General features: G+C 37.1%; 1 protein-coding gene and 1 long non-coding RNA gene across 7 annotated transcripts; both read right to left on the bottom strand.

Moving 5' to 3' along the window:
- Positions 1 to 5,887: 5,887 nt before the first annotated feature.
- On the bottom strand, positions 5,888 to 13,502 carry LOC117200590 (uncharacterized). Of its 4 annotated transcripts, none has more exons than XR_004482186.2 (4): positions 13,223 to 13,502; positions 10,816 to 11,003; positions 10,314 to 10,390; positions 5,888 to 7,636 (listed from the first exon to the last, which is right to left on the bottom strand). It is a non-coding gene; the product is annotated as an uncharacterized LOC117200590 (long non-coding RNA). The 4 variants fall into 4 exon arrangements; XR_004482185.2 differs by having other exon boundaries at positions 10,314 to 10,411; positions 10,861 to 11,003; XR_007479881.1 differs by having other exon boundaries at positions 10,861 to 11,003.
- A 16,135-nt stretch (positions 13,503 to 29,637) lies between these two features.
- CD2AP (CD2 associated protein) lies at positions 29,638 to 135,793 on the bottom strand. Of its 3 annotated transcripts, XM_033423861.2 has the most exons (20): positions 135,392 to 135,793; positions 105,426 to 105,488; positions 101,227 to 101,387; positions 93,979 to 94,132; positions 86,594 to 86,694; positions 83,400 to 83,520; positions 65,523 to 65,710; positions 63,324 to 63,402; positions 62,833 to 62,927; positions 59,973 to 60,077; positions 58,517 to 58,553; positions 57,304 to 57,366; positions 48,678 to 48,843; positions 47,951 to 48,093; positions 41,256 to 41,368; positions 40,420 to 40,521; positions 39,154 to 39,323; positions 38,883 to 38,937; positions 36,517 to 36,580; positions 29,638 to 32,586 (listed from the first exon to the last, which is right to left on the bottom strand). In XM_033423861.2, the coding sequence occupies exons 1-19, from the start codon at positions 135,393 to 135,395 to the stop codon at positions 36,524 to 36,526; spliced, it is 1,977 nt and encodes a 658-aa protein (XP_033279752.1). In that variant the 5' UTR covers positions 135,396 to 135,793; the 3' UTR covers positions 29,638 to 32,586; positions 36,517 to 36,523. The 3 variants fall into 3 exon arrangements, with proteins under 3 accessions (XP_033279752.1, XP_033279755.1, XP_033279754.1); XM_033423864.2 differs by lacking the exon at positions 105,426 to 105,488 and having other exon boundaries at positions 135,392 to 135,791; XM_033423863.2 differs by lacking the exon at positions 38,883 to 38,937 and having other exon boundaries at positions 135,392 to 135,789.
- Positions 135,794 to 144,179: the final 8,386 nt, after the last annotated feature.

The following is a 144,179-nucleotide window of genomic DNA, read 5'->3' as shown; positions in this document are numbered from 1 at the left end:
ATGACATCGACCAAAATGCACATAGATTTATATTCATGTCTGTGCCTGACTAGAGATAAATGTGTAAAAATGAAAACGTGAAGGAAAGTAGCCAAATTGACACCGTTACACAGAATTAAATTACCATATTACACTGAACCCAACATTGTAAGCAACATTATTATTTTTATGTCCACTAAGAAAGAAAAAGAAAAGAACTTGCCAATGAAACCATGACATGCCACTAACTGTACAATACATTCCAATTTCAAAAATGTTCAGAGGTGAATAAAAAATGCCTATCACAGAGCTGATGAACTGTGGCACTAAAAGTCACACTCAGTACTAGCTGACCATAAATTCTGACTCTCAATGTGTCCAGAAAACTTTCTGTTTATTTTAAAAGTAGCTCTTATTGAGAAACTGTTGGTTGAATCAATGACTTCTTTCTAATTAATATAACAATGATGGTAATTTCAGCTGGTGCTTGAAAAGACAGATAGCTAGGCCAAAATTCATCTTCAAGATCTATAAATACACAGAGACTGGATTTCAAGGGAGTGTGGTTCACTGAAAATGTCCAAAGCAAGGAGAATGCTAATTCTCATGATTAGTTGGGTGGCTTTGGGCAAATCTCACATGTACTCTGGGTCTCCTTACTTATGAAAATTACTAGGTTGGACTAGAATCTCATTTCTAACGCATGTCTTATTTCCCACTTCTGGCATTTTATGAATCTATGGTTCTGGGTTCATACTGTTTCATCACAATGGTCCAAACGTCAAGTTGAAATACAACCGATATGGAAAATTCTTTCAAGGGGTATATTTATATAATTTAATGCCTGAAAATATAACAGTCAGCTCTCCTGAGACAGTACAAGCCAGCTCCAGCACGGCACTGCCTCATGCCTGCCCCAGGGTCTCGCCTTCACCCAGACCCTGCTCTCAGCTTCTCACCGTCTCATCGGCACTGGCGTTTAGATGGCAGTACCGATGAACGAGGAAAAGAAACCTAGGTTTCGAATGAGGAAAAGAGAAGAACAAAGACACAAAATCTAAACATAAACTAGATTGTCTAGAAGAGCATCAGTAACACACAGGCAGTACTGAAAGGAAAAGCTTTCAGATGTGAACGTAACCAAAGCCAGCTCACCTGGACACTCACCTGGACGCGGGGTTTACCAGTTCCTCGCGAAGAGTGGCCAGAGTCCGTGCCAGGTCCTATCCTACATGGAGAATCCAGAGTTACTCTCTGTCCAGGATGCTTAAATTACCTTTATACCATGTACTGACTTCTGGTTCTACAGAGTGTTCAGCTTATCAATGAAATCATGTGTCTTTATAAAATCCCTAGTTCTACAAACCCCCTGGAGATGGTGGCAGAAAAACACTTTGTTGGGAAGAACTGTCGCTGGCTATTTAAATCAAGATCCTAATACCCAGCTGGGGGGAAATGAAAAGAGTAAGCAGTAATCCTGACAGAATAACGCTGCAAAAATGCATATTCATCCTGGGATACGCACATTATCCATCACCGGTTTGGCAACAATTTGTCCCAGGCACCAAAAGGTAAAGAAAAAAAGGGTAGAAGAAAAACAACACTGAAGACATTTGTATAAATGTTCTATGAATTCAGGAAATCTGCCTGCTTTACTCTTAGCGGGCGAACAATTTGGTGTCTATTGGATTTGGGCAAGGCATCATGTCCTGACGTGGTTTTCTGTGGATCACTGGTCTCATAAAAGACTAAGGGATTCCATGGTCAGATCAGTTTGGGAAACATTGTGTACCAGTACCACCAACCACCCCCCCTACACACACATACATTTGCATAGCAAAGTTATGAGAGTTCTTGAAGTGAGAAGACTGTCACACAGGTTTTAGCAAATTTACTTGATCATCAAAAGTGCTTTGGGAGAGTTGAAGGCTGCTACCCAAAGACAGTATGCTATTTTGGAACATATCAATCTCTCCAGATTCAAGTTTCACAAGCCTTTGTTGGACCCTACCCCATGCCAGTCCTGTGCTAACACCTTCCTGGGAGCTCCTTTCATTCACTCACATCGTGATCGAAAGTAGCCCAGCAGAGAGCAATAGTCCCGGCCTTAGTGCATCCTGAAAGAAGGCGGCAGTGGGCAGGCAATCTTTAATCCATGCGACATGTAAGAATTATCCTGAAACTTGACATGACGCTCAGAGTAAAGCTGGAGGGAAGACAGGCACCTATGCATGGCAGTCAGAAGTATGGGATGATCACAAGGGAGGGCAAGACAGACTCAGAAATGGAGAATAAAAAAGAGAAAAAGAAACAAGATGTAAAAGAACTCTCACCTGAAGCTCTCTATGGTAATTAGGTAAATAAATAGCTATCTGACATTTACAAAGAAACTCCCTCCAACTTGTACACTAGTCATCCAATAAAGGCATGCTGCATCTTATTCCCAAAGTATCTGAAAGAAGACTTATTTAAGAGACAAAAGCAACAAGCAATCTGGAATGGCAGCTTCTCAGGAACTAAAGGAGTGCCAATCACTCCTTCTTATTTCCACAACTCGCCTCTCTTTGTGTATCCTCACAAACGTGTGAATTACCTCCTACCATACACTTCTGCTTTTCATTTAATAATAAGCAGCTATTCTAGGTAGCTGAATGGAAGCCAGTCTCCCTGCTCTAACATGGTGATTATGTCAAAGAGAGAGAGAGAAAAAATAGTGTCTTCTGGCTTCAGAGGCTTAAAGGAAAATATAGCTACACCCAAAAGTCCCAGAGGGGCTGCATCTCAGGATTTAGCTCTGTGGAGAATCCACAGCAATGAGTACCGTCCATACCACTGCCTGTGCTCTGAGACCTAATGACAAGGTGTCAGCAGAGCACTGGGCTTAGTGCTTTTAGTCCCAGAGCCCCAGAGAAAGTAGGCTGCACTTAGTGGAAAAATCAGGTTATCAGGGCTTCCCTGGTGGCGCAGTGGTTGAGAGTCCGCCCGCCGATGCAGGGGACATGGGTTCGTGCCCCGGTCTGGGAAGATCCCACATGCCGCAGAGCGGCTAGGCCTGTGAGCCATGGCCGCTCAGCCTGCACATCCAGAGCCTGTGCTCCGCAACGGGAGAGGCCACAACAGTGAGTGGCCCGCGTACCACAAAAAAAAAAAAAAAATCAGGTTATCATTAACCAGGAGGTGGACACAGAAGGACATTTCTCTGTCCCCAGCATCCAGCAGAGCATAAGATGTATAATAGACACTCAGTAAACATTTGTTGGATACATGAATAAAGGTGTGAATGGTGCCAGCTTCTGAACTTTTTGTTTTAAAATCACAAGGCAACCTTCCTATTTTAGGAGAGCAGAGGAGCATATTTGCAATGCTAGATCATTTTGGAACCTGGTAAATTAAGTAGAAATGCACCCAGCCTAACGGACCTCCTCTTTGTCATACTACATCCTTATGTAAAAAAGGATTGTGAGGTCTCATCTAGATTCAGCAGGAAACAGTGTACTGCCAGATTAGTGATGACATGACAGTGCCAGTGTCTTTCCACGCTGTCTCCACAAAGTCAGAAATCACAAAACACTGCCTCCCTGGACAGACCCAGAAGATGCTGGCTGTTCTTAAACACCATCTTCTATTTGTCCCATCTTTGTACCTGGAGCTGAGTTTCTGAGTTGGAATTCAAAAATACAGTTAGACTTCCTGGGTCCTGGAACATATTTCTGATACTAGATGCTAGGTGGAGTTGGGGCAGATGACTCACGCAGACTGAGGCCCTCCCCACCTGTCTGAACACGCTGAGTAAGGGCTCGTAGCAGGACTCTCACAGAAAATAATAGGAAATACAGCCTGGGAACTGTAACCACAGTCCGGCAGAAAGGAATGCATGGAAAAGTATGACCTCTCAAACCTCTTCATGCAAAACACTCTGAGGTGAGCTGGATGGGAATGCTTTCCCAAAGTGTTCCGCTCCACTGAACTGCACCCCAAGGTGAGAGAGAGGACCTATTCTCACTCGCTTGCTAATCTTTTAGACAGCACCTCACGGCATACTCCTTGGCCAGTCCCACTGATGGGAAGGACCCATTCAGAAAGGTTAACTGGAGGGTGAGGAAGTTAAGAGTTAGGTGACCCACATTTTGGAGGGGGTGTGTGTGTCTTTTGCTCCCCTCAGCCTAATTTCCTGTCTACCCCACTAGTGTAATTAGGACAGATTATACAGCCAGATGGCCGAACAAGTTGTTTGTGTGTTTCTGGCCTCGTTAATAGAATGTATTCAGTCTCTCTTGGGTTCTCCCTTGCCATGGATGAGCAGTTTCATAAAGAGCCTTGGGGGAAAAGAAAGATATGAAGGATCTTCTATAATGAGAAACATCTCATCCTCGGTTATTTTAGATGGCATCCAGCCAGTGTCTTTGTAGCTCAATATCTTCTCTGAGAATTGCAGTCTGGATTCAAATTCTGATAAGTTTGAATAACCACATCACCTCAGAGTTGGAAAGCTTCCAGCATGTCACCAACTATCTTGATACTTGTATGACGTTAAAGAAATTGATAGGACAAGCAATTGCCCTGCTCCATGAAGAAAGCTCTCTCGAGGGCTGACACTAAAAAAGAATAGCATCTTAAAATGCACATTTTAGAGCTCCCACAATTGTCCTCAGAGTTTAAGGAACATAGACTGTCAAATGGCATAATATTGGCTACTCAAAATGAGAGCAGATAGGTTTCAGCAGCAAGCGGAGGAAATGTTTCCCTTTAAGTTGATATAAGGACAGCTTTGTCAACCCCACTAAAAGAAGAGACTATTAAAGCATGCTTCATAAAAAAGAAAAATATAGCTTTACACTCAGCCTGAAGGAAGGGATTGAAAACTAGTTTGCTCATGCAATGTATCCAGTAAGTGGGACTATTGGAGAACAGAGAATCTAACTGCCTAACAAAGTGCTTTGCATTTTCACCCCTAGAAGTGAGCAATTTAGAGCCTGACAAACGACTTTTTAAAGAAAAACAAATGTAAAAGAGACTGAGGAAATACTCCAAACTTGAGTTAGCCAATCTCTAAATAATGGTAGGGAAGGTTCCTGCAGAAGCAAGCATTCCAGAAAGTAGCATCATCAATCACACATTTTCCCCATTCTGGAATATGTCTAACAACAATCCTGCCTTCAGCAGGAAAAGGCGTTGGCATGGCGTGTGTACTCACAGCATTCAGGAGATCCAGCAGCCCTGCAGGAGGGTCGGCACGGGGCTCCCCACCACTGTGCCCCACCATCACTGGTGCCGGCTCTGGAACCTCCCAAGGTCCCCATCAGTGGCTGGGATCTGTCTTCTCCATATTTGAAAGGAAGTCCAGGAGGCCCCAGTGTAAACCAGCCGCCGTGGTGAGAAGCCGATGGGAGAACTGTAAACCTGCCCTGAGTTTCAAGGCTTGTGTAAGTCTGGGATTCACTGCACAGTGGGTCCGTCAAACAAGTCTAAGAGAAAGTACAGGTTTCTCTCATCTGAAGCAAATTCATTAAAATGAGTCACTTGTTTATCTTTTCATTCCTCCTCTTTATCTCAGATGACCACGTGAGACTCTGCTGCACCTACTGCACTGGGGTAATTAGAACGCAGGGGGTAAAATGCCAGGTTGTGTCACTTGTTGATTTTAAAAGGCGACCACATTTTTGCCTGTACTGACGTTGAACTTGGAAAACACTGACTAGGATACTGATCAGTACATCGTGATCCAATTCCTACCTTAACACCAAAGGTATTTTTGTTTTATTTTTTAATGACTGGCCCAAGGAGTTCTTACTGAGCCTCTACCTTGGTGCACAGCCGTGGGGAATTCAGATATAGAATTCCACTTGAGGGAAACTTCCCTTGATCTGACTTGGGACAGGGTAGCCAGTTGGATTGGCCTTCCCACCCCCAAATAGTCCCACACATCCCAATTCTAGTGTCTCCCGTTTACTACCTACCTTCCTGGCCCCCCAAATTCCAAGGCAAACCTCCATTTGAATATTACCAGAGGAGATGTTGGCATGAAGGAGAAATAAGTGAAAGGAGTTTTGTTACGTCTTTTGTAGTCATGAGGCTCGAGGAGGCGATGTTGTGGAAATAGGTCATTCCATTTTGGTCACTAGTTTAGTACTGTGTCATTTGGAAATTAAAAAAGCCAGTATCATCAAACCTTTGGTTGTGTCATCAAAGGACTTTATTAAACATATTCTATGTGCAAAGCACCTTGCTCTGCTCTTTGGACATACAAAAGTGAGTGACATAGTGAGTAACAAGAGTAATTCTGTCCCCAAAGGTTTACAGTCTTATCTGGGAAAGAAAATACATGCACACAAAAAAGCTAAAAGTAAATAAACAATATTACACAGTAAATACTGACTATACAGTGAATGGCACAGATGATAAATATTGTAGGAAATCAGTGGGGAGAATCAGCACTTCTGTTGGACAGGTCAGGGAAGACTTCACAGAGAAGGCAAAAAGTGATGCAGAGCTCGGAGTGCCCTGTATATATGTACACTCTCTGACATACACTGTTCCAGGGCAGGGAACCATATATCACAACTCTGGAAACATTGAATGAAGAGATCCTTCCACACATTTTGCTGGCTGGTAGCCCTGATGAAAGAGACTGAATCCGACACTTAACACTTTCATTTAGCTGTCAGTGAACAGCTCCATGAGAGTGTGTCATCCAAACTCAGGCCAAAGGTCATGGCTGTGTGTTTGGTTGTGTGTGTGTGTGTGTGTGTGTGTGTGTGTGTGTCTGTGGGTGTGTGTGTGTGGGTGTGTGCATGAATTCACAGGTACTCTAATAAACACAGCTAACATTTTAATGGCCAATTACTATTTGCCAAGTACTAGTCTAAGTATTTTACCTCCACTTATGCATTTAATCTTTACAACAACCCTATGAGGTAAGCTCAGTTTCTGGTTGGGAAAACCAAAGTCCCAGAAATTTAAATAACTCTCCTGAGGATTACCAAGTACTAGGTGCTCTACCCAAGAATCTGCCTTAGACACTGTTACCACCAGTTTCTCCTTGAGCCGCCTGACCAAGTCACTTCCTTGGTGAGGTGTGAACGGGACATTGCGTCTGTCTCCACCCTGGGTCTTCCATGGTCAGCCTGATCCGTGCAGTTCCTTGACACCTTTCAGGATGGGGCAGACTGGGCTGTGGGTAGCAGGAGAGAAGGCTCAGCTTCTTCAAGGGATTCCCAGATGATTCCAGAGTTTCTCTGTTAGCATCCATGAGGCTTTCTTTTTTTTGGTTTTTTGTTTTTTTGCCGTACGCGGGCCTCTCACCGCTGTGGCCTCTCCCGTTGCAGAGCACAGGCTCCGGACGCGCAGGCTCAGCGGCCATGGCTCACGGGCCCAGCCGCTCCGCGGCATGTGGGATCCTCCCAGACCGGGGCACGAACCCGTGTCCTGTGCATTGGCAGGCGGACTCTCAACCACTGTGCCACCAGGAAAGCCCCCATGAGCCTTTCTTAATTAATAATAATCCCAATATAGAGCGTCTTTCCCGCCATCTTCTCTTAAGGAGTGAGTATATCTGAGCAGAGTGTGTTTTCATACTAGATGTGATTGCTCAATACACAGTACAGATGAAAGGCCAACCTCTCTGTCTGTCTGTCTGTCTCGTGTTCAGTGTTCCCACCTGTAAAACAAGGCAATTGGACTCAGTCTTTTCTAAAGTTTTTTCAGAGTTAAAATCCTATAACCATTTAGCTCCATGGGATTCCATCTTCACTTCAATATGTTGACTCAGGATAAATGACATTTCTTCATACTGAAATCTCTGCATTGAGAAAACCAGGACTGTGCCCGTCCCATTCTCTTCCCTTGAAGAGACCCTACGGAGATACTGGGAAATGTCAAATTAAAACTTCTTTCTGACTTCATTTGAAAAGGGTGCAATTGTTGTCCCAAGATGAGCAATGCCACTTAAGATGACTCATTCTCCCGGTTTGTATATTTTTCTACCTGCTGATTATTATACTTTTGCTATCTCAAACTTTCCTACTTAGAGGAAGTTTTTTGTCATTAAAAAAGTGAGAGAGAGGCCCTACTCATTCACAAAGTGAGTCTCCCTTTCCCGTTTGTAATATCACATCATTAATACTGGGGTCTTGGTAGGATAATTAAGGGCTACCCGTTGCCCCTTTTCCTTTATCCACTAATTTCCTTCTGTTACATCTGCCTGTGTGCTGGCTTTATAAAGGAGCTTCTTCTTCTGTTTTTTTTCTAGAAGGGTTTTTACCTATAATACTGCCTTCCTGTCAGGTGGCTCCTGATTTGAATGTTGAATTTGTTCACATACAATGTTAAGGAAATGAGTAGCTCTCTACTGGAAATATAGTATTTCTCCTTCCTCATCACAGGTTTCAAAACACCATATTGTTGGTCGGGGTTAATCTTACGTAGTCAGAGTGGGGCAGAGAGGCCCTTGGTGGCTCCTTGGTCTTGAGGTGAAAGTCCAGCACTGGAAGCCAGCAGGCTTGGGTTTCTACCTCTGGCTCAAGCCTTGATTAGCTGTTACCCATCACTCCAGGCTTCAGTCTCCTTCACTTAAAATAAACACATTTCTAGCTCAAGAGCTCTGTGCTTTTTGCTTGACTCACAGCCAAAGAAGTTGCATCTAAGCCCAAGCCAGGCTGACCATGCAATCAATTTAAATTTGGAAGAGTTTAACATACTGGCTCTTGGATTCCTTTTGCCAGAAGAACCAGCAATGACCCACTTAGAGTCGGCCCAACTGTTGGTGACTGTTCATGAGGGCCTTCCCTCAGCAACCCACAGAATCCAGCCAGCTGACATCCCAGGCCACCACTGCCAAGCTGAGCCAGAGCTCTCTTCCTGGGGATAAACGTGATTCCAACAGCAATGGAGCTGGAGACCCTGACAAGACCAAGGTTCCGCTGTCCCCCTGTGGAAACCCAGCATGGCATATATAGATGTTGACAGTGGGTAGGGGAGAAACATTAGCAGCACAGAACAGCTTAGACAGGGGGCTTCCATCCTCTCCGCACTTCATGCCCTCCTCCATCAGCACCGCTGAGAGGGAAGCGTCCTTCATACTCCCCAGAGACAAGAAGACAGGAATCTGCACATTTCTCCTGGGGGCCCTGCGCTCCTGAAATGTATGACCTGGTCAAGAACAGACAATCACAGCTTTAATGGACAAGCAGCAAGACCCAAAAGCCTCATGACAACTGCATCGTGGATTCACTCTTTCTTGAACAATAAGCCCCTCTGAGTAGAGCCCCCTTGGCAAATGGTGAGTCTCTTTCCTTTAAGTCACTCTGGAATCCAGGGAACAGCTTTGTTCTCTCATCTGCAAATGCTGAGTTACAAACCTTGTCTCTCTGCAAGCTGGACCACGTCCTTTCCTCTTGGAAAAAGACCTCTTTTTTGTACAAGGTCCTTTTTTGTGCAAGGGTTGCTGCAGAAGGTCTCAGCCACAGAGGCTGCTGGAGCCGAATGTACTGGGGTCGGGGAGGAAGGCTTTCTCTACAGCTCTCTGCCTCTGTCACTCTATGTGTCTCTGTGTGTGTTGCTCTCTCTGTTTCTTTCTGTATTTCGCTGGGTCTCTCTTTGTAACCCTCAGCCTCTCTCTGCATCTCTCTGTCTCACTGTGAAGGTGGAGGTCCCAGCGTGGGTGTCTCCATCTCCCTGTCTGGTCTTCTCTCTCTAGATGTAGAGGGAAATGGAGCTAGAGGATTGGAAGACTTGGCCGCACATGTCTGGGTATCTGGTGGCTCTCTTCCAACTCTGAGTTGCCATGCCATGTCGCTAAGTGCCCCTGTCCGTTTCACCCTGTGGTTCCCTTCCCTCTGTTTCTCTCTGTCTCAGACCCTCCTGCAAATGTAAATTAACTTCTACAGTATCTCCAAGGTCTCACATGGATGGTGTGTAGCATAATTCCTTGATCTTTTAACACTGGGGAAGAGAGGGGGCAACAGTGGGAAATTTGGGGATATTGTTGATATCATGGAGGATGTCCTGGGGTTGGAGAACTTAAGGGGAGGAAAAGAGGGAGCAGCTGGGTAGCGCTAGCTCATCTGCTCACTCCCCTCTCAAATACACTCAGGCTGATTTACACACATCCTCGGACAGGCCTGACTGTTTTGCAGGGACAATAAAAATTTCAGAAGTCCAAGAATTAGAAGTGTGAATATATCTCTAACCGGAGCTAGGTGAGAGTAGGTTGCATGAGAAGAATCCTTTCAACCAAGAAAAAATCATTTCTGATTAGAATTAATAAAATTGTGATTTTTTAAAAGAAATATCACATACAGGCCATGTATATGGGGTCCCCTTTGCTTTGTACTCACCTCCCAAGTTAGGAGTATAGCCTGGTTTGCTAGATTGGCCCTTTGGTGGGGTGACGAGAAAAATCAGAAGAAATGTTCTGTGGAAGACAAAAGGATAACTGGATTTGTCGTTAGTAGTCTGTTTTCGATTCCTCAAAGCTCAAAGCTTTTAATTACTCAATTACTCAAAGCACATGGAGAATTATTTCGCTAAGCATAGTATATATGCTTAGTGGAAAAAGTCAGACAGAGAAAGACAAATGCTGTATGTTATCACTTATATGTGATACTAAAACTAAACTAACGAAGAATAAGTCTCCATCATTCCATTCTTTGAAAACAATGACATAATTTGAAAAATAGCTAAAATAGGAAATAATGGCTTTGGCTTATCAACAGTCAGATATTCTCAAATGTCGCGGTTAAGGACTCAATTTGCATTTCTATTGGAGGAATACACTGGACACCTATTACTACTACTACTATTACTATCATTAATCATTTTGCCTAGCTGACCCCTTACCCTGCCCACGCTTTTCTGGAAACCGCCTACATCTTCCGGGTTTACCATGCATGCAGCGATGCTGAACGATGGGCCTGTCCGGAGCTGACTGGGTTAGGGGAAGGCAGCTGACCCAAGCTGGGTTGACCAGGCGTCGTCATCCCAGGAATTTTCAGGAAAGAAATGGGACTCACTCTCTTCTAGAGAAGCTGAAAAAGACAGCAGCCCACAGCAGTAATTTCCAACTTTACACATTACCAAGGTCTGGTTGTCAATGTCCAGAGCCACTGAATCAGAATTTCTGGCAGTAAGGCTCAGACACTAATATTTTCCCAAACTTTTAATTTTGAATAATTTCATTACTACTGAAAAGTTGAAAGAATAGTACAGTTAACCCTACATACCCTTCACCTAGATTGCACTATTTGTTAACATTTAGGGATGAGTGGGTTTTTTTTTTTTTAAACTCTCAAGTGATATTACTATAATGGAATTGAGAACAACCCAACTACAGAAAGAAAAATAGCACCAAATGAAGTAGATACACCAAGAAAAACAAAGGTTATAAAGAGCATCCTGGTGGTACTCTTTATAATCCTGTATTTCTAAGATCCTGTATTTCATGCCCTGGGTTCTATGAGATACCCCAGTATCATCATCATAAAATCACCTTCAGGGCTTAAAGTAGTGTGACTTAGGAGTTTGTTTACTGCAGTCAAAAGATTCAGGAATAATATGCAGAGGTGATAAAATTCTATAACCTCATCCCTAAATTAAAAACAACAACAGAGGGTTTATTGACTTGAGAGATGAAGATTACATTAAGAGGAATATATTTTTAAAAAAACAGAAGCCATGCATTCCCAAGAGAGTGGGATTCAAGAAAGTAGACCATATGTTAAAGTGTGGCTTTGTGGAAGCGTGCAGTCACTGTGTTCTAACGTAGATTGTTTTGCCACTGGTGAATTAAGTCAAATCTTGCACAAAGCAGGCGCCTTACCAGGGGATTGGGGTGGGGAGGGATGAGAGTGGTTTGCCCCAGTGGGGAGGAGTATTTTATTACTGATGTGGTTTAAAATCACCAGAACTTGCTGACAATAGAAGTAGACTGACTATAAGTTAGTTCTATTTTTTTAGACATATTTAGAAATATGATTGTCTATAGACACTACTCCCCGTTATCGGTTATTGCCTGGACCCAGGCAAAACACTTCCACTCCCAACCCCTGTGCCTCTGCTCCCATGTCCAATTCTAGAAACACCAGGCAGTCACCAGGCTTAGAGCTGTCCCCTGATCCCATCATATTTGAATAAGAGTCTTGGTTTCTGTTTTAAAATTTCATTTATTGGGTAAAAAGACAATGATGCCATAACTCTTTATCATGTAAATACTTTTGGAAAGGGATTTGGGTCTGTATGATCTTAGGATACAATCCCTAAAGACAGAAAATAGTTTTTGCTGTCTTTTAAGTTTTGCAATTTTTAAAACTAAACATTTGCCCAGCAATGTACCTGAAATCATTTCTGCGAGCTACAAATAAGCTGATTTTTCCAAACTGTAAGAATATGCATGAACTTTGTAGGGAAAATTTAATAAATCCAAATAAGGTGAGGTCCATTCAAGCCTCACTCTTTAATCTGCAAGTTTACTTTAGAGGGGAAAAACTCAAGATTCAAAGGATAAAAGTTTCTAAGCAGAACTAAACTTTCAAAATTCACACTCAACAAATACTGACAAAGAATCCTTCAGAAAAAGGAAGGGATAGAGATAAGCATCAATTCCAACAATATTTTAAGGAAGGACATGAAAGGAAATGGACAGGGAGATGTCTATGTGTCCTCCCCCACCCTCCCCGTGCAAAGAACAACGCAAGGCAGACAAGCTTACGAGCCAAGAAAAATCTCTCCAAAGTTTATATTCCTCCTGAGAAAGTCTGATCTGAGGAAAATAATGTCCAAGATCAGGAATTCTTAATGCCATAGGTTAGTATTGGAAGTGCAGGATTTGTGTGTGTGTGTGTATCTGTGCATGTGAAGGTGTAAAAATATTCCTCTGTATTCAAGGAGACTTTAAAGCTGGTGATGTCTTGATAATAAGTCAAAATTATAGATAAAACATTACAAAGTGTGATGAGGGAAAATAATGGTTAGAAAAGTGAATTAGCTTCTGTAGTTGTACTTAATCACTTTCAGGTCATGAGAAGATGAAAATAATTCCTTTAAAGATTCCAGTTTCCTGGACTCTGATATTTGCATGGGATCAGAGAAGCAGAGAGTAATCAGTAAAAGCAAAAATATTTTCATACAGACTAGTGCTCTTATTGAATTATGTCAAGTGCCCCCAGGTTACCAAATTCTTTTTGAATACTTACTCCCTATGTTCAAATTACAAAACCTCGAAAGTGTAGAATCATAATTGGCTGCTCACCTCTGAAATTCTCCCAAGGAAGTCCTTGGAGGAGGAGGAACATGGGACTACTCACTGTGGCTAGACAACGACAAAGTCACTGGCAAATTCGCCCCACTTCCTGGCAGCTGGAGACGCAGGTGTCAGTGGCTTTCCTTTGCCGTATCTTGCAGCAAATTAGCAGGCTGAACTCCTGTATCTCTGAGCTGTCAATTTAGCCCTGAATGGTGGCTCCCCAGGCTGAGGCATTCAGGCTGGCCTTGCTCTGGCACCGGCAGCCAGCCCCATACGCAGGGGCCCTGCAGCCGGACAGGCAAATCCTGCTTGGCAATAGCTCCTGAGGTGGGAGGGACAGAGTACCGGAGAATGGATGAGTCACACACTGGGTGACACACGCAGACTCTCACAGATAGCCAAGGCTTCCCTTTCTGGCAAGGGATCCAGGACTATAGAGGTGGCACAAGATCTGTGGTACTTGGGATAGCTACTAACGTCCTCATGCATCTGCCTAAGCCTGAAAATGGGATATAGAAAACTCAAGTGTCTGTGCTTGGAGCTCTGTCTTTGGCTGGCTTTCTGGTAACTAGGATTATGGTAGCATGGTTCTCTAATTGTTTCTGGATGTCCCTGGTTCAGGTACCAGGTGGCATTGCCATTCTTAACCTCCTTGTGGTTGGAGGGGTCAGGCAAATTGCTCTGCCGTGGTGACCAGCAATTCAAAATGGTAGCCACTCCATCCTGGGTTCCTGCTGACCTGTGATGGGCATGAGCAAAATGTGACCCTTGATTGTGTCTAGTTGTTGAAATTTGGGGGCTATTTGTTACTTCAGCATAACCTAGCCTCTACTGACAGACACAAGGACCAAGGCTCTTGGAAGACAACACGCTGAGTGATGTGTCTTTCTAACTTTGAAACACTCACAGATCATTTCCTAATTTTTTTAGCATTCATGGACTTTCTAGCTCACTGAAGGCCATGTTTCAAAAACCACACTCACATTTAACTAAGGTATGGTAATTTTCAAAACCCACATTAAGGAGTTCTTGTAACACAGTGAGAGGTGCTCCTCATTTTCAATCGCTGAGCTCCCTCATCCTCATTTTGCTTCCTGGATTGCTCTGAATCTTCTAGGGAACAACCAGAGGTTTGAGAATCCCCTTTGGGGTTGAAATCCACTCAAGTCCATTCATCAGATGGAAAAATTCAATATTTTCGTTGTGTATATGCCATATACCCAGTGTCCCGTATGTTTGTGGATATATTGATTTATGTAAATATCACTCCTGACTGCTCAGAGCTCACAGTCTAGTTGGGAAGAAAAGAAACATAAATGTGGGGAATGTACAAGGCCTCCTCAGCTAAGAGTGGAAGCAGTAAGTCCAAAGCAGGGAAGGGTTGATGGAGGCTGGCCCAGGGCCATTTCATGGAGTCTGCAGGGCCAGGTCAGGCCTGGAAGGACAAGTCCAATGTACACTGATGGGCCAAGTTTTGCCAACAGGAAAGACTGAGGCTTGTTCATAGTTCATTTGCTCGGTAAACTTTTCTTGAGCATCTACTAGAGACCCGGAATATAAATGATGGAGGTGTTCTTGGAGATCATCCAAGCCCAACTTCACACTGCACAAAGGAGAAAACCAGCTCATTTATTTTTACCAGGGACTCTCAACTTTTGAAAAGACAAGGACTGGCCCAAATTAAATAAAGCAGAGCTCCCCAGCGTGGCTCCAATCTCGTCACCAGTCACTCCAACCTCATCATCAGTCGCTCCCTGACTCACACATTACACACTGGTGATGCCTTGTTGAAGCTTTTTCATCATGTTGTTTCAAGTCTCTGAAACTCCAAATCAACTGTCTCTTTCTTGAGGAAGCCTCCTCCACAGCCTGAAGTGAAGCTGCGTATCCTCCTTCTGCACACCGTTACCTTATCCCTACTTTTGTAGTGCTGGGATCAGAATGTTCCCATCTGAAGTCATCTTCACCAGGGCTGCGACCTAACCCGTCTTGTCTCGCTCTCGCTTACACATTGGGTCACGTTCCTTCTCCTTTCCATTAGCCCCTCCGGCAGCCTGAAAGGCCTCTGCCCATCTCCACCCAGAGCTTCACCTGGTGACTCATTCTTGTCCTCAGGTGTCTCCTCTGCTGTCGAAACTTCCATGACCAACTAGCCTGGCCCAGGTCCTGCCTCTACACCACCATGGTACAGGGTACACAAGACTGGCACCACCTCATCACTGAGGTTTCGGTTCAAATGTCATCTCCTCAGAGAAGCATCCCCTGATTTGGTAGTCATTATTTACTTACCCAAGGTCATTCTGTCTTCTTTCTTGCCAAAAATCTAGATTTGATAACTCATCATTATTTTGAACCAATTGTGGCAATACAGGTCATCTTTGCTGATCACTGTAGGCAGATGACCATTTGTGTTCTATGAGCCTTAGGGGAAGTCTATTGGGAGAAAAGAGAGCTCCTAGGAGGGATTTTTCCTGATAAAATAAGGGAGCTACACTAGGAAAAAAATAGTTATCTTGCCCTTCTTCACCTACCCCTTTCTCCCTTCTGGCTTTGGAAACTGTAGGAGGATGTAATGTCTGCAGCTATGGCAGCTATCTTGCAACCATGAGGCAATAAGCCTGAGGAAAACGTCAATATGTTGAGGATGGAGGAATAGAAGGATGGAAAAAGCCTTGGTCCTTAATGACACCACTAAATTACTGAACCCACTCTGGGATCAATAACCCCTGGACTTTTTAAATAAATAATTAATGCTCCTAGGACTGCTGTGACAATTAGGTTTTCTATTACTTGTAGCCAAACTGATACTCTGATTGTAGCACCCCAGTCATTCTCTATCATATTCCAATATTTTCTTCATACATATCACTAGTGCAAATGATCATACTTATTGGAATATTTTGGTTAATCGTCTTCCTCCACTAGAAGGTAAAGACCATGGGGGCAGGAACCTGGTGAATTTTATCACTGCTGTATTTCCACACCTAGAACTGTGCCTGGTGTTTTGTAGGAGCTCAATAAATACGTGTTACACAAGTGATTGGATGAATGAACACCTCTGGTGACAATTCTTAGTTTGTTAACTGTCTCTTATAGCAGATTATAAACTCCTTTAGGTCAGACACCTAGATTTTTATTTCCTCCCAAAGTAACAGACTGCTTGGCATACAGTAGGTAATTAATAAATATTTGATGGATGGAGACATGATTTTGGACCCTTTCTTCAATAACCATACCTCCATGTAGGACACAGCTCCTGAGCATCTAATATAGGACACCTTGGTGAAGGGATTTTGAACTGTCATCTCATGGCAGTTAAGCTTACAAGAGGATTTTATGAGAGTCTTAACCTGGCAAAAGATTTTAGAGATTGGCCTCGTAGACCAAACTTCCGATGAAACACTTCCAGTAATGAAGAGCTGATCTCCTCAGAAGTCAGTGCTTACAATCACATTGCAATTATATTATTCCTCGAGTGGACTCAAATAGGTCTCTTTGTGACTGACAGCTATTGTCTTGTCTTTGAAACCCTGAAAGAAAGGCCTTCTCCACATCTGCACACTAGCAGCTGAACCTGGCAGGAATAAAATTACCATATTTCACTGCCTCTAAGATGCCATTGATTAAAAGATGCCCGTTGCTTTGTGGACCTCTCAGAAACAACAATGCAGGTAATTAAACTCTGAATCAATGCTAGGAAACCATGGAACAATACCAGAGTGTATCTCAATTTCAGAGGTGTGACTTACAATTGATAAAATAGAAAATATATTTATATTTATCACTTTAAAATAACGAATGCAGAATTCCACAGCCCCTTCATGGGTTGGTCAGTCTTGCTGTGATTCTCTGGCAGGCTCATTCTGCCATGATCCTGGATGACTGATGAGATACATTCACTCTCTTCAAACTGCTGATGTAACTTCCCCCCAGTCCTCACACCATCAATCTCATCTCACGTTTTACAAAGAAAATAGAAATGCGGTGAGAACTCTATCCACTTCTCACCTCCAAACCCACAAACCCACCTTCACGCAGCCCCACCTTCTCCTCCTTCCCTCCTGTCATGTTAGAAGAAGCATCTGTCTTCCTGTCAACACTTGTCTCTTCCCAGGACCTCTGTCCCCATCTCCTCAGATCTTCTCTAGGGTGACATTCCATTAGATTTCCTATTTCCTGCCTCATCAACCTCTCCCTCTACAATGGATCATCCCATTAACCTTCACATATACTCAAGTCTCTTCTTTCCTAAAAAACCAAAAGACCAGCTCTCCCTCCTACTCACTCTGCCCCACGACTTCCTTCTTAGCTAACCTTCTCCTGAGAACTGTCCACAAGGGCTGTGTCCACTTCCTAACCTTCAGTTCTCTCTCAATTTTGCTTCCTCTTTCATGCCACTGCAGCCATCTGTACAAAGGTCACCGGCGTTTGTTCTCCATCTTGGTGAACCTATGTATTAACTCTGTGTTCTCTTCTTGCTTGCTCTCTTGGCAACCCTCCACTCAGTTGACCACTTCTCCCTTTATAGAAACACCATTCTTTTTGTTTTGTTTTGTAGCTGACCCTTTTTAAAAAAAATTTTTTAAATTAAAGTGTAGTTGATTTGCAATGTTGTGTTAATTTCTGCTGTACAGAAAAGTAATTCAGTTAGACACATATATATTCTTTTTCGTATTCTTTTCCATTATGGCTTATTACAGGATATTGAATATAGTTCCCTGTGCTATACAGGAGGACCTTGTTGTTTATCCATTCTATATATAGTTTGCATCTGCTAATCCCAAACTCCCACTCCATCCCTCCCCCACTCCCCTTCCTCTTGGCAACCACAAGTCTGTTCTCTATGTCTGTGAGGCTGTTTATAGAAACACCATTCTTTTTTAAAATTGCTTTTCTGTAATTGCAATAAAGAAGGGTTACCATTTGTAACCATTGAAAAAAATTGCTAGTGTTAAGTATATTCACATTTTTATGCAATCCAAAGAAATATATAACATAAAATTTACTATTGTAACCATTTAAAAAAATTGGTAGTGTTAACTATATTCACATATTTATGCAGTAGATCTCTAGAACGTTTTCACCTTGCAAAACCAAAACTCTATACCCATTGAGCAATTACACCCCATTATTTGCACCCCCTCCCCTGGTAACCAACCTTCTACTTTCTGTTTCTTTCGATATCTCGTATATGTGGAATCACACAATATTTGTCTTTTTGTGACTGGCTTCTTTCACTTAGCGTAATTCCTCATGGTTCATCCACGTTGTCGCTGAATAATATTCCACTGTGTGTGTATTACTACACGTCTGTCCATTCATCTGTCAACGGACAGGGGGTTGTGTGTCCTCACCTTCTGATTTCCTCTCTGGTCTCTTCTCTAGCAACTTCTGAGTGTGGAGTTTCCCAAGCCAGCTCCTCTTCTCTCTGCTTCACTTCCTCTCCTCCCTCCCTTCCTCTTTCTCTTTCCCTAGAGGAGCTCATCCAGTTCCACAGCTTAGATCTCCAGCCACGTTTCTTTCCTAAGCTCCACATTCACATGTCAGCAAGTCCTACGACTTCTTCCTCAAAAGAGATCCCAACGCTGTCCATTTCTATCTACCTCCATTGGTCCAGGTCATCTTCTCTTGCCTGCAGGAATACAAACACTTTCTTAATGTCTCCCTGATTTCACCCTCGCTCCCTTCCAATCAGTTTTGCAGAAATCTGCTCAAACATATGTTCATTAGTATCATTTCCCAGATTCAAACCTATTTTCATTGCACTGAGAATGAGGGCTATGTACCTCAAGGGGCCTACAAGGCCCAGTTCACCTGGGACCTCCTGCCTCTCCAGCCTCACCTTGGGGCTCTCCTCCCTCTGTCCACTCTGATCCAAATGTGAGGACATCCTTTCAGCTCCAGAAACAGACCAACCTCTTTTCCACCTCTGGGCCACTGTGTATCCTGTTTCTTCTGCCTAGGCTCACTCTTCTGTGACTCTTTCTCCCCAGCCCCTCACCCCACTACCTTCTTCAACACACACACTCACACACACTCACACACATACACACCGATCCCTGTGAGACTGGCTATTTCTCCTCCCCTAAGGTGAGGAGAGAGGCACCTGGGAGCAAATCTTAAGGAGGCTCTCGATCTCAGGGCCATGGAAGTGTCGAACCTACACTTACATAAACCTGAGAGGGAGGGCCTCCTTAAATTTTGTGTCCTAGACTACTCTCCTGCTTCACCTTTGTCCAGCCTTGCCCTCTCTGAGGTCTTAGCTCCAGTAAACCTTTCAGGGAGGGCTTCTTTGACCAACTTCTCTAAATAAGTCCCTTCATCCTTCTACCTACCAACCCCATCATCTTAAATTAATGCCCCTTGTTTGTATCTCTCAGTTCATTTTTTTCCAATTTCTAATTATCTACAATTATACAATTATAACTATACAATAGTATAATTTTATACAATTATAATTATCTATATCTATCTATTCATTGATTTGGAGGTTGTCTGTTCCTCCTCTTCCAGGAAAACAAGTGCTGTGCTTGTTTTCAACAACAATACGCAGTAAATGTTTGGTTTTGAATGCATTTAATAGCCATAGGTACTTCAACCATCCTTGAAGGTGCATGGCCTCAAATTCAAATCGGTCCCTGGTCACCTTCTTCTGCCTTCTGGGGGTGGGAGGAGAGGGAAGAAGGAAGGAGGGTAAGAGTTGCCACAGGACTGATTTGGGAAATAAAGCTTCTGAGCTTTTTGAATTTTCAAGGGTGAAAAGAATTCAAGTATTACTAGATCCAAAATTTTTGGAAGGATCCAAAGAAACCTTGACAATTAACACAAGATTCAAAATGTAAAGGCAATTTGGTATGACATAGCAGCCTCATTTCTGACAAGTTATAATAAAACTTTTGTTTCATAGCTTAGAGCAACATTTCATTTTTGACAGCTGCCCAAAAGACCACCAGAAAACTCCACTGATCAAGCAGTGCTAAGGCAATTACACCCATTATACATAGCAAGAGAACACCACTTTGATGGCCTTCATAGGTGTCAAAAGAAGGAAGTCAGGGGAGGCTATTTATAGGGTTGTTAGGTCTTTTAAAAAATTAGGAACTGGTTGAGAGTGGGCAGAGTTTGTAGTCCAATGGCTTGGCTAGGTGGACAAGACCAAAGTCTTCAGCAAGTCTTGAAGAGCAAGAGGTTACTCTTGATAAAGAGCTCTTTTACAAGGTTCAGGGCTTATCTTTCAGGAATAAATATTTCCTGGAGAGCAAGGTCTTAATCTATTTTTGTGTATTTTCTGAGTTATTTCACATCAGGACAGGAAAGAATGCTCAGTTCCAGTACTGTTTAACATGGGAAAGTACATTGCTTTGAATTCTCAGCCATCTGGGGATTCCCTGGCAGTCCAGGGGTTAGGATTCCACGTTTTCATTGCAGGGGACCAGGTTCAATCCCCGGTCGGGGAACTAAAGTCCCACAAGCCGCACAGTGTGGCCAAAACCAAAAACAACAACAAAAAACTTACTTGTAAAGTTCTGAATCTCACCCTCCCAGTTTTCACTTACATCCCCTCTTCCTTGCCCACCCCTCACCTTTGCTCAATTCCGTCATTTAAGTAGTCAACAACTTCATTTCCCATCTTAATCACTAAACAGGTTTTTAGGCTCAAATTTGATCTGCAGGCGATCTTGTTATCTTTCTCTTCCAGTGTTATTCTCCATCCCAGAATAAGCCAGCTGGCTAACTCTAAGAGTCTGATTGCTGGAACAGAGTGTGATGGTGAATTACTCCCAAGAGCAAAGTATTTCCTTTTCATTGTATTCATCAATTTACCTCAAGCCACTTCCTGCTTTCTTTTTTAAAGGACTAGTCCTTTCAGCTCAGTTCCTGTGGTTGACGGGAAATAATCAATAAACAATCTATAATAAGAATAGAAAAGAATTTTATTCAAGCCAAACTGGGGACTGTAGCCCAGGAGACACAGATTCAAGAAGCACTTGAATTGTGTTCCGCTGGACTAAAAAACAGCGGAGGCGTATATACGCAAAAACCACGAAGTTACATAAATTGTTTGTCAAGAGTTAGGACTGCAACTGACAAGGTGCTTGTCAAGTAAGGATTGGTTGGAGTCCAGAATGGTTGTGTAGTTACAAGGGGAGACCTTGAGACCGTAAGGTTGTAGCTGGCAGCTGCTAGCGGACATTGTTTCCAGAATGGCTGGTGGTGTCCTTGACTCTGAAACAGTTCAGAAAATTCAAGTTCTCAGTGACGCAGGAATGTGTCTGAAATCACATCCACAAAGGCCATCCGGCTCCATTTTGAATGCCTGAACCATAGTTAGTCCATTTTGATTTTTCAATGTATTGTCTTCTTGAATGGTTAAAGCAGATGTACAATGCATATGGTTTAACAGGCCATAAGACAGGCTGTTCTAATTTGCATAAAATTCAAGTCAAATCATGTGTAAGCCAGAATGACTTCTCCATATCTCAATATATGAACATTTCTTCCATCACTGTGTGGTTTAATATTTATTGGCCCCTCCTGTGGAGAAAAAGGGAACCCCCTACACTGTTGGTGGGAATGTAAATTGATACAGCCACTATGGAGAACAGTATGGAGGTTCCTTAAAATAATAAAAAAAGAACTACCACATAACTCAGCAATCCCACTCTTGGGCATGTATCTGGAAGAAAACTATAATTTGAAAAGATACATGCACCCCAATGTTCATTGCAGCACTATTTACAGTAGCCAGGTCATGGAAGCAACCTAAATGCCTATCAACAGAGGAATGGATAAGGAAGATGTGGTACATATATACAATAGAATATTACTTGGCCATAAAAAAGAATGAAATAATGCCATTTGCAGCAACATGGATGGACCTGGAGATTGTCATACTGAGTGAAGTAAGTCAGACAAAGACAAATATCATATGATATCGTTTATATGTGGAATCTAAAAAACGGTACAAAAGAACTTATTTACAAAACAGAAATAGAGTCACAGATGTAGAAAACAAACATGGTTTTCAAGGGGGCAAGAGGGGAGGGATAAATTGGGAGATTGGGATTGACATATATACACTACAGTATATAAAATAGGTAACTAATAAGAACCTACTGTGTAGCCCAGGGAACTCTACTCAATACTCTATAATGACCTATATGGGAAAAGAATCTAAAAAAGAGTGGATATATGTATGTGTATAACTGATCCACTTTGCTGTACACCAGAAACGAACACAACATTGAAAATCAACTATACTCCAATAAAATTAATTTTAAAAAATTTACTGGCTGCTCCAATTCTGTTTCACTTCCGGACTTATGTCCCAGCACCTTTATTCAGTGTGGATGCTATTGTTTTCCTGGAGCCCTGTGGTTTTTGGTCTCAGGTGAAGGGCTCTAGACGCACCTACTTCCCTGCCTTTGCAAGAGCTGGTGGCCTCGTAGGTAGACATCACTGACTGTGGAAGCCCTCTCCAAGCTGAGACAACAGTAACCCCCTAAAGAGGAGAAATTACCAACTGTTCATGTACGTGGCACCAAGGACAAGAAGGTGTAACACTAAACACACTGCTTTTGTAATCTGTATCTAGAACGTTAGAACTGATATTAAAATTCAAGATCCTAATTTTTCAGTTGAAAAAACAGACCCAAAGATGTGATGAAATTTACCCAAGTTTCCTGAGAGGGGGAATGCAAGCCCAGGTTAGAATCCAAATCTCAACTCTTTTCCCCTAGTTCAAGAGTGGAAAAAACTACTCAATAGTGAATAAAAATACTGAAATGCAACTTTCCTTTGCCCTTTGCATTGTCTATAGACCCTCTCTTACAAAAACTTATTTTATAAGAAAAAGAAGACAATTCTTATTAATTCAATTTAGTGCCATTCAGGCCCCCATTCAGGGGGTTGTTTTTTCTCATAATCCAGGACCTTTGTTGCCATTAAGAATCATAGATAATCACTAGTTCTCACCTGCTCAGAATCAGCCCTGAGCCTTTCCCAGCTGATACCAGCCGATGTGGAACGTTTTGCTTCTCCTGAAAGCCCACTGCAGGGGCCTGGCTGTTCTGTGACTTGTTGGTGGGAAGAGCTGTGTGATGCTGTCCCACCCTGGCCTCCTACACTGCATGTTCTACATCTTCAAGTCCTTCAGGTGACTATGCCCTTTCTGGGGTAGTACTGTTCCCTGCTTCTGTGACCCTGTAGTCATGTCATCAACCACAAGATGGACATTTTGACCCCCTTTTGGAGAGAAAAGTCATTTTCTGCTTAGAATTCGAGCTTAATCTGGATTTTCTTTTTCAGTCAGGGTCATGGCACCATGGACTCCCCACTGACCACCTGCTCTGGGCTGTCCTGTCGGACCCCAGCTCTGTGTGAGTTGTACGAGGCCCTTGGGGAAAAGACAGGTGGCAAAATGAGAGAGATTGTACCATAATGTCTTTAAGAAGCCCACAGCACAAGCTCACTATTTTGTGAGCTTGTTACACAAGTGACCCTGGAGGGAATTTGATCTGGTAGATATCAGAACACATTGCAGGAAAAAATGGAGAAACAGGAGCAGTTCCCAGAGAACCAAGGGCAGGAAATGACCAATCAGGTTTGAGGAAGGGCCAAGAATATGGCAGCAACCTGGAGTCAAAGGAGCATCACCATCCAACAAGGAATGACAGACAGAGCAGAATGGTTTTGTTGCTGCTGTTGTGACGTGGTTATTCTCTTAGAGGAAAAACATGTGAAGCACCTGGTGCCCCCTTTCTCTCTCTTCTCTGAGTACACGATCAGAGGGAAAGGCTTTATTTATTTATTTGGTTGTGCCGGGGCTTAGTTGTGGCAGGCGGGCTCCTTAGTTGCAGCACGTGGGCTCCTTAGTTGCAGCAGGTGGACTCCTTAGTCATGGCGTGCGAACTCTTAGTTGCGGCATGCATGTGGGATCTAGTTCCCTGACCAGGGATCGAACCTGGGTCCCCTGTGTTGGGAGCATGGAGTCTTATTCACTGTGCCACCAGGGAAGTCACGGGAAAGGCTTTAAACTGTAGCAATGATTTTTTTTTTTTTTTTAGATCTCTTATAGATAAGGGAAGTGACAAGATTTGAGTGACTTGCCAAGTTCACATGGCTACTAACTTTAAGAGCCAGTTTTCAAAGCCAGATCTGTCGGATTCCAAAGCGTCAACCCTTTTCAGTCTGTCATGTGGAACTTAGCGGGGAGGGAGCTAGGGGAGTGCAGTGGCTGTGTCCCAGTTCTGGGTGAATTCAGTGGGTTGGAACCTTCTGCAATTGTTATTTGCCGCTTCTACCTGTATTTGAGGTTTACGCAAGCTGCTCAGGAGAAGCTGAGCTTCATTTGACTGCCATCTAGTGGTCATTTGATCTCTGTAGGGAATCTAAGTAGAGTTTTTGTTTCTCACGTCTGCTGAAGAGCCATGAAAATCATTTAAATTTGCAAAGATGTACATCAAGAAACAAAGAATGTTCCTCCAAATCTTAACTTATGTCACACAGAGAAATCTAAACAGACTATGAGATCACTGAAAATGAACTTTGTAAATTATTTAGTCTAACTCTTTTAGTGATAGGAAAATTTGATACTCAAAAGAAATATAAAGGATTACAAAGAATGTTCTCTACATATTATCTATGTAAAGAGAGCATATGATCAAAAGCACAGGCTTCAGAATTGGCCTGCCTAGGTTTAGCTCCATCCCTTATTAGCTGGGTGGCCTTGGCCAAGTTGCTTAACCTCTCTGAGCCTGTTTCCTCATATGTGAAAGGGTAACAGAGAAGAACAAACCTGACTCCATACTGGATCTATTCCTTTAGCTCTAACCCTTGTGCTCTGTAGCCTGTGCTTACTCATGTTGGCTTTGCACCTTTTGTAAAAGAATGTTGCCTATAGCCTGAAATATACAGGATAGCCTAGTCTCAGGGCTCTAACCTTTAAAGTTATAACACTTTTCCATTAAACATTTGCAGAACAGAGAATAATATTTGTCTTGTTGGAGGTTTATAGGAACATTATGACCAGACCTATGTGCACAGCTGCTAGAACAAAGGATTCCAGCACCAAGAAGTTTGCAGCTACCAGCCACACCCCCTCCCCTTTTAGTATAAAAGAAGCCTGAATTCTAACTCAGGTAAGATGGTTCTTTGGGACACTAGTCCACCATCTTCTCTGTCTGCTGGTTTTCTGAATAAAGTCTCTATTCCTTGTCCCAACACCTCATCTCTCCTGATTTACTGGCCTGTTTTGTGGGGAGCAGTACAAGCTTGGACTCAGTAACAAAAGATAATAATAGTATCTATGACATCAAATTGTTGAGATAGTTAGATATATAGATACACAGGTAGATTCAGATGGAGATTACATGCAACAGTGCTTGGTACATGGTAAGCACAATACATACATGCCTATTTTTAGCCTAAAGATAAGTTTATTATAAACCTTAGGGTAATTAAACTGACTACTTAAAGCCCAGTATAACAAATGTGTTAAAAGCATTTTAAGAGCATAATACAGAGCCTCTGGAAGCATGGCTATTTTATAATAATTGACATGATAGTGGTTAGTCCTGGGAAGCTATTTCAACTTGAATCCTTAAATAGTTGAAGAAGAAAGAAAAGGCAGGAGGAGTAAGTGGTACCAAACTATCTTTGTATTCCCTGCACCGCACTCCCAGCAAAGGACATGCTCGGCCCTACCCCACCCTGCTCTGTCAGTATGACCACTTTTTTTTAATTAATTTATTTTATTTTGTTGCGTCAGCTCCCTAACTGTGGCATGCATGTGGGATCTTCCCTGACCAGGACCCCCTGCATTGGGAGCACGGAGTCCCAACCAGGGAAGTCCCAGTATGACCATTTTTAACTCATCATTTCATGTAATGCATTAAGGTTGATAAATCTCCTCACACCAAATCTTTACAAGTGAGATTGGTCTGTGGTGATCAGGTTTAGATATTAAAGTTACACTAGATTCATAAAATAAATTGGGGAAGTTTCCACCTACAGTTTTGACTAGTTTAAATCAAGCAGTTAAAACACAGCTATGATCCCCTCTGGCCTTGCTGTCTTTTTTCGTGGTAGAGCCTTAATTACATTTCCTATTTATGGTGGAATTAGTCAATTAAAATTTCTATTTCTTTTTGGGCAAATATTCATTCTTTATCCTAAAGTTTCATAACTTAACAAAAATGTGTCTTGGTGTTATAAATCTTGTCAATCCTCCCCCCGCCCCCCCCCCGCCCCCCGCAGGACATAGGGATTTTTGTTTGCAAAATCAAGCCTTTGTTTCAGGACAATTTTTTTTTTTTTTTTTTTTGCGGTACATGGGCCTCTCACTGTTGTGTCCTCTCCGGTTGCGGAGCACAGGCTCGGACGCGCAGGCTCAGCGGCCATGGCTCACAGGCCCAGCCGCTCCGCGGCATGTGGGATCTTCCCGGACCGGGGCACGAACCCGTGTCCCCTGCATCGGCAGGCGGACTCGCAACCACTGCGTCACCAGGGAAGCCCCAGGACAATTTTTTAAAAATACATTTAACTATAACACATGCACCTATAAAGATGCTTGTGTGTGGTGCCTGGTCGCTCACCTTTGACTGGTGTCAGTTATTTGCTGACCAGAGCAGAGGAGCAGGAGATAACGATAGCTTTAATTCAGGACTGTTACCTAAAACACCCTGTCATCAAACCTGTTATCTTTCCTGGGAGCCCCTCGGTTTTCAGCCTTCAAGTTAGTAGGGCTTACAGCTGGTGTGGCTTCCCTTTCAGTTCCACAGCTCCATTCTGTTGTAGAGGATTCGGGTCTAAGACCATCAGATGGACATTTCAGAGAATCAGCATCTGGAATGAGGTCTGGGGAGCCTTATGTCAGACTTCAGGCTGTCCTCATTTTGTTCCAAATCTCAGAGCATTTGGGAGGTATTTTTATTATAAATTGTTGTTGTTTCCTTATTTGAGAAACAGATTTCCTGAAATCTCTTTCAATCTATCAAGTCGATTTTTCATTCTATTTATTGTCTTTAGTCAGTTTCAAGGGAGAGGATAAGAGTAAAAATGTCATGTCAGATTGTATTTGCATTCTGTTAATGTTTAGTAATATTTCTAAAAATGCACTATACCATGAAATGTTAACAATTGCCCTTATTAAAGAATTGAGTTACTCAGTGCACTTAAAATATAGTTTTACTTTTCATAACTTTATTCACACAATTTTCTAGGAACTGAAATGTAGCTAATAAAGACCACTTATAAGCTGATAGAAAAGAATACCACCCAATAGTCGCAAAATGAAAACCACAACACCTTCTGTGATAAAAAAAATTATTGGCTCTATACAAAAAATATTGTTGCCTATTTCTAAATTTATTTTCCTTTTATACAAGCATATTCACAATAAAGGTGTTAGTGGTAAAAATAAAAGCAATAATTGTTAGGATTCAGAAAAACATTTTCACACCCCAACACAGTCTAGTCTCTTGAACCTTGATTGGCAAGTCGAATAGACCCATGGGAGTTCAGCTTTTACTTCCTACAATGGGGCTAAATCTGAAAATTGTTCCTTCAGACAAAACCATCTGCACAGGCATTAGACAATCTCTAAAGTCCCTCAAACACTAAAACTCTACAACCCAAAACTTTACCATCATTTGCCTGCAAAGCTTAATTTATGCCGTGTTTGTAAAAGCCAATAAAAAGCAAGTAGAAATTTTCAAACTACATTTTTTTTTAACTTAAACGACTTGCCACACTTATTTTCCATATTGCTTCATAGTGCTCTTATTCCTTTCCATGATTCAAATCTTCCCGATTTCTAGAAAGCCTGGAGTCATGTATGTGCTCAGCAAGAGTACATGGGCCTTGATGTCTTCCAGACTCTACAGTGGTGCCCCTTTATGCGCGGTTTTGCTTTCTGCAGTTCCAGTTACGTGCAGTCAATTGCAGTCCAAAAGTATGAAATGAAATGTTCCAGAAATAAACAACTCATAACCTTTAAAGTGCACGCCGCTTGGAGTAGCATGATGATCCCACGCCGTCCGGCTCTGGATGTGAATCACCCCTTTGTCCAGCGTGTCCCGCCCATTAGTCACTTAGACTAGCAGAATCACAGTGCTTGTGTTAAGTAACCCTTGTTTTACTTAATAATGGTCCCAGAGCACAAGAGTAGTGATGTTGGCAATTCAGGTATGACAAACAGTGCTTCCTTTAAGTGAAAAAGTGAAAGCTCTCGACAATAAGAAAAAAAAAATCACATGCTGAGGTTGCTAAAACCTATGGCAAGAATCTTCTATCCACAAAATTGGGAAGGAAACAAATTTGGGCTAGTTGTGCTGTCGCACCTCAAGCTGCAAAAGTTAGGGCCACGGTGTGTGGCAAGTGCTCAGTTAGGATGGAAAAGGCATTATATTTGTAAAATACTTTAAGAGAAACCACATTCACATAACTTTTACTAGAGTATATTGTTATAATTGTTCTATTTTATTATTAGTTGTTAATCTCTGTCTTATTTATAAACTTTATCACAGGTATGTATAGGAGAAAACATAGTATTATGTGAGGTTCAGTACTGTCTGCGGTTCCGGGCATCCTCTGGGGTCTTGGAATGTACCTGCCGTGGATAAGGGGGGATGACTGTATCTTGTTTTTTGTATTATATTTACCAGGACATCCAGTCGCAAGTTCAGAAACCAAAAAGTTTACGTGCAGGTTTATGCTTAAGGAACCAAGCAATGGGTGGGTAGTGGGGCTTCAGGAATGACTGTAATCAGTCTTAAAATCCTTCTGAATTCTGTCGCCATATCTTTATACTCTATTTAGTTCTTCCAAATCAGCTTTTTCCAGATGACAGAAAAATGTAACTGTGGAGAGCTCCCATGCTGAGACTAGCTCTTTGTTTCAAATGTTTAAAATCTCAGTCTCTGAGTCAATAATTCAATTTGGGCAAAGTACTCTCAGCTCCATTTCGAATATCATACAAATGAAAGCAGTATCTCCTCCAAAGAAAGGGATGCTGTATTCAAAATCAAGGGGAGAGGACATACTATGCCTTTTCTCTTAATCTCATGTGCCTAATTTACATCATATCCATCACCACAAGGTGCTTTTGAGAAGAGTAAATCAGCAGCTTCCATTTAAAAAAATCTACTCTATGGCAAGATAAGGTACTTTATATAAATCATTTCAAATTCTCCCAATAATCCTGTGAGGTAGGAATTATCATCTCACAGTTCCAGGTAGAAAGAAAAGACTCACAAAGGTTCAGTAAATGTCACATAGGTCTAGAACTTTGAATGCTTTTATTTTACTATTTACATTGTTTCTTTTATTTGGAAAACTCAAAGTAATATAAAATAATTTTCATCATACTCTGCAATCAGCATATGCTGAAGTTAATGAAAAATAACCAATAAAGACTGACACAACTGGCAATACTATTCTTTATTTTCTTTTTGAGGGAGAAGCACGCTTTACAGCACCTGTAAACAAGTCAGTGAAGTATATACTGTTTTGAGTTTCTCCATAAATATATATTATTATTTTTTTGGAATGTTAGAATACCACAACACCAACTGCATTACATAACAGTTACTGAAGGCAAGTCAGGCTACAACAAGGATAAAATTTTATGGCTAAAAATATTCATAGCAGCAACTTTTAAAAGATGATTTTATTAAATCAAGTCATTGCACTTGGTCATTTTATTGCTACAGCAAAACAAGGCCATTAAATTTTAACACTTCTCATTTCTGATTTGAACTGATTGTCTCATTCTTTTCATACATTTCAAGTTTAAATGCAAGCATAAAATGTTTACCAACACATCTAGAGAGCACTTGGGTTTATTTTTTTCTGTGATCACAGTAAGAAGCATAAAAAGAGAATCCTCTGTTACACCAGGCCCATTCTCTCTTCCTATCTTCAGACTTAGATTTTGTAAAGAGGTAACAGCTTTATAGTATGACCAAAGCTTGGTGGCCGCACGCACACACACACAATACTCCTAATATTGAAATATAATTAGGAAAATTAGTAATATTATGTTTTTCAAAGAATAGCAAACATTCACTACCAATTTGGCAATGACAGATGCCATGCTGTTCACCTCTACTCTGTAATTTATACTCATTCACTAAAAAAAAAAAAAAGATTTACCCCCAAGTAAAAGCTATATAATTACATAGCATTTTATGATATGAACTTTATAAACAGGAATTAATAAAATTCCTATATCAAGAGCAAATACTGGTAAATTGCTAAAGTAATCATTTTTCCCTTTGATTTTGGTTTTCTTTTCTTTACTATTTGGTCAAGGGCAAGAAAATAGAGACATAGTACTTGAATTACTTTTCAATTCTGACTGAGGAGTATACAAGCAAACACTTTAAATGTCTCTCAGTACTCATGACCATCTTGATTTTATGCACTGGTGAGAAAATGACCAACAAAAACTTTAAGAACAGCCTGAAATCTGCTGGTAACTCCCCTACCCCGTTATTAGGGTGAGGAGGGAGCACTTCATCAGATCTTCCAGTCATAAAGCTGGAGGGTGATTTCCAGGGTACATTGTTTTTATTTCTATCTGAAGACTTTCATGTTAAAATAAGACCTAATTTATTTAAGAAAGAAATCATTCATTTGACAAGTCATTTAAAAACACTAGAACAGGAATAAATAATTTTGTTCAGCAGTGACCTCATCAGAAGAGCCCAAGGACTTTAAGAAGTTAGAATGTACATACTTAATGCACAGATTTCCCCAAAAGCACTAATTTAAGTTGTGAATTTACCATTAAGTAATTATGTATTGGAGTTTCTATTATTTTCTATTTCACTTTTATTTGAAACAATATGACAGAATTTCATTAACACAAGATTTCAGTATTTTAAAACTAAAATTTAAAGGAAAAATATTGGTTTGGGGGTTTAAAGAACACAAAATAGAAGCATGATAGATGGTACTCAAAATCTGAAAGTCATCTGCTATAATAAAGCTTAAAATCTTTTTTTCAAAAAAAGATCAAATTTTCTACTTTCAATATAAACCCACATATTTTGAGACATATTATCTGTAGATAACATTTTTAAAAGTTCAATTGTTCATAAGTGACCGTGAAGAAACTGCTATTCACCCACTTTGTGAAAATGCATTTTGAATATGGCCAACTATTTGGTTTTAAATAAGCTGTGATGTTACGTTCTGTGACCTACTAAACACTCTTTATAAAGCTGGTTACCTAAATGACAGCCCCAAATATCTCCACCAGTTAGTTTAGTCTAGTAGGTAAATTACACAATGTAAAACCTGAGTATTTACATAATGATAACTTGTCAAAGTATGAAACTGCATACTGAAGTTCTGAAAGTTCTGGAGTTTTGTTTTTCTAACATTACCATTATTAAAAATCAAATGGAGGGGCATGAAGAATTAAATCACAAGATTATGAAATGAGTAACATTTGAGCCTGTAAAATAAACAGAAAAGTACAGCAATAGGCTGGTGTTTGCATATTATATGTGCTGTAGTTTCTAGGCACAACAAGTTAAGGGTTAAATTGACATTTTTAGTTCCTTAGACCTAATGAATTTAAAATATAGCTCATATTTTCCCCAATATATTTAACAATCCAATACATTTTAACTAAATTCCTTTATGAATCCTATAGTGCAAGCAATAAAAAAATATTCCAAAAGTTGAAGAAATTATTTTGATTAGTTCATTACAGTTATTACTATATGCACGGGTGAGTAATCTGGTTTGTAGCTAGGAAACTCCTATTTCATCACCCAGAGTATCACAAACTGCAAACAAACAGGCACAACAGTGTAATCCTGGGTAAGAAGCTAAACATAAAAAATATATATATACAAAGTTTATATCCCTTATGTTTTATGGGAAAAGTAGTGACTATAGTTACTATAAAGCTAAACTGTCCCTCTCAAATGGTATATTTTACAGATTATTCGTAAAGATATCACCATATTTATAGTATAGATCTCTTTAAAAATAATACTACAAGTTTCAATAAAAAAAACTATTGTGAATTTTCTTTCCTTTTTATACAGATTCAGTAGTATTTTCAAGCAAACTAAAGAGTTTGCAATCCCAGCACATAAGAAATAAGGCCTCTTTTTTTCATATTGGCAAAACAAAATATATAAAAAAAAATCCACCCTCCGCCTACATTTTTCTATAGATATAATAGTTCATATACGCATATTTCTTTATCACGATATCAGCATTTGTTATTTTTAAGTAACAAGTCAGTTGAAGTTCATAGTGTTGCTTCTGAATCCCTGGAACACTGAGAACACTGGGTGCACGTCACTTCAAGAAGACATGATTGCTTTTTTCAGCTTCTCTATTTCCACCTAAATGGCAACAGATAAAATATCTTTACTTTAGAAAAGTTTATTTATTTTATCCTATGTCATGAAGAGCTGATCATAATTTCAAGCCTCCAGATTTTGATTTCCATTCTAAAATCCAATTTCCAATGGTGTAATAAATATTTAAAAAGTTCAACAGATGAAAATGTCACAATGCAAGTTCCTAAATGACAGGTGACAACAACAAAAAAGCAGCTACAGTTGTTTCACCCAGAACAATGTTAAATAACGTGAGCATTTGAAAGATCTGTAAGAAATCAGCCCTACAAAAATCAAGAGTATCCTTGAAACCAAACTAAGAAACGTACCCGTACCTATAATTAAACAAAGGGGGCAATACAGAATGTTGTTGTTTTTTTAAAAGGACCAGTTTAGTTCTATGTTTTTCACTTACTGCTTAGGTGATATCAGTAAGCCACTTAACCTCACTTGGTTTCAACTTTCTCAACTGTAAACAGTATGTTCTAGATTAAATTGCCTTTAAAGCCCAGGAATATATATAAAATGCAGTCAATATGTTAAAAATAGTTCCACTGTTAGGTAGAAGACATTCTTCGCTTAACAGAAGTTCACAATTTAAGAAACGTTAGAAGAAAATTAGAAAAAATTCATTAAATTTTCACAATAACTACAGAGTTATATTTAACTTTGACATATTACAAATAACTAAGTTGAGGATCAAAGAGATTAAACACCATGCCAGTGGTTCCATGCCGAACTTGTACTGGTAAGGTCTAAGGCTTTAAAGGCCGCAGTTTTTGTACTCTCTTCCCAATTACATGGTATTTTGATCATCTCTGACCTTGCATTACATGTAGAAACATTTAGGCCTTACCTTCTCCTGATAGCATCATCCCTCTCCCCAACAATGCATACAAATAATACATGTTATGGCTAACTTCTGACAAATAGATCACTACTAAATGATGAGCATTTTGCTACAGTCAAAAAGTATAATTTCAATAAGCTCACAATCTCCTAAGGGATCCTAACCATTCAAGAATGGTTTGCTAATTCCAGGATCTTTCCTGATATTATTCTTTGGCTAATATGATTATTAGCCAAACGTGTTAGTAGCATTGGATTGAGACAAAATACCTTCAATCTTCAGCCTGATGCGCTATTATCATCTCTATTCCAAAGATACATTAACCACTGCATGAATTTTAGTGCGTGAGGATGCATAGAAAACAGAAAGAAAAAAAAATTGGTAGAAGAGGGAGTGCGGGTGGGGTGAGGGTCAGGGTGGAGAATAACCCTGCACGCAGTCAGTAATACTCCTCACAGACTGCTGCTGGCCACATAAATTTAGGTATCTGGCAAATACTTGCATTGCTGGAGTTTCTCTTCTAGCATGTTTATGTTCATTGTTCATCATTAGTCCTCTGTACCACTCCTCAGTATAATTTAATACTATATAATGTTAATGTTATAGTAGTTCAAAGTATTACTTTTAATTTGGGGAGAAATATAATTTCTCTTTTAAACATATGATCCTAAGACTCTAATGCCTTATTAAGTGTATTAAGTATTGAACTTTTCCCACCAAAAAAAAAAATTTATAATACGGGTCAGTGAGAGGCTAAGTAACAGCTGATTTTGCTGGGAAAATATAATCAAATGAAATTCTTCAAAAAAGAAACAAATAATTCATTTGACTCTTTCCATGATTTTTATGACAAATTAAGTCATATATACAAATTTAGTATTGTATTAGTTCCTCTTGCTAACCTTATTCCTTTATTTTCATATATGAATATGTGTTATGTATAAAATATAAGGAATGAAAGTCAAAAAACATTGTTTTTAATTTTTCAATTTCTACCATGTTGCACACTGGGAATTTAACATATATTTAGAAGATATATTTTTAATATCTATCTTCTAACATTTATTAGTTTGACAAAAATTTGTTAGCAATCTAATATGCATATAGCACTGTGCTAGGAGCTAAGGGCAAAGATGAAACAGAAAAAGGTCCCACCTCCAACAGTATAGAAGATGGTCAAAATAAGTACATAATGTGAATAGTGATATGACAGAAAATTATTACTTATTCATCTCTTACAAAACTAAACATGAATTTGAAATAAGAAAAACTGCTTTTAATCAGAAGACTGGTGGCCAACTCAGTGAATGTGATTGAGCAGGGCCTTGAGAATCTACAGAACTTGGGCATGATAAGTGAGACAAAAGGAAAATCCATGAAAATATAGTAAGAGTAAAAATGCAGACAAATTAACTGTAAGGGACAGTTGAGGATCAGTAAGTGAGGAAAGAAAGATAAACTAGGACCAGGACATAAGAGACCCCATTTGCCAAGTCAAGAAGTTTGAACTTCATTCAGCAACTAATAGAAAGTTTTCGAAAGTACTGAGCAAGGGAAGACAAGATAAGAAAGAGAGAAACAAACAAGCTAAGCAGAAGATAAGAGCATGAGAAAAGGACAGAAACAGTGAGAATAAAGAGAAAATGGTTAGGGAGTACAGCCAGTAGGCCTAAAAGTTAGTGGAATTAGAAGAGACGGAAGTCCCACATCTGCATGACTAGAAGCGCAACAAACTTTCAACACAAACAGAAAATCAGAATCTGAAAAGAAGGTGCTACGTGTGACAGGGGACATGCTAAGTCTAAGTTCACAGTGGAACATCCAGGGAGTCTAATAGCTGGAAACTCAGGACAGAAGCTGGGAAAAGAACTAGATTTCAATGGCAAATGCACCAGAGCTAATTATGATACTCCTGGACACAGGTGAGCCAAGAGTGAATGCACAGAGAAGAGGCCTAAGCACAACACTGAAGGAACACCTCACTTAGGTGAGGAGAGACGGAGAAGTCAGACAGAAGAATGCAGGGTCACATAAACCAAGACATACTTTGAAAAGGTGGTGATGGTAAAAATGTGAAGTGCTGTAGAAACCGAAGAGACATAGGAGTTGCCATCAGTAAACCCAAAATGCAAGGGGTTAAGGACTGAACTAAAAGTGAAGAATTAGAGATTGTAAATGTATGCTTTTCTTGTTTTTTGTTTGTTTGTTTTCTTTTCTTTTCTTTTTTGCAACAAATGAACTGCAAATGAAAAGAGAATACAGATCAAGAGGGCAGCTAGACCTAAAAGGGGGCTTTTTATTTTTTGAATAAAGGGGAAAATTGAGTATTTTCAGGGAAAGAAAGGAGAGTGCCAGTAAAGGTTATGTGTCAGATATAAGAGTAAAAATGGAGTTTTGATAATCTGCCAAATACCTTCACACATATTATCTCAACAACTAAAGCTTAAACGAGGTTAAGTGACTTCCTGGTTCAAATGGTGTAACTTAATCCCTAAGAGCAAAGGTTCTGGAGTCTGGCTGCTTCTATTAAAAATGTTAACTCCACTGCTGACTTAATCATTCCAAACCCTAGTTTCCTCACTCTGAAACTCTCAGTCATCAGCAGAGAGTGAAGATGATGACATTAGCTACAAAGTAAACTCAATTCAGTGAGAAATTAAAGTCAGCAAATCTATAGCCATTCCAGTACCATCACCACCCCTGCCCCCAGGCAAAAAAAGAAAAAAAAAGTTTAACTGTGAAGAAAAGAGAACTATAGCTCAAGAAAGAAGGAGTGTTGAGTGCAAAAGATCTAAAACTAGACACCTTTAAGAGGCAAGAACCATGTTTGCTTTATTCATGAGTGTATATACCTTGTGCCCCGTGTCTATGAGAGAGAGTGCTCAAAAAACATTTGCCGAATGAATGAATGGAATGTGGCAGGGAGTCAACAAGAGATTAATTAAATGGCGACCAAGCTGTAGGGAGTGTCCAACTAAAGCAGGATAGCATAATTTGTAGCGGAACCAATCACCCAGTTGGGTTGGAAAAAACATGTCTAGTTTATGCTGACTACAATCTCAATGCTGGAAGAAATGAATTACCTCTAGATTACTTCTCATTGCCTTCTCTTCTTCCAAATCTTTTCGTAGTTTTTCCAGTTCTTTCCTAAAAACAAAGTATTTATTACTGTTAAGTCTTCTGATTAAACAATATATATTTGACTAAGGTTAATAGGATCTGTTGTCTGATATCCCAGAACATAGGGAAAACTTTGAAAGGAAACAGCCATACTGACTGAGAAAAAATTCAAATTCTCTAGTTGAAATGATTCAATACAACAGTTAAAAAACACAGCAAAATCATGGCAAACTTGAGATAAAGAAATTTTTAAGTGAATACAGGTAATTTTCCATATTCAGTTATCATCCATTTCCAAGGCAGGACACACAGCCCAAATAATTTGGGAAAATGAATGTGAAAATATGTCACAATGCAAGGCAAATTATAATTTTTAACACAATAACCTGGACTTTACATATCTTTCTCTGTTTTTTTTTTAATTAACTATTACATTAAAATCCAAACCAATAAACAAAAAACTGCAGCCAACAATCCCTCTTCTGTAACTCATGTTTTCATTTTTCTAGGTTCCCTTGTATATTTTTATATAGTCATTTTCCCCTCCATTTCATTTTCCAAGAGGAACTCAAGACTTTTAAAATACTCTTTGGAAAGAATTCTAAAATATCTGATAAATAATATATGTAAGTCATTAATATTTTTATTCATTCTACAGCTTATTTAAGAGCATCTATGGGCAATTTGTATGTGGATTTATTCTTTCATTATAGCACACTTGGTATCAAAAATGCAAAATGTCAAAATTAACAAATCAGATTGTTCTCTAACTGGTACCTGAGAGGTGCTCAATAAATATTTACTAGATAAATGAACTTACAGTTTATAATGTGCTTACTGCAGAAACTGTGGATAAATTTGCCAAACCTAAACCAAGGTAAACTGAAGAATTCAAGAAATATCATGTATCAAATTTCCTCTCTATATATGATATAAATGTGTATAATATATGTTTTTAAGTAGGCGTTCAAGATAACTTTATGTTTCTATCTAAGAGATGTTTGTAGAAGTGCTCTGCAAACTACAAATACATCATGTTGTTAATCTCAATATTTTTTTAAATAAATAATCCAATGTCAACAAAGAATTGGAGGAGAAACAGTGAATTCAAAATCAGTGGTAACATGGTCTCTGGCGATGAGTATTATACCAGATTCCATATTCCATGAGATACTCTTAGAGGCCAGAGAAGAAGCTGGAGTAGGGGAGGAGCACCTGAACCCTCACCCTCAGTTTAGTTAGATTAGCTGATCTTTGATCTATTTTACCTACTGGGCTTTTGCGGAAGTATGTTTAAAATGTTAACACATTTTAAAATTCACATAATAATGTTTATGAGAAAAGATCTCTAAATCAATAGAAGATCCAAGTTTGAGTTCTAGCTCTACCACTTAAGAGCTGTGTGATCTTATATAATTAGCTTTACCTCTCTAAACCTTTATTTCTTCATTTAAAAGAAGGGAGGGGACTATAGCAGGTGATCTTTTAAATTTATTTGAGCTCTAAAAAGTCCCTGACTTTTACTTAGGCATGCCTCACCATATACCATTATCAAAAACTTTCAGAGTTAAGAGAAAGGCCTTACAAATCACCTATTCCAACCCATTTGTTTTATAAATATCCAACTCAACCCCAGCAGAAACAGTGATCAAAGTCCTCTGAAAAGAAAACCAAATGTATATATAGATACACCACAGATCCAAAATAAAATGGCTTTTCCTAATACTTTTAAGACTAATTAAGCCATGTTTGACGTTTCTAGCCTCAAATTATGTGTTTAAGGTTCATCTATGATATAACATGTATTAGTATTTCATTTCTTTTTACGGCTGAATAACATTCCATTGTATGGATGTACCACATCTTGTTTATCTATTCATCAGTTGATGGACAGTTGGATTGTTTGAACTTTTTGGCTATTATGAATAATACTATAAACATCTGTGTACAAGTTTTTGTTTGAACACTTGTTTTCAATTCTCTTGGGCAGTACTATACCTTGGCGAGGAATTGCTGGGTCATATGAGAACATGAGATTTAACTTTTGGAGTAACTGCCAGACTGTTTTCCAGAGTAGCTGTACCATTTTACATGCCCACCAGCAAGGCACAAGGGTTCCAATTTCTCACATCCTTGCCAACACTTGTATTGTTCATATTTTTTATTATAGCCATCCTAGTGGGTGCGAAGTAGTATTTCATTGTGGTTTTGATTTGCATGTGCTAATGACTAATGATGTTGAACATCTTTTCATGTGCCTATTAGCCATTTTTCTATAATCAAGCTACTAGAACCAATTCTATAATCGAGCTACTACTTTCTGATTTACCTGGTTTGCCTTTTTCATAATTGGGCTGGGTTTTCTTATCCAAGCTTTCCAATTCCTAATTAGAATAACTAGAATTAATAGAGTTTCTCATTATTATGTTTTCTAATTCAAGCTTTTTTGCCTAGAGAGACACTATCAATAAAAATTTCTTTGAAAACAAACTTGCTCATACTAGAAACTTGGCAGATTACTTCTTTACTTGATATAATTTGAAAGAATTCTTTACACATGTGTTAAGTAGTGCTCAAAGAAGAAAATAAGGGCTACTTACCCATGATCCTTTTTTAGTGCTTCCACAACACACAGCAATTCAACAATCTGAGCTTTAAGTTCATCCAAAGAATTTTCTGTTTCTAGCTTAGCTTTGATTTCTAATGGAGTTAGAAAAGCAGCTGTATTTGGTTTAGAAGCACTTGAAGGTGTTGAAAGGTAAACAGACGGCTGAAAACATATAATAAACAGAAAATTTGTATTTACATTTAATATTACATTATAAATTCAAAAGATTTTTACTGCAAGGAGATAAATAACTGAAGTAATACTTCCAAGATAAATAAAAAACTTGAAAATCCAAAAAGCAGTTTGACGTTTATAACTGGAAAAACCACTAAACGACCAAAGAATAAACTTGTAATTACTAAGGGTTTTTGTGAGAAATGTCACGGGCTTTATTTAAAAAAAAAAAGAGAGAAAAGAAGATCCATTAGATTTATCTTATGGTTTACCTAGTGGAACATCTAGAAGCAAGAATATAAAAGCATTATTAAGGTACTGCTTTGATCCTTCATATTAAATAGTTATTATTTAGAATATCCAGAGAGCTCCAATTAAAAGCAATTATGAAGGATTTAGTAAGTCCATAGAAGAGGCATTAAAATGGATCCATGGCCTGACATTCTTTTACCATTTCACTTAGGTAACAGCAAGTAAAATTTCAATAGACTGCTAACAGCTGAGAGAATTCAGATTAAGTGTATCTGATAAAATGAATAGCAGTCAAATGCCTTGAAATGAATTTGAGGAACAGGCATGATCTTCTCAAATATAAGATGTGTGTCAGTTGTGGTAATACTATCTTAAATTAAAATGGCAAGGGCTTAGCAAAGACTCTTAACACCACGTAATAGACGGAAGAATCCATGTATTCTACCATTCATTCCAGTGTGTATTCAGTGCTTATTATGGTGCCAAGCACCAAGTTACATAAGGAGTAAAAGAGTGATGGCTTCTGCCTAAGGAGTGCATGTTTAACGGGAAATGAAACAAATGTATATAGATCTATGCCTTAAAAAATATGAAACATGTAACATTTGTATTACTCATTTAAAATAATGTGACTCTCCTAAAAAAGATCTACAGAGAATAATGTAACTTAAGTTTAACAGTAATTATTTTATTTTATTTAGTTTTAGTAGGAATTATTTTATTTCCTGGCAGAAGAAATAATTCTTCCTGAAGGACATGTTAAATTCCACAATTTTGATGTTCACAAAGAACGCTACAAATTATACAAATCTTAGACCAAAATGCACCTTACCTTTGGAGAGTAGCATGAATCCTTCTTAAATTCAGATGGCTTTAGGTTGGCACTATCATCTTCTTTTGGTAACTTCAGGATTTTTTCTGGGCTTTGAGTTGGCTGAATGATTTTTTTTTTAAATCAAGAAACAGAAAACACCAAAGAAAGAAAAGGCAGTAAGCATCTAGATAATAAAGTAAGTAACTTTTATCACTGTTTTCAGCAGATACTGTTCCAGATATTCCATTATTGTTAACAGGATTTTACATAATTTCATGCTGAATAACACACTTGCATATCTTGAGGGCGGAAAAACAGCTTGCCTATTAGCAACAAAAATTTTCCCTACTTAGGTAATTTAAAAGCACAATAGTACTAAGAGCTAATGTATTAACACTGAAGTACTATCAGTATCCCAGGCAATATACTGAGAGCATAAAAAGAAGTTACACATTTAGAGACCAGGATTAGTACTACAAAAAAACACTGACTATTTCAGGGGGAAAAAAAATGTTCTCATTCTTTCTTGAAGTGAATATGTACAACTCAATTCTAATTACTGCTTTTGGACAAGTATATTACACAGGTCCCCTGTCCCCTCTCGACACTGTGCTCTGTGGTTATGGTCTTAGGACAACTCTGCTTCTGATTCTGTAACCTTCCATTCCACGTCCTGTGGAAATGAACAGGTCTCTTCCCCATATCTCTTAAATACAACCCTTGGCCACTTGAGTATAGTTATCTTCCTGATTTTTAAACTTCAGTGGAGCTATAAATCCTCCCTCATTCTTATCTTCAGAAGGACTCTGGATTTACTAAATTCTCTGTGTTTTATAATACTAAATGTAACTCACAGAATGTCCACCATTGAAGCGGCCAGGCAATCTTCTTCCAGGCATCTTCGGTCTATTTGCAGTGAGATGTAGCAAGTTTTCTGATGAAGCTATGTCATCAAAATTTACAAGATCTGGAGAATAAAAGTAAACATATCTATTAAGAGATAACTGCACATTTTAAAAGGCAAAAAAGAACGTCTCTGATTTTTAACAAACTATAAAATTAAAAAGAACACCACCAAGACTCACAAGTTGACCTGTGCTTTTCATATGCATTTGGAAAACAACACTCACCCTCAAAAACTAACATCCTCTTTACCTGATACATTTTATATATTAACAATATAAAGTTCATGTTTTTAAAAGAGACTTAGACCTCAACAAAAGTTCTTACTGAAAGATATAAATCTGTACCACAAGTTGTAGTAGTATGAAAAAGCAGTCATCTTAAGTTCTTGCTTATAAAAAAAAACATGATCTACTTCTTCAACTCAGAATTAATTACAACATATCAAAAAACTAACTTATGAAATGTGTTTTAAAGTTCAAGTAATATCCTAATATTAAAATTTTTTAAACTCAATTTTATCTGGGACCCTGCTGCTTTCCAATTGCATTTCTTAATGTAAAGTGAAAGTGTAATTTAATGTGTCTTCATATATGTATGTGCATAGTATACTGTAGCTGGGACTCAACCTGTTTATAGTTCACTGTACTTCTGCTTAGACATTATCATGTGCAGGAATCAGACGATAGTTATAAATCTAAGGCAATTCAGATACCAAGGGAAAATGCTACATAAATCATCCATTTGCTTCCCCACCATCAAAGGCTGGTTGACCTTTGATCCAATAACTTGAGTTTAAGGACAAATCTAGGTAATTTCTATCTCTGAAACAATAGTATATAATACCTTCCCTTTTTCTAGATGGTCCAGAAAACCTTGCTGAAGGAGTTGGTCTTTAATTTTGAAGCCCAGATATCTATAAGTGGTAATAAGAACCCTAAGGTTAATTCCTGGCACTTCCACTATCATTATAATTTTCCTTTGGCCCAGGTTCCAAACTAAGATTATTAATCACAGTCAATATGCCGTCACTCATTATGGCAGCAGGTATCTTTTGCCTTGTCTTCCAGGTATGGAATCATTCTTCACGTTGCCATTGCTTGGAAGTTTATAATGCTTTCTGTCAAATATTTAGATGTCCAAACTCAGAGAATTGTTATTTCTTAAAAGAAATCTAAAGATACTTATCATTACTGCCCTTAAAGCTTACTCATCAAATTTCACATTCAAAGTAATTTATTTAGAGAATTTTTTTTTAAAGGGATGGAGGACACAAAGGTAAAACAGGAAGAGGTTACCACTAACTGGCAATATACATTTTGTAACAACTGTAAGTATTTGTTGACCTCTGTTAATTCTTTTCCATCTTAACATTCTGGGATTACTTTGTATGTTCTATCTTGGATCTAGTCACTAGGCTAATATACCACAACAGGCAACCTAATGGGCTTGGATTAATTTTTGTGTTGAGTTGTTCAATAATTGTCTATAAATAATTATAATATACAACAAACCACAATAAGAAACATAGTGGCTTTAATGGAGAATGCATTATATAATGTGAAAGACCTTGAGCTTAAACATATATTTAAATATCTCATTTGTTAATTTCATAAACAAAGAAAACAATATTTTAAAAGATGTTAAAAATATGCTATAGTTTGAAGGGTTAAAAATTGTTTTTTACATCGATAAATATGTATTGAGAACCTACAAAAAAAACCTTGAAAAGTACAGTCCATTTTGGCCTGTGGAGATTATTTTCAAATGCATATTTAAGCAACTTTTAAAAAGAAAAAGAAACAAACAAAAACAAAGGAAGAGATGAAGATAAATTAAAAGGGTAAATAAAAGGAAGATTTACAAAATTATACACCATGCTCATGTATAAATGTCTTCTGTATGTCCAGTTTTGGGCCACAACACCAAGACAAGTAATTTTACTATTCTAAAACTCTCTCAGGTCCTCCACTAAGTCATCAGGTTAGTAAAATGAAATAGTGCACATTTCTGACTCATGATATACTTGAATGCTTTTAAATTTACCTACGAGTGGTATCAGTGGATTTATATTTTACACACGGCATAAAAGGCATGACAATCACTTAACTCTTGCCATCACATTGTCACTCTGCCAGCCATTTACATGTCTACATATTGCCTAAGACATGGAATTTTAAAATATTAAAATAAATATAAAATTTTGGGAGAAAAAACCTGACTTTTATGGTTGTCAACTAAAATAACCTTGTATCAAAAGAGTATTTTAAACTATCAAGAAAAAATTTCCAATATGAATTTCATTTTATTTTAAAATGGAAAACCAAAAGGGTTAGAATAGACAGACAAACACGTACACTTTAGTAAAATTACAAAGAAAAATCAATGTGCACCACCTATTCATATTGACTATATTATTTTTATTTCTTTTATAAATTGTCATCTTACCAAAATGGAGAAAGGTAGGATAATTTCCTGACACGTAAGAAGGGAAACATGGCAAACAGGCTAGGAAACAAAATCTGGAAAGAAAAGTCAAGGATAGGAATGTCTAGAAAAAAGACTAAACCAAAAAAATTATTTTACAAAGCAGGAAAAAGGAACAGTTGTAGAATGAATAGAACCATTTTAATGTTTAGCAGATATTGCAGTTCATCTAAACTTACATCAAGATGTGTATTAGATTTTAGATTTATTCTTTTGTCTTTCAAAAGGAAAGATTATTAGTATTAATTTCAATATACATTAAACTAGAAAGACGTCTTCTTTAAATTACTCACTGAACACCAAGACAACTTCTAAAAGAATGTTTTAGTACTAAAATTAGAGGTCAGAGTAATAAATCAACATATTAACAACTCATTGATATAGTTATAACTGAAATTAAACCACCTTTTAGTCAAAGTTTTGGTCCTCAGCACATGATAGTAGTTACAGTAAAAGAGGCGATTTTGATTCTGGTATGGTATAATAGGAAAAAAAATATGCCAAATATTATTTTTAAATATCCCACTATAAAAATACAGTAGTGCCTTAAGTGATACTCTCTATAATGATATTATCAAGGAAATTATTATTAGAAAATAAAAATTTTAATTACTGCTCTTATTTCCCAGGTAAATTCTATCTTTTGGGGTATGGTATTTTGTTTTGTTTTAATACTAGTTTAGATACAGGCTCGCTTTTTATAGTGTCTACCACTCAACAGGTAAACATTGTATTCAAAAAATCTCACCATAAATTCTTTCTGGAAGAAATAAATGAATAAATATTGGGAAATTAATTCAAACAAAATAGATCAATTATTAAATAGAAGTGAAGAGAAAGAATGTTGCCCTATTTTAACAATGAAGGTTTTCAGATCAAATAATGTATCTCTAAAAATTTCCTTTAATCCAAGAAGAATTTATCACAAAAGATAATGAAAAAGGATAAGATACTACACTCTAAGAATACTTCATCAACTGTGCTTTCTTAATGAAATAGCTATGTTTCCACTAAGTTTTCTGTCTTGTAGTTTAAAACTAATTGTAAACCAATTTTACTTCCTGGAAAATTTACTATTTTAGAAATACTTAGACTATGTGAACTTTACAATTAACCTGTAGTAGCAATGAAACTATCCTAAACCAATTTTTGATGAAGTGTTGGAAAAAGAGAAAAAAATTAAAACATGGTCTGATAGCTCTGCAATTTGTAGTACTATCTTGTATCATATATGAGAATATTTATGAAAAATCTTTAAAAAATGAAACAAATTGAGTATTCTAGGAATGTTTTTCTTATGAACAAAAAAGACTGTATTTATACACATGAATATATATGTTTATATATGGGTTTGTATACAATCATATCAGAGAGTAACGAAAGGAATTTACATCCTTAATAGATAAGAGCAGAAACAGAGTTAAGAAGTGATTAACAGTAGAGGAGGGGAAGAAGGGAAATTACATTTTATAGTAACTTCCATGTCAGGTTTTCTAATAGGTATCATAGATATGATGGATCATTCAATTGTTAGTTAAGTGAGAAAATAAGCAAAACATGCCAATGACCAATTAGCTAATAATTTAAAACTCACATTTTTTTAACAGCAAATTCTACTATATCATTTCACCTCAAATTATTCTTTTACAAAATAATTAAACTCTAAGGAGATTTTCATGTATGTTTTAAACTTTCTGAAACTTACGTTAAAGGGCTAGTTTCATATGTCATTTAAAAAATTTAAAACTTCAAACTGGGCCATATATGTAAATTAAAACATGCCTCAATCTAACGCCAAATTTGAGGCTGTATCTAATACAGAACACAGTTTTTTTTATAAGGTGCCAACAAAGAAGAGGTAAAACACTTTTATACTACAAGTACTAAGGACATGATATTCTAATTTTAAAAAAAGGAAATAAGGAATTGAGGTTGGAGTTGAGGTTGAGGTTGGAGACATAAGCTACTTGCTATCAGCAGCTATGCCTTTTATCTTAGCGAACTATTTGTGCCCAAAACACTACCGCAAATACACAGCTGCTCAGTAAATATTTGCTACTTAATATGAACTCAATTTCCAAAATTTATATTTTCTGAACTTTATAGGGTGTAAGTGCAGTACACCAAAGGCAGTGTGATAGTGGAAGATATAAAGACTGAAACTTGGAATCAGCTGTTAGTTTTTTGACCGTGTATGTGTCTCGGCACCTCTAAATTACTTATTTATTTAAACAAAAAAGCAAACTAGAAGTTAGAAATTTTCAAACTCTGTTCCACAAAGCCTCACATTTTTAATGAAGAATAAATAATAGCTATGGCTATAAGACAAGAAATGGGACTAAAATACAAAGGAAAAAGAACTTTTCAACCACCAATAGTCTGACATTGTTACATGGTATTTAGAAATGTACCAAAGGAAATAAAGTTTGCTGGTAATCCTATATAGATAAAGTTTGGAAAAAAAAGTGAAAATTTGTTTTAACTGACTTAAATTATTTTGGTAATTTCCATGACTTTGAGAAAACTAAATAAAGCAAATGTTGAAGAATGATACAAAGTAACAAAAAATACAGAAAAAAAATAATAAGCTCTAAATATTACCCTTTCAGCTCCCAGAGACTCATCAAAATTTAAGACTTCTGATAAATAAAGACTGCAGAATATTGTGGAAATTCAAAAGATAATACCTATGGATTTTTGATATCCAGAGTTAAAAGTGTGTGCTTAAATTTTTTTCTCTATTACTTTTGAAAACACATTTCTAGCTACATTTTAAATCAAACAGAAAACAGTAAGAACTAATAGAATTACATTTTTTACCAGCAACCTCAATTTAAAAAAAATTAAAGGATATTTTAAAAAAACACGAAGTTTTTTTTTGTTTTTTATTTAACTAACAGTAAATTAGAACAATTTTCACCAAAAACATACTGAATATATTTGAGTGACTGTCTCTAAAATACAATCAACATCTCAATTTCCAGAAATTATTGATGACTATGGCTTCATCCAGATCAGGTAGGCTCTAAATACACGATGAAAGATCTATAAGACATTCCAATTAAAAAACTGAAGGAGACTATGCTTAGGTTAGAGCTTTTGTACTGACAAACTAAAGAGAACGAAGAAAAAATCACCTAAAAAATCTGAAAGGTAATACGTAGCACATTTTACAATAGAGTGACAAAAAAAATCTTAGTGTAACTGGCCTTCAAGTTTAAATGTAAAGAACTGTTAACTTGAAGCTAAAAAGTACGTTGACATTAATTTTTTTTTAAAGAAAATCACAGAACTTTATATAAAGGGGATTTAAAGAGTTCTCTTCTGGTTTACATGATCTTGAACACTTGCTGTGTCTTTAGCTTACTTTGTTTAGATGCAAAATAGGGGAAAATGGCATCTACCTCTTAGAGTCAGTGTTAAAATAAGAATATATATGAGAAAATGCTTTTAAAATGTTAAAAAACTAAAAACGAATGCAAAGTGCTATAAAATAAGCATTACCACAAAGTAATGATGGTGCAATGCCTTTAACAGTGAGACCTTGTATCAAGACTTCTCTGAAGCAAAAAAAAGAGACTTTTCTGTTTCAAGTATTCCATTTTACAACTGAGAAGTATAAAAAAGATGATTAATGGGCTGAAAAATCAGTCCTAAAACTTAAGGAATAATATTTAGCTAAAGAAGTAAAGCCTGCTGAGATAGACAGATATATACAGAGAGAGAGAGTCATAAGAAAGCCTATTTTCCAGAATTGGAAACAAAAGTATCTTCAGATTTAAGTGGGAAAATAAAAATAGTCTTCTTAAATATAATCTAGTGTTGGCACTGAAAGTCTATGTCACTCACATCTGCTTAAGTTAGATGGTATGGACATTCCATTATAAAGGGATAGAATGATAAATGACTGATCCTTTAATATCCATCTCAGTTCTCTGACCAGTGAGAAAGTTTATGTGAACCATAAATACCTTGCCCATTTATATTCTTTCAGTTTCATTTTCCTATTTCAACTTCAGAGATTTTTAAAAATTTTAATAAATTTCCACTGTATCTATCCACACACAAATTACATACACAACTTTCTTATTTTAAATAGTTTCTGAAAACTACATTTGCAACTTCTTTTTATGCACCACCTTTCCACATGTTAACTTACCTGTTTCTTTAGAGCTTCTAACTGTAAATGTATCTAGGTCTACTGATTTTGGTCTAAGTGGTAACTGTTCAGAATCTAGCTTTGGTTTTGATACTGGCTCAGTTTCAAATTTTGATAAAATGGTAGAAACGTCTCCATTAATCCTAAAATGAGAAAAATCAAACACATGCAAAAATCATTTGTATGTAAAGCATGACCATCTTTTAACACTGTGATTTAATGACACTAAAGAGGGACTTCCCTGGTGGTCCAGTGGTTAAGACTCCACACTCCCAATGCAGGGGGCCCGGGTTCGATCCCTGGTCAGGGAGCTAGATCCCACATGCTGCAACTAAGAGCCTGCATGCCGCCACTAAAAGATCCCACATGCCGCAACTAAGACCTGGCACAGCCAAATAAATAAATAATTTTAAAAAATAATAATAATGACACTAAAGATGTTATACCATAATACTGATTTTCTTTCTTGTCTATAAAATTATTTCCATAAACATAAACCTCTACCCTAAGACCAATCATAATAAAATAAGAAATGTAAAACAGCTTAACATGAGTATATTCACCTAGCATGAATATAAGATTAACATTTAACACAGATTACAGTCTCTACAAAAAATATGAAAAGCAAATACTTTAAAAATTACTTTGACATTTAGAAAGGCAGTAGGGCCAATTATGTCAAAGGCAGGTAAATCAATAAACTAACTTCAAATTAGATAAAACTTACTTGGCTACAGGAGGTGGTGGAGGAACCGGTTTTTCAGGTCGCTTTGGGTACACTGTTCCAGGAGATCGCAGTAAATTATTGGCTTTGGCGGGTGGAGTAGGCTTCTTGGGTGGGACTTGTGGAGCAGCTGGTTTAGAAGGCTTCTGTTCCAGCACTGACTTTTCATCTGATTATTTGAAAATATTTACTAGGTTACTAACAATCAGAACTGTTTAGGTTTTCCTATTTCTTAAAGCTAATGTCAGGCTGGAAAGGTGTGAAACAGAAAGAGACACTATTCGTGTATATGTGCACTGTTTTAAAATTATAATTTAATAATCCTAACTATCCTTTAAAAAAACTCTACTTTGGTGGGAAGGAGGACCACTAATAAGCTTCTGATCAACAAATAATGCCTGCTTCTTACTGTCTTCCCACCACCCTTTGCTTTTAGGGCTGGTATTCTACTCAAATATAATCATGTATGATTTTACTCTAAGCAGAGAACAATATTATCTAGACTCATATCTAGATCACTTTCTGAAACTGAAGTATAGAGAACTAAAAATGAGTAGGAACTCTAGTGCCATCTAATGTACTTATTTAAAAATAATCATGATGACAAAAAAAATTTTTTAAGAGAAACTGAGGCTAGATTGATTAGTCACAGATGAAAAAATTACAGGCTTATATTTATAACTCTTATCATTGTATTAGGAATTTTATTAGTACCATTTCATTTAATAATTCTATGAAATAGATAAGAAAATATGCTGGGAAAAAAAGATTAAGGACAATGTCATGCCATGTTAATAAAAACAATTTTATCACCAAAAAGGCATAGTTCTATACATAATGACATACTTAGTTCCTGATCTTTCAGGTACTAAGAATGGGTATTAAATTTGACACGTGTGCACACATATGAGATATTCATGATACAGCAGTCAGCAAAAATATATTATAAGGCATATATGCAAAAATAAGAAAGCTCCCAAGAGCAATACTGAGTGCTTTTCAAGATTTACTAGGTCTTTGAAAAGAATGTCTATCACAGGACCACAAATAATTTCATGAGATTTCTTATCAATCAGAAACCAGTAATTATGAATCTTGAACAAACACTGAAGGCCAGGGGCTTCCCTGGTGGCATAGTGGTTAAGAATCCACCTGCCAATGCAGGGGACACGGGTTCGAGCTCTGGTCTGGGAAGATCTCACATGCCAAGGAGCAACTAAGCCCAACAAAGAGTAGCCCCTGCTCGCTGCAACTAGAGAAAGCCCGCGCGCAGCAACCAAGACCCAACACAGCCAAATGAATAAATAAATGTTAAAAAAAGAAAGTACTTGGCAAAAACCAAACAGCAGTCAAAACGGATAAAAGGCCAAATTTAAAACAAAACAAGACAAAAAGCACTGAAGGTCAGGGGTAAGCCCCTTGTTAAAAATATCTGATTTTATCTAACAACAATGAAAATACAAAATGCTGTTGTTTCAGTTTTATCATTTATGTACAGCTTCCTTGGACCGTTTGAAAATATAGCTTAGTCTTTTAAACCCTCATCATCATTTGGTACAAAAATCCATCTCTATATGGCTTCAAACTGTACAAGCACATCACGTAATTACACCACCAGAAGTGAAAGCCAACTCCCCAATTCTAACTATAAGCTGATAGAGCCATCATTATCAGAATTATAACAGTTAACCAAACTTATTTCTAGAAAATATTAAAAGAAAGATATTTTAGATAAATCAGGGAAAATGTTAAATGATAAATAGAAGTTCACTGATTAAATGAATATACTTCTTTAACAGATATGTAAATAACAGCTTGTGGAATTCCCTGGTGGGCCAATGGTTAGGACTCTGTTTTCCACTGCAGAGGGCATGGGTTCGATCCCTGGTCTGGGAATTAAGATCCGGCATACTGTGAGTCGCAGCCAAATAAATAAATAAATAACAGCTTGAAATCAATTCAATTCCTATAGGCTAGTCTAAAACAAAAGAACACATTCAATACTGCTGGAAATCAAAGGTGACAAAAATAAGATTCACCATTCCAGGTATATCCATAACTAAACCAACTACTACTATATGTTGACTTATTATATAACTAATACATGATGGCAATGTGTTTGAGTACTAGATTTATTTATTTTTATTGAGGTTACATTTACCTAACATAAAATTAACCATTTTAAAGTGAACAACTCAGTGCCATTTAGTACATTCACAATGTTATGCAACCACCACCTCTATCTAGTTCCAAAACCCTTTCATCACCCCGAAAGAAAATTCTGTTCCCACTAATCAGCTACTCCCCATTCCCTCCTCTACCAGGGCCACAAGGGGTCCAATTTCTCCACATCCTTGCCAATACTTGTTATTTTCAGTTTTTATTATTATTACAGACATCCTAGTGGGTGTGAAGTGGTAGCTCAATGTGGTCCTGGTTTGCATTTCTAATGACTGATGATGAACATCTTGCCATATGCTTGGTAGACATTTAGAAAAATTCTATTTCAGTTCTTTGCACATTTTTTGATTGGATTGTTTATCTTTCTGTTGGTGAGCTATAATAGTTCTTTATATATTCCAGATACTGGACCCTTTTCACACTTCAGATATTGGATATAGGGCTTGTAAATATTTTCTCCCATTCTGTAGTTTGTCTTTTTACTTCCTTGATAATATCCTTTCCTGTACAAAAGTTTTTAATTTTTAATAAAATCCAATTTAACTATTTTTCTTTTGTTTCTGTGCTTTTGGTGTCATAGCTAAGAACCCACTGCCAAACCCAAGACCATGAAGAATTACCCCTATATTTTTTCCTAAAAGTTTTAGTTTTATACCTCTTATATTTAGGTGAATGATCAATTTTTAGTAAAATTTTGTATATGGTATGAGGCAGGGGTTCAACTTTTTTCTTTTACATGTGGATATCCAACTGTGCATAGAATTTAAGTTTAGCTAGAGACTGGCCAAAAAAACAAAAGGAAATTTGGATTTAAGGAAAACATTCTTATGTTAGCTATCCAAATGCCCAAAAGAAGATATATGTAAGATACAGATGTTATGATAACTTAACATACAGAAAATTATAAGCATATAAAGAAATTTTTTATTAAAACAACAAAAATATATGACAGTTAACAAAATACAGCAAAATAACAAATATGCCCTATCTTATTTACTACAAAATATAGCAATACATTACTAACACTATACATACTAGGTTAATCCATTCCTTAATTCAGATTAGGGTTAGTTCCCTGCTGCATGAATAAGAATTTAAAAATAAGTAATAATACTGGTACTAAAGCATGAATGATTACAAGTCCATAAATTCTGACTAAAAAGTCAAATATTCCATTCTTTATCACTGGTCGTTTGGAGATACATTAGAGAAAAACACAGTACTATGCAAAAAGTAGCAAGTATGTTCTTAACTGAATCTATTTTCCTAATATTTTAGAAAAATTCAGGACAAAAAAAAATCTACCCATATTTATCTCACTGAAGTGACTTAAACTGTAATATAATGTATTTTCAAAAGCCTAAGTACAAAGTTCAAGAAGTTATCATCACAGGAACAACTGAGTAACCAGCACTCCGGCCAAGAACTGAACCGTAGCCACATTAAGTTCCTTCCCCTCATGCCTCTTCCCAGTCACTACCTCAATGCTCCCATCCAAAGGTATCTTCTAACACTATAGATCACTTTTGAATATTTTAATTTTACACCACTGAAATCATAATATGCTGCTGTGTGAAACTCTATCTCATTCATTTGTTGCTACGCTATATATATAGTATCCTGGCATATGAATATACTTCAATTTTTTTATCCATATAACTACTGATGGACGTTTGTGTTGTTTCCAATTGACGGCCAGTGTAAATAATACTAGATAAACTTTCTTATTTGAGTCTTTTGGTGTACATACGGAACACACATTTCTTGTGAGTATATAATTAGGAGTAAAAGTGCTGGGTAACAGGGTATATAGATTTATTCAACTTTAGTTCTCAAGAGTAGATAAAACAGTTTACATTCCCACCTACAGTGTATAAGAGTTCTGAGAATCTGTATCCTCACCAACATTTCGTATTGTTAGTCTTTTTAAAAATTTCACCCATTTTGGTGAGAATCTTACTTTGGTTTAAAATTATATTCCCTTGCTGAGTAATGAATTTGAATAACTTTTACATACATTGGTAAGAATGAAGCCGGCTACTGAAAGGTATGTCCAAGAAAGTCTTCCCCCAAAGCAGGAGAAAAACTTGTGCTCCAAACTGTTGCTATCATTACTCTCCTGAGGGGCAACATGCATGGCAAGCACTCGAGGTACCTCTGAGGAAACAGTGAGAATGACACTGCTAAGCAGATTTGAGAAAACCCATGTGGTGGCTTGGACAGCGAGTAGACAGTGAGGATTTAAACTCCATTCTTATGACTTGGGAAAGTATCCCATGAAATAATGGGGCGTCACCTAAGAATCAAGGGCAATAGGGTGATTCGTTTCATGTTTTCTACTAGCTCTTTTTTAATCCTCCTCAATATGGCAGGGCTTTTCAAGGACATACTCTCTGAAACTGAGATCAAAAGAGAGAGAAAAGTAATGAACGCACACACTGGTGGCATACACCGTTTCTCCTGTAAGAAGGCTTAAGGCTCCTCAAAGTGGCCCTAGCCATGGTTTGAAAAAGCTCTGTTGACTCTGGAACAAGAGAGAGATAAACTTATGTTTATTTTTAAAGAAATAATTTAATCTATGTCAATAATATTCAGACCCTCTGACCCTGAACTGACAGTGGCTCTCTCCCCCAATGCCCATTAATAGGCAATGCCTGTCACTTTTCTTATTTCTTGCACCAGATCTATTAAAGCCATGTCAGGTTAATGAGAACATTTTGACAATATTAAGAATTGCTTCCCTTGTTATATTTGTGTTGTTTCACTTATTTAAAAACTGCTTACATTTGCACACCTAAACTTTGAAATCAACACTTTATAGTTTTAAAATCTTTCAAGTGAAGAGTTTTGGTGGTGGTGTTAAGATTTAGAAATAAGGGGAAAAAGGTCTTTTCTATTTACTCACATATTTACCACTTCTGGCATTCTTCATTACTTTGTATACATCCAAATGCCAAAACAGCATCATTTTCCTTCTGCCAAAACGAACCTCTGTTAACATTCCCTGTGTAGTACATACAGGTCTACTACTAAAGAATTCTCTCCGATTTTATCTGAAAGTTTTCGTTTTGCCTCCATTGCCTGAAAAGTATTTTTGCCAGGTAGAGAATTCAAGGTTGACAATTATTTTCTTGCAGACTTTATGTTTTTCTCTTTATCACTGCTTTTCATAGAATTTATGATGATGTGCCTTAAGGTGATTTCCTTTATGTTTTTTCTGCTTGGAGTTCACTGAGCTCCTTGGATCTGTGGGCTTAAAATTTGCACCAAATCTAAAGATTTTTCAACCATTATTTCTTCACATATTTTTTCTGTCCCCTCTCTTCATTTCCTCAGGGACTCCATTTACACGTAAAACTGCTTGATATTGTCACTGAGGTCACTGAGGCGTTGTTCATTTTTTTCTAGTCTTTTTTCTATATATTTTTAGACAGCTTCTATTGCTATGTCTTCCAGTTCACTAATATTTCCTTCTGTAGTCTCCAAACTGCTGGTAATTCCATCCAGTGTCTTTCATTTCAGCTGCTGTATTCTTCGTCTGCAAAATTTCAATTTGGGTCTTTTTTATATTTTCCATTTCTCTCACCATCATGTTTGTGCTTTCTTCTACTTTACTGAACACATGGGCTACATTTATAATAGCTATTTTAATGTTCTTTCTGCTATTTCCATCATTTCTTGATATTTCTGGGTCTGTTTAAATTGACTAACTTCTCTTTTGGTTGCTATTTTCTTGCTTCTTTCCATGTCTGATAATTTTTGATCAGATAATGGGCATTGTGAATTCTATCCTCTTGGGTGCTAGATTTTGTTATATTATAATGTAAAGCATTCTGGAATTAGACTGATCTGTTTCCAAGGTAGGCCTTTAGTCTAAGCTGATACACCCTTTTATGGACTTCAATGCATTATGAGGTCTTGTGGCTCATGGGAACATGAACTATTTGTGAGTTCCAGAAACTGTTTCAGCAAATGTCTTCCAGCAGTTATTTCTCCAGCTATGGAAAATTTCCTTTCACAGGTATGTAATTCAGTACTTGGCCAAAGCCTCATGGTAAGCCCTGTAGAGCTCTCTCAGTACTCTACGCAGTTCCTTCCATTCTGGCACTCTGTCCCACAAACTATAGCTGCCTTGGCCTCCCTAAACTCCTATTACCTCAACTCTCTATGAATACTGGGCTCTGTTTGGCTTTCTCCTTTCTGCTGCCTGAAAACTGCTTCTAGACAATAAGCTAGGGGTAATTTTAGGGTTTGCCTCATTGATTTCAGTGATAACAGTCCTATGCTACCTGTTGTCTGATGTCTAAAACCACTGTTGTATGTATTTTGTCCAGTTTTCTAATTGTCTAACTCAGGGGGACAAATTCAGTCCCTGACACTTCATCATGACCAGGATTTTGAGCAAATAAATGTAATACAAATGCATTACCTTCCATTTTATTTATAAGATCAACTGACTGATTTCAGGGAATATAAGAAGCCATAATTTTAACAAAACCCTTACCTACTTGATGAAGGGGACTATAAAAGAAATATCATAATGAAGATAATAAAGCCAGTAACATACTTCTTACATTTGGTTCTATGTATCTTTGTATGATGAGTTTTTCATGTAGGAGATATTATAACCAAGTACCAAAATAAACTGATCCAAGACTTGGACCTAACAACAGCTATATCACAAAGGACTAATCTGAGATCAAGAAATACCTTTATTAAATATAAATTGTTTTTGCATCTAAATTTAAAAATCTCAAATGCAAAAACAAGGGGAGTTGGGGATATAAAAACTTTCCATGCTGAGCACAGATCATGAGAGAGATAAAGCTATGAAGGTGTATGATATTCAGAGTCAAGAGTGTGGTTGCTACATTTAGTGAATGAAAAGAGTAGAAGATGATACCAAAAATGTATTGAATAATTTGGGATCAGTTCCTGCCAACACCAAATGCTGACCAGGATGTGGAGCAACAGGAACTCTCATTCTTTGCTGGTAGGAATGCAAAATGGTGCAGACACTTTGGAAGACAATTTAGCAATTTCTTACAAAACTAAACATACTCTTACCATATGAACAAGCAATTACATTCCTTGGTATTTACCCAAGTGAACTGAAAACTTATGTACACACAAAAAGTATGCAAGGTTTATAGCAGCATTATTCATAACTGCCAAAGCCTGAAAGCAACCAAGATGTCCTTCAGTAAGTGAATGGATAAACTGTGATACATCTGGACACTGCAATATTAATCAACATTGAAAAGAAATGAGCTATTAAGCCATGAAAATACATGGATAAACCTTAAATGCATATTACAAAGTGAAAGAAGACAATGTGTAAAAGCTACATAGTGTATGACTCCGACTCTATGACATTCTGAAAAAGCAAAACTATGGAGAAAATAAAAAGATCAGTGGCTGTCAGGGGTTGGGGGAAGAGAGGGATGAAAGCACAGAACATAGGAATTTTAAAGAGATGAGACTATTCTGTATGATATTACAATTATACATTAGTCCAAACTCATGAAATGTACAACCCCATAAGTGACCCCTAATGTACACTATGGACTCTGAATGGTAATGGTGTGTCAATGGAGGTGCGCTGACTGTAACAAGTGTACCACTATCATGCAGGATGCTGACGGTGGGGGAGGCTGTGCATGTGTGGGGCAGCAAGAATACGGGAACTCTGTACTTTCTGCTCAGTTTTGCTGTGAACCTGAAACTTCTGAAAAACAGTCTCTAAAAAATGAATCTGAAATAGAAGCCAGACAAGGAACTAAAATGAGAGAATACAGTAACACTTTAAGCAAGAGACAAGGATAGGAAGTAGAAACAACAAAGGCAGTAGAAACAAAAGTATTCTGCAACAGTATTCAAGTTTTTACAAGAATATATAACCTAATCTATTAGATACAGCCACTGCAGATCTTTGTGTACAAAGAGAAGGAGGTGTTAACAATAACAAGTAATGTTTTTAAACAAAATACATATGTTGGAATACCTTTCCAAGTTTATATGACAAATATATGCAGTGAAAATTAAATAATACATAATAAATCACTTACATGTTTTAAGTAAGAACTCACTCTTATACCTAAGAAAAAAATTTTAAATGTATTTCAACTTGGACACTATGAAAATAATAAGAGTATAACTGTTTAATGCTTAGTTTTCTTACACATTATTTGAAATAACATTAAATACTACATCCTTACTGAGGTGATGGTGTAACTTTTTCATGAATGTAAACTGGTATCAGTTTGAGTAAAAATCTTAATTTCCTATTGATCTTGACAAACTCCCTCTTTGAAATCCCCAAGCACTACATAGTAAATAATGAACACTTGTTAAAAATCAGTGTGAATGACTCAGTGTGGAGATATGTTTTTCTTTACACTGACAATGAAAGGAATTATTTTTCTGACAGTAGAAGAATCTGCCTCACCTTTTTCTTCAGGCTTTGTAGGAAAATACTTCTTCTCTGCACCTGTCAGCTCAGGCTTTGGAGCTGAGGGGAAAAAAACGTTAATACATTAAAAAAAAAAAAAGTTTTAGAGCACAAAGATAATTATACTCCTAAAAAGCAAAGGTTTAAAAAATAACATCAGATGAAAATATGGTTTAAAAGACTGAACAATATACCAGAATCACTGAGCTCAACATATAATCCTGCACCTGCCACGATCACCTTAGTAAGTGATAGCTCTGTGGTCTCAGTTCCTTCCTTATCAAATGAAGGAGTTCACATTCTCTACAATACCACTGTCCAGTAGAACTTGCTGTGATGATGGAAATACTCTGTTTTTGTGTGGTTCAATACTGTCCATTGAGACTTGAAATGCTGCTACTGCAACTACAGAATTAACTTTTTTATTTTATTTAATTTTAATTAATTTTAAAAGCCCAGTATGACTAGTGGCTAAAAAGGCTCCAATACCAACTTCCATAAAAATTACTTTTAACTTATCCTTGCTCTCAGATAAGGTTAGCAGACACAAAGCTGAAACTATGGAGGAGGGAAGGACTTGCATTATTCTAAAAAAAGAGCAAATCTTTCAAGGAAAACAAAAATTGGACAGCACTTTTAAAAATCAGAAATCAAGGGCTAGAACTTATAGAAATAGAGTCAGATGACAAAACTCTAACTCTGGAAAACTCTTCTAGGGACTCCATCATTTATTCCACTGTTTAAAAAGGAAAAACTAAACTCTTCTAGTTTGCTTAAGCCTTATCACACTCTCTGAAGGAAGAGTATATAAAAAAAATCAGTATTTGTTTGCAGTATTAAAAAAATGGATTGCATCTGAAAAGGCAGAATAACTTATTAACGAGGTAAATATAGTGTCTTCTTTTTTAATATATTGTTTTCTATAGATTTAAGCTTAGTCAATTTTCTTAACTCAAAATGCCATATAACAAAAATATCTAAATTATTTTCAAGATTCCTATTTTATACAGTTTGTACTTTAAAAAAAATACTGACAGATATTAATACACGTGAACATTCAATTTTTATATATTTTTAAAAATTATATATAGCACCATAATATTTAATTTTTGCTAAAAGAAAATAAATGATTTACAGGAGACCCAATTTCACCATTCTAGAACTTAAAAATATGAAAAATAGCCATCTAAATAATCTGTTTCGTACTTACCTGGACCCTTCGCAGGTGGTGGTGGTTTCTTTGGTTTCTATTAAAATAATAATTGTGAAAACAGTAAAACACTTACATTTATAGTTATAGTTAAAGTAAACTCTGATCATAAATGATCTAAGTTACATAAACATCTCTCCTCATCCCATCCCTGTCAAAAATTATAAAATCATAAGATTCAAACAACTCCACAAAAGGTCACAGATGAAAAATATATTCTATTAGAACAAATGCCTCTTTGATAAAATTCAAATATTTCAAAAATATCACTGAGTTAGATAAATTTAAAAAAATCTTAATGATGAGCAAAAATATTCTCTCCTGCCTTCCCTATTTTAAGATTCCTATGCACCATTTTACCACTCTTTAACAGCTGAGTTTTTTTGTTGGGGGGAAGGAGGGGTGGCAGGGAAAGGGAGAGAGAAAGAGACTTTGTTTAAAAAGAACAGGAGTAGCAAATAAATATATCTAGCTTTCACCCTTGGTTATTCAGCACTCTCAAAAAGAAGATTAAAGGCAAAGGTCTGTTTTTCAGTTTATTAAAATTCTCTTGGGTTTACTCATTCACTCATTTTTGCCTTAAAAAACTTGAGACACATTTCTAAGTATGTGAATTTCGTTTTTCCAAATTAAAAAATAACTGATAATCAATATTGCATAAACACCTAATAAAAACCAAAAAAAGAAAATGTGTTTATTAACAAGAATATAAAAATAAAGCACACCCGAAGGCTGTTGAATTAATACTGAACGAAATCTAGCAAAGGAAGAATCTCAGAGAGTGTAAGCCTTCGTACATTATCCTCTTGTAATTTACTTTAAATGAAAGACTGCAAAGGTTAGAGATTTCTGCATTGACTTAAATCAAATATAGTAGACTGTCTTGCTGGGGTGTGTCTGTTCTCTGTATAACTCTTTCCCTCTAATTTAAAAACTCAATTAGATTCATCCCTCCATAGGCGATCAAGCTGTAGAAAAGCAAAAGATCACTGATGAATGACTCAGTGTCACTTTATTCACTGTGAGACATGAGATAGATGTATTAAATCCTGTAAGCAGGCAAAGCCTTCTCACTCTCCCAAAAATGCAGTGACAGAGTAATAGTAATCAATAGTACCTTAAAATAAAAATTTCCAACAAAATTAAATAAAAATATAATTTTTCTTACAGTCAAGTGCTAATTTGTCTAAATAGTATGGGCAGCCTTTTTTCTTTTAATTATAATAAAGTAATAAAGACTAGGTTAATTTTTAGTTAGGGGGAAAGGAAAACAGGAATAAAGCACAGAACTGATACATTGTTTTGTTTTACCATAATTCAGATAACTTTCACCTGATTATATAAATCTGAAATCCCCTCAGAAAATTATTGTTACTATGTAAAAAACTTGTTTTTTAATAAATATTGGCAAAAGGTTTTTTTAAATTATTATCATCACTGAAAAAGAAAAGCTTACAGGAAAGTCCTTATCCAGTTCATTTATCTGAACAGCAAAATTGTCTGGAAATACTCCTTCTTTACCATTAAGTTCACCCTTCCACCAGCCAGCTTCTCCAGTCTCCTAAACCGCAAAATGAAGAATAAAGATAATAGTGGTTATCTCTAAATAAGAAAAAAGTTAGCAACAAAATAGGAAAATACTGAATTTCATTGTTGCTACAAGGAAAAATAAAGACCTAACAGACTTTGAGGTCCTCCTAAAAAAATATATTGCCCACACATTACTTCAAGCAGCAGTTATAAAATTAAGTTTAATTTCTTAATTAGTCAAATAATTTAAAAATTCAGGGGACTTCCCCAGTGGGTCAGTCGGTAAGACTCCACACTCCCAATGCAGGGGGCCTGGGTTCGATCCCTGGTCAGAGAACTAGATCCTGCAAGCATGCTGCAACTAAGAGTCTGCATGCCTCAATTAAGAAATCCGCATGTCGCAATTAAGAAGCCTGTATGCCACAACTAAAGATCCCACATGCCACAATGAAGATCCTGCATGCTGCAGTGAAGATCCCGTGTGCCACAACTAAGACCCAGGGCAGCCATAAATAAATAAACAAACAAATAATTTTTTTAAAAATTCAGTTTACAAGGATAAAAAAGAGAGGGAAGAGAAAGGAAAAGGAAGTAGAAGAGGAGGGTGGTGACAGAATATAAATTTCCAAACGGTATCTTAACATTCTTTTAAACACTTTATACACCAAAAATTAATCACATTATTCATTTGCTTTAGAAGTTAACAGAATCTTCTACAATTCCTTCCAAATACCCTTCCATGAGAAATTAGTTGTTATCAATCCAATCTCCATGTGTATTAAAAATTATATGCACTGGGGGGGACTGGTCAAGATGACAGAGTAAGCAGACCCTGAGCTCACCCTCTCCAAAATTAAAACTATTTACAGTAGAGCAACTATCAATGCGAATGACTAGCAGAAAAAAATTTCCACAATTAAAGATATAAAGAAGGAACCACAATGAAACAGGCTGGAGGGGCAGAGAGACAGTATAATCAAGACCCACACCCCTGGGGAGGTCATGCACAAAGGTCAGGATAATCACAACTGCAACACCTAACAAGTGTTGGGGAAGATGTGGAGAAAAGAGAACCCTCGTGCACTTTTGGTAGGAATGTAAATTTGTGCAGCTGCTATGTAAAACAGAATGGAGACCTCTCAAAAATTAAAAATAGAACTATCATATGATCCAGCAACTCTAATTCTTCGTATTTTTCCAAAAACAAAAACACTAATTTGAAAAGATATGCACCTTTATGTTCACGGCAGCATTCTTTACAATAGCCCAGATATGTAATATGTAAGCAACTTAAATATCCATCAGTAAGCATCTTAAATAAAGATGTGTTTCATATATATAAAATGTACATTACCATGTATATATGCATGTGTGTGTGTGTGTGTATATATATATATATATATATATATATATATATATATATAATTTATTTATTTATTTACGTGGTACGCGGGCCTCTCACTGTTGTGGCCTCTCCCGTTGCGGAGCACAGGCTCCGGACGTGCAGGCTCAGCGGCCATGGCTCACGGGCCCAGCCACTCTGTGGCATGTGGGATCTTCCCAGACCGGGGCACGAACCCGTGTCCCCTGCATCAGCAGGCAGACTCTCAACCACTGCACCACCAGGGAAGCCCTATATATATGTTTTATAAGTATATAATGTATATTACAATGTAATATGACTGACACAAAAAAGAATAAAATGTTGCCATTTGTGACAACATGCATGGACCTCAAGGGTATTATGCTAAGTGAAATAAGACAGAAAGACAAATACCATCTCACTTATATGGTGGAATCTATAAAACAAAAGGAATGAACAAACATAATAAAACAGAAATAGGCTCACAGATACAGAAAACATACCGGTGGTTGGCAGAGGAGAAGAGGTTGGGAGGGATGAGTAAAAGAGGTGAAGGAGCTTAAGAGGTACAAATTTCCAGTTACAAAATAAATGAGTCACAGGGATGAAATGTACAACATTGGGAGCATAGTCAATAATATTGCAATAACTTTGTCTGGTGACAGATGGTAACTAGAAATAACAGATGTATAGAAATATCAAACCACTATGTTGTACACTTGGAACTAACATAGTGTGGTAGGCCAATTATACTTCAATGAAAAAACTTCTTTTAATTACATACACTAAACAATCTGTTAAGTCAATTTAAAACAATGGGAGAAATTTCAAAAATTACTTTAAAGGGATATAGCAAAAACAAATACTTTAATATTTCTCTATTACAGTTATTACAGGACTCTGCCCACACCCCAATACTGTAGGGTTTTCTTTTTCCTTAATTTATTCCAAGTTATAAAACTACCTCATTCTTTGAAATAGCTGCATCATTTTCCATAGTATGACATTTCATAACCATTTATATATTGATGGACATTTAAGTTGTTTCCCTATTTTTCTTCTTTTTCTTTTTATATTACAAACACTACAATGAACATTAGATGGGCAAAAAAATGCAATGAGGTAAAACAGGAAATGAGAACAGAACCCTGGCGGGGGCGGGGGGTGGTGTGGTTAGAGAAAAAACACAACTTGATGGTAAAAATAATTTCCAATACATCAATTATAACAAAGACAGACAATAAACGTTTGCTTAAAAAACCTTTCTGATCACTTACTACGTGCCAGGTTCTCAGGTCACAGAAATAAACAAGACAAAGTCACAGCCTTTCTAGAGCTTACATTCTAGTGGGAATGCGAGACTACTGAAAAATATTTCTATGAATAAATTAAGTGATTCACTGAAAACTGAGAAAAGTCTTACCTTACTTATCAACTGTATTATCTCCCCTTCTTTAAAAGTAAGTTCATCTTCATTAGTACCCGCATAGGCAAACAACGTTCTACAATATTCTTTAGCTAAAATGAAAAATGAAAATAATGAAGCTTCTATAAATTGGTTCTTTCAGCAAATACTTATTAAGCCTCTATTTTGTCTAAAGAAATGTACACTAGAAGCTTATAGAGATGATTTCAATAATTTTGGCCAATACTATATGTTGAATTAAGTAACAATTTCATTAATCATTCATTCAAATAGTTACTACATGCCTACTATGTTCTAGGCACAGTTCTAACTGTATCAGATACATCAGTGTACAAAGCATACAAAAATCCTTGACCTCATGGTGCTTACATCTAGGAGGATTTAACACTCCGATGAAGTAGTACAATGTAACAAACGTCTTCAACAAATCTAATAATATATTTGAGCATGCTTCATTCTTAATATGAAAATTTCATTCAAACACTTACCTTTAATTTTACTTTCAGTGTCTGTTTTTGTTACCTCCACACTCTGAGTTTTGGATCCTAGTGACTGTGTGATTAAGGGCTAGAATAGAAAGGATGGTGTCAATTATTTTAAGTTAGAACAAAGCTAATAATGTTAAACAAAATTTCCATTAACAGTTATCTAGCTCTCCCTAATGGTACTTATAGCCAGGTTAGTAATGTGACTGAAAACTGCCATGAAAAAGATAAATATCTGAAAAGCTACTTAAATGATAGCCCAGAACGTCTAGTTTTTAAAACTCCCTATCTTAAGGATAATAAACATACTCTGATACCCATAATACTGTGATTTATTTTAGAACCTCTAAAATAAATAAAAATAGCATTTGAAAATTTACCACATACCAATCTCTGAGCTAATAAGCACTTTACATACATTGTAACTTAATCCTTAGAACAATCTGCATAAAGTAGGCACTATCATCCACTCCTTTCATGGGTTAGGAGGCAGAAGTCTGACTAGACTAGAAGTCTGACTCCAGAAGGTGGACTCTTAAAACAACTGCATTAAACTTCCTTACAATGAGACAGAGTATAAAATAAAGTCTTTATACTTACTGCTGCTATCAGAATGAAAACATTTAGGTAATGTTACAACCCTTTGTAACAATATATAGTCTAGTAGGCAATTTTCCATTGTAATTGACTACAGGAAGTCCTTCATCTTGTACTAGTGTTTCCTTGAGTTCTGTCCTTAGAAGTAACACTACATTTGACCCTGGATTTCATTAGTTAAAAATCTGAACATACTGCTAATTTACCTATCATTCTGTGTTCTAGTTATCTTTTAAGATGCTCACTTTAATTTCTCCTAATTTTAACCATCATATCTTCCAATCTGGTCCTACAAACATAGCAAATGTGCTCCCTACTTTATCAATTCCTACATCAGTGATCAAAGAAAGCCTTCCAAGGCCATCCTATACGGTAACCCTGAGACTACTCTCATTAACAACAACTCTTTAGTGGACATTAAAAATGGCAAATGAAAGATTACTGGTGTGATCATTAATCAAATAAAGTTATTCAATATAATCATAAGCTTCAGAGTTAGAAAGCGACCCCAGATCATCTAGCTTAATGTCCCTCATAATGCAGACATTGCTTCTAGACATTCCTAGCTATTACATGACTATACAGCACTATTCCAACAACAAGAACTCTAATCTCTACCTTTAAAACCAAGAATTAATTAATAATCTTAATGCCAGACAGTCACAGAGCTAGGAGAGGGCAGGACAGAAAGTACAAGTTCTCTTTCCTGAACCCAAATTATTATTACATGAGAAAATATGTAACAAGCTGGGAAAGGAAAAAAAAAATGTTGAAACTAACCATTTTAGGAGAAAACATCAGAATATATTTCACCAACCAAAACAGTCTTCTAAGTGAAATGTAACTAAAAAGGGCAAGTAAATACTAAAATATTTTAAAATCTTACGAGTTAAATAAGACATACAAATGAGCACTACAAGGGAAACAATGCTTTAAAAGTTAAGGGACAAGCCACCTATGTGAAGTACTCAATCTAATCTCCAAGGTGTTAACACCAGGAAGACTATATTCTAAAGATTGTAGCTATTTCCCCCACAAAACAGAAACTTAACAGTTTATTTTAAAATCTCTTATTAGTATGGTACATTCACTTTGATTTACTTCACAACGCCAGTGAAATGCTAATAAAAAATAAAGTTCTCCATACATCTAGGGCTAGCGATTAGATTTCACCATTGCTGACAATCCAGAGTAAAGTTAAGCGGTGCCTAATTAACTTAATATCTCACTGAGAATTCACTTTAAAATGGCCCATTTTAAGCCTACTTCAAATTGAAAGAAAAACATATAATTTTAGCTTTAAAAGGAAAACAAAAACTTGCCTTTTCTATTTTTACACTATAACTAAAAATTCTAAAGTTTCCACTAAGAAAAGTTTGTGTAAAATTTACCCCCCAAAATCCAATTTTATAAGAATCAAACATAAACATTAAAGTAAGTCACTTAAACTTGAAAACAGTTTCTCACAGCCTTCTCATTCATAATCTATTATTGGCAATCTCAAAAAAGAAAAGGTAACAGAGTTGCAAACTAACTTTTACATTTTAAGAAAAGCTTAATGAGAGAATGAATGGGGTTAATCTAAGGAAAGCTCATCATTACTACCTTCTCTGGTTTTTTCTCTTCTGTTTCACTACTGGATGTTCTTGTCCTAAGTTTCACAGAGCCTTCTTTAAATATATCTCCAAATCCAACTCCTCGGATTTTCTTTGGCTGGGTAACTGATCCAGGTGCAGTTTCGTTCCCATTTCCCGGAGAAGGTAAAGGTGAGGTAGACCCAGTCAAAACAGTTTCTGAAAGGATAATTTGTTTTTAAAGAATGACACCTAAAATCACAAAAACCTTGACATTCCCCTTCCACAGTATTTATATTCTATACCTCCTAATAAAAAATGGTATAATATGGTATAAAATGGTATAAAAATAATAAAATGACTGAGTATTAAAATATCCCAAAGAATAAGATGCACTTTATACTGATTTTTTTTAATGCTGTTTAAAACAATTTTAGGTATTCCTAGTTAGTAAAATGCTAATCAGAAATCCAGGAAAGCATAGTATACCAGGTCCTTAAGAAGAGCATATCAAAATTTACAGCTCTTGCACAAACATGAAGTAATGTAAGACAGAAACATTAAAGAGATAAAGTTAATCATTTAAAAAAGTTACATGACCCAAACTGATCAAAATTAGGGTGATTTTCTGAATATAAAAACTGGTAATATTAGCAAGTTTTTGTTTTAAAAAGTCCACAGTTCAAGGCCTGTCATTTTAACTCAGGGATGAAGTAATTAATAATCTAAGAAAAAAGTTCTAGAGTAATCATCCAAGAAGATCCCAGAAACATTTCAGAATGAGGGCTGAGGGGTAGGGAAAAATACATGATTTCAGTTCATTTAATTAAGCAGTCTGTTGAAGTTTAATGGTTAAGAACAACAGAGGAAATATTAAAAATGGTAGTTACCATTTACTCAGAGCTTAATCTGTGCCAGCTATTTGCTGAGCACTATACATGAATTATACCTAATTTACATAATCACCTACAGGCTTAACATTAAGCACTATTATTCCTCATTTTCAAAACAAGTAAAATGGGCAGTTATTCAGAACTTTCCCAAGGCCATACAAGTAGTAACAAAGCCAACATTTGAACTGAATTCCAGATGACCCCAAAACCAGTCCTAAATATTTTAACATAATGACTCAGACAACAAAAGCCTCTAATCACACATTTGAAACTATCTGAGAATAAGTTAACAGAAACTACTTTTATGAACTTAAGAAATGCAATGCTAACAAGTACAGTGATCTACCCTAACCACTTGCAACGTTAGCCCAAGCCACATATATTTTTGGTGATATATTTTTAAATAAATTTTACTCAAAGAAAGTTTACATACAATAAAATGAACCCATTTTTAAATGGATATTACAATAATTTTTGACAAATGTATGCACCATGTAACCACAATAATCCAGATACAGAATATCCCTGTCACCCTGAAAAGGACACTTACACACGATCCCAGTCAATTCTTACTACCCTCAAGTCTCAAGAAACTTCAGATCTTCATTCCGTCAGTATAGATATGTCCTTTTTAAAAGTTTCATATAAATTAAACATACAGCACATAAGTCTTTTGTGTCTCCTACTTTTGCTAAGTATAATATGTGTTCCATGCATCAACACTTCATTCCTTTTTATCACTAATAGGTATTCCATCAGACAGGTATATCACTATTTACCTACCATTAAGAACATCAGCTGGTTCTTCATAGATGAACTTTATCCAATTTAGAAAGTTCCCTTCTGTTGCTATTATGAAGAGTTTTTATCGTAAGTGTTGAATACGTAAAAATCTTTCTGCATCTACTGAGATGACCATATGGTTTTTCTCCTTTAAACTTTTTAATATGTTAGATTATATCAACTTTTGAATGCATAGAATAAACCGCATTAGTCATAATGTATTAACATTTATATATTTTGCTAGATTTGATGTGCTAATATTTTGTTGAGGATTTCTGTGTTTATCTTCATGACATAAAGTGTTATAATTCCTAAAGTCATACAGACTTAAGAAATCTGAAAGAATTTGTGGAAGATTAAATGCTTGACAGAATTCAGGAGTGAAAACCACATAGGGAATTTTCTTTGTGTGAAGATTTTTTTCCTCTTTTTAACATCTTTATTGGAGTATAATTGCTTTACAGTGTTGTGTTAGTTTCTGCTGTATAACAAAGTGAATCAGCTATACGTATACATATATCCCCATATCCCCTCCCTCAAATCCTCCTTATCCCATTCCTCTAGGTGGTCGCAAAGCACCAAGCTGATCTCCCTATGACATGCAGCTCTTCCCACTAGCTATCTATTTTACATTTGGTAGTGTATATGTGTCAGTGCTAGTCTCTCACTTCATTCCAGCTTACCCTTCCCCCTCCCCATGTCCTCAAGTTCATTCTCTACGTCTGTGTCTTTATTCCTATCCTGCCCCTACATTCATCAGAATCTTTTTTTTTTTTAGATTCCGTATATATGTTAGCATATGGTATTTGTTTTTCTCTTTCTGAACTTACTTAACTATATGAAAGACTCTAGGTCCATCCACCTCCCTACAAATAACTAAATTTCGTTTCTTTTTATGGCTGAGTAATATTCCATTGTATATATGTACCACAACTTCTTTATCCATTCATCTGTTGATAGACACTTAGGCTGCTTCCATGTGCTGGCTACTGTAAATAGTGCTGCAAAGAACATTGTGGTACATGACTCTTTTTGAATTATGGTTTTCTCAGCGTATATGCCCAGTAGTGGGATTGCGGGGTCATACGGTAGTTCTATTTTTAGTTTTTTAAGGAACCTCCATACTGTTCTCCATAGTGGCTTTATCAATTTACATTCCCACCAACAGTGCAAGAGGGTTCCCTTTTCTCCACACCCTCTCCAACATTTATTGTTTGTAGGCTTTTTCATGATGGCCATTCTGACCACTGTGAGATGATAACTCATTGTAGTTTTGATTTGCATTTCTCTAATGATTAGTGATGTTGAGCATCTTTCCATGTGTTTATTGGCAATCTGTATATCTTTTTTAGAGAAATGTCTATTTAGGTCTTCTGCCCATTTTTGCGTTGTATTGTTTGTTTTTTTTGATATTGAGCTGCATGACCTGCTTGTATATTTTGGAGATTAATCCTTTGTCAGTTGCTTTGTTTGCAAATATTTTCTCCCATTCTGAGGGTTTTTTTTTTTGTCTTTTTATGGTGCCCTTTGCTGTGCAAAAGCTTTTAAGTTTCATTAGGTCCCATTTGCTTATTTTTGTTTTTATTTCCATTTCTCTAGGAGGTGGGTCAAAAAGGACCTTGCTGTGATTTATGTCAGAGTGTTCTGCCTATGCTTTCCTCTAAGAATTTTACAGTGCCTGGCCTTATATTTAGGTCTTTAATCCATTTTGAGTTTATTTTTGTGTATGGTGTTAGGGAGTATTGTAATTTTGTTCTTTTACATGTAGCTGTCCAGTTTTCCTAGCACCACTTACTGAAGAGGCTGCCTTTTCTCCATTGTATATTCTTGCCTCCTTTAACAAAAATAAGGTGACCATATGTGCATGGGGTTATCCCTGGGCTTTCTATCCTGTTCCACTGATCTATATTTCTGTTTCTGTGCCTTGATTACTGTAGCTTTGTAGTATAGTCTGAAGTCCAGGAGCCTGATTCCTCCAGTTCTGTTTTTCTTTCTCAAGATTGTTTTGGCTATTAGGTGTCTTTTGTGTTTCCATACAAATTGTGAAATTTTTTGTTCTAGTTCTGTGAAAAATGCCATTGGTAGTTTGATAGGGATTGCACTGAATCTGTAGATTGCTTTGGTTGGTATAGTCATTTTTACAATGTTGATTCTTCCAATCCAAGAACATGGTATGTTTCTCCATCTGTTTGTATCATCTTCAATTTCTTTCATCAGTGTCTTATACAGGTCTTTTGTCTCCTTAGGTAGGTTTATTCCTAGGTATTTTATTCTTTTTGTTGCAATGGTAAATGGGAGTGTTTCCTTAATTTCACTTTAAGATTTTTCATCATTAGTGTATAGGAATGCAAGAGATTTCTGTGCATTAATTTTGTATCCTGCTACTCTAGTAGTTTTCTGGTGGCATCGTCAGGATTCTCTATGTATAGTATCACGTCATCTGCAAACAGTGACAGTTTTATTTCTTCTTTTCCGATTTGGATTCCATTTCTTTTTCTTCTCTGATTGCTGTGGCTAAAACTTCCAAAACTATCTTCAATAACAGTGATGAGAGTGGGCAACCTTGTTTTCTTCCTGATCTTAGAGGAAATGGTTTCAGTTTTTTCAGTTTTTCACCATTGAGAACGATGCTGGCTGTGGGTCTGTCATATATGGCCTTTATTATGTTGAGGTAGGTTCCCTCTATGCCTACTTTCTGGAGAGTTTTTATCATAAATGGGTATTGAATTCTGTCAAAAGCTTTTACTGAATCTATTAGATTATCATATGATTTTTCTCCTTCAATTTGTTTATATGGTGTATCACATTGATTGATTTGCCTATACTGAAGAATCCTTGCATTCCTGGGATAAACCCCACTTGATCATGGTGTATGATCCTTTTAATGTGCTGTTGGATTCTGTTTGCTAGTATTTTGTTGAGGATTTTTGCACCTATGTTCATCAGAGATAGACCTGTAGTCTTCTTTTTTTGTGACATCTTTGTCTGGTTTTGGTATCAGGGTGATGGTGGCCTCGTAGAGTTTGGGAGTGTTCCTCCCTCTACTATATTTTGGAAGAGTTTGAGAAGGATAGGTGTTAGCTCTTCTCTAAATGTTTGATAGAATTCGCCTGTGAAGCCATCTTGTCCTGAGTTTTTGTTTGTTGGAAGATTTTTAATCACAGTTTCAATTTCAGTGCTTGTGATTGGTCTGTTTATATTTTCTATTTCTTCCTGATTCTGTCCATTTCTTCCAGGTTGTCCATTTTATTAGCATATAATTGCTTGTAGTAATCTCTCATTATCCTTTGTATTTCTGCAGTGTCAGTTGTTACTTCTCCTTTTTCATTTCTAATTCTAGTGATTTGACTCTTCTCGCTTTTTTTCTTGGTGAATCTGGCTAATGGTTTATCAATTTTGTTTATCTTCTCAAAGAACTAGCTTTTAGTTTTATTGATCTGTGCTACTGTTTCCTTCATTTCTTTTTTATTTATTTCTGATCTGATCTTTATGATTTCTTTCCTTCCTCAACTTTGGGGATTTTTGGTTCTTCTTTCTCTAATTGCTTTAGGTGTAAGGTTAGGTTATTTATTTGAGATGTTCCTTGTTTCTTGAGGTAGGATTGTACTGCTGTAAACTTCCCTCATAGAACTGCTTTTGCTGCATCCCACAGGTTTTGGGTCATCGTGTTTTCACTGTCATTTGTTTCTAGGTATTTTTTGATTTCTTCAGTGATCTCTTGGTTATTTAGTAGTGTATTGTTTAGCCTCCATGTGTTTGTATTTTTTACAGATTTTTTTCCCATAATTGGTATGTAGTCTCATAGCATTGTGGTCGGAAAGGATACTTGATACGATTTCAATTTTCTTAAATTTACCAAGGCTTGATTTGTGACCCATGATATGATCTATCCTGGACAATGTTCCATGAGCACTTGAGAAGAAAGTGTATTCTGTTGTTTTTGGATGGAATGTCGTATAAATATCAATTAAGCCCATTTGTTTAATGTGTCTTTTAAAGCTTGTGTTTCCTTATTTATTTTCATTTTGGCTGATCTGTCCATTGGTGAAAGTGGGGTGTTAAAGTCCCCTACTATGATTGTGTTACTGTCGATTTTCCCTTTTATGGCTGTTAGCATTTGCCTTATGTATTGAGGTGCTCCTATTTGGGTGCATCAGTATTTACAATTGTTATATCTTCTTCTTGGATTGACCCCTTGATCATTATGTAGTGTCCTTCTTTGTCTCTTGTAATATTCTTTACTTTAAAGTCTATTTTGTCTGATATGAGAATTGCTACTCCAGCTTTCTTTTGATTTCCATTTGCATGGAATATCTTTTTCCATCCTCTCACTTTCAGTCTTTATGCGTCCCTAGGTCTGAAGTGGGTCTCTTGTAGACAGCAGTTGTATGGGTCTTGTTTTTGTATATATTTAAGGTAATTATCAATATATATGTTCCTATGACCATTTTCTTAATTGTTTTGGGTTTTTTTTTTTCTGCGGTACGTGGGCCTCTCACCACTGTGGCCTCTCCCGCTGCAGAGCACAGGCTCCGGACACGCAGGCTCAGCGGCCATGGCTCACGGGCCTAGCCACTCCGCGGCATGTGGGATCCTCCTGGACTGGGTCACGAACCCACGTCCCCTGCATCGGCAGGCGGACTCTCAAGCACTGCACCACCAGGGAAGCCCTGGGTTTGTTTTTGTAGGTCTTTTCCTTCTCTTGTGTTTCCTGCCTAGAGAAGTTCCTTTACCGTTTGTTGTAAAGCTGGTTTGGTGGTACTGAATTCTCTTAACTTTTGCTTATCTGTACATTTCTCCATTGAATCTGAACAAGATCTTTGCTGGGTAGAGTAATCTTGGTTGTAGGTTTTTCCCTTTCATCATTTTAAATATGTCCTGCCACTCCCTTCTGGCTTGCAGAGTTTCTGCTGAAAGATCAGCTGTTAACCTTATGGGGATTCCCTTGTATGCTATTTGTTGCTTTTCCCTTGCTGCTTTTAATATTTTTTCTTTGTATTTAATTTTTGATAGTTTGATTACTATGTGTCTCAGCATGTTTCTCTTTGGGTTTATCCTGTATGGTACTCTCTGTGCTTCCTGGACTTGACTATTTCCCTTCCCACGTTAGGGAAGTTTTCGACTATAATCCCTTCAAATATTTTCTGAGACCGTTTTTTTTCTCTTATTCTTCTGGGACCCCTAAAATTCAAATGTTGGTGCATTTAATGTTTTCCCAGAGGTCTCTGAAACTATCCTCAATTCTTTTCATTCTTTTTTTATTTATTCTGCTCCCTGGCTGTTATTTCTACCATTTTATCTTCCAGCTCACTTATCCTTTCTTCTGCTTCAATTATTCTGCTATTGATTACTTCTAGAGTATTTTTAATTTCAGTAATTGTGTTGTTCACCACTGTTTGCTCTTTAGTTCTTCTAGATCCTCGTTAAATGTTTCTTGTATTTTCTCCATTCTCTTTCTGAGATTTTAGATCACCTTTACTCTCATTACTCTGAATTCTTTTTCAGGTAGGTTGCCTATTTTGTCTTCATTTATTTGGTCTTGAAGATTTTTATGTTGCTCCTTTGTCTGTAACATATTTTTTTTGTTGTTTCTTTCTTTTTTTTTTTTTTTTTTGATGGGTGGTGCTATATTCCTGTCTTACTGGTTGTTTGGCCTGAGACGTCCAGCACTGGAGTTTGCAGGCAGTAAGATAGAGCTGGGTCTTGGTGCTGAGATGAGGACTTCTGGGAGACCTCACTCTAATTGGTATTCCCTGGGATCTAAGGTTCTCTGTTAGTCCAGTGGTTTGGACTCGTAGCTCCCACCACAGGAGCTTGGGCCCGACCTCTGGCCTGGGAACCAAGATCCTGCACGCTTCGTTGTGTCGTTAAGAAAAAAAAAAAAAAGGAAGAAAGAAAAAAAGGAGCAGTACGATATCAAAGAATAAAAAACAATAAAATAGAAAGGTAAAAAGTATATTAGGAAAAATAAAACTATAACTGAAACAACTGCAACAAGGTAAAATAAAACCACAGCAGAAAAAAGAAAAAAAGGGGGTGGGGAGGGGAGAACAAGCCAAAAGGAGAGATCACCAGTCACTGGGGTTTCCTCCCATACCCTTAGGTGTCTGTGGTCTACCACGGGTGCCTGGTAGGTGCCCTAGTTGTGAGGAGACACGAATTCCGCGTCCTCCTAGTATGCCATCTTGACTACACCTCCTGTGTGAAGATTTTTGATAATCAATTCAATTATGAATCAGCAGATGATTCTAAGGTGCAATTATCAGTTTGAGTATTTGATTATAGCCATAAAATAAACAGTTTCTTTTAGATTTAGTGATTCTAAACTTTACTACAGTCACTAAAGCATGTATCATTAAAATAAATACATAGATATTTCAATTATCTAGTACTAATGGATAGGCTAATTGCTTTTGAACTCTACAGTTAAACCTTCTCGATCCATAGCTCACCTCTTCCACTGTATATGCCCAGTTTCTTCACCTGCAAAATGGGATACTTCATAGGATTGCTTTCAGAATTAAATCAGTTGATTCCTGTAAAGCACTTAAAACAGTGCCTGGCTCAGGGCCTATTACTTTTAACAAGTTTAAAGATGTATTATTGAAAACTATTCAAGTAGGAAAGAGCATGATCACATAGAAGGAGCAAAAAATAAAAGGGCAACATAGACACTAGAAGGAAGAAAGCAGAGGGTCGGGGGAGAAGGCAGGGACAAAGGAGGAGAAAAGAACAAAAGAATGGAGAGAAAGGGTAAACAGAAGGTCTCATAATCAGACAAAACAGAAATCTTACCCTATAAGGTATTTCTAATATTTTTATGCCCATGTTTTATCCATCAGAGATTGTCCTTGCATTGCTAAGCTTTAAAAAAAATTATATTTGCATCTTATGTATGGCACTGTCAGTCATAAAACGTAACAGCAAATCTTCCTATTAAACCTAAAACTCTCCCTTCCTCCCTTTCTCATGAAATCTCTACAGCAAAAACTACTTGATGACTTGCACCTCCACATAAAATGACTTAAAACCACCAAGAGCCCCAAAATACAACTACTTTTTGAAAAAACAAACAAACAAGAATCATTATGTGAACTGCACTGAGTGCTAAAGAAAAATAATATAAAGTAAGAAACCTGATGAAAATACAAAGCACTTAATGGAAGCAATCCAAGTTCACTATTAAAGTGAATGGGTCTTACATTAAGGTAAAACATGTAAACCAAGTAGAAGAACTTGGAATCTACTTTAGTTGCTGGCATAAATTCCCCCTCTTTTTACTCCAGAGAAGAATATCTTTCACCATCATTCAAAGATTTTTATGATACTCCTGCATTTCCTAAGAAAGTGTTGTGTTTGTGTGTTATGGACTTAAAATCTGTATTCCTTAGTTCCTAAAAAGAATCATTTAGAAAGAGCATCTGGCTCTAACAACAACTTGTAAAGACTCATATAACATATTACCAGTAAAAGCACTGAAGCCCCAGAACATTCTTCCTTACAAAGCTGCTCACCAGGAGAAGGAGTGCAAGGTGAAAGCTAATGTGAGATTAGACACCAAAGTAAATTGTGCACCATCTTAACTCCTGGAGACTAGGCTGCAGATCACCAAATTTCTATCCACCACCTTTAGCACACCCAGGGTCCATCACCATTCTACAAGGATCCTGTGCCCCACTAGCAATAAGCATCATCTTCCTTTTCAGAGCCTGAATAATGAAATGAAACCTCAGATTGACTCCTCCGAAGAGAATGAACATAAGACACGAGAACTCCTAAAGAACAATCTACCAGAGTTTCTTAAACATTTTGTGCAATGTATCCCTCTAGTAGCCCGGTAAAGCCCAGAGGTATACATGGCTCAAAACATTTAACAATCCCTGTTGGGACTTTTTTAGTCTTCTCAAAATTCTGACCTCTTCACTCTGCACCTCATTCTTCGCTTCTCTCCTTTCTTATAGAAGAAATTAAAAGTCAGATTATCTCGCCCTCAGCTTCTGGGCACTAACTCTGAAGTACCTCCAATAAACTGAAACTAATCATGATACCTATAATGTAAATCTCATTTCCTCCCACCTCCTGAGTAAATCCTGTTCTGCTGATAAGTCCCATTCTTCTGAATTTGCATCTTCAGCTTCTCCCCCTCTACTTGTCCTCTGCCATTAGCATTTGAAAATGATCAAGACTTTTCCTTCTTAAGAAAAGAAGGAAAACATTCTGGAGTATACGTTGCTACACTGCTTTACACTTACCAATCACCTCTCTTCACTGCTTTTGTCCAGGTCATTAATGATTTCTTCAACCCTAAATCAGGATTACATTTTATTTCTTACCTTACTTATCTTATTTAACCTTGCAGCAGCATCTGACACTACTGTCCATGTCCTCCCTGAAACACTCCTTCCCATGATGACCACTCACTCACAGGTTGCCTCCTGGCTCTCTCTCTGTGCCTTCTTGGTCTTCTTTTCAGTTACTCTGTCTTGGCCTAGACCATAAATGTTGCTACGCAGGATTCTATCTTAGGCTGTATTCCTTTTTCACCCTAGACATCCTCCCTAGGTAATCTCATCCAACTCCATGGTTTCTTGTATCACCTAACATACTTTCAAGCCTCAATTTTGGACATCCACCCCAAATTTCTTTTCAAGGTTTCAGACACACACATACAACTGACTACCAGATATCTTCACTTGGATGCCCTGACACCCCCACAGGACTCAAAGTCAACATCTCCAAAAGTGAATTCATCATCTTCTCCCAAAAATTATCCCTTCTCTGCAAATGACATCATCTACCCAGCTTACTGACCAAAGATCTGGTAGCCTCGACTCTTCTTTCTCAGTTATTCCCCATCATCCCATCATCACAAGGTGCAGTTCTTTATACCGCCTATTTAGCACAGGAATGCTACCCGTGTTTCTCCATTCACATGATCACTTCTCTAGTTTAGGTTAATACTATTTCTATCTAAATTATCAAAACATTCTCAACTGGTCTCGCTACCCCAATCTTATTCTCCTCCAATCCACTCTTGACACTGCAACCAAACCACTCTATCTAAAAGGTAATCTGGGGTTTCCCTGGTGGCATAGTGGTTGAGAATCCGCCTGCCAGTGCAGGGGACATGGGTTTGAGCCCTGGTCCGGGAAGATGCCACATGCTGCAGAGCAACTAAGCCTGTGCGCCACAACTACTGAGTCTGCGCTCCAGAGCCCACGAGTCACAACTACTGAGCCCACATGTCTAGAGCCCATGCTCCACAAAAAAAGAAGCCACCGCAATGAGAAGCCCGCCCACTGCAACGAAGAGTAGCCCCCGCTCGCCACAACTAGAGAAAAGCCCATGCGCAGCAACAAAGACCCAAAGCAGCCAAAAAATAAATAAAATAAATTTATATAAATAAAGTAATCTGATCATTTCTCTCCCCTCTAAGGCTTCTCTGTGACTTGACTACCAGTCCTGTAATGCCTTCTTAAGCCTGACCCAACAATTTCTCTAGCCTCAAAACTTACCACATCCAACTATACACTCTATAATCCCTCTGAATTGAATCTCTTTCAGGATCTTGAAACTGCTCTGCTCATTCTTTACCCTCTGCCACAAACCTTCCTAGGGATCTCGTACCCATTCTGAGATCTCAATCTTTAACTTCCTATGGGGCGCATTCCCTTATATCCTTCTCAGTCTGAGTTAGCTCTTTACACATCTATAGCACCCTGAATCTTCCTGCCACAAATATTTCTCATGCTGAATTATAATCACTTGTCTAATATTCTTTTCTTTCTCCATGGACCAAAAGCTTCAAATATGGGGAATAATCATGACTATGTTGCTCATCATTGTATTCCCATAAACATGCACAATATGCTCAACAATAAGCACTCAATATACTGAATGAACAAACATACGAATGTTGAACTAACTAAATAATAGTATTTATATTTAGAATTTCACTTCAACTTTTAAATTTCAGATCTGGGAATGCACTGAGTCCATGGGAAATGCCATCGAACCCACATATTACTGCTCATATTTCTCACAGGGGTGAAAGTACATGAAAAGACAGTTCTATAGGCATGACTGACATGCAAACACATGAGCTAAAACAGTGAGAATTACCTAACAGCCTCACCCCCATATGTTAAATAAAATAGTAAAGTAAAAAGATCCGAAGAAGAGAATTCCAGTTGTGATTTTACCACTTGGTGGTTAAATAATCTGAGTTATAATTTCTTCACCTTTAAAGTGGAGGTGACGCTAACTTCAAAAATTATGAGGATTTAACATGACAAAGTATTTGAAAAGTTCTCTGTACACCTCAAACCACTATGCATTCATTCATCCACTGAGCAACACTGCGACACTGTTTTAGAAACTAGGTATGCAGCAGTGAACAAAACAAAATCTATATTCTACTATGGGGGTAGACAGACAATAAGAAAATAAATAAGAAATAATAACAAATGTATCAAAGAAGATAAGGGAATTAAAGAATGGAAGATAGAAGCTTTTTGCTGTTTTATACAGAGCTATTAGGAAAGGCCTCACTGAAAAGGTGATTTCTGAGGAGAATCCTGAAATCAAACTGAAAGCCATTAAGGATATCTCAAAGAACATTCAGGGCAAATGTATACAGCAAGTACAAAGGCTGTGAGACAGAAATGTTCCTGACATCTTTAAAAACAGTAAGAAGACTAATGAGAACAAAGGGGATGGTTAAGTAGGAGATAAAGTCAGAGAGGCGGGGGGGAGACATTTGGTGGTGCCAGGTCTTGGAGGGTTCTATAGCCAATTTAAGAAGACTTTGGCTTTTACTCTAAGTAAAATGGACAGCTACTGGAAGGTAAGCACTTTAACATTCAGTAGGGAGGTAATGGCAAATAACAGACTATTGCAATTATACAGGAAAAGGTAACTTACACCAGGGTAGCAGCTGTTGAGGTGGTAAAAGAAAACAGATTCTGTACATTTATTTAGTAGGTGACACAGTCTGTTACTGAATCAAGTATAGAGTGTGGTATTACAAAGAGTAAAAGGTGAATCCAATTCTTTGGTCTAAGTAAAAGAAGGATGGAGTTGCCATTAGCTCAGATGAAGAAGACTGTACAGAAGAAGATCAGTTTTGACCATCTTAGTTCAAGATGCCTGTTTAGACATCAAACTGGAAATTTTTTTTTTAAATAAATTTATTTATTTATTTTTGGCCACGTTGGGTCTTCGTTGCTGTGAGCAGGTTTCTCTGTTTGCGGTAAGCGGGGGCTACTCTTTGATGTGGTGTGCGGACTTCTAATTGTGGTGGCTTCTCTTTGTTGCGGAGCACAGGCTCTGGCGCACAGGCTTTAGTAGTTGTGGCACGTGGGCTCAGTAGTTGTGGCGCACTGGCTTTGTTGCTCCATGGCATGTGGGATCTTCCCGGACCAGGGCTTGAACCCGTGTCCCACGCATTGGCAGGCGGATTCTTAACCACTGCACCACCACGGAAGTCCAAAAATGGAGATTTTTATAGGCTTAATGTGGGGAGAAGACTTAACAAGGGATAAAATACCAGTAGATATAGTCACTGGCTTTATTAAAAAGAAAGAAAACTGAAAGCAAGTCCTACTTAGGAAATAAGTGGAATCTGAAAGGTGACAAAAAGACACTCTAAACAAGAAAGGCTAAGAATATTTAACAAAATTAAAGGGCAGTCATTTCATTATAAAAACAGAAACATCACACTTCCCTAGAGAAGCAAAGCTTTTCCTGAAATTGACTACTAAAAAGATACTAATCTTGAGATTTTATATAGAAACCACTGAGTAACAGAATAGATTATAAGTTTACCACATTCCTAAATATAATAGGGGCTTTTTTTTATAGCTTTTATACCACCGTTCTTCAATGAAAACTGAGGGCATAAAAATAAATTACCCTAAGGCTCAGGTAATACTGTCAACCTACTGCCTAGAGTCAGAATTACCTTCTTAGCAGTAATAGCTAGAATTTAACTGGTCAAACCATGAACATCATCCTATATACTTCAGTTTATTTATTAAAAGAAGAGAAGAGCTCTACTAAATGTAAAGGAGTGTAAGAAGAAACTATGTAAAATAAACAAATGCAGTGGATATGGCATTCTAATACTATAAGCAAAAAACAAATTAAAAAATTTATTATGTACAGTTGGTAATTCTTATAACAGTTACCAGAAACATACACCATTTTACTGACTAAAAAAGACTATCAAAACACCAGTTATACATAGAAGATGTTATATTTTGTTAGGACACAGGAATAGTGGACATGAATTCTCTAAGTCATAATGCATAAGATATCAAACTCTTACATTAAAACTTAAAGGACTCTATGCCTTTATCACTAAAGTTCTTAAGACCTTATAAAGTACTCACTTCCTGGCATTTACATCAATATGCAAAAACTTTCTGCCTAAAAATTAGAGTTAAAAAAAAAAAGGAATTACAGTGTACTTCAACCACTGACTTCCCACCCCATAATCACAAAGCTCCACATTTAGAATGCACTGCTATTGGAAAGGGGTTAAGCAAGCAAGGAAGTACATTTTTAACAGATATGATTCTGCAAGGTTACTAAAATTCAAAGAAGGCTGAATGCTGCAAGGAATGCCCAAAGTTTTATAATTATGAAAGTAATGAACTACATCCAAATTTAAATTTGTCTTTTGCTAGTGGTTCCATATGGACTTTAAATTTTGTACATAGTTTAAGGGCTCAGTTTACAAGGCATCATAAAGATGATAGAAATGTCCTGTACATTTATTGTGGTAGTGGTTTTCATGGATGTATACAGTTGTCAAAATCATCAAATTGTATATTTTACATATACACAGTTTACTGTATGTAAATTGTATTTCCAATAAGGTTAATTTTTTTAAATGTCACAGAAACTAGTTTGAAGGCTCTCTCACTGGCCAAACCTGGCAGTATCAAAATAAATAATAATGGCAATAATAGATTAATACCTAGTGAATAAAAAAGAAACAACTGATGAGTCCACGCTGATTTAAAAAAAAAAAAACAACTGGGGAGAAAGCAAAATTCTTCTCTATAGAAGAATGTCAAATAATAAACAGATGGGATGATGGAATTAGAAAATCATCATTTTGCAACTATCACAGTAAAAACTGATTCAGGCAAAATTTATCTGTGGATGCTTTAACTGCTGAGTGAAAGTCTGATGAGGAATAAGATATTTACATAGTCTCAAAGTACCTCCCCACAAGACACTTATCAATTAGAAGGAAAAAAACAGTAAACTTACAGTAGCAGCACAGCTTTAACCAAGTAATCAAATTTAACATCACCAGTAATAAAAGACACAAAGCACATGTGTCCTCCATACAATACAATGAGACATCATCATTCTGTAGCCCTATCAATAAAAATATAACCTGAAACTCCAAACTGGAATCCATTATACAAAATAACTAGCCTAAACTCTTTAAAAATGTCAAGGTCAAGAAAAACAGAGAAAGGTTGGGGATCTATTCTAAACAAAAGAAACTTAAATAAATTTTCTGCATGGTCTTGTCTAGGAGAAAAAAATAGCTATGTAAAGTATACTAGAACAATTAAGAATTCTCTATATGGACTGTGAATTAAACAGTATTGGTAACATTAAATATCTTGATTTTGATAACTGTACTGTAGTTATAAGAGACTGCCCTTGTTCTTAGGAAATACACACTGAGGTACTTAAAGGTAAAGGGAAAAAAGACCCCCAGATTTTTTTTTTTTTTTTTTGCGGTACGCGGGCCTCTCACTGTTGTGGCCTCTCCCATTGAGGAGCACAGGCTCCGGATGCGCAGGCTCAGCGGCCATGGCTCACGGGCCCAGCCGCTCCGCGGCATGTGGGATCTTCCCGGACCGGGGCACGAACCCGTGTCCCCTGCATCAGCAGGCGGACTCCCAACCACTGTGCCACCAGGGAAGCCCTCCCCCCAGATTTTTAAATAGAAATTTAGTAATAAATTAGCAAATGAGGCAAAATGTTAACAATTGGTGGTGAATATGGATAAAGGGTACTATGGGACCTCTCTATTTTTGCAATGTTGCTCCAAGTTAAAAAAAAAGTTTCAAAAAAAAAAAAATCACTGTACTGCAGTTTAAAGGATGGACCCATAAAGTGAGAGGTAGTGAGCAAAAGTACACAGGAATGAGATCAGAAACAGAAAATTCTTAGAAGTCTTGAGTCTTCTAAGAATATGTATGTAGAGTAATATTAAGTGGTAATTTCTAAAAGTTTTAGGTTTCTCTGTTACAGAATGAGAGGGTGGTACTAGGACTTTGTAGCTCTAAACCTAGATGTCTGTGAGCTTGCTCTATCATTTCATGCCCTATTCTACCATTTCATTACTTGACTTTTTTCAAAGCTCAACACTTTCTTGAGAAGAAGGAGAAAAAAACTGCATAAATCTTTCATGTGCAAACAAACCATAATTATGGATGAGGATAAAAATTTCAGAGAACTTTCTTTATAAGGTTTAAAATGGTAGAACTAAAAATGCATCACAAAAACTTCAGGAATTATCTCAACAATGATTTCTAGATACCTTTTATAAATTATGTTTACTATTACCATCTATTAAATGTAAAATGATTTAATTTTTTTCTCTAAAATTTATTCCCTCACCATTGAGGACAGTGAGGCTTACAAATTGCATTTGCTACACATAACAACCTTATAATGCTTTCCTACTTAATTTCAAAATATTGAAGGCACTGACAAAAAGAAGCAAAAGAAACTAGGTTCAAAACAATCTGCAATGTTGCAAGCATTATGCTTAGAAACTATCTTGCTAGTTCACAGAACAGTCCTCTTAGGTAAAAATTATTATTCCCATTTTGCACACTAAGAAACTACAGTTAAGCAAAGATGACCAAACCACACTCCATGCCATCATGGAGCCCAACATCCTAGATAGATTAAAAAACAGAAGTGTCCACTGGAATGCAGTATGAAGTACTAGGTACAGAAACAGTCTGGACAACCTTAAGACTTCATCTCATTGTTTTGAATGATATATAGTTGCTATGGTCTGCAAATTTGTGTCCCTGCAAAATTCCTATGTTGAAATCCTAACCCCACAAATTAAGAGGTGGGGCTTTTGAGAGGTGATTAGGTCACGAGGGCAGGACCCTCAGGAATGGGATTAGTGCCTTACAAAAGAGGCTCCAGAGAGATCCCTTGCCTCTTCCACCATGTGAGGACAAAGTGAGAAGTCACCAACCATGCATCAGGAAGAGGGCCTCACTAGAACTCAACTATGCTGGCTCGCCTTGATCTTGGACTTCCCAGCCTCCACAACTGTGAGAAATAAATTTCTGTTGTTTATGCTACCCAGTCTGTGGTGTTTTGTTATAGCCGCCCTAATGGACTAAAACAATAGTCTTCATATCTTGACATTACACTGTCTTTGAAAAAAAAGGCAATACTGGCAACCTTAAGGTTGTATGTCTATACCTCAATATCTGAATCTATCTAACCATTATAAAACTGCCAAATAATACTAGTTAATGCAAGTACAAAACCCTGAACATTCTCATTACACATACTTTTCCATAAAGAAAAAGATCTACTTATCCCTACACTATCACTTATGAATTTAGTTTCTCTTAAAAAAAAAAAAATTCTCCTAAATCCCACAGCAATTCACAGACATAAAAAAAATTAAATCTAGCTTTGGGATAAAATCTTTTTCAATCGTACTTTTGAACAGTGAACAAATTTAAGATTAATTTATAGGTGAGTCTCTAAATGACAGAGATCACAAAATAATTTAAATGACATTCTGGCTGCACATGGAAAACAAAATCTATTATGTGAATATAGAAAATAACCAGAGGAAGATTTTTTTTAAACTTCTACTATTTCTGAAGTAGTTCAGCCATTTGCAAACTCTGGGCAAAATTGTATATAAGTAGGTCTTAAGTGGAAAGAAATCAGGTAACATAAGTAGTATTGTTTCATAATAAGGGTACTATACGTTTACTTCAGGTTGAAGCAGACATTGGAAGGAAAAATAGTAAATTCTTTGCCTAGATATTTAGGCAAATATTCACTTTAAGTCCCTGTCATAAAGTGCTTTTTTAAGGTAGATAAGATAAAGCTCTTAGTTCAAAAGTAAGACTAGAGTTTTAAAAAATACAAAATAAACACTAGATAAAATATAAAGTTTATTTAAGTCTATTCAAATTTTTTATATAGTCTACCTGAATCATCCTGGGCTTCATGAGCTTCACCATCATCTGTTACCTCTAACTCTTTCACAAAATTTGAGGGAAACAGTCCCAACTTGTTGTTCAGGGTTCCACTCCACCAGCCTTCTTCTACCTGAAAGAGTTCACAACTCAAAGATAATAAAAATTTCTCTTAAGTTTTCACTTCCCCCACAGAAAAACTGAGCTATAGAAGTGAATGAGCACAAAGTTAGTGATGCAAAATAATCCCTTTAAATCTACAAGAAAACACAAAGGGAAAAAATATATTTTGAGTAGATTAAATCTGTGTGGATTGGATTAATCATATATGGGATTAATCATATATCAATAGCACTTTGCAACACTTAACAACGAGAATTTATGATCAACTGTAATCTATGAAGCAAGTAATTTTCATGAAAGTATCAGATAACCAAGAATAATGTATTAACAGCAACAAGAAGATAGCTCTCTTCTGCAATGTCACTGTTTTAAACACTATGGAGCCTCTGTCTGTAGTTATGACATACATTATTTAAGCATTTGAAAATTTCTGATTTGGAAAAAGTTTTATGAATATAAGAATATAACTTCCTAAATGGCACAAAAAATTACTAAGTAATTTATCTATTTTACTTGAACAGTGAGTCTTAACCCAAGTATGAAAAAGAATCACTTATTTTTAAAAGTCCAGATGCCAGGCTCAACTGAACACTCCCAACCCCAACCAGAAATATTCTCAGGAACGAAACTCCTTAGAGAAATGTTTACATTCACAAATAATGAGGCTTATTATTATTTAATAATAATAAGTTATGAAGTTATTTAATAATATTAATAATTTTAAAAATGTATTATTTCTTCTAAGGATGCTAAGAGGTCTTAAGTAAAAATAATTCTTTAAAGAGTAAACTATTTACTATCAAAATTTACTTGACAGCAGTACATGCAATATCATAGCTAGAAAAGGTTCTTTTTTCTGTTTAAAATATTAAAAAAAATTTTTTCATCTCATCACAGTTACAAAGGAAAATTTAATAAGTTATTCATCCAACAGGCACTATGTACAAGTCATGGTGTTAACTGATAGGAAAATATTCAAATTTGCACATGAGAAATCTCTGTCCTTGAATAAAACAATCTAAAGAAGAAAACAAACAATGAGCAGATAGTTACAATACAATGTGAGAGGTGTTATAGCAAAAGTGTGAACAAAATGCTGTAGGAGCACAAAGGAAAGGCATATACGAATCAAAAAACGCTCCCCTAAAAGCAAATGGCAAAAGAGCTGGACAGTTAAGGCTAAATGAGAGTTTACCAGACACAAAGCATGTGAAAAATGTGATACCATAAAAATAAAGGACTTATTAATGGAATATATAGCTGAAATACGAGGTGCCTAGAATACATGCTATTTAAGAGAGAAATATAAGGCGGTAAATATGAAGCGTTTAGAATTTTTAGCAGACTTAAGGAGGCACCAAAGGATTGAGAGTTCTTCAAACCAGGTGTGATGGAAATACGTAGAACAAACTGGAACGGGTACAACTAAGGGAACATCATCAAACTGTTAACTATACCTGAAATCCCAAATTGACAGCAATTGGGTAGTTAGGGTAAATAACTCTATAAAATTCCTATTAATTAAGGAATTCTTAAAAGGCAGGGTAGTATAGTGGTAAAGAGCACCGACTCAAAAACAAATTGTGTGGGTTCAGATTCTGGTGCTCTGCACGCCAGGCATATGAACTTGCACAAAAATACCTGAAACAAGATCACCTAACCCACATGTTCATCTACACGTAATCTTGACAGTCCTCCCACCGATTAAGTGGCAGGCTTTGTCCCCACTCCCTTCAATCTTGCTGGCTTATGACTTTCTTGTAACCAACAGAATGTGGTGAAAGTGATACTATCACTTTCAAGGTTGGATTATAAAAGGCTATCACTGTGTTCACTGAAATGCTTACACTTAGAGCTCTCAACTGCCATGTAATAAGTCCTCCTATCCTGAGACACCTGAGAGCCCAATACAGTGAGAAAGCCAAGCCAAATGGAGAGGCTACATAATGGCTTTCCATAGGGAGTCCTGGTCTTTGAGGCTTCTAGACACTAGACATGTCAGTGAAGGAGCCTTCCTATGATTCTACCAGTACCCAACTTTGAACCTTTCCAGTTGAGGCCCCCAGACACCACAGAACAGAGACAAGCCATCCCTCTGTGCCCTATCTGAATTCTGGACCCACACAACTAACAAACCTAATGAAACAGTTGTTTATTGCCACAAAATTTGGAATGGCGTGTCATGCAGCAACAGTAGATAAGCCAATCACTTATCTCTGTGATTCAATCTCTTGTTTGTAAAATAGGGGTAAAAATTCCTATCTCCTTAGGTTGTTTAGAAACTTAAAGGAAATAATAAGTGTGAAACACTTAGAATGGTGCTTCAGACATAACAGAGGCTCGATAAACACTATTATTATTGCCACCTGGTAGAAATAAACCAGAACTGCCTTTTGTCTAAACACATTGGAGTTTAACATAACAAGTGATAAATTACATATTAGCACACAAAATCAATCTCAGTGGCAATACATGATATCAAAACATATACTTTGAAAACGGCATCTTTAGCTGCTAAATAAAACTTTAATATTTCTTTAATGGTAAAAGCAGAGATATGAAAGGTTATTTTTTTTAATATTTTAAAATCTCATTCTAAGATACTAAGATGAGGGAAAGTGCTTTTGGGTTAATATTTGAATGTGATAATTCAAACAAGACAAAACTTTTTAAAACATTCTGCTTTCGTATACCTTTGCTATGCAAAAGGTAAAAAATCCTTCTATTTTTATGGCTTGTACCTAAAGTGAATTAAGAATCAAAGAAAAGGTTTATATTCTTAGCTACTTAGATTGTATTAACTTGAGCTAAAAAAAGCTTATTTTATTCTTAAAGTCAACAGATACAAATTCAGTACACAAATACAGGCATAGCAAGGATGAATAAAGCTTTATTTCTACAGATAAGACAGCCTTACTTTAAGTCATTAAAGATCCATTTTAAAGTCTGTATCCTAAAATTAAAAAAAAAATGAAACTGGAAAAATAAATTTAACAAATGAATATTCTTACAAAGCATTTTTCTAATCCCCAGAGCATCAATTCCAATTGCTGCTTTATCTCTAAAACATGTTTTTGCCTTACCTCTTCGCTAATATCAATAGTATCTCCCACTTTCAGCTCCAGTTCATCCTCATTTTGTGGAATGTATTCAAAGAGAACTTTACACTGACGCTTCTTGGTCTCTAAAGGAGGTAACATAAAAAAATTAAGAAAAATCATGAAAACAAATAGCAGCACCTTTATTTACATACTATGCTTATCATCATAGGATTTGCTTGTATGAATAAAAACAGTACGTGGAAGCACTCTCAACAGCTAACCACAATCTACTCTGGCTGGCTTTCCACCTTGTCCCCACGCTACTATCTCTTCATCCTAAAATAAATTCACACCAACTACAAATAAGGTGGGCTCCCAGCAGTGAAATCTATTTATGTATCTGATCCCACTGATTATACAAAAGTAAAATATCCACTGCTAATTTTGAGACTGGAAACAGAGACAATAAAAGACACTGTTGGCACAACAAATTTATCACAGTCAAGTCCTCCAAGCCAGTGATTTCCAGACTACTTCCTGATCAAAGCTACGGATACTTCAAATGCACTAATTTAAGAGTAGCTGTGTCGAAAAAAAAAGACAAAATGCACAAATCTCAAATGTATTTTATCTTCTTTAAGCTCTATTTTCTGACATAAAAATCAAACTCAGGTGAAGGTAAAAATAATTTTACTTCAGCTTTTCAAACAAGCTTTATTTATTCAGACAAGTAATGTTTAGGAAATGTAGGCCTCTAAAAAATGTAACGATTCTTTTTAATGAGTATGAGTATCTTTTTAAATGATTTAAAGTGAAGAAAGAGTATTAATTAGCCTCCCGCCCCCAAGCACATATATCAATTAGCTTTGAACAACCTAGTTATATTTTTTTCTGTGAAAACACTGAAATTTTATTGATATACTGCAAAAGACATTCACACCAAAATTTACTAAGTATGTGAGCAATTTTAGAAGCATAGAGACGAAAGTATTTTTACCATGCATTTCAGAAATTTCCCCAAAACGTGAAATCAGTACATATTAATAGTACAGAACAAAAAAAGTAATTCGTAATTGTTTACATTTCACAAGCTAGTGTCCTATGTCTTACAAAATGCTATTCAGAACTTCAAATAATAGTAAATGTAAATGTCTGAAAAAAGAAATTGAAATTTAAACATGTACCCTCCTCTGCCCAATACTTTCATTTAAGCTGTTAGTGAACCACACAAGAGAATCAGTATTATATCTTCTCTGAGAGCAGGTCCCCCACCATTTGTATGTGGGCAACACACATTTGTGCAGCTCTTTTGCTTGCTATTATTATGTGCAATGTTTTATGAAAGAGACAATACAACTGAGCACACACTGCAGGTGGCTAACAATCTCAGGGAAAGCCAGTGCAGCTCAGGAGGCCTGGCTGCCAAGCCAAAGCCCCCCCACCAGTGGAAGCAAAAGTTGTATCTACAGAAATGGACACCGGATGAGGACATTAAAAGAGCTTTGCAGAATCAGAACCTTTGCCAGCAAAGACACCAGAACTTCACACTTCCCAAAGAGCCTGCCCTATTTAGCCAAGAAAAAGGAAAATCACTCCCTGTACACTTCATGTGCCAATCGGACACCTGCCAGTTAACCCACGGGAGTCACGGCAGCAGCAAGGATGCGCTCCTGGCAGCTGTCCAGGCTGGATGCCACGTCCTCCCACCAGAGGACAGCGGCCTGACCCCGCCCAGCAGCGCTCTGGGCCCCTGAGGCCAGGTGAGGCCCCACAAGGAGCCGAACGTCTATTTTACAGATGAGGAAACTGACAGCCAGAGGGTGATCCACGCCTGCTCACGGGACACAACAGTTGACAACAGAGTTTACCTCTCATTTAGGTGGCAGTTTATACCTGGGACATACACAAACTTGGGCACCTGTGCTTTCTGATGTATAAAAAGAATAAAGATCTTGGGGGCAGTCCCAACAGTCATGTCCTATCAATGCTCTCTTTTCCACTTAAAACCTAGTTATAGTCTAATCAAAAGCTTTGTTTTTGTTGTTTTTCCTTTCACACTAGCATAATTCTCCAGAGTGTCTTCTTCCAAAATAGTATGCAAAATTATCTGCAAAGGAATTTTTCATTTTTCAAAGGAAAATCCACATTGGATAAAAACATCTAACCATTCCCTACTATTGCTATAAAATGTGAGTCATTTATTTAAAAAAGAAAAAGTTTTCATATGATTCCATATTTTTATATGGTTCACTCATAAGTTAAGGCAAGTGCCTATATTAAACTTATCTATTAATTGGCAACACAATTAAAGGAATATGGAGATTCTTCACATTTCAAATGGCACATACAATGTCTACCCATACATATTGGTCAATAAATATTTACTGAATTTCTAAAATGTATCAGAACCTTTACCAAGCAGAAAAGAAAACGCATGTAAGAGTAGAACTGTCAATAAAAAATACGCAAAATTCAATTTTTTTAAATAACTATAACGACTATTTTCTTAAGTAAACTCCATATAGCTTTTCGGATCTACAAAGAAATTAATGATAAAGTTTTTTTTGTGTGTGTGGTACGCGGGCCTCTCACTGTTGTGACCTCTCCCATTGCAGAGCACAGGCTCAGCAGCCATGGCTCACGGGCCCAGCCTCACCCCGGCATGTGGGATCTTCCCGGACCGGGGCACGAACCCGTGTCCCCTGCATCGGCAGGCGGACTCTCAACCACTGCGCCACCAGGGAAGCCCTCAAGTTTTTTTGTTTTAATCAGTATTTTATAAATAAACCCATTAACAAGGAAGAGGATAAACAAAGTACAACAAAGACAGGGACATATTTTCGTCTTTTATGTACCAGTACCACTCCAAGTCCTTCACAAACATCTCCCACACAAAAGGTCATAAAAACTTGTTATACATATCATTTTACCAATGAGAAACAGGAACTCAGCAGTAATTGTCAAAAACTGCAAGAAAGAGGCAAAACTAGAAGACACTCACTTCTGACTCCTAAGCCTTTTATCTTCCCACTGTATCAGGCTGTCTCCTTTAGAGATTAGAGTGCTTTAACAAAGCTCATGTACTCTAGTCACGTTGGATCCTTACTCCCTGAAAATACCATGGACTTACTTATCTCCATGGGTCTTCCAAGGGCTGCAATTCTAACTAGAATAGAAGGCCATACTCCCCAATCTTTACGTAAATGATATGTCCTACCTAAAGAAGAGCTTAAATACACCTTGCTCAATGACTCCAGTATAGAACTGCCCTTCCATTTGAATCTTAACTGCACATTATATATATCTCTAGTATGGTTCTTAATAGTATAAAACACTGTAATAATAATTACAAACATTTATCGAGCACTTCTTATAATATTTACTTAACGTGTTAATACCTCTAAAACCCTATGAGGTATAATCATTACTATCACCCCTGTAGTACAGTAACTTGATGTTTTCCTCTGTTAAACGGTGAGTTTTGAATCATTATCCACACCCAGCTTTATTTGGCAGATTTGACTGTCCACACTAACATTGCTCTTATGGTCTTCATACCCACAGGTATTATGGTATTCAACATGTAAATGTCAAATAACTTCAGAAAAACCTTTTAGAAATATTTTATATTTTTTGAAAAACAAAACCAAATTGTGTGAAATTACACACTAAAGTGACCTTCCTTGCTGTTTCTACTAAAACAGAAAATCCTGTATTTTCAAATGTAGGTCATCAAAAATGGCAAGTATTTCATGGTTCTAAAAAATAGATCTAAATATTCAGATCAAACAGAGTTCTTAAACTGTGGAACTATTTCTTATTGAAGAATATTGTTTTAATTTTTCCAGCAAATGCTAAAATAAAAAGCATACCACACTCAGAAGCTGGGAGGTTGAATGCTAAAATTTCAGAGATAGCAACAAAAAGATTTCTGATCCATTTTTGGTTTCATTTGGTTCTGGAAAGTATATCTTCAGATTTTATTATAGCATTTAAAATTTTCTAATATAAAAAAAATATTTTTTTATCAATTTTGTTCTCCAGTAAGCAAAGGTAATCATCAAGAGTTAAGAAACATTAAGACTGAGCCATTTGTTACATGGCTGAATCTTCTTTAATATTTTTTTCTTATCCTCAGCAATAAAATAATCATATTACTCAGGCCATTAAGTGAAAAATTCAAGCTATTCAAGATTCTAGCTATACTGCTGAGATATACCACTTAAGATAATCAAAGTCTTAGAAAACATGATCATACAGTCACGAATAAAAAAAAACTCATGTGCTTAGGGATGAAGTATCATGTCTACAACATACTTTCAACTGATTTAGTTTAAAAATGTATTTATACATGTATATAGAGATAAAGCCAATATAACGAAATGTTAACAGCAAGCTTAGGTGAAGAATATACCATGTTTACTGTACAATTATTATTTCAACTTTTCTGTAAGATTTTAAGTTTTTCAAAATAAAATACAAAATCAAAACACCCTACCCCATTGATTTATTTGAGAGGCCACAGCTGGGGAGGAGTCATTTGAGTGAGTCATTTCCCCTTATAAGTCAGAATATTTTAATGTCAAAGAGCAGAGCCTGAAATAATATGCCCCCCCTTTTTGTAATGTATGCTGTAAAGATGTATAGTCAGTGACCATATTTTGATGATATTCAGAACTTTAATTATCTTCTTCAAAAATGACTCAGAATTGGGAGGCATGCTACCAATTGTTCTCTGAGAATGAGACACTGTGCAGATTAGCATTTTAGTCAACTAATTTTTCATGTATCATTTCTTTCTGTATAACTACTAGTGATCTATCAGTATCAATCTAAATGTATCTTTTACATTCAAAATAATTATTAACTAGGTGAAAAATCACTTTTGTAGCATGAGTTCCCACTAGTAAGGAATACAAAGTTACAAGCACTGATGTCTTCCCTCACACATGCCTTAAGTAGATTCATATCTGGCATCAATTTTTTTCCAAATGTAAAGTGAAATATCTACTAATATTCCACACTGTATGTTATATAGAATTGTGATGCTGAAAGATGTCATTTATTTAGTGCAAGTAAACTACACCATTATCTTTTTTTTTTTTTTACACCATTATCTTTGTGCCTGATTTTACAAGGGTCTCAGCAGTAATGTCATTTGTACATGTTTTTACTATGAGAAGTGTAAATTGGTTCTTTTCTGTAACTTTAGCAACTTATTGCAATCAACTTTATCCTGGAAAATTTTCTGTGCTCACTCTAGAAAATACCTGTCTTACTAAAGAGGATATCATGCTTAACTTACACGCAATAGCAAAAGTTTCAATGGTTTTGTGACTAGACTTTGCAAAAAGGCCAACACTTTTTGGCTTTGGAGACTAGAGAAAAATAGCTAACAATTCCAGTCTCCAGATATCATACTATCTATTTGAACTTCTCCTTTTAGTTGCTTAGACAAAATTCAACACACATGCAGATTCACCTGTCTTGGCACACAAAGATTTGAAATGAACCTTCACAATGCAGGCTTTATCATTACCAACCTTTAAAATGTTTTTTTTTTTAAATATTAATGGTATTGATTAAAAGGGTATATACTACTATTTAACATTACAATGAACGGCTTTTGAATAACTGATCTATTCCATAAATTAAGGATATGATTCAAACTAACAGTAACAAAAAAAAAAAAATCTGATAAAGAAAAAAAAAAACATTAGCTGCTTTTCCTGGAAAAGTAATCTGAAAGCAAAAACAACCTGCATCCTGTTTTAAATGTTAGCTAGCACCAAATGACCAATTCAGTCTTTGCAGCACATGTACTTAAAAACAAATTATGGAGGATCCTTAGGAAAAAGCCTAAGCCTCCTGGCACCAACTATATAATGGTTTCTCCTTCTTACAGGAAAATGAATTATGACCAGGGTTCTCAAGGAAGGTAAAATTTAGAGTCCTTTCCCATTAGGAGACAAAATAACCTTGATGTCCTTTGTCCAGCCTCCACTTAAGATGAAATTTGTCCCTTTATAGCTCAGTAAAGCTAAAGAAAGTAGTAAATAAGTTTTACTACAGAGGTCACAAATAACCCTTTTGTGGGTCTAAAATTCTCCTTGTGCATAGAAATTCTATATAGAGATTCACCTGTAGGATGTGGAAATACTGTTATCTATCCCCCAATCCCCAAACAGAGTTAAAGAGTCAAGGACAACTAGAACTACTAAACTGCCCACCCTCAGGCAGTACGCTGACAGCAGTATGGGTAATATCTAAATATTGTTTGTACATTGCATTTACTGGGAAACAAAGAACACCTATAACCCTTTATTGGTCTGTCTCAGTGTCATGAAACCTTTTTTTTTCATAAAAAAAATGTTTTCATTTTATGAAAATAATCAAAGGGTGATATAACCCAGAAAGTGGACGTTTCCCCAAATTCATAGACAGTAGCATAGAAAGTAACAGGTTGAGATATGAGGACAATATAAAAATCATAAATAGTCTTACATTTGTGAAAGGTTATGTAAACAAAATTTCTTTATATTATAGACTACTTGGCACATAAGGCATTTTAGTACCAACATCAAGCACAAGGGACCACAACATCAAAGACACTGATCGAAGATAAATGTGGTTAAATACTCATTTATAACTTATTAAATCAAATTGAACATAGTAGTCAGTATTCAGTCTCTCAAGGGGCTTCAGGTTTACTATGTTAAAACACTATCCGCTCCCATAAATGTAGTACTTCTTTGTATATGTTTAATGCTTTTTTGAGTAACAGTCTTTCCAAGACTAAGTTTTTGAGAACAGCAATATTACCAGTCTTTTTTTCTTACAACTTTCTCACCAGCAGTAAAATAAAACTCAAGAGTTTAAGTGATCAAAGGTTGTAAGACAGACTCAAATTCATGTCCAATTTTAAACATGGTGCTCTCTCTCTATGCTAAACTGTTCTCTTAACATATTTACACTGAATACTTAAAAAGCACTCTGCTGGGCCAGCCACCTTGGAAAACTGAATGTACATGTTCAGATGGCTAACCACTAAAGAAAACGTTTTATCAAATGCTTACATCTATACTGCTTAAGGATGAGCAGACATTTTAGCATCCCATTAAATACATGATATTAAAGTAAATTTAAGGCAAAGTGTTAACTATTTAATAGAGTGTGTAAGACTAATAAGAAAACAATGCGTTATATCTTAATTTACAATCCCTACAGACGGCTGTCAGCAGCTCATGCTGGATTACCAGATGAAGACTGAATACATGGGCCAATAAGTAGTAACATGAGAATAAGCAGGAAGTTTTTGTATTCTGTTACAAAAGCTTGAGCTAATTTTTCTTACTATAACTTATGGACTGTTATAAAACAACATTCTATTTTGATTTAAATAAACAGGAAAAAAATTATTTACATACTCTTCTTAATGTTTTTGGTTTGTGGATGTGGCTGAATTCCTCCGGCTAGAAGTCCATAGGTGCTTATTCGTTGTACAAGACTTGCTACATTCCCTTGCCTTTCCCGTTTGATGGGCAAATTGTCATCCTTGGATTCTGTCTCTCTCTTAATTTCCTACAAAAGGGGAAATCAGCAAATAGGCAAATTAAGTTGTATTTTATTAAATTCTCAAATGTAAAATACCAAAACCAGGTACAGTGATTATTATATAAAACATAATATCAACAGTTTTCAACCTTTTTCTCTGCCCACACATATCTAAAGAATATAACACACTTTGGTAACAATGACTTATTAGGAGTTTAAGTCTTATCAGAACTAGAGATAGAGGTAAACAAAGTGAGGCTGAAACACCACCTCTATCCCAACACACAAAGAAACCCTGCAATCATAAACAAACAATAAGACAAACAATAATTCTAAGTCAGGGAACTGGGCAAACTTTTTCTATAATGGGCTAGTTAGTAAAATATGGATTTGCAAGCCATACAATCTCTGTTGCAACAATGAACTCTGCCATTTGTAGTGCAAAAGCAGTCATATACTTGAATGAATGAACAGAGCTATGCTCCAACAAAATTTTATTTATGAACACTAAAATTTCAATTTCATATAATTTTTCACATGTCATTAAATATTGTTCTTCACTCGAATTTTTCCAACTATTTGTATAATTCCTAGCTAGCATTCTCAGCTCATGGACACTATAAAAACAGGTGGTGTTTAGATTTGGCCCATGGGCTATAGTTTGATAAACCCTAAGTCATAGGTCTAACAAAAGATAGGTGAATCTTCATGAAAAGAAGTATGAAGTTTTATTGGAAGACATAAAAGAAGACATATGAAAGAGAAGTCATGCCATGTTCAGTGACTGAAAACTCATTATCATAAAGATAGCATTTTCTCTTAAAACTGATGCAATGATGCAATGCAACTGAATAAATATATCACAGATTTGGGAGAGCAATTAAATAAACTGGTTCTAAATTTGTAGAGAAGAACAAAAGACCAAGAACACCCAAAATACTTCAGTGAAAAGAAAGTGAGGGGACTTTTTTTTTAACCAAGATATAAAGAAAAACTGTATGATACTATAAATTAGTGTGTACTGGCATATAAACAGACATACTGATAATGAAACAAAATAAAGAGTCCATAAACAGACAAACTTGATTTACAACAGGCAAAAAGTGAGGGGAAAAAACTGAAGCTTAAAACACATGGTGCTTATAATGCTCCACATTTAGGGAGTAGGGAGTGAAACTGGATTCCTACTTCACACATTTGATATTAAAATTAACAGTTTCTGTTCATTAAAAGTAACCATGGAAAATAAAGCAAATCACTAACCAGGAGGTATTTTTCACATATAAAGTTAACAAAGAATCTGTATCTCCAGGTGTTTATGTCTACTGCAATGTTAACTAGTTGTTACTCTCTAGCTGGTAGGATTTCAGATTACTTTGACTTCTTTATACTGTTCAGAAGTGTTTGATGCTTGCTTTGTTTGTGTTTTTTAACAAGGCATATCATTTTGCAAACAGAAAAAAAGTTTTCCATTTTGGGAAAACTGTTAAGTTGGTGAAAAATTCTGAAAATTATTAAAGTACAAATCATAGAAGACACACAAAACATTTCACACTATAGTGACTGCTTCATTTTTATTGATAATGTACTTAAGGAAAAACACTTCAATTTGCTATTAATACATGACACACCATATGAAAATCTCACAGTTTTCAGACTGCACTAAGTATTTTTCAATCTAATGAAAATATGAAATCTATGTAAAAACTGGTAGTTACAACCTCAACATGCCAAGGAGTATTCATTTTGGATTCTCCTGAACATCTCATGAGCCACCTACATTTTATTTATTTATTTTTAACATCTTTATTGGAGTATAATTGCTTTACAATGTTGTGTTAGTTTCTGCCGTACAGCAAAGTGAATCAGCTATATGTACACATATATCCCCAAATCCCTGCCGTCTTGTGTCTCCCACCTTCCCTATCCCAACCCTCTAGGTGGTCACAAAGCACGGAGCTGATCTCCCTGTGCTATGTGGCTGTTTTCCACTAGCTATCTGTTTTACATTTGGTAGTATATATATGTCCATGCCACTCTCTCACTTCGTCCTAGTTTACCCTTCCCCCTCCCTGTGTCCTCAAGTCCATTCTCTATGTCTGCGTCTTTATTCCTGTCTTGCCCCTAGGTTCTTCAGAAACTTTTTTTTTTGATTCTATATATATGTGTTAGCATACAGTATTTGTTTCTCTCTTTCTGACTTACTTCACTCTGATGACAGACTCTAGGTCCATCCACCTCACTACAAATGACTCAATTCCATTTCTTTTTATGGCTGAGTAATATTCCATTGTATATATGTGCCACATCTTCTTTATCCATTCATCTGTTGATGGACACTTAGGTTGCTTCCATGTCCTGGCTATTGTAAATAGAGCTGCAATGAACATTGTGATACTTGACTCTTTTTGAATTATGGTTTTCTCAGGGTATATGCCCTCTTGCACTGTTGGTGGGAATGTAAAGTGATACAGCCACCATGGAGAACAGTATGGAGGTTCCTTAAAAAACTAAAAATAGAACTACCATACGGCCCAGCAATCCCACTACTGGGCTACCTACATTTTAAAAAGATTAAATGAAAACTAAAAAAGCTGAAAGCTATTGGTACAGGAGACCAAGAACTTGGCTTGATATTCAAATCTTATTCCTCTAGGAAAAGAATTCCAATCTGACCAAATGTGAGACAGCAGACAGGTTCAAGAGACAAGATGACCTGGGTATAAATCTTGGTTCTATCCTGTTGGCTAGCTAAATAACTAGATATTTGTGTTATCTTTTAATAAAATTAACCACATAAACAAGTATGATATATTAATACAATGACAATGTCTCCCACTTCTAAAAATATTAATTTACAACATATTGCTCAAGATCTAGAAACATTTTGAGGACCTTCAATATTCACTGAGACATAATCAAATCCATAAATATTAGGTATAATAAATCTTCTGAGGACAAAAAACACAAAAGGGGAAGGAAAACAAAATTAAAATATATACAGTCTACACTGAATAGGGAAAACTCAGGTTTACAGCCTTCCAAATACATAGTGCCAACTACGATGTTATCAAAGGTATCAAGCGACTTTCAGCTCCAAGCAAAATTACAAATAGGGTAAAGCCTGCTTTAGGCTCCACCCCCTCCGCCTCTGGAACCTCTCCCTGCTACAAACTACTACCACCAGATACACACACACACACACACACACACACATACACACACACACACACACACGATCTCTCTCTCTCTCTCTCTCTCTCTCTCTCATCAACCTATTCTCTTCCCTCGTTCCTGGACACATAGTATCTCCAAATTACTCTTTGGCTATCATCTTAAATAGCAATTATATTGAGTACCTATGAAGTGTTACTAAGGCTTCCAGTGTTTCTTCCTTCTTCTGCCCTTTGTTTCCTTTTACCTAGTCAGCCAGTAAATAAAATACATATTAACATTATAGCATCTCTTTCCTACAAACTTTGCTTCCTTTACTGACTTTGAAAATGACTCCAGGAGATGCAGTAAAAGAGGTGTCTTCACTTGAGAAAGTATCATGTATTGAGAAAGCAAACTTAAAAAAACTAAATCTCATCTACAAATGAGGGAAGCCTCCTACACAACAGGTAATGTCAATACAAAATTGGCCAAGTAAAAAATACATTGTGGATAATCTCCATATAGATAAGAATGTACTATATTGATTTGCTTGGTTTCATAAGGATAAGAAAGTAGGATAAGGAGTATGAAGTAGCAAATTAAAGGAAAAGACAAAAAATATAAGCAAATGAGGGGTAGCTTTAAAAAGGTTGGAGAAGATATAGTTACTCTCCATCTACTAAGGTAATCAAATATACTTAATTCTGATTATACTAACCAAAAACAGATAAAAGGTTAATCAATAAGATTCACAAACCACTCCTTCATGTTGAAATGTATCTATTTTACAATTTGGTTATTTGATCATGGCCAGTACATGACCATGATCTGAAAATAGAAAGCAATTACCCTCTACAACCTAGAAGCAAAGGTCACAAAGAATAATAAAAACCAGATTAGATGGCAAGAGCTTCCTTTTACTTTTCAAATGGAATAGACAGATATCTTAATCACCAAATCCCTAAACAGAGTTACAGTCCTGCTTATGCTAATTAAAATCTGAGGAATACAGTAGTCCCTCCTTATCCACAGGGTCCCAAGACCCCCAGTGGATGCCTGGAAATGCAGACAGTACTGAGTCTTACATATACTGTGGTTTTTCCTATATATACATACCTACGATAAAGTTTAATTTATAAATTAGACACAGTAAGAGATTAACAACTGATAATAAAACAGAACAATTATAACAATATACTCTAATAAAAGTTATGTGAATGTCATTTCTGTCTCTCTTTCGAAAAATCTTACAAATATAATGCCTTTTCCATCTTAACTAAGCATCTATCACACACCGTGACCATAACTTTTCCAGTTTGAGGTGAGACAGCAAAACTAGTATGAATTCCTTTTTTCTTCTTCACAATTTCAGACAGAAGATTCATTCTTACCATAGATCTTAGCAACCTCAGCACATGATTTTTTTTTCCTTCCTTATTAAACTTTCATCTTTTCACTTAAAGGAAGCACTTTACGGCTTCCGTTCACATACCTGAAAGGTCAGCATCACTACTCTTAAGCTTTGGGGCCATTATTAAGTAAAATAAGGGTTACCTGAATGTAAGCACTGCAATACTGTGACAGTTGATCTGATAATCAAGAGGGCTACTACTAAGTGATGGGTAGGATATGCTGCACAAAGGGATGATTCACATCCTAGGCAGAAAGGCACGCAATTTAAAACTTATGAATTGTTTATTTCTGGAATTTTCTGTTTTAATATTTTTGGGCCACAGTTGACTGTGGGTAACTGAGGCTTCGGAAAGCAAAACCATGGATGGGTGGGGGGGACTACACTTATTTTTAATTTAACATTCAGGATTTCCAGAAGTGTTATATAAAACTAGTGCTTCCACTTTACGGAAGCATAAATCAGAAGATATGGAAGAGTGATATTACTAAAGAAAAGAAAAATAAGCAGGATTAAATATTTATATGATACATGTCCACTGTTTTAGCTTTGACTGAGTCAATATTGGACCCACAATTGAAAAATTAGGTTTCCAACATAACAAAGTGGTTTACCTCATTCCCAAAATTTTCATTTTGTTTTTTGGAATATAAGTGATAGTATATAAGGTATGATCCAGAGGAACTACCTTGAGTCATTAGATTTTCGTTTTCATTACAATTAAATTAAATAGATATCCACAAAAAACCCTTAAGTCTAAAGAAAAATGACCAACAGGAGAAAATCTCCATAATATGAAATCACTATGTACCTTCTGAGTGCCAACATATCAAAATTTGAAAGGAAAACAATGACAGATATAATATACCAGGGCTATTTTGCAAGTTTCTCAACTTATTCTCTCCCTCAAATATGCTATTCTCCACATAATTGCTGTCTCTCTAATTTTAACAAAGGGCCTCCCTATTTCAGCAGCCCCTCCCCAATTTGGAAAAGGCAAAAATAGGAAAGGAGGGGGGGAGTTATGCACATTCATTGTCAATGGCATCCTACTCCTTTCCTTTTTCTGTCACAAGAATGTTAATGAGAGCCAAGTGAAGTAGAATGGGAAAAACACTAAATAAAGAACCCTTCTCTTAACCATATTCTTTCAGACACACAACACTTACTGAAGTGGACTGAAAATGCCCCCAAAGTTTATGATGGTCATACTTTTCATACTAGTTTTGGTAATTCAAGAATGTTATTTGAGCTTTCAGCCCTAGGATGAAAGAGTTTTAGGATAAGAACTGCAGGGAATGAGGGCTAGAGTACCTATGACTCAAAAGACATCAGGCCTACATGGAGACCCTTCTCTCAAAGCTGCTAGACTCCTTGAGGTCACAGATGACACTGACAAGCAGGTAATGAGTACTGATCCACAAAGCAAAACCAGGAGATATCCCAGAAGTCTAGCTTCTGACACTCAAGCTTTCCTGGTTTAAATTATTTCTACAACTTAAAATATCTTAGCAGAAAGAAATTTATTAACTCTTTAAGGGAAAAAATTAAAATTTAACTTTCCAGGTAAGTCCAAGGTAAACATTAACATGATGTATATAATAATGCCTTGAATTTAAAGTTGTGGTATGAAAAACAGGATGTAAAGGGAGGAGGGGGTACAAATAATTCAGTTTAAAACATTTTCTAGGGGCTTCCCTGGTGGCGCAGTGGTTGAGAGTCCGCCTGCTGATGCAGGGAACACGGGTTCGTGCCCCGGTCCGGGAAGATCCCACATGCCGCGGAGCGGCTGGGCCCGTGAGCCATGGCCGCTGAACCTGCGCGTCCGGAGCCTGTGCTCCACAGCGGGAGAGGCCACAACAGTGAGAGGCCCGCATACCGCAAAAAAAAAAAAAAAGCTTGAAACACATTATCAAGCTCTGAGAACTCTTCAAAAGGGACCAAAATTCCACTTTAAATTTAAAAATATAAGGAACAGCAATTCACTTACCAGCACCTGAGACATCTTCTGTAAACATACTCACTTATTTTTTAAAGCACTAAAGTAAAAACACTGTAACAATAACAGATCATATAATAACCTGTAGCATCTCCAAAATCAGTATGAAGCTCATAAAAAAGCTGCTTCAAAGCTCAAACATTGGGCTTCCCTGGTGGCACAGTGGTTAAGAATCTGCCTGCCAATGCGGGGAACACAGGTTCGAGCCCTGGTCCAGGAAGATCCCACATGCCACAGAATAACTAAACCCACGCACCAAAACTGCTGAGCCTGTGCTCTACAGCCTGCAAGCCACAACTACTGAGCCCGCATGCTGCAACTACTGAAGCCCCTGCGCCTAGAGCCCGTGCTCTGCAACAAGAGAAGCCACCACAATGAGAAGCCCGCGCACCGCAATGAAGAGTAGCCCCTGCTCGCCGCAACTAGAGAAAGCCTGTGCACAGCAACGAAGACCCAACGACCCAACACAGCCATAAATAAATAAATAGATAGATAAATGAATGAATGATTGAATCCTGTGAAGCAACAGCTAGGAATTTAACTGAGAATGCTTACCTTAACAAAATTATCAGGAAACATTCCTCTTCTCCCATTTAGTTCTCCTTCTAGCCATCCTTCCTCCTGTAGTTTTCTCACGTTCCTGATGATTTCCCCAACTCGAATAGTTAACTCATCATCATGTACAGCATCATAGTCATACTCCACAATATAGTCAACTAAAAAAAAAAAGAAATAAACATCTAAAGCTTAATTCATGAAACACTATTAACCATGTTAATAAACTTAAAACTAAGGAAACTGTTTAGCAATGATAATTAATAGTACAAAGGTACCATCAAAGCTTACCTCTGTTTTAAATATTTGGCTACATCAGCAAATTTCTTGATTGCCTGAGTATAATGCACAGTACCAGTTTTAAGCAGGAACCTCTACACAACATGCAATTTACATCGTCACTTATTTTTCCAGTCAGCTAGAGATCCTTTGTGACACACTCTAAAGTGGTTCCCATGATCCCCATCTCTTGATATTCATGTCCTTATGTAATTCTCTCTCCTTAAGTGTGAATATGACCTATGACTGACTTCTAACCAACAGAATATGACAAAGAGGATGGATTTGTATGTGATTACATAAGACTGTAACGTCCACCTTGCTAGGAAACTCTGTCACTTGCTGGCTCTGAAGATGCAAGATGCTTTATTGAGCTGGCCTATGGAGAGGACCGCATGCAAGCAACTGAGGAGGCCTCTGGCTGACAGCCAGCAAAAAACTGAGGCCCTCAGTCCAACAGCCCACAGGGAACTGAATGATGCCAACAACCACGTGAGCTTGGAAGCAGATCCTTCCCCAGTTGAGAACCCAGCCCTGATCAATACACTGACTGCAGCCTTGTGAAGGACTCAGCCATGCCCAGACTGGTGAATCACAAAAACTGTGAGATAATAAATGTATATTGTTTTAAGTTGCTAAGTTTGTGGCAATATTTTTCACAGAACAGTAGAAAATGAATACACCCTGAAATGAAGACTCTTAAGGATCCATTTCACCTCTTTTAAGTATAAGATTTTAGGTTATAATAGGACATCATATACACATAGCATTAACATTTTCACAAGCCATACCTCCATTCATCTTTTCTTCCTCCTATAAAAATGATAAGAAAAAAGAACACTCACACACACACTACAACCAAAAAAAAGGAAAGGGAGTATGGGCAGACACTGCTGGCTGCCAAACCAACAGCCATTCCCACACTGACTCCTCTTCCTTCGTCCTTTCTCACTGAACCTTGATTTTGTTCAGGTATATGGAGACCCTGTCCTTTTACAAATGAGGCTTCTCTCTCAGTCCTAGGGGGTTAAATCTTAACTATTCTAGACCAGCACTTCTCAAACACTAATGTACAATCAAGTCATCCTGTTGACTTGGGAATCTTGCTTAAATGCAGACTGACTAAGTAGGTCCCAGGATACCTAACGCTGCTGGTCAAAGAGGCAAAGGTCTAAAGATAGTTGATTTATAGTTAATTCCATTCATATTCCCTCTCCCTCTCCCTCTCTCTCTCTCTCTCTCTCTCTCTCTCTCTCTCTCTCTCTCTCTCACACACACACACACACACACACAGACTGGTTTTCAAATACACATGTGATGGATCGACTGACCAATACAATGTAAGCAGGGGTTCTGGGAAGGTTTCATTTGACCTTATAAACAAAACACAAGGAAGGAATGTACTCCTGCAGACTCTGGATGTTCTTCAGTGAGAATGTAATGGACAAAACTGCTACAACTAGTTGAGACAAGAAAAACAGCAGATCTGATTAGAAGAGAAGAAAGATGAAAATGGCCTGGATCTTTGCTAGATTCATTAAACTGCTAAGTTAACCAACCCTATATCTCCAATACCTTTAGATTTCTTGTTATAGAAGTAGTTTTTTCTTAACTTTTAAATAAATTCTAGATGGGATTGTATTTGCAGCTGAAAACATCCCAACCTGAGAAGGGAACTAGTGAGAAATTTTTTAAATTTGTGAAAATGGATCCATAACTGATAAAGCCAGAAGCCCAGAGAACTTAAGGAAACTATAACTGAGACATCAAACTGCTCTCCAGAACCCTAGAAAGGCTAGAAATTCAGAAAAGGAGTGCTCATAGGAAATGTAGAACTGAAAACAGGGAAATAAATATCTGTATGGAAGAGCTGACAACCATTATCAACCACAATAACTCTGAGACAATAATGCTATATAGGCAGGTATTTTTTTCGAAGGTAAAAAACTAAAGGGTTCATCTCAGACACACACACACACACACACACACACACACACACACACACACACACACAGAATAGTTTGGGGAAACTAGTATAGCTACTATGGAAGAGTGATGGTTTCTTAGAAAAATGACTGACTACTGATTTCCAGAATTTAGAGGTCTCCAGAGCAATGGGCAGCTCCCAACCTACTAATTCTAAAATAAAACAAGTCCTACCCGCATAAACAGAGTTCCCAATTGGCTTTTTATTTATTGTTTATTCATAAATATGAATAGTACACAATAGTTAATCATGAAAGACCATGATAAATTGAAAAATTACTCCTGGATGAAATATGCACCCACTGCTCCCCTTCCAGAATTATTCAGTCTTAAAGTTATTAGGTGTAGAAAAGCATAGTGCGGGGAGAGGAGGCCAAGGTTGGGAAGGAGTCTGAGAAGGTGTGAGAAGACAGGGGCCAAAAAGAGCAAAGAAGGTATCCAAAGCTGGGGGAGGGGTGGTAGTGATGCTACCAGAGCCAAAGTGGGGTGAGAAGGGTGTCCATCTATGGAGGCTCCCCTAGTGCAGTCTATCAGAACTCTAAGGTAGGGTGAGGAAGGCATTCATGCAGAGGCAACATGATATGGTGTGCCAGCACCCAATCACAGTGGTGAGGGCATCCAAGCTGATGGGCAGCTTAATGAGAAATATCAGAGGCCAAATGGTGTTGGGGGTAGGGCCAGACTTCCATGCCGAGATGTGGGAGGGTGGAGGCAACCTAAAGTGGGGACTAACAGCCCACACAGAAGAAAAGAGTGTCCATATAAGGGTGGGGTGACAGCAGAGATGGAAGACTGATTACATCCAGGGGAATTAATCAAATAAGTAAATATATTAAGAATAATGGAAGCCAAGTTTCTCTATGAAAGGGAGTTACAAATATAAAGGGAAAAGCCTTCATTTGATCCTGTGATATTAAATGGGAATGAGAAGTATCATCATGAACTCATGGTTTTCAATACATAGACATTCACATATATATAAAACACACACACACACCACACACACACACCCCACACACAAGCTCTGTCCACTGAAAGGGCCTGAAACTGCAACATTCCAATGGCAATGAGCAAACCTAATGCCGAGATCTTCTAAAAACCATTTTCTACTGAAAGGAACCAGGAATCCTTGGGAAGATAGGCAATTCCAGGGCTAAGGCAGGAAAAGTACAAAATAAGCCTGAAACATGGTGTTGTGGCAGAAAGCAAAGAAATTCTCAAAAAAAGATAAGGTGATGCCAAAGGACACAGAGAAGTTATATCAGAATGGCTCCTACTCACCAAGTCAGGACAATCTGAGCATCAAAGTAAATAACGACTGTAATAGAATATACCCCACTGAATAAAGTAAGAAACTATACATAAATGTTAACTTCTTAAATTTTATAACTGAATTGTGATTAAGTAGGAGAAGATCCTGATTTGTAGAAAATACTAAAATATTCAGGAGAAAGGCATAAGTCAGGAAAAAATTCTTTGTACTGTACTTTAAACATTTCTACACCTTAATGTTTAAAAATTTAAAAGGATTTAAACATGTACAAATTTTTATCTTCAAGAGATGTAATTAAGTTCATAAAATCAGAACAGAATGCTATGAAAAAATGAGAAAATAAAAAGCATTTGAAAATGCATCTTCCAAAATGTCTTTTTTTTTTTTTTTTGCAGAGGTGGAGACAAACCCAAAAACCTTTACAAAAAAAGGTAAAGGAAAGAGACATAAAGAAAATATGAAAGCAAATGTGACACAGATGATCAATCCAGACAATCCAACATCCAATTAACAGTTCTAGGGGGGAAAAAAAGAGAAAAATAGAGAATAGACAATGAAATAATACAAGAAAATATTCCAAAGCTATATGAAACATATCTTCAAATACAAAGAGGTCGGTGAGAGTCCAGTACAATGAACAAGTAAAAAAGTAAGTACTCACATCTAGGTGAAATTTCACAACAAAGATAAACATATCCTAGAAAGCTCTCTGAGAGAGTTCCATCTACAAAAGAATGAGAATCATATTAGGAGATTTCTCATTGGCAATACCAGATTCTAGAAGAAGAAAAATAAAAAGGCAAAGCCACTTAAGTACTGAAGGAAAATGAATTCCATACTCAGTCAAATCAACAGACAAGTATAGGTTATAACATTTTCACACAGACAAGGACAAAGAAAATTAACTCCTACATATGCAATTACATGATATTATCCAGTAAGAACCAAAACAGAGGATGCAAAATTCAAGAAATAGTGGAGCCAGGCTTAGAGTGAGAAAAGTTCTAAGATAGCAATTGTGCAACAAATCTAAGGAACAAACAGTCTCGATTAAGCAAGAGACAGAAAGTTCTAGGAGGTATTTGGTGGCAAAAAGAAATGAGAGACAGACTGTGAAATTTTATACTATCCTGAAGAATCTGGAACTCAAAGAGACAATACAGCTAGATAAGGAGAGGAAAAACTAAAGATGATTACAAACTCCTGGAAAGGCAAAGAGCTATACAATGTTGAAAATATAATCATCATATATACTATTTGGCTGCACAGTAAAAAATATTTACGTGGTCATAATAAAAATCATAACTAGTTTCTGAGTTAACATTGAAAATCAATCTCTAACAAAATAAAAAGACTAAATTATGGTTACAGAAGAAAATATAAATGTTAACAAGCCTTCGCATTATAGTATAAAGTAAAGATTAGGGAGGTTGATAAAGAGAAGGATAGAGGTACTAATATCTTCACCATACAAAGTGCTAAGTCCAGAAATACTATCTTACTTGCTGAAAAGAAAAATAAGAGTATAACTATATACTCAGGATTTAGAAAGGTAACCAAGAGAGAAATAAAACCATATTGAGATAAATGGAAAATAGATGTGAGATTACAATAAGCTAAATCGTTACCTATCATATCAGAAAGTTAAAAAATGAAAGTATCAAATCAAAAAACAGCTATAGAAACTGGGGAAACTTATTATTTAGAAATACAAAAGCCAAAAAAATTAAAACTGAAAGATAAGATAGTTGAAAGTTGTTTCCCTCTGAAGAATGGGAATAGAAGTAGAGAACAGTGAGGAAAGGAAATGCTGTTTTTTCATTATAAGTCTTTTAATACTTTTGTATTTTTATAGCATATGCAGATATTATTTGGATAGGATTTTTTTTTAAAAAGTACTAAGTATTAAAGTGGCTTGTCCAATATTATTGCAAATATGTTTATAACTTATGATTCTATGTGTTATAATTTAAAAGTTTACTGAGTCAAAGATAATTTATTTCTCCTAAAGAAAATACCATATGGTAAATAAGGTTAAATTCTTGCCCTTTTAAACATTCATAATTAGGCTTGCAATACAATGTTAAATAAGGAAGGTTATAAAACATAGGTATAGTAACAACATATTTTTGTAAAAAAGGAAGAAACAAAAATATGCATAGAAAAATATAAAGAGTTACATTCCAAAATGTTAATGGATGCCTGAAGGGATCTAAGATGCTGTTTGTTATCTCCTCTTCTTTCATCTTTAGTAAAGAATTAAAAAGGGTGGGTAGATTGGGAGTTTGGGATTGACACGTATACACTGCTATATTTAAAATAGATTAACCAACAAGGACCACTGCACAGAGGCAGGGAACTCTGCTCGGTATTCTGCAGTAACCTAAATGAGATAAGTATTTGAAAAAGAACTGATACTGAATCACTTTGCAGTATACCTGAAACTAACACAACACTATTAATCAACTATACTCCAATATTTAAAACAAAAAAGAATTAATCTCAGCCAAAAGAGAGGTTAGGAATTGGCCTCATCCTGATCTCTAGGAAGAGTGTTTTTGTTTATTTAAGGACTCTGGAGTTCCTTAGGCACCTCTGTTTACCTGAGGACTTTACAAAACAAGGTCATTATCTTGGGGGCTTCACACTATGCAGCATCTGTTCTACCTCTGGAAGGGCTAGACACTAAAGGTCAGTCACATGGGCAGTCAACTACATCTTCTCTATAAAACTCTGGACACCAAGACTCAAGTGAGCTTCTCTGGTTGGCAATACTCTGCGTGTTGTCATACATCATCACCAGGAGTTAACGCTGTTCAAGACTTCAGAGAGAGAGAATGACATCACACCTGGAACCTGCCTGGACTCTGTCTCATGCTTCTCTCCCCTTGGTCAATTTCCGGTACGCGGGCCTCACTGTTGTGGCCTCCCCCATTGCGGAGCACAGGCTCCAGACACGCAGGCTCAGCAGCCATGGCTCACGGGCCCAGCCGCACCGTGGCATGTGGGATCCTCCCAGACCCGGGCACGAACCCGTGTTACCTGCATCGGCAGGTGGACTCTCAACCACTGCGCCACCAGGGAAGTCCCCCTTGGCCAATTTTAATCTGTATCCTTTTATTATAATAAACCATACCCAAGAGTATAACAGCTTTCAATGAGTTCTGCAAGTCCTTCCAGCAAATTGTCAAACATGAGGGCAGTCGTGGGAACCCCCCAAATCTGCAGTTGTCAGAAGAAAGGGCATTCTTATAAACAATAACCCACACCTTGGCATTTTTCTACAATAAACATATAATAATTGGGTAAAAATAAGTTACTAAAAACACTGATGCTCACTAGACAGTATGTAAAAATTGTATTTACAGAAAAGTTAAAACTGTTTAAATAAAAACTCATTTAATTCATGAGTTTGCTATACAAACTAGCATGCAGGCCATCATTCCAAGAATCAGCACCCTCCATATTGTGCAAACTCAAAAAACTCATTCTTTCATTGAAAACTGGTACATTGCAAAGCAAATTAAACTTTTATATTTCAAACTAAACAAAACTCTCCCACAATTTAAAACAATTGTGTTTGACTGACTAATTCTCTTCACTTTAAGTGCTTGCTTAAAGTGAAGAAATAAATGTTGACGAAAAACATTTGGGAGGAAAAAAAAAAGAAAATGTGTACATCCTGAAAAACACTCTAGGATGTATAAGGTATACAGACCCTTGTCTATCACTAATGGCTCTTTCTACCTGACTCTCTATGAAACCCGTCATTTAAAATTACACATTTTGTTTGTGGATTATTCACCTTTCATTTCAAATGTGACTACCAATGAAAGAGAAAGTAAAATTTAAATTACTTTAGCTACTTAACAGTTTACTTTTATAGTGTGAAGAAAGCAACCCAAATTAATCACATATCATATTTTAGGATTTATGTGATCTGCAGAGTAATAAAGATTTTAAAATATGGCATCAAAAAAGACTCAAAATAAAAGAACACTAGAGATAATTTGGACCAACCCTCACAGGAAGACAACTAAAAAAGCTGGATGCAATATAAAAATCACCTTCTTAGACAGACTAAATTACTAAAAATATATGTTATCAGGTGAAACTGAAGTGAGAACTGGAACCCAGAGAAGTAACTATGATACTGAGGCTACTTTCGCTCTGGAAAGTATTTGCCAATTCTAAAGACATGACAGGCTAAGCAGCACTTTCAGCAGCTTTGCCGTTCTAGGATTTGAGAGTGGAGTTCAGGAACTATCGAGGGTGGTAACTCTGAGAATCTACATGCACACTTTGGGAAAGGACCCTAAATAACTGCACCCAAGCACCGTAGCCCAGTTTAATGTTATGTGGATGACTCAAGAAACCTCATACCATTCAAGTGGTTCAAGACAAAAGAGAAGTAGCCGGAATCCTCTCTGGGAGAAGATAACCTAGACATAAAATTATGTCAAGAAATAGTTTTAGTCTACAACATCCAGAGACAAGGAAACATAACCAGGCATGTAAAATGCAAAAACATCATAAATAAGTACCTAGAGAAACAAGAAACAACAGAAACATTTCAATGAACTCCATATACTGAACTTACCAGACACAGACTTTAAAACAATAACATTTACCATGTTCAAAGATATAAATTACAGATTGAAAAACTGACACAAAGCTCAGTACTGCAGACAGTGAGAAAACAAACTTGAACCACACAGGTATTCTAGAACTGAGAAGACAATAACCAAAAATAGAAACTCAATAGATGAGTTTAAAAGTATATTACATACAGCTTCAGAAAACTAGCTAAAGGGCGGACAGGTAAATATCAACAGAAACTAACCAAAATGCAGTTAAGAGGGACAAAAATATAGAAAATATAGATGAGAATGTAACAGACATAGAAGATATACTAAAACAGTCTACCATGTTTAATTAGAGTCCCAGAAGGAGAAAATAAAAACTATCTGAAAAGTTAATAGCTATGAACTCACCAAACTGATAAAAGACATCAATCCATGGAGTCAACAAGTCTAAGCAATTCCAAATGGAATAAATAAAAAGAAATCTGCAACTCAACATAGTAAAATTGCAAAATATCAAAAAGGAAACAAATTCTTAAAAGGTTACCAAAGAAGCAACACTGAAATGGGCTTCTCAGCAGCAACAGCAGGAGCCAGAAAGCAGCAGTTTTGTATTTTCAAAATGCAGAAAGAAAATAACTGCAAATCGTGAAGTCTGTACCAGAGAAAATATACTTCAAAACAAAAGCAAAAAGATAAGCATGGGCATCATCAGAAAATCTACAAACAACAAATGCTGGAGAGGGTGTGGAGAAAAGGGAACCCTCTTGCACTGTTGATGGGAATGTAAATTGATACAGCCACTATGGAGAACAGTATGGAAGTTCCTTAAGAAACTAAAAATAGAATTACCATATACTGGGCATATACCCAGAGAAAACCATAATTCAAAAAGACACATGCACCACAATGTTCATTGCAGCACTATTTACAATAGCCAGGTCATGGAAGCAACCTAAATGCCCACTGACAGACAAATGGATAAAGAAGATGTGGTACATATATACAATGGACTATTACTCAGCCATAAAAAGGAACGAAGTTGGGTCATTTGTAGAGATGTGGATGGATCTAGAGACTCATACAGAGTGAAGTAAGTCAGAAAGAGAAAAACAAATATCGTATATTAACGTATATATGTGGAATCTAGAAAAATGGTACAGATGAACCAGTTTGCAAGGCAGAAATAGAGACACAGATGTAGAACAAACATATGGACACCAAGTGGGGAAAGTGACGGGGGGGTGGTGAGATGAACTGAGAGATTGGGACTGACATGTATACACTAACATGTATAAAATAGACAACTAATAAGAACCTGCTGTATACAAAATAAATAAATAAAATAAAATTTAAAAAAAAAAGAGAAGCAAAAAGCAGAGTTTGCCACACTGAAAGAAACTCTGAAGGTGTTTTCTGAGCACAGCAGGAAAAGGGGAACACATCCAATATCCAGAAAGAGATGCACAAAGGAAAGAAGCAAAAGAGTGGTAAATATATAGGTATATAAACACTGAGTAAAATAAGAAAAAATTAACTCAAAATGGATTAAAGACTTAAACTTAAAACTTGAAACCACAAAACTCCTAGAAGAAAACATAGGCAGTAAGCTCCTTGTCATTGGTCCTGGGGGTGATTTTTTGGATTTGACATCAAAAGGAAAGGCAACAAAAGGAAAAATAAACAAGCGGAACTACATCAAACTAAAAACTTCTGCATAGAAAGGAACCCATGAACAAAATGAAAAGACGACCTACAGGATGGGAGAATATATTTGCAAATCATATATCTTATAACGGGTTCGTAAGAACTCATACAACTTAATAGCAAAAGAAAAAAAAGAAAAAAACCAGTCTGATTTAAAAATGGACAGAGAATCAGAATAAACATTTTTCCAGAGATTCCATACGGATAGTCAACTGGTAATGAAAAGATACTTAACATCACTAATCATCAGGGAAATGAAAACAAAAACTTCCAGCTATAAAATAAGTAAGTCCTGGGGATGTATTGTACAGCATGGCGACTATAGTTAATAAAACTATATTGCATACTGCAAAGTTGCTAAGACAGTAAATCTTTTAAAAGTTCTCATCACAAAAAAAAAAAATTGTAACTATGTATGGTGACGGATGCTAACTAGACTTACTGTGGTGATCATTTCTCAAAACATATAAATTTCAAATCATTATATTGTACACCTGAAACTAATATACTGTTATATGACAGTTATACCCCAACAACAACAACAACAAAATCATAAATAAGAAGATGAAAAAGGAGGAGGAGGAAAAGGGAGGGGGAGGATGTGGAAATTTTAAATATTAGGAAGATTAACAACAGCTATATAAATCAGGAGTTAAAGTATTCTAAGATCCCTGTATGGTACAGAAGGAGAGTAAAGGTAGCAATTAATATTAGATTTTTAAAAGTGAAAAAGGCATGTGGTAATCACTAAAATAATACAGTATAAAAATGCTAGACACAAACAAACAAACAAACAAACCTGACTTGCAGTTTCAGCTCCAACATGGAAGAAGCTTGGAAACTGTCACTCCCACCCTTACAAGAAGAAAGTTAAACAAATGGAAAATCAGTGACTTTCCTTGGACGCATCAGAGAATTTAGGACACAGGGCAAACCACCACCTCAAGATACGGAGAGACAGGCATATCCAGAGAGTCACAGCTAAGATCTACTAGATCATCTCAAGTAGAAACCACTGGAGTCATAAACTGGTAAGAACGCTGTACTAGTTTCCCAGGGCTGTCATAACAAACTATTACAAACTAGGTGACTTAAAACAAACTATTTTATTCTCTCATAGTTATAGCTTTGGTGGCCAGAGTACAAAATCAAGGTATCATCAGGGTTGGATCTTTCTGAAGACTGATATAGAACTGCTCCACACCTCTATCTTGGCTTCTAGGGGCTGCCAGCAACCTCTGGTATTCCTTGGCTTGCATAATTCCAACCTCTGCCTCCATGGCCCTCCCCTTCTGTGTCTCTGTCTCCAAACTCCTTCTCCTTACTCTTCATAAGTACACCAGTCACTGGATTTATGGCCAATCCTAAATCTAGGATATCATTTTAAGATCCTTAGCTACATCTGCAAAGACTCTATTTCCAAATAACGTCACATTGATACGTACCAGGACTTAGGACTTAGACATAACATTTTGGGGGCAAAAAGTCAATCTACTACAAAAACTGAAAACAAAACCTTTGATGAATTGCTGGAGGCTAAGTATGGAATAGCATGAGAGTAGAAAACTTCTGGGGACCACAGTCTCAGGGAAGCCCCCACCCTTTTGTGGGTTTTACTTCCAGGAACCCCACCAGGTTCTCACAGTGAATCTCCTTGTGGTTCTGGCAGAGAGAAAAGGGAAAGTAATCATTGTGAAATAACCAGTACCCAAAACACAGACCTACTCTCCAGGAAAAAGACTTCACCAGGTCCTGATCCGACCTGTGGAAAGGGTATAAGGGCATTTCTCTGATTCCAGTCCCCTCTTACCTTTCTGTCTCACATGGAGAGGTGAAGGGGTGGGGAAATAAGAAAGACCTCACAGTCCCAGGACACAGACCCACCAGTAGTTTGAGATTTAATTGTAAGATTATAGGATGCTTCCTCTTCCCAGCACCTTACAACCATACCCATGGGGCTCCATTATAATAAGTTAATTACCACTGAAAGAGTTACATAATGCAGATTCTATCTGAGAAGGATTAGGTAAACCCAAAGACAGCAGGGGAGACAAAACAAGGACACTAAAGGAATTTGATGCCTCTGGCACCTACAGCTAGAACAAATATTAAAAACAGTACACTCCTAGCCAGATTAATATAAAACCTCATACTGGGGACTTCCCTGGTGGTCCAGTGGCTAAGAATCTGCCTTCCAATGCAGGGGACACAGGTTCTATCCCTGGGTCAGGGAACTAAGACCTCACATGCTGCAGGGCAACAAAGCCCGCAGGCTCTAGAGCCCGTGTGCCACAACTAGAGGGCCTGCGCGCCGCAACTACTACGCCCACGCGCCACAACTAGAGAGAAGCCCGCATGCCACACAGAGATCCCACATGCTGCAACTAAGACCCAATGCAGCCAAATAAATAAATTTAAAAAAAAAACCTCACACTAAAGACCTATTGATCTCAGCTCCTTTTACCTAATACATCATGTCCAATTTTCAACAAAAAATTACATGTCATGCTTTTAGAAGGCAAGAAAAACACAGAGCCAGACTCAAGTATACATGCATTTTGAAATCAAACAGGGAATTGTAAATAACTGTAATATATGTTAAGGGTGATAATGGAAAAAAACAGATAACACGCAAGAACAGATGTATAAGGTAAGCAGATAGAGACTCTAAGATAAACAATCAAAAGGAAATGCTAGAAATCAAAAAACACTGTAACAGAAATAAAGGATGCCATTGGTGGGCTCATCTACCAACTAGACACCACCAAGGACAGATTCAAGAAGCTTGAAGATAGGTCAACAGAAACTTCTTGAACTAAAATACAAAAAATAATAATTTTTGAAAAAACAAAACAGAACATCCAAGAACTGTTGAACAATTTCAGAAGATATAGGGACTCCCCTGGTGGCGCAGTGGATAAGACTCCATGCTCCCAATGCAGGGGGCCTGGGTTCGATCCCTGGTCAGGGAACTAGATCCCACATGCATGATGCGACTAAGAGTTCACATGCCACAGCTAAGGAGCCCACGTGCCGCAACTAAGACCTGGTGCAACCAAATAAGTAAATATTAAAAAAAAAAAAAAAAAAGATACACATGAAGAAAACCTCAAAGTTTTGGTAGTTTGGTAGTTTGATATAATCTGAATAACTATTTTTTAAATTGAGTTTGTAGTTTAAAAACCTCCCAAAACAAGAAATCCCAAGGCCCAGATGTTTTCCCTGGCAAATTCTACCAAACATTTAAAGAAGAAATCTGCCAATTCTACATGGTGAGATACTACTACACACCTATTAGAATGACTAAAATACCACGAAGATGTGAAGCAACTGACACTCTAATATATTGCTAGTGACAATAAAAAAAGCAAAAACAACAGGTATAGACACTCAGGAAAAGAGTTTGGCAGTTTCACATAAAGTTAAACATACACTTACCATATGACTCCCAGCTACACATACTCTGGAGAAGTAAAACTTAGGCTGACATAAAAACCTATGCACAAATGTTTACAGCAGCTCTGTTCTTAACTGCCACAAACTAGAAAAATCCCAATGCCCTTCAATGGACAAACGGACTAAAAAAAAAAAAAAACCTCGTACAGTCATACAATGCAATCCTACCCATACGAAGTGCCTCTGGTAATGCTGCAAATGCTCCCAAGAAACAGAGAAAAGGCTGAATTGCTTGATAGGTATCAATACACCGATTGAGGTCTGCAGCTGCAGTTGACTGCCATTTCAAGATAACTGAATCCAGGGTAAGAACTATTGTTAAATTTAAAAAAAAAAAAAAAAGGATATTTGTGAAGCTGTCACTGCAGCTGTGCCAGCACAGCGAAAACCATGCACTTTTTATTTCATACTGAAAATACAAGTTTTAATTCAGGATTGCTGTAAGAAAGGCATACCTATAGACTCTAATAAGATTCAAGAAAAAAAGCAAAGCCATTACATGACAACTTAAAGCAAGAGGAAGGTGAAGCATCGAAAGCTGGAGAATTTAATGCCAGCAAAGGATGGTTTGTTAATTTTAGAAAGAGGTTTGCCTTTAAAAATGCCAAGATAACACGAGAAACAGCTTCTGCTGACCAAGAGACAGCAGAAGAGTTCCCAAATGCCATTAACAAAATAATTTAGGGGGCTTCCCTGGTGGTGCAGTGGTTGAGAGTCCGCCTGCCAATGCAGGGGACACGGGTTCATGCCCCGGTCCGGGAAGATCCCACATGCCGCGGAGCGGCTGGGCCCGTGAGCCATGGCCGCTGAGCCTGCGCGTCTGGAGCCTGTGCTCCGCAACGGGAGAGGCCACAACAGTGAGAGGTCCGCGTACTGCAAAAAATAAAAATAAAAAAATAATAATTTAGGAGAAAGGATATCCGTCTGAAAAGGTTTTTAATGCAGACAAAGGTGCCCTATTCTGGGAAAAAAAGTCACAGAGGACATTTATTAGTGAAAAAAAAGAGAGAGAGAAGCGACCACTAAGATTTAAGGCAGGAAGGGATAGGCTGACACTACTGTTTTGTGCAAATGCAGTCGGGTTTATGGTCAGGATTGCTCTCATCTATAAAGCTGCTAACTCCCGAGCCCCGAGGAAAAAGATTAAACACAAGCTTCCAATCTTTTGGTTATAAAACAAGAAGGCCTGGATGAGACTCAATCCAGAAAAAGGACTGGGGACTTCCCTGGTGGCGCAGTGGTTAAGAATCCACCTGCCAATGCAGAAGACATGGGTTTGAGCCCTAATCCGGGAAGATCCCACATGCCGCGGAGCAGCTAAGTCCGTGCGCCACAACTACTGAGCCTGCGCTCTAGAGCCCACAAGCCACAACTACTGAAGCCTGCGTGCCTAGAGCCCATGCTCCGCAAAGAGAGAAGCCACCGCAATGAGAAGCCTGCGCACCACAATGAAGAGTAGCCCCCGCTCCCTGCAACTAGAGAAAGCCGGGGCGCAGCAACAAAGAGGAAAGAGAGGGAGAGAGGGAGAGAGGGAGGGAGGGAGGGAGGGAGGGAGAGAGGGAGGGAGGGAGAGAGGGAGGGAGGGAGGGAGGGAGAGAGGGAGGGAGGGAGGGAGGGAGGGAGGGAGGGAGGGAGGGAGGGAGAAAGCAAGAAAGCAAGAAAGAAATCTTGTCAGTAAAGGACTATTTTTTTTTTTAACATCTTTATTGGAGTATTACAGTGTTGTGTTAGTTAATAACATATATACTAACATACGTATATACGCATACGTATATCCCCATGTCCCCTCCCCCTCATGCATCTCCCTCCCACCCTCCTTATCCCACCCCTCTAGGTGGTGGCAAAGCACTGAGCTGATCTCCCTGTGCCAAGCAAGGACTACTTTTTAAAGTTCTTTTGATATTAGACAATGTCCCCTGGCCACCCAGAACCCCATGAGTTCAACAACAAAGGCATCAGAGTTACCTACTTGCCCCTGAACACAATGGCTCCAATTCAGCCTCTAGATCAGGAAGTCAAAGGACCTTTAAGGCTCATCACACATAGTACTCTACAGAAAAGACTGTCAATACTTATTGAAGAGGACCTCCATACAGAGATCATGAAAGTCTGTAGTGGCACTAATGAAGATGCTATTGTTGTTATTAAAAAAAAAAAAAAAAAAAAAAAGCTGTGAAAGCCATCAAGCCCAAAACAGTAAATTCCCACTGGAGAAAACTGTGTCCAGTTGTTGTACATGACTTCACAGCATTTACAACAGAGCCAGTCAAGGAAATGATGAAAGAGTATAGATCTGGCAAGAAAAGGTGGAGGGTGAAGGGTTTCAAGGTATGGATCTTGGAGAAATTCAAGAGCTAACAGACACCACACCAGAGGAATTTAACAGAAGATGACTTGAAGGAGATGAATGCTTCCAAACGAAACAATGAGAAAGACGACATAAAAACAGCAGTGCCAGAAAACAAACTGACAAATTTGTTTATTGATAGTCTGGCAGAAGGGTTCTGATTATTCAAGACTGCTTTTGACTTCTTTTACAAGATGGATCCTTCCATGATACAGGCACTGAAACTAAAGCAAACTGTGGAAGAACGATTGGTACCTAAGGAAACATTTTTAGAAAAAGCAAAAAAAGTCACACAAAAATTATATTTCTGGGGCTTCCCTGGTGGCGCAGTGGTTGAGAGTCTGCCTGCCGATGCAGGGGACACGGGTTTGTGCCCCAGTCCGGAATGATCACACATGCCGCGGAGCAGCTGGGCCCGCGAGCCATGGCCGCTGAGCCTGCGCATCCGGAGCCTGTGCTCCGCAACGGCAGAGGCCACAACAGTGAGAGGCCCGCGTACCGCAAAAAATATATATATATTTCCGTAATGTTATACCAAGCGTTCCTGCCTCTCCTGCATCCCCTTCCAACTCTTCCGTCTCTGCCACCCAAGCCAGCAAGATCAACTGCTCTTCCTCCACCTCCTCACAGCCTACCCAACGTGAAAAGAAGGATAAGGACCTTTATGACTATCACTTCCACTTAATGAACAGTAAATAATCATCATGCCTTACAGTTAATAAACTTAACTGTTGTGTGTGTCTTCATGTGAAAAATCTCGTAACTGTACAGCAAGAAATGTATGAGACGTTTCTGTTTCATCATCATCACCTAAGTATTCATGTAGAACATCGTGTGCAAGACTTGTATTGAAGCAGAGAGCCAGTCCTTACATAGGCATGGGTGATAATTAATATAAAGCTAATGTCTTAGTTTTCTTACTGTTTTATAACTTGGCTTTCAAAGAATTACATTATCATACAGTACATCTATCTCTCTCATAATTGGAGAAACTGTATATTAGCCTATCATCACAGGTGTTTTTTTTAAATGTAACAATATTTACATACTGTATTGTGAATACGACTGCAATATTGTATGCCATAATTTTATAACAATTTATTCACTAGTGTAAAGGCTAGGCTACCATGAAGCAACCATATCAATTATACTAGGCTACCATAAAGCATTAATATTGCTGCTTCTTTATTATCAATGTATGAATCATTATACCTATAAATATGAATTCATTTTTCACATTATCTTTTCATTTTTTGATGTCTAGTGTTAGTAATACCTATAACATCTACAGTGTTTTGTATCATATAAGACAATATTGACTTAGCTACTGATAGACAATTCATCTTGTAAACCAATGACAAATTTATATCAATAAATACAGTACAGTACTAATAAATGTATTTTCTCTTCTTTATGATTTTCTTAATAACATTTTCTTTTCCCTAGCTTACTTTATTATAAAAATGCAGTATGTAGTACATATAACATACAAAATATGTGAAAATAAACTTTATGTTATTTGTAGAGCTCCCAGTCAACAGCAAGCTATTAGTAAAGTTTGGGGGGAGTCAAAAGTTATATGCAGATTTTCAACTTTGCAGGGGGTCAGCGCCCCTAACCCCCACACTGTTCAAAAGTCAACTGTATATGTGAAGTATGAACCAAATCTGTAAAATGTATTTATTTTTTAAGACCTAAAACACATCAAAATAACTGTTCACTCTGTAGAAGTTTATGGGTCATTTTTGTCATTCTCTATCCTCCCTGTATTTTCTAAACTTCCTAAGATGAACAGTTTTATAATCAGAAAGATGTCACTAACGTTAGTATCCCATAGTGGACTGTATATACAGAATGTTACTGTGTCAGAACCCCAAATATACAAAACAGTGCTCCTTATTGTAATGTCACTCTCTCTCAGTGAGGGTTTCATTCCAAGGTGATACAGGAGGGTATCTGATGTTTTGTCCCACAATATACACCAAAACATTTCACCTAGTTGTAGAGTCAGTCAGAGCCATGTGGGATATGTTTCAACCATAAAGGAATCATTAAAAAGTTCATAAATCCGATCCGCCCTACTCTCTGATAGAATTCTATAATTGTTACCAAACCAAACTCAATACAAAAAAGTTAACACCAATTTTCCAATATCACCTTATTATCTTAGAAACCACAGATTCCATAAAACAAGTCATACGGAACAAGAAATCCTGACTTACAAATGCACTGTTTTTCAAGTTCCTGACTATTTGCTCAATTTAAAAGTGCTATCTGCCCCTAGCCATCTATTTAATTATAATGTCTATATTCAGATGTAAGAATTGTTAAGTACTTCAGTATATTTTATAATATCTTCACATACAATATGCATATATACAATATACACAATATATACTACATAAATTATACAAAATGTTCCTCAAAATATTAGAGTAAGTAATAAAAGTTTTGGCAAAAAATATGTTCCAGCAGTAAATATCAGTTCAGTACAATGAATTCCTCCTTAAATAAAATTAAATTACTCTTTATTTTGCTCATCTTGCAGAATTATACTGAGTTAACTTTGATATATTTTATCCACTTTAACAAAACCTTTATTCGAAAGTCCAACTTTCATTTCAACACAGTCCATGTTTTTTCCAGTAAAATTAACTTATTCATCAAAAATCAGTTTGTTGTAAGAGCTAATTTTATATACGTTAGAGTAGCATTCTATTTTTAATTTTTCTCAGATAATCAAACTATATTAAAAAACACTAACATCTCACTTATTAGAGCTAAATAAACCAGATCCTTCTGAAGTCAGTAAACTTCAAAATAAATTCATCCTAGATATTTGGGGCTATTTTTGCCAATATATGAATAACCATCCTAATACCAAAGACCGAAATTGTATATATTTAACTGATCAGTTCTGCTAAGTGATCTCAAACAGCACTAGCACTTGCATGGTTAACTCATCCAGCAATCCATTTCCAAAGCATCTCAAAAGATTTAATACTTCAAAGAAGCCTCATCAGGATGAGCAATGAAAAATCAACTGGAGCCACAAGAGATTACAGAATACACAAAGAGATCTGCCAATTCAACATTCTAAAAAGAGATGCTGCAGAGTTGGGTCAGACTCAGCAGCCCAGAGGCATGTGAGAACTTATGAAACTAGGCTGGTTCTTGGAGAGGCTATAAAGTTCCAAGCCTAAAAATCTCAATGAAATGGATAAATTTCTATTTTAAAGAAAAACTAATTACTCAAGAGATTTTTTAAAATCAACAGATCAATAACCCAGGAATAAAATCAGAGAGTGATCTAAAAAAAATGACCTCAAAAAAAGTTACCAAAAATAGTTTCTTTTAAAGGTTAATTCTTTCAAAACTACTATAGAACACAAAACAAGCCCACAAAGGTTCACTATTTTAAAATAATCAGTATTTGAAACAATTTGAATGTTATCAAAACCAAAGACTGCACCCAGAAATGTACTCTCAAATAGATAAGGTTCTAAATAAAATGTCAACAAATGGAATTCAAATGCATAGTTAATTAGCTACCACAACTAAGCAAGGTTTATCATGGGATAGGTTTAATCTTGGAAAATCTAATTTATCATATAAATAGATGTAATACGAAAAACCACATGATCCAAAGATTCTAAAATAAGCATTCAATAAAAATTAACCTTTGTGTGTGTCTGTGTGAACCAGATCCCTCTCGTCACAGTAAAAAGCCTATAGCATGAGGTCTTAACCTCAAGCTTTGCCCCAGAAAACATAAGCTTTGAGGCTGAAATAGCAATTCAGTTTCTCTCAGGATAACTAGATTTAGAACATGTAAATTCAGAACTAATTTATATTAGGGCAATGGTTCTCAACCAAGATAATCCTGCCCCATAGGGGACACTGTGGAATGTCTGGAGACATTTTTGGTTGTTACAACTCAGGGAATTCTACTGGCATCTACTGGGTAGAGGCTAGGGATGCTGCTAAGCACCGCTGAAAACACAGGACAGCCCCTCAACAACAAGTATTTCTGGCCCAAAATGTCAACACAAAACTGCCAGTGTTGAAAAGCTGTGTAAAAGGGGAACATGCTACATACAGATTTTCATCTCATACCATATCCCACAAATTCTAATTGAATAAAAAAGAACACAGTACACACAAACACACACACACTTTCAAACAAAAGGGAAGGAAGTGGACAGGAGGGAGGGAAGGAAATGGAAGTGAATATCAAAATTATGGAGAAAAAAGAAATTTCTAAACTAAAGCAAACGAAATTTCAAAGCAAACAAGTTGAAAACTGGGAATAAATATTTGTAGCAAACAAGTCAAAGACAAAAAAAAAACAAAAAACAACAAGACAAAGAATTAAGAGTATCTGTTAGAACCGAAAAGAAAAATATGAAAACCTAGAATGAAAAACAAGTAAAAGAAAGTGAAGTATTTAAAAAGTACACTAAGCCACTCTAAGAACTTAACCCTCACTTTAAAACAAAACGAAACAAAACAAAAAACATTTTTACTTAACAAATTGGCTGCTGGAAGGGATGGGGGGTAGTGCCCGTGGAGTATTTTTTTTAAACACAATTTTTTTTCAACATCTTTATTGGAATATAATTGCTTTACAATGGTGGGTTAGTTTCTGCTTTATAACAAAGTGAATCAGCTATACGTATACATATATCCCCATATACCCTCCCTCTTGCATCTCCCTCCCATCCTCCCTATCCCACCCCTGTAAGTGGTCACAAAGCATGGAGCTGATCTCCCTGTGCTATGCAGCTGCTTCCCACTAGCTGTCTATTTTACATTTGGTAGTGTGTATATGTCAATGCTACTCTCTCACTTTGTCCCAGCTTACCCTTCCCCCTCCCCGTGTCCTCAAGTCCATTCTCTATGTCTGCATCTTTATTCCTGTCTTGCCCCTAGGTTCATCAGAACCTTTTTTTTTTTTAATTCCATATATATGTGTTAGCATATGGTATTTGTTTTTCTCTTTCTGACTTACTTCATTCTGTATGACAGACTCTAGGTCCATCCACCTCACTACAAATAACTCAATTTCATTTCTTTTTATGGCTGAGAATATTCCATTGTATGTATGTGTCACATCTTCTTTATCCATTCATCTGTCGATGGACACTTAGGTTGCTTCCATGTGCTGGCTATTGTAAACAGTGCTACAACGAACATTGTGGTACGTGACTCTTTTTGAATTACGGTTAAACACTTAATTTAAAAATAGTGATCTTTTTAAAAATAAAAATGTCTGAAAACCAGGCTTAAAAATCTTAAAATTCAGAACTTTTAAAAAAGATTATGCACAAAAATATTAATGGCAATACTATAAAAGTTTTGACTGTTCTGCCTTCATAAACACATATTTTTTGGATAATGAAATATCACCTAATGAAAAAATAATGTAAACAATTTACACAAATTCCAAATAGGTTTAAGTTGTATGAGCAGTCACTAGGGAATGTTTACTTTGGTTTGGGTCAATACAATACAAATAAATAGCACAATGGCATCTAACTGGGTGTGTCAAATTCACCTTATTTCTATTATAGCACTGGTTACATTAGACCACTGAGAATTAACCGGTGTTCATTATAGCAAAGGTCAAAATATAGAAAGTTATACAAAAATTAACAAAAATATACTCCAATATAAGCTTTATTGCCAAAGAAGTAGTTATATAATAAAAAACAATTTAATGCTTCCACCTCTTATTTCCTATTTAAAAAAAGGTTTTTTTAAAATATTTTTATTTTCAGGATTAAATATTCTTTTACCATAAACCAAAAATTTTTACCAGAAATTTATTTCCAGGACTATCTTTACCATAAATGGAGAAATGAAAAACTGATGAGCATTGCTTAATGTCATTAAGCAATGACATTTCATTATTTAGGTCCCCTACAGTTACCCAGAGCTATTAGTCAAAACACTAATTACAAGCACAGTATCATCCCTAAAGTTCTTTTAGCTATATGTATAATATTAGAATTTCTGTCATTTACTTCCTCAAGCTTGTTAAACACAGAACTGATAAGCATAACATTTCTTATGTTTTTCAGCAGAGATAAGTAAATCCAGTCATTCTTAAGATATCAAATAGAAAACCCACCCCTCCTTTCTGTGTTTCAAATAGAGTGTGAAAGTTTGCAAAGTACCATATACTCTTACCACATATTCAAAAAGAAGAAAAGCAAATGTGCTATGAGGAAGTTTTTACACAGTATTACATTCCTTTAAACATTACTAAATCAGATCAATAGGTGACAGATATCCACAAAAATACCTTAAGCAAAGTTCAAAAATGAAAAAGGATTTAATCTCACAAAAACTGATTAAGAATTAGCCCCAAAGAAATTACCATATACATGTGATTAATGTCTCCTCCCAAAATAATAAATCCTAAAAACAACGAACATACAAAATCTATCTAAAAAGCAAATAAGTTGGAAAACTCTATTAAATATTCCTCAGATTTTTAATCCACTATTAACCCTGAAAAAACACTAGAAATTAGTTTTAAGCACATTTCAAGCCAGATTTTTTTAAATACCAATGAATATTTGTCATGAAGTTTTTATAGAACTCACCAAAAAAAAAAAAAAAAAAAAAAAAAAAGAAAGAAAGAATCCTCTGATACCCTACTAGATAAATGAGTAAAAGACCAATGTGTAACACACAGTTAAAATTTGTTGTCTTTTAAGAGAAAATAGTTACCCAAATACATGAACAATGTATAACACCAACTCACAATTTTCAGGTAATAAATATTTAAGGTTCATTTTTAAACCACACTGACATAATTATTTCAATTTATGTTACTTGCTCTGTCTAGCTCAACATTTTTCTCCTTTCCCAAAACGTTTTAAAAAATAATTAAGAGGAAATGCTTTGATCAATGCAAGTTTGATTCTGCCTTCTCCATATCCTGTCTGACCTTGGGTGAGTAACAATCTCTTTAACTTTAATTTCTGAATCTGAAGAATGGGAACAGTGATATTTTACCCCAGAATGCTCTTGTGGGATTAAATGTTCAATAAAATGTCTAGCATTGGAAGCATTTCCTAAATGATAATAATTAACAAAATATCAGCTAAAAAGGAATATTAAGCTTACCAAAAAGTGGGAAGTTGCTATAAAAGACAATTTTACTCACTTTCTAAGCAGACTTTAAAAACATAATGAAGTTATACAGACAACTGTAAGAACCTATAAGAATAATCAGAATCAAGAAAAAATATGAAGTAATTATTTGAATTTCTCTAAGCATCCACCAAAATCTCTAAGCATCTTATGTTTCTAAGCATTCACCAAAAATAAATGCATGCATACAAAAAACAATAATTTAAATTCTTAGAATCAAAGAAGTGCTAAATGCAAATGATCCCCAAACACCATCTGGCCAGGACTGAGAGCAGGGGACTATGTTTCACTCATCTTTGTATTCCCAAATCCCATCACAATGCCTGACATACAGTATGTACTCAACAGCTATTTGGAGCATTGAAATGAAAGATATTACATTGTCTAAAATTTTAAACTCTTATTTGGGGACTTCCCTGGTGGTCCAGTGGTTAAGACTCTGCACTCCCAATACAGGGGGCAGGGGTTCGATCCCTGGTCAAGGAACTAGATCCTGCATGCTACAACTAAGACCTGGTGCACCCAAATAAATAAATAAATATTCAAAAAACAACCTCTTATTTAGGCACAAGTATAATCATACTCAACATTCATTCAGGACTTCCCTGGTGGTGCAGTGGTTAAGAATCCGTCTGCCAATGCAGGGGACACAGGTTCAAGCCCTGGTCCGGGAAGATCCCACATGCCGCGGAGCAACTAAGCCCCTGTGCCACAACTACTGAGCCTGCACTCTGAAGCCTGCGAGCCACAACTACTGAGCCCACGTGCTGCAACTACGGAAGCCCACGCGCCTGGCGCCCAGGCTCTGCAGCAAGAGAAGCCACTGCAATGAGAAGCCCGCCCACCGCAATGAAGAGTAGCCCCCGCTCGCCGCAACTAGAGAAAGCCCACGCGCAGCAACAAAGACCCAATACAGCCAAAAAAAAGAAAAAAAATTCATTCAGCAAATATTGGAGTGGCTGCTACTAAAAGGCACTTGTTCTAGGACCTGGATACACCCAAAAAAACAGCAGGGCAGGATAAGGAGGATCAGAAATACCTATTTTCCATAACCCAAAGGACATCTCTCAGAGGAACAGTTAGGAATTCGTTCTACATTTTATAGTGATTAAGAGTACCTGGATTCAGTATTTATTACTTTCTACTTCTGTGCTTGCTTCCTAATCTGTAAAATGAGAAAAATAACAGTACACAAAAATGTATATAGATTTGTTGTGAGAATTAAATGAGATGATGCTTATAAAGTGCCTAAAACTGTGCCTTAAACAGAAGTACCTAATAAATATTCACTAAATGTTAACACTTGTCATAATATACTACAATCTCCCCACTAACGATTAAGCAACAGGAGTGTGAGGATCTTGCTCACCTTCTTATCGAGTGCTTCTGTCTGTGCTGATAGATACAGACATCTCAAGAAACATTGTCAAATTTAAACCAAAGTATTTACTGACAAGATAGAATTATACTTATTATTATTATTATGGAAAAAACAATTAGTGTGGAATATGATTAAAAAACTAGAAATGTTAGAATGTAAGGGGGTAAAAAAATCACATAATAGCTATTTAACAGTCCTTCAGAACTTTTTTCTGATCACAGACCTCACTGAAAATCCAACAAAAGATATAGACACTTTACCCAGAACAATGCCATCACATAGGTCCATGCCAAATTTTACATGTTTAAAACTGACAGCCTTCTGAAATATTTTTCCCGTGTCATTTCTGAGAACTTATTCCCCAATAATTATGTCTGTGTTTTTCTTTTGAGCTCTTACCAACAGCATTCATGTCTGTGAAATGTCACACTTAAATCTTACTTATCTCTGAAGTTGAGCATTATAAACTGAAAGAACAGCTCTCTTATTACTAAGGCCAAATTATACACTCAAGTCATTCAAATGTCAAACCAAATGTCATTCAAAAGCTTCAAATTCTCCAATATACCAACAGGCCGACTGCCAAAAAATCAATTTAGAAGAAGAACTAAACTTCAAGCTTATTACATGCAATCTATTAAACTGAGCATTTTTTTCCATGAGAAAATATACTTGTTATTTAATTACAATAAATTATTTATCCAAGATAAATAATTAAATATCTAATACAAAACTAATCAGATAAGGCCAAAAATGGTTTATTTACCATTAACAAACCCTAAAATAGTTCAATTCCTTACATAACAATTTTAACTGCACAATACTTTAAAAATATTTTAATATATACTCTCGTGAGATTCACAAAAACCCTTAAGATTTACATTCTAAAATTGCATTTCCCAGCTGGTAACCACCAGCCACAGGTGACTACAGAGCATGTGAATTACGGCTAGTCCAAACTAAGATGTTTTTTATATATGTAAAATACACACCAGATTCCAAAAACAGAAAATAATATATACTAATTAATAAGTTTTTATAGTGAACATGTTGAAATAATGTATTTTCTTTAAAACAACATACCCATAATATTCAAATTAATTTCACCTTTGCTGTATTTTTAACATGGCTATAGAAAAATTTTAATTATACATGTAATTTATCAATTTAGTATGCCTCAAAGACCATATGTATACTTGCTTCATGATACCCATTTAATATTATATAATTTTACAGTTCAACAACATTGTTCAAGTTATTTTAAACAAACTTTCTGGAGCAAATTAAGCCTTTATGCCTAAATTTATTTAACAGGATAAATTGGAGAATCATACAGAACTGTCTCATATGCAAAATAAGTAATTTCCCCTTTATTTATTAGAAGTATGTAACATCAATGTAACATCCATGGAGTAGGCAATCGGCAGATCCCCCTGACAAGATGTTTAATATCCCAGATTACTGATTCTCTACTAAAGGGACTTAAGAGTCTCAATGAGTCATACAGAAAGGGTTAAAGAGTTCACAGTTGACCCTTGAACAAGGTGGGGGTTAGAGGCGCCAACCCTCCTCACAGTTGAAAATTCAAATATAATTTACAGTCGGCCCTTCGGACGGGCGGTTCTGCAGTCACAAATTCAACCAACCACAGATCCTATAGTACTATGGTATTTACTACTGAAAAAAATCCACATATAGGTGGACCTGCGAAGTTCAAACCTGTGTTATCCAATGGTCAACCGTACCTGTAAAAAGATAGACAGACCTCATCCACCCCAATTACTCCAAATTAAAATATTATTGAATCACAGACTTAGTGGACACACAGCAAGCTCCCAATTTTCTGCTAGTTACTAAGTGTTAAATTTTTTAGAATAAAATAAGTGATGGGGTCTCTGGCATCCATAAGCTCAGGGCAAGTAAGGTTATTACATATGAAAAAAAAGAATAACAAAGGAATTTTTATTTAGGCTTTAAACTGTGAGATTTAATCATAAGTTCAGTTGGGTTGTATAGAATATAAAGAATACAAGAAATTTAGGAAATTTTTGTGGGAAAGAGGTTATCTTGAAATTTAAAGTATAGCCTTTAGGTTTCCATTTGACATTCATTCTGAAAATTCTGAACTCTCAACAGATTTACTGTCATCATTTAAGGTAATTTTAAAATTTTTTATTGGAGTATAGTTGATTTACAAAGTTGTGTTAGTTTCTGCTGTACTAAGGTAATTTTTTAACTGCTTCATAAAATGTGTTTGACAAGAATGTTCTAATTGGTAAGTAAGTAAATACAGTCTTCATCTTAAATAGCTTGCACACATGCACATATGCACACACATACACACACCCCAAAAGAGCAAGGCAAAATATTCATCAGGGTACATTCTGCTGCAGCAGAGTAGGAGTTTTAATTAAAGTCTAATAAAAAACTTTGATAGTAAAACACATTTCTAACTAATTAAAAGTGTAACAAAGAATTAGAAAAAAAAAACATGCAGAAGAATATACATTTGAAAGACCAACTTTAAATATGTTTCTGAAAAACATTACATGCTACTTTAGCCAAGACTGTATGGTCTCAATTTTACAAATATATGAACTTCTGTACTTATAATCCAAAACAATTTGGCACTTGATTATTACGATAATCATGATAAATACAAATACTCTAGGAATGGCACTCTTATAGTTAATAAGGTCAGTCTAGGTGTTAGGTAAAGTTCTGGCCTCCTCAGTACTGGGGCACTGATAGACACTAAGAAGGTTAGGACACTTTGAATATTTCAGGTAAAAGGATCTTGAAGATACCAGTTCAAATGAAGGTGTGCTTCACTCTAAAGACAGTACCAGGAGTAGAGAAAAAAATATCTTGGCTACTGCCAAGTACTCACTATGTCACTGGTCAGACTTAGAGATGAACAAATCCTATTTGCCTTCCAATGCAGGAATCTATATCCTGATCTTCCTTATACTTCTCTTATTACATTTTAACATTTCTGACACTGGAATATATTTTCTTAATGTACTATGTTCCCGTTTCTCATTTGGATTTCTGATGATTCACATGTTAAGTTTTATTCCTACCACGTTAATTCTTATTCCTATCACAACACTCTTAGCCATCCCAACACTCTGATGACACTCATCAACAACTGTAGGTAAGGAGACATGGGAGCATTTACACCAGAATCTCCTGTGTGAAATTTTTAAAAATCCAGATGATTCTAATAATATGCCCAACCTGCAACACTGTTGTAAACTATCTGAGGCACCAAAACTTATATTTGTCCTAATTCTCCTAGCACCTAGCATGGCATTAATCACATTCCTCACATTAAGGCAAATACTTCTTGATTAATCTCTCATCCGAAGCTCCTTTCCTTGACAATGTGACCTAGTGATAGAACCTTTCTCTTAACGTTGGTGGTAACTGTTATTGTTACCATACTTGAAGTATTTTTCTCCTAGAAACTCCTAGTGATTAGATGCCACACAGTCACCCTCTGAGAATTACCTGGACACTGAATCATTAAAAACAACCTGAGGGACTTCCCTGGTGGCACAGTGGTTAAGAATACACCTGCCAATGCAAGGAATACGGGTTTGAGCCCTGGTCCAGGAAGATCCCACATGCCGCAGAGCAACTAAGCCCGTGCACCACAACTACTGAGCCCACGTGCCACAACTACTGAAGCCCGCGCTCCTAGAGCCTGTGCTCTGTGACAAGAGAAGCCACCGCAATGAGAAGCCCGTGCACGGCAACAACGAGTAGCCCCTGCTCGCCATAACTAGAGAAAGCCCGCACACAGTAACGAAGACCCAAACGCAGCCATAAATAAATAAAATTAAAAAGAACCTGAGCTATGTGGCACTAAAATAGATACGGGAATTCAGGATCCCATGTTAGTCATCTCTGGTTTGCAAATTAGTAGAGAAACAGTATGTGATCATGATGGAAAGTTGAATAAAGTATACAAAATTTTAAAGATTAAAAATGCAAGTCTAAAAAACAAAATGCAAGTCTACTGGAGGCACTGGAAAGTAATGATGTGGTATAAAGAGGTTCTAGGAAAAAAAGAGTCCATAACATGGCCATATCTGACACTAGATCAACATTTCAGGCTAGATATCAATTTAGAATAATGAATTTTTAAAAAGCAGAGTTTCTTATTAGAATAAAAGCTCCTTTAAGTACAAACAACCAATAAATACACTTTCAGCTGAAAGAAAAGAGTAAGTATGAGGATAGAACATTCAGGCAACTGAGGTCTTCAGAAACTATCAAACAAAAACCAAAAAACAAAAAAGAGGTAAAGTTAAATTTAGCCCAAAGGAGGAAACATTTAGGAGCCCAGAAAGAAAATACCTAACTCACTTGGTGCTAAAACCAAGGTTAGAACTGAAAATTGAAAGTACAGCACAGGGACTTCCCTGGTGGCACAGTGGTTAAGAATCCAGCTGCCAATGCAGGGGACACGGGTTCGAGCCCTGGTCCGGGAAGATCCCACATGCCGCAGAGCAACTAAGCCCGTGCACCCGTGCACCACAGCTACTGAAGCCCGCGTGCTGTAGAGCCTGTGCTCGGAAACAAGAGAAGCCACCGCAATGAGAAGCCTGCGCACCACAACAAAGCACGCAGCAACGAAGACCCGAGGGAGGGAGGGAGGGAGGGAGGGAGGGAGGGAGAGAAGCACAATCTTGGGTCTGAAAAGCCCTAGTAAAGATTATGAAGGGAATTCTATCTGCTTAATAGTAGCAATAAATGACCCTGTGAACTAGTCTGAACATCTATCTAACAGAACATCTATCTAACATAAATATAAAAGAAAGCTGTGGGTAGTATGGTGTGGGGGGAGTATGCGGGAGGACTGAAAAGGGCAGGTATACTATACAAAAAACAAACGAACAAAAAAACAAGAAAGTTCTCTCTAATAACTAGCCTAACACAACTTCAGTGAAATTGTTCAGGGATCAAAAATCAGTAGTACTTTCAAGTTTCTTATGCCTTACTTGCCCATTTATTATTATATTGGCAGTTACGACTATTTAACACTGTTAAGGATTGTGCACTTGTTTCTGAAACGGAAGGATATACTGAAACTTTGTAATCTGCTTTGCCTTGGGTGTGAAAGGAGAAGAACAGGTGAAAAATAAATAGCTGCAAAGAGCAGATGTATCAAATCCCTGAGACCAAATAAACAGAGGGAGCGCTAGACTGTGAGCAAGAAATATCCTCAAGCATTGAGACAGAGAATCTCCTTTCACCCCAGTTACCCAGGGCCACTTGTAACACACATATAGATCCAGCTACCAATGCAGTGCCAAGCAGAAAATATATAAGCTCTACAGCTTAGGAGCTCAGTATCTTGTCAACATTACTGCTTGCCACATCCTAAACAATTCCAATAACCAAGCTCACTTTTGTTCCTGGGAACAAACAGCTACCTTGTATCTCTCATAAGAAATCTGGACCCTGTCTGGTTCTGCTTCCCGGTTCCGAGGTCTTCAAGGCCTACTGCTAAAACTCATTTCCTCCCTTTTCCAAGATGCCAGCCTGAACCTCTACCTAGTACCTGCTACGCACCACCATCCCACTCCCACACCAACCTGGCCAACTCCACCTGTCTGCACACTGTCTTTTGCTACTCTTATCCCTCATGCTGAGAGGCTAACTATAGTACCTCCATCCAGATTTCCAGGCCAGTGTTCTGGCCTCTCCATCTAGAAAGAGCTAATCCTGCTTGAGGTAAAGCTACCTAGTAGTTGGATATCAAATTCTACCAAGTCACAGATCCATCATGATGATTACCAATTTACCTAAATTTCAATCACATCATATTAGGTTTTATTCCCTCTTTCTTTTCTGAACAGAAACTCTGAAAACTTTCAGATCTTTCACAACTTACACCAGTTTACCTAGGAACTGCTTCTGCAGCTGTCCTGTTCTCACACAAATCAAGAATCATTACACCTTTCTTTGCCTATCTTCAACCTCTTGACATGACACCACTTTTTAAATACATTAGAAAATGATATCACACTTAAAATACACTTAATGGAGGAAAATATTCCATGACACAGGAGAGGAGGGAAAAAAAAATCACAGACTGGATTACTTATAAATAAAAATTTGAAGGTATTTTCAATTGGCAATATGGAATGAACTGAAGGCACTTCATGCTTTTCTTAACTCTTATCTTAAATGCCTTAAAATTTAGATCATCTTATTAAGTGAATAAGACATCATTTTACTTTGCTAACCCCTCATTTACGAGAGATATATGGCAAACTTCAGGCTAATTTCTATAGGAAAATATAAAATATTATGAATGTGAATTTTCACCCTAAATGTGATTTTACGGAATTATAACTATTCAAAACTTGAACCCTTGGAAAAATCTGATCACGAGTACTTACTAATTAAGGAACACAACTGATTATTAGATTTGCTAGTGATCCAACTTTGTTTCTTTTTTAAATTAATTAATTAATTTTTTGGCGGCATTGGGTCTTCGTTGCTGCGCATGGACTTTCTCTAGTTGCAGCAAGCGGGGGCTTCTCATTGCGGTGTCTTCTCTTGTTGCAAAGACATGGACTCTAGGCTCGTGGGCTTCGGAAGTCATGGCACGCAGGCTCGGTAGTTGTGGCGCACGGGCTTAGTTGTTCCGCGGCATATGGGATCTTCCTGGACCAGGGCTCAAACCCGTGTCCCCTGCATTGGCAGAAGGATTCTTAATCACTGCACCACCAGGAAAGTCCAATCCAACTTTGAAACAAAAATTTCCTAATATTCCTCTTTCATGCTCAGGATTAGTTTAATTGAAGTAAATCCTGAAATTGAAAGGTGAGCTGCCAGGAGGCAATTTCCAGTTGCCACTACTTATTTTTATGAATCAAGATTTTATCCAAAGAGTGAATCAAAGAAAAGAAATAAATCACTGTATTACAGAAGTACACATATTATCTCTAAACCAAGTATATATTTCTGCCCATTAACTGCCTCATAATTTAAACATGTTGACTTATTATATGTGAGGTGGTAAAAAATAATTTAAACTAAAAAGTTCATAACCTTATCTAAAATTAAGAGAAATCCAATCCTTAAAATCTGCTTACTTTTTCAGAAATAAAAAGTTATATATAGTAACACTTCGTGCCATTTGCTTTCTGTCTTATTCCACTCCAAAATGTAGATCTGTACTTTTGGAATAAGAAATATAAGTATTGTCTTACCATCTTTTTCAAGCTCTCCCCAGTTCTTCCACACGGAAGGCCTCAAATTTCCTTATGATAAGCATTCTTCCACATTTAATAAATGCAGAAACTAAAAACAGTGCTTTAGTTTAAGACAACATTCAAATAAGTCTCTACTAACACTCATCCCACTTAGTTTTTCCTAAACTTACTACCAATAATGAACTTTCTCACAGTATATCAAACTTCGGAAGTTATCTTCCCGTTTCTGCATTGATACAAAATCATCTCATCCCACTGGTCCCTCAAAGACAATATCATGCTTCTAACAAACGTCAAACATTGAGAATTGTTTTTTCAAGTTGATGCAAGATTTAGGGAAATTTATTTGAAAATGAAAATAATAGCGACCAACATTGGCTGTTCTAAGCACTTTACAAGTATTAACTCATTCAATCCTCCTAACAACCTATAAGGTTGATAGTTTTATCCCATTTATAGATTAAGAAACTGAAGCTCAGTCACAACAGCTAGTAGGTAGAAGAGCCAGGATTTGACCTTAAACTGTCCCAGTTCAGAGCCCAAGCACGCTCTAACTCTCTAGCTGTACCACCTAAATGTTAAGAACCATCACTTAATAGGTATCCAAGTTATTTTGAAAGGAAGAAATTAAAGATTTTTCATTTCGTGATGAACCAGATAAAATACCATGTAAATATTTTAAGCTATCGTCTTAAGTCATAAGAAATAAAGACTTCTGACAGCAAACCCAAGTATGTTAGATTAATATTAAAGAAAACACTCCCTTTAAATGATTTTGATAATTTTATTATGAATACATGACCAATAAATTTAAAGTACACATTCATATGACAATATCTGACAAATACCTTTCAAAAATTAACTGCACCCAAGTAATCAACCTTTAAAACACATTCTGGGTAGTCATGTTGAGAGTGTACAAACATCACACTTGACCAAGATAATCTGGCAACTCACCTAACCAGAACACGGCAAAGTCACTGAGAAAAGGCCTCCGAACAATCAAAATAAATACTCCAATGTCCAAGTATTGATACTCACTTTTCTCAAAAGAAGATCTCACAACTAAATAAGGGTCAACTCATTTTTACCCTTATGCAGAATTACAAATTTGATTTCTGGAGGAAAAAATGGCGTAGAAAAATTACCAGTGGGAAGGTGAAGGGGGACACCGATCACAGTGACAAGCACATCCAATAGGGAAGCAGAAAAATGCTTACTTAATAACTTCAAAATGCAAAGAAATCTGATCTACAGTCCTATATACAATCCAACAGATCCTCACGGCCCACAGTAACTGATGGTCACAAATGATGACCCTAGGTCATCAAAAGATTTAATTATATTCTGCATCCTACTTAAAACAGAAAAGAATACCATATTTAATTTTAGTATGATTTTCACTCAAAGTCGTTTTATAATTTGAAGCTTAGAGGATAAACCCTCAATTACCCAGTGAGCTCAACTAATAAATTAGAAAGAAATTCCTTGGAAAGTTCCAAGTAGCAAAGGTTTCACTGTTTCTAGTTTAAGAGCACTATGTGTACAAAAGTTACCTGAGAGCAAAAGGGAGACAGGAGAGCACAGAAGTAGAAAGTCTAAGAAAACAAAGAAGAGCTAGGCGACTGTCTATAAACGTGCTATCCTTAAGGCATTTCCCACAAAACAGTGTGTGGGCAGTAGGTGCCACATCAGCAGTACTCTGTATTTGTCCTGCTCCTAAATCATTTGTTAGTTTCATGAATTATTAATTTCAGTTAATAGTTTGTTGAGATGAAGCAGTACCAACTCTTTCCTCAACTGCAAGAAGTGATAGCGTCCTTCTGATTGCTCTACAAAACCAACACTGGGATTACTCTTACAGAGCATGCATATGCCTTACGGTGGCACACATTTGATTTAAAAAAAAAATAAGTTCTCTTTTAAACTGCTTTTCATTTTTAAAGGATTCAGGGAGATAGTGCCTAGCCCACACCGAACTTTGTTATCAAAAACATTGTTACACTACTCAACAAAACTCCCTTTCAAACCAGGCTGCGACACATTCTTTCTGTAGCTCCAAACAAAAACTTTAAAGCACATAGTAAATAACATATAAGGCCTTGTACTTTTCTCCCCTTCTAGCGAGGAAGTCTAACTCCAAACAGGAAACTGCTTCTCAAAGGATTCAACGCAGAAATCCTACCAAACGCCAATCCAGTTCTCAGGAAGACATTTAATATTTAAGTGCCAACACACTTGCCCAGGTAGAAACGGAGTAAATACTCAAGCTTCCCTGCCCTTGAGGCACCCCTTGGAAGTTTTAAAAGGGAAAAAAAATTTTGCCTTTTCTAACGAACAAATTACAAAATGCTTTAAAAGGCCAATCTATACAAAGGTTCACAGAAGATAAAGAAGTTGAAAGTGCTAGTTTGTCAAGTTTTTCGATCACCCTCCCCCATCCCACCAGGATCGGGGAGGAAAGAAGGGGCTAGGGAAGAAGGAAGGTTCGAGGCTGAGCGGAGCTAGGCGCGGGGCGAGGTGATCGGGCGCCCCCCCCATCCCCTCACCTTTCCCGGGACCAGGTAAAGTGGCAGAGAGGAAAGTACGAGATGGTGCACTTCTCCGCCAGAAGAGCAAGGTGGAAGGCAGGGCGAGGAGGGGCGGCGGGGAGCGAGCCGTGTGGCCGCGCAGGGACCGACCCCCGCCCCCTCCCCGCCGAGATCGAGAAGGGGAACCGTCTCCCCGAATCGGGAGCGTCCTCGAGTCCCTTACCCATGCTGGGGGCTCCCGCGGGGAGCAGCCCGGCGCCCGCCGCTCCTCCTCCGGCTGCTCGCGCGGCCGCTCCGGCGGCAGGAGGCGGGCCCTCCGCTCGGCTCTAGCCCGGCTGAGCTCAGGCGGGGCAAGAAGGCGCCTCCATCCGCCCGCGGCGTTGCCTGGCCAGTCCCGTCCACGCCACCCGTGAGGAACAGGCGGCGGCCGCTCCTCACTCGCGGCGGCTGGAGCACCCTCCCCCGCCCGCCCAGCCGGCGGCTTCCCCACCCCCGGTCGCTCCCGCCACGGGGTGGGACCTGCCGGTTCGTCGTGGCCGCCGGCTCCAACCCGGAGCGCCAGCCCAGCCCCGGAGCCCGCCCCCCGCCGCTCCCTCGGCGCCTGCAGTCCTCTAACGCGACGCCAGAGACTGAGGTGGAGACCGGGACAGAGGCCGGGAAGGTGCCGGGAGCTGGGCCGGGAGGAGGAAAATCTCGCGAGAATCCCCGGTCCTCCCTGCCCCGCCCCCGCCGCGTTCCGGCTCACCGCCTGCCCCCGGCGGCTGCCAGGTGCGGTGACGTCATGGCCAGGGGGTCGCTCGCCGCCCGCGTCCAGGTGCGCGGAGCGGAAGGGGGAGCCGTGCGGCACAGCTGCGACAAGTCCTCCGCCCTGAAGTTCGAAGCTGCTGGGACAGGCTTGTTGTGTGGTTTGTCGCTTCAGATGGATACAAAGAGTTTTTGCTGATAGGCAAATGAGCCTGGGTTGCCCCACTTTGCAGTGTTGCTGCAGCAGGCTTCGGGGAACCTAAAAGAAAAGAGGCCGCGAGAGAGAGATGCAAGAGGACAGAAATAGAGAGAAAAACCGTTTGCTTTCGAACTTTAGAGGTCCAGCTGCAATCAGAACCCGCGGTTTACCTTGCAAAGTTCCGCATGAATCAGAAGCATTTCTTAGTCGGAAAAAAATCCTAGGCACAGAGTAAATTCTATTTTACAGGATTAAATTATTGGGTTTCTTTAGTCTCTCCGCTGAAGACCACTTTCTAAATCCCTTTTCTCCTTCGAAAGTATAGTTTAAATTGTTACCTGATGGGGAGGGGGGAGCAGGTCGGGATAGTCATGATTTGAGGGATTGCCTGGCATTTTTTTCTAGCCTGAATATGAAAAAGAGCATAAGATTATTGTAATCAGACATGACACTTTCTTAGACTTAGAAATATATATAATTAATTCAGCCAGGGACTTCCCTGGCGGTCCAGTGGTTAAGACTCTGTGCTTCCATTGCAGGGGCCATGGGTTCCATCCCCGGTAGGGGAACTAATAACCCACATGCCAAACAGCTCAAAAAGAAAAAAAAAGTTCAGCCAACTTTTTTCCTCTACTGTTGAAGCAAACCCAGTTCCCGGACAGATGCGTGTGAGAGCAACATTTGTTGGTGCTTTTAAAAGCAATTTTGTCATTTAATTCTCACAAGCACCCAGGCAAACCCGGGTTTCTGAAACTCAGCACAGCCATTTATTTTTTGTGGGACTTTGGATAAATTAACCTTGCTGGATTTCAGTTTCTTGAGTCTGTCGAAAGAAATCTTTATAGTGCAAAGCACAGTGTCTGGCACATAGTAGCAACTTTGTAAATATCCATTTCCACTATCTCCTATAGGCCTGCATTTGCCATCCTTTAATCTTTTATTTCTAAAAAGATTACATAGGGTACCTTTTTAACAAGAATTGTCCATTACAATCAGAGACCAAAAAGGATAAAAGAAAAATATTTAATATGCACACCCAAAAAGATGCACATATTGGCTGTGTTGTACTGAAACCATGAAACATATTGTGACTTTTTTCAGTCAACAAATATTTATTATTATGTTAATTGTCCCCTTCTAAGCAAACAAATAAACAAACCAAAAAAGCTGAAGTCCAGCCCTTACCCTCAAAGATTTTGAATTCTAACCAGGAAGTGAGACATGAACAGATAATTTATTAACAGTATGAGGCAGAGAGAGTCAAATTCCTGAAAATTTAAAGGAAAATTACTATGGGCAAGGCAAGCTTCAGGGGGAAGGTATAAATTGAACTAAAGCGTGGAGGAAGGCAATAATTTCAACCTGGAGGAGTCCTAGAAGTAAGGAGTGAAAGCGGAAATGCAAACGGAATATCCCTGAAACCTGTGTGGCTCCTGCAACCCATAAGAAAGCAAACAATTTAAACTTTGAAAAAATGAGGCTGATGGGAGGCAAAAGAGGATTCATGGAAGGAGATAAAGAAAAATATAAGATATTGGAAGAGAACTAAATACCTTGGTCTCTAGGATCCTAGATATTTTAAGAAGAAAGGCCAATGAATAGAAATGAAGAGAGGGTAAGGAAAACAAAGAGAAGGAGGGAAAAGAGAACTCTGGATTTGACAATAAGGTTACCTTTGAAAGTATAACTTCAGAATATATGTGACAGAATGTGTAATATATATAGCTGCATATATTTAGAATATATATAGAACAGAAAAGTTAAGTTAGTTAAAGGTTTCAGTGACTAAATGAGCGATTAAGAAGTGAGGCCATGGGTTTCCCTGGTGGCGCAATGGTTGAGAGTCCGCCTGCCGATGCAGGGGACACGGGTTCGTGCCCCGGTCCGGGAAGATCCCACATGCCGCGGAGCGGCTGGGCCCGTGAACCGTGGCAGCTGAGCCTGCGCGTCCAGAGCCTGTGCTCCGCAACGGGAGAGGCCACAACAGTGAGAGGCCCTCGTACCACCAAAAAAAAAAAAAAAAAAAGTGAGGCCACAAGTAGATAAGGTAAACATATTATTTTAACCAAAAGTCAGGTCACATAATCTGAAAAGATAAAGTATCTATCAGTACAATCAGTTATAGCCTAGAAATCTCAGGATCTGTATTATTTCCACCATAAACCATGTATTTTAGAAGTCTGAAAATTAAAATAAGCAAAATCACTTTGCAAATTCAGAGGGCAATACCCCATTGAGGTGACGTTGACATATTGGATCATAAAAGAAGTTGGAAAGATCAGGGAATAGGACAATAAGAAGGTTGAGAAAACTGAACTAAAGCTAGGAAGTAATCACAATCCCGGAGTTAATGCTGTCTTTCAGAGGTGAAGACAAAGGACATCCCAATGGAAGAATGAAATCTAGAAATGTATTTTTTAAACTTACAAAATGGTATGTGAAACTATGTTCTAAATTTGTGAGTACTGAGCAAATGTTAGCTATTAATTACTCCATGGAGCTCGTTTCATCTTATAAGTCTTACCCCCTCAATGAGGCCTGTAAAGTGTGGCACTATGTTTTATACATTTTTAGGTAACTAGCACATTGCTCAGCTCAAAACACTGCTTTCCTCAGTAGTAACTATTAGTTGGATGATAAAAAATATGGTGAGATGATAATCTCATCATATATTTAGATTTAACCTCAAATTCCTTTCAGCTAAAAACAAATTACCTTTTCTTTTAGTCTTTATTTCCTTTATCTTATAATGAATTAGGATTTATTTATCCATCTATCCTCACCCTTCTTTGTATTCTAAGACAAATGAACTAATACCATTCTTTTTTTCTTTTCTTTTTTTTTTGGCCATGCCATGCAGCTTGTGGGATCTTTGTTCCCTGACCAGGGATCGAACCCAGGCCCTTGGCAGTGAGACTGCTGAGTCCTAACCACTGGACCACCAGGGAAGTCCTGAACTAATACCATTCTAATGACTCACTTTCTTTTTTTTTCTGCTGAATATTGATCTGGTATGAAAGAGAATATTACAATTTCTGTGAGAATGACATAATTTCCACCAATCTAATTCATTCTAGACTGCCATCATGTCTTCCTAATGTTTTCTTAGGAATTTATCAGAAGATATCTATATTGAAAAAACCATCTACCTTCTTTCCTTCTGGTGAAAGCTATTCTAACCAGGAAGATTATTCTAAAGAAAATTAAATATTAACTTGATTGTGTTATTTTTAAAACACCGATTTAGCTCAAATCTTAGAGGCAACTAATTCTTTTCTTTATTCTCAGTTCCACAGAGCTAGATTTCCTAGCCAGCATTCTTATTGTTATTTTGTTTTGCCTTGGCTAGTTTACTGTGTACTTAAGCACAAATTACATCAATGTATAACCTGAATTTTTAAAAATCATTCTTTAGAAAATAATTGAAGGAAATAATACTCTCAAACACAATGCCTATACTGTGAGGTTAGTGAAGCTAGAAAATGTCCCTGCTCAAACTGGACCCATCAGCTTCTAACAAACTCCTGCTACTCTGTTAGCAATTTGGGGCATGTGCTCAAACATATGGTCTCTCTAAGTACTTTTCATTATTGCAAATAAGAAAAAATTTAGTTAAAAACATGATGAGGGACTTCCCTGGTGGCAGTGGTTAAGAATCCGCCTGCCAGTGCAGGGGACATGGGTTCAAGCCCTGGTCCAGGGAGATCTCACATGCCGTGTAGCAACTAAGCCCATGCACCACAACTACTGAGCCCGCGCTCTAGAGCCCGTGAGCCACAACTACTGAGCCCATCTGCCACAACTACTGAAGCCCACGTGCCTAGAGCCTGTGCTCCGCAACAAGAGAAGCCACTGCAATGAGAAGCCTGCGCCCCGCAACGAAGAGTAGCCCCTGCTCGCCGCAACTAGAAAAAGCCCGTGCGAAGCAACAAAGACCCAATGCAGCCAAAAAATAATTAATTAATTAATTTTAAAAATAGGCACTATTACCAATAAATAAATAAATAAATAAATAATAAAAACATGATGAGCCCATCCAAATGAATCACTACTTTGCAAACTGAAAGGACCTTTTAAATAATGTTATTTGTACTTTATTCGGATGGTAGTGTCATTACAGAGCTGGTGGTTGGTAGGTAAGCCATAGAGCCTTGTTCTAAGTCCTCAAAGAGAGTCTCTTTCAAGAAGCATTACTTTTTCAAAATGTTAAAGCTAGTCTCCTTTGAAGGGTCAGATATTTTAAGCAATTCCAAATGACAAATACATTTGCATTTTTCAAATATCAGGCAATTCAATTATATACACAATATCATGTGAAGAATTTCTGGCCGTGAGTACACATTTATTCAACTCAACGGACATTTACTGACCACCCATTATAGATCAGCACCTGCTCTGTCATAAATATAGAGATAGAAAATATAGGGACTTCCCTGGTGGGCCAGTGGGTAAGAATCCATGCTCCCAATGCAGGGGGCCCAGGTTTGATCCCTGGTGGGGAAACTAGATCCCACATGCATGCTGCAACTAAGAGCCTGCATACTGCAACCAAAAAATTTTTTTTTAAATTAAAGAAAACATGCCACAGCGAAGATCCCACATGCAGCAACTAAGACCCAGTGCAGCCTAAATAAATAAATACTTAAAAAAAAGAAAATATAGTCCCTGCTTTTTTTTTTTTACACTTAGGTTGCTTCCATATCTTTTTTAAATTTAATTTTATTTATTTTTTATACAGCAGGTTCTTATTAGTTATCTATTTTATACATATTAGTGTACATATGTCAATCACAATCTCCCAATTCATCCCACCACCGCCATCCCACAATAGTCCCTGCTCTTAAAAGAGCAAGTATTGGGGAGCTTTAGGGAGTACATTGGAGTTGCTCAATAAGGACAAGGAAGTGTATTTAGACAGCGAGAACAACAGGCAGGTATACTATTGAAAGCCTGGGATACCTTTGGCGGGGGGGGGGCAGGCTGGGAGAACCATAGTCAAACACAGAGAGTTCATGTGTTGTGGAAATGATTTGAGGTCTTATCCTAGAAGTTATAGGTAGTTAATGAAGGATTTTAAGTAGGCAATTGCTTTGCTCTTTCAGCCACAGGGAAAAATTCACATGTCTCAAAAAATTAGGTACAAAAAATTTGGTTCTGTAAGCATTGATTAAGCCCCACTACCCTCAACCAATTAATAAATATGGTTTTCACTAATATTAAAAAAAAACATTTAAACTAACATAATAGACAAGACACTATGTATGCTGGGCACTGTGAAAACAGCAGCTCTGCCTTTAAGGACTGTGATTTCCAGCTAAGAGAGGCTTAACTGTTTTGAACTTACATTTATTTAAATAAAATTGGCCTTTTTTGCAGATATGGCACAAACGAATAAACTGGGCACATTCTCGTTTTAGTATGAATTTAGTAATGAATTAGTATTCTTATTTAGATCTCTTTGCAAATTCTAAACAATAAATGCAAATAACTTGTTTCCCCCAAATAAGAAGATATTTATACGTATCACAAGTTACTGTACCACAAGTTTCAAAAAAGAGTAGATTTTTGAAAACAGAGATATTAGTGATCTATGTTTTCTTCACTTGTGAGCTTTTATAAATGACAAAGAATGAATTATTATTATTTTTTTAAATAACCCAAAGGAACATCCAGAAGAAGACTCCATCTGTAATCATTATCCCTTGGGCAATACCATTTCTGTGTCTGCCTAATGTGACACTAAAAGGCACTCATCAAACTGTTATATGTCTATGCTTCTGCTTATCTAACCATGAATTGTTTCTGAAACAAGAAGTGGAAACTTTATTTCAAATCCCTACTTAACTTCCTTAAGGGCACAGATGGCAATGAGGGTTATGTCCCATCTGAGACTGGAGTGTTTAACTGCCTGCTTTGACATTCTTTTTTTTTTTTTTTTTTTTTTTTTTTGGTGGTACGCGGGCTTCTCACTGTTGTGGCCTCTCCCGTCGTTGCGGAGCACAGGCTCCGGACGCGCAGGCTCAGTGGCCATGGCTCACGGGCCCAGCCGCTCCGCGGCATGTGGGATCTTCCCGGACCAGGGCACGAACCCGTGTCCCCTGCATCGGCAGGCGGACTCTCAACCACTGCGCCACCAGGGAAGCCCTCTGACATTCTTTTGAAACCCACGATTAAATACCTGCCAAAGCAAAAGACGTTCCTCTCTGCATATTCCTGAGAATTCACATACCGTTCTGCCGGTTTCTGAGCCACGTCACCACTCCCACAACTGCACCACGTGCTGTATGTGGCTCCTAAGGAGATCTCCTCCATCTCCTGGTCAGCCCACTCCTCCTCACCCAGCATTTGCCTTTTCTCACATCTGCTTAAATATCTGAGGGTAAATTCCAGTGACACATACTACACCTCAACCTCCTTACTCCTGAGGCTTATATCAATACCTCCAGTTTATAAGCAGGGAACCGGAGTCTTTCTAAATGATCTCCTGCACACCATGCTTACCTTCTTCATTCTAGAATTGATGCTTTAACAGGACTCTGTCCCCTTCTTTTCTCTCAGCAGTCATATCTCTGATGTGCCCGCTCATAATTTTATATTTGAGCTACCTTTTCTTTACCCTTAATTTCCTAGACGAAATCCCCCTCCCTTTTCACTCTTCCTTCCCCACCCTATCTTATACCATATCTCTCTTAACACTGACCTTTGATTGCCAATCCAGTTTGTCCGGTCTAGTAAACTCTACATACGTAGCCTTTCTGATCTCCTAACCCTCCCTGGCCACCAAATATCTTTTCACAGAGTAATCTTAGACCTTATTGAGACCTTATTGTTACAGTTTTAAGGTAACAAAGTTTTTACACATTAATAGCACGTAATCTCAACGTATTCCTTAAAATAAATCAGTGAGCTAGGTGATGCTATTTCTTGTTTTGCAATATTAGCAACAAAAGTAGCATTAATAACAGCTAACAGCATCTGACCATTTTTAAGTCTCGGGCACTGACCTACCTACACACTTCATATCCCTCACCTCGTACGGTCCTCACTAAAATGCTATGAATCATGGTATTATCATCCCCATTTTAAAGAGCAGGAAACTGAGACCAGTAATTACCTTGCCTAAGATCACATAACTATTAAATGGCAGAGCCTATGCTTGAATGCAGAGCTAACTCCACAGCTAATGTTTCAGTTTATCTCAAGTCAATTTGCTCCTTAAGCCATAATTTCTTTTTTTGCTTAAAGAGAGAATATAAAGGAATATATAAAGGATATAAAGGAATCCTTCTTCCATGGTTTGTTATAAAGATCAACCAGGAAAGGGCCTGGGACAGAGTAGGCACTTGATGCTAATCTCTTTTCCCATCTTTATGCATTCATTGAGGACCTACTCTGTGCTGGGAGGTATACAAGGTGCTTGTGTAGATGGGTGTAGAGAAGTGATAAAGGAGACGTGGGCCCTACCCTCATGGAACTTGTGGTCTAAGGGAAGAAGTTGCATTTCCCAAGTACACAGTGTAAATCATCTATATGATTTCTCACGTGCCACCTCCCACATGACCCCTTCTTTCTTAAATGTGTTCTCTCCTTCCTCAGAAACACTGTGCTTATACCTCTCCTGGAACATTTGGTATATTTCCTTTTGTAGTACAGCTATTATCCTACAACTTGCATTTCCTGTTATGATGGTGATGGCCTTGAGACTGGGACTCTGTCCTCCCTATCTTTGCATTCTTGCCAACCACTAACACAAAGGAGGCTCTCAATAATTGTGTACTAAATTCAACAATAGAAAGACATCATAAAATTATGTCTCTACATCCTGAAGATTTCAAATCAAGGAGTTATGACCTCACTGATTTGGTCAGATTCTTCTTATGAATGCTGTCTTATCAATGGATTATTTGCCATTCTGTGGCAAACTTTTCCTGGAGATGATTAGCCAAGATGTGATTACTTAGGTATATGCTTGACTAAGGGGTCCCTTATCTTTTGTAGTGAAGACAGTTCCTGTTAAACTGTCATAATTTTCAGTTAATTTTTACATACCAGAATTTTGGCAGAAATA

This window comes from Orcinus orca, chromosome 10 (assembly GCF_937001465.1).
Source record: "Orcinus orca chromosome 10, mOrcOrc1.1, whole genome shotgun sequence".
In the NCBI taxonomy this organism is placed as follows: Eukaryota; Metazoa; Chordata; class Mammalia; order Artiodactyla; family Delphinidae; genus Orcinus; species Orcinus orca.
This window is presented reverse-complemented; position numbering and strand designations above follow the sequence as displayed.

Bases quoted from the DNA above. Each gene is read 5' to 3' on its own strand.
- CD2AP (XM_033423861.2), bottom strand. The intron at 101,388-105,425 runs GTGAGTACTTAC...TTTTTTTTTTAG, and splicing joins TTGTGAAATTTCACCTAGAT to TTGACTATATTGTGGAGTAT. The intron at 62,928-63,323 runs GTAAGTGTTTGA...TTTTCATTTTAG, and splicing joins CACTGAAAGTAAAATTAAAG to CTAAAGAATATTGTAGAACG.